General features: G+C 56.1%; 7 protein-coding genes across 18 annotated transcripts; 2 read left to right on the top strand and 5 right to left on the bottom strand.

Annotated features, from left to right (window-relative positions):
• Positions 1–376: 376 nt before the first annotated feature.
• On the bottom strand, positions 377–10,918 carry GNA11 (G protein subunit alpha 11). Its single transcript, XM_030966652.1, has 7 exons — positions 10,728–10,918; positions 6,649–6,833; positions 5,457–5,611; positions 4,674–4,802; positions 3,378–3,507; positions 2,479–2,632; positions 377–649 (listed from the first exon to the last, which is right to left on the bottom strand). The coding sequence occupies exons 1-7, from the start codon at positions 10,861–10,863 to the stop codon at positions 459–461; spliced, it is 1,080 nt and encodes a 359-aa protein (XP_030822512.1). The 5' UTR covers positions 10,864–10,918; the 3' UTR covers positions 377–458.
• An 8,191-nt stretch (positions 10,919–19,109) lies between these two features.
• On the top strand, positions 19,110–26,875 carry TLE5 (TLE family member 5, transcriptional modulator). 2 transcript variants are annotated; one of them, XM_030966663.1, is made up of 7 exons: positions 19,110–19,244; positions 19,551–19,648; positions 21,055–21,118; positions 23,219–23,263; positions 24,497–24,559; positions 26,041–26,115; positions 26,632–26,875. In XM_030966663.1, the coding sequence occupies exons 1-7, from the start codon at positions 19,218–19,220 to the stop codon at positions 26,848–26,850; spliced, it is 591 nt and encodes a 196-aa protein (XP_030822523.1). In that variant the 5' UTR covers positions 19,110–19,217; the 3' UTR covers positions 26,851–26,875. The 2 variants fall into 2 exon arrangements, with proteins under 2 accessions (XP_030822523.1, XP_030822521.1); XM_030966661.1 differs by having other exon boundaries at positions 26,629–26,875.
• A 7,212-nt stretch (positions 26,876–34,087) lies between these two features.
• Positions 34,088–48,594, top strand: LOC115914242 (transducin-like enhancer protein 2). Of its 3 annotated transcripts, XM_030966660.1 has the most exons (20): positions 34,088–34,202; positions 34,287–34,372; positions 34,940–35,003; positions 36,062–36,106; positions 37,761–37,823; positions 38,042–38,116; positions 38,800–38,983; positions 40,993–41,009; positions 41,917–42,009; positions 42,283–42,327; positions 43,393–43,524; positions 44,493–44,634; positions 45,219–45,361; positions 45,688–45,764; positions 46,505–46,754; positions 46,954–47,201; positions 47,433–47,580; positions 47,665–47,815; positions 47,930–48,006; positions 48,089–48,594. In XM_030966660.1, the coding sequence occupies exons 1-20, from the start codon at positions 34,179–34,181 to the stop codon at positions 48,194–48,196; spliced, it is 2,172 nt and encodes a 723-aa protein (XP_030822520.1). In that variant the 5' UTR covers positions 34,088–34,178; the 3' UTR covers positions 48,197–48,594. The 3 variants fall into 3 exon arrangements, 2 of the variants coding, with proteins under 2 accessions (XP_030822520.1, XP_030822519.1); XR_004061419.1 differs by having other exon boundaries at positions 34,173–34,372; positions 47,437–47,580; XM_030966659.1 differs by having other exon boundaries at positions 34,173–34,372.
• A 647-nt stretch (positions 48,595–49,241) lies between these two features.
• On the bottom strand, positions 49,242–62,221 carry LOC115914299 (transducin-like enhancer protein 1). 4 transcript variants are annotated; one of them, XM_030966751.1, is made up of 21 exons: positions 62,118–62,221; positions 61,693–61,813; positions 61,064–61,212; positions 60,255–60,318; positions 59,645–59,689; positions 55,448–55,510; positions 55,257–55,331; positions 54,590–54,785; positions 54,025–54,047; positions 53,768–53,872; positions 53,595–53,639; positions 53,165–53,320; positions 52,594–52,720; positions 52,332–52,510; positions 52,182–52,258; positions 51,415–51,664; positions 50,967–51,214; positions 50,588–50,735; positions 50,353–50,503; positions 49,974–50,050; positions 49,242–49,807 (listed from the first exon to the last, which is right to left on the bottom strand). In XM_030966751.1, exons 2-21 carry the CDS (start codon positions 61,714–61,716, stop codon positions 49,700–49,702), a joined length of 2,310 nt encoding a protein of 769 aa, XP_030822611.1. In that variant the 5' UTR covers positions 61,717–61,813; positions 62,118–62,221; the 3' UTR covers positions 49,242–49,699. The 4 variants fall into 4 exon arrangements, with proteins under 4 accessions (XP_030822611.1, XP_030822612.1, XP_030822613.1 ...); XM_030966752.1 differs by having other exon boundaries at positions 52,332–52,507; XM_030966753.1 differs by having other exon boundaries at positions 55,290–55,331.
• Positions 62,222–68,780: 6,559 nt separating this feature from the next.
• On the bottom strand, positions 68,781–74,438 carry PLPP2 (phospholipid phosphatase 2). 2 transcript variants are annotated; one of them, XM_030966613.1, is made up of 6 exons: positions 74,297–74,438; positions 72,438–72,589; positions 71,462–71,739; positions 70,746–70,803; positions 70,464–70,640; positions 68,781–69,785 (listed from the first exon to the last, which is right to left on the bottom strand). In XM_030966613.1, exons 1-6 carry the CDS (start codon positions 74,346–74,348, stop codon positions 69,648–69,650), a joined length of 855 nt encoding a protein of 284 aa, XP_030822473.1. In that variant the 5' UTR covers positions 74,349–74,438; the 3' UTR covers positions 68,781–69,647. The 2 variants fall into 2 exon arrangements, with proteins under 2 accessions (XP_030822473.1, XP_030822474.1); XM_030966614.1 differs by having other exon boundaries at positions 74,301–74,432.
• A 2,052-nt stretch (positions 74,439–76,490) lies between these two features.
• MIER2 (MIER family member 2) lies at positions 76,491–92,462 on the bottom strand. 5 transcript variants are annotated; one of them, XM_030966563.1, is made up of 13 exons: positions 92,425–92,442; positions 88,436–88,523; positions 87,556–87,704; positions 86,606–86,726; positions 85,836–85,959; positions 85,082–85,191; positions 84,395–84,464; positions 83,454–83,620; positions 82,498–82,579; positions 82,290–82,384; positions 81,275–81,507; positions 80,253–80,389; positions 76,491–79,662 (listed from the first exon to the last, which is right to left on the bottom strand). In XM_030966563.1, exons 4-13 carry the CDS (start codon positions 86,720–86,722, stop codon positions 79,187–79,189), a joined length of 1,611 nt encoding a protein of 536 aa, XP_030822423.1. In that variant the 5' UTR covers positions 86,723–86,726; positions 87,556–87,704; positions 88,436–88,523; positions 92,425–92,442; the 3' UTR covers positions 76,491–79,186. The 5 variants fall into 5 exon arrangements, with proteins under 5 accessions (XP_030822423.1, XP_030822419.1, XP_030822420.1 ...); XM_030966559.1 differs by having other exon boundaries at positions 76,492–79,662; positions 86,606–86,731; positions 92,425–92,462; XM_030966560.1 differs by having other exon boundaries at positions 76,492–79,662; positions 83,454–83,605; positions 86,606–86,731; positions 92,425–92,462.
• Positions 92,463–112,274: 19,812 nt separating this feature from the next.
• C2CD4C (C2 calcium dependent domain containing 4C) lies at positions 112,275–113,810 on the bottom strand. Its single transcript, XM_030966569.1, has one exon. The coding sequence runs from the start codon at positions 113,808–113,810 to the stop codon at positions 112,554–112,556; it is 1,257 nt and encodes a 418-aa protein (XP_030822429.1). The 3' UTR covers positions 112,275–112,553.
• Positions 113,811–115,805: the final 1,995 nt, after the last annotated feature.

The raw sequence follows: 115,805 nt of genomic DNA, 5'->3' as shown, positions 1-115,805 counted from the left end.
TAGCATTCTGCACTCCCACAGTCCAGTGAATTCACAATCTCAGCTGGAAAGTGTTGGGGATTTTTGTTTTTCTCTACATATACCATGGGAATGAAAGGGGGAAAAAATTAAAAAAAAAAGTGGCTTAGCAACAAAGGAAAGATCAAGATGAGGCTGCCTTAGCTGCTTGGCAAAAATTAAGAAGTAAGCAAGGTGCTGAAGAAATGAGGCATATCCCCGTTAACTGTGACATAAAAGCAATTTGTTAAAAATATGAAATCAACTACTCTGTGGACAGAGACATGAGACTCCAGGATAACACCGAGCACTTGCCACTCCACAGATCAGACAATTTGCAATCATTACATCATCAAAAATTAAAACTTTTTTTTTTTAATCCTGTCATATTTAAAATTTCTTTTTTTTTTTTTTTTCTTTTCTTCATAAAGAAGCCTCTCAAGGGGCAAGAGCAGAGCAGGTCAAACCAGGTTGTACTCCTTCAGGTTGAGCTGTAGGATGGTGTCCTTGACAGCTGCAAAGACGAAACGGATGTTTTCTGTGTCTGTGGCACATGTGAAATGGGAATAGATGATTTTATCACTGTCGGGATTTAAATCCACAAACATCTTGAGGATGAACTCACGGGCTGCCTGTGCATCCCTCTGTGGGCCTGCAGCAAACAGAGACACCAGTGAATGGTTTCACTCCCCCACATCCAGCAGCACTTTTTTCCTATGGTCACACAGCTTTAAAGATGAAATTAAGATTATTTATGGGATCAAAGCTCCAGGAGATGAAGTGTCTTATGCTTTTCTGGGCATTTGCAGTTTTGATGGGTCAGTTCAGACCCTGCTTTGGAATTCAGTCCCAGGGTGAGAGCATCCACTGGGAAACAGTGGCAGATGCTGGACAGACACCCCTAAATGCTGTCCCATGGAAATGGAGTGTACACTTCTTCCTAATATACATTTCTTCCTAATATACAGTGAAACCAGTGAATGGTTTCACTCCCATGCATCCCCCAGATCCAGCAGCACTTTTTTCCTATGGTTACACAGCTTTAAAAAAGAAATTAAGATTATTTATGTGATCAAAGCTCCAAGAAATGAAGTGCCTTATGGTTTTCAGGTATTTAACCAAATCCCTGGGCATTTGCAGTTTTGATGGGTCAGTTCAGACCCCATTTGGAATTCAGACCCAGGGTGGGAGCATCCACTGGGAAACAGTGGCAGATGCTGGACAGACACCCCTGAATGCTCTCCCCATGGAAATGGGGTGTACATTTCTTCCTAATGTACAGGTGGATCTCACAGGCTGAAAGACACAAGAGTCAATTTTGGGAGCAAGGGTTATTGTCAGTCAAAAGTACAGTCAGTCTGATCCAGCTGATCACCTCACAGGCGCTAAAAATGGGAATTTTGGCCAGTTTTTAATTCACATTGCTGACAGGTCCCCAGAAAATAGTCACCTACTGCAATTTCTTTCACAGGACTGCTGTTGTTGCATGGCAAATACCATCTCTTGAGAGGAAATCTGATGGGCAACCTCCCACTCACAGGCCATGCTGCATCCTTGAAGGAGCTGCTTGCAGGGAAAAATGGAAGTACAGGACACCCCTGGATGCTGGGATCTGTCTCCAGCTGTTAAAGCTCCATTTGAAGTTTGGAACCCAACAAACTCCATTCCCTGTTGGGGAAGCAGCTCTTCAGCCACTCCCAGCCTGCTGGAAAAACTTGAGCTCCAAGCAGGAACTCCAGATGTGGGAGGACACACCAAGAGCAATTCCACTGCTCCTCTAAAAGATGAAAGCTGTTTGCAAGATGGTAATTCTTCCTTTACCTCATATTTTTTAAGCAAATAATTACAGAATTAATACATGAGAGCACGGCAAGAAGAGTATTGCCTGATTTATCCTCCACCATTTAGATTTTATTTTCAGCCCTGTACAGATGTGTAACCAGCCAGCTTTAAATGCACTCAACTGAAGAGCCTGAAATAATATTTTGGCTAAGGAGTTTTGTTTCAGATGGGAAATTCTCTGTTTCACATAGATATTATTTCCCCACAACAGCAAATGGCATGCTAATAAGAATTTCAAGCTGCAGGAAGATTTTTTTTTTAGCACCATCATTTAAACAACTTGGGTATTTGACCAGTTGGTTTCTCAAAACAAAGACTGAAGTCACCTCTTGACTAGAGGGTTAAAAGGCCCAGAAAACCAGTAAATTGCCATGAAATTGGTTATATGTACAAGTTAATTGTGCATATTGGAGGGGGTAATTCTTCATTTAGGAGAGGCTCATTATTTGATCATCCTATCAGATTCCACTTGTCTATGCATTATTAAGATATTTTTGTGATGTTTTCTTATTGCTGTAGGCATTTTTTCTCCAATTAATGCTTTTTCCCCTTCTAGATCTGAGTGTTCTTTAAAAAACAACTAAATTTTAACCAAATCACCTCCACCCCACCAAGTGTTCCCTCTTAAAATCCACTCACCATCAAACTCTGGGAAATAGTCAACAAGGTGGGAATACAGGATCTTGTCTTCCAACAAATCTTTCTTGTTGAGAAAGAGGATAACAGAAGAGTTTTGGAACCAGGGATAAGTGATAATGGTTCGAAAGAGAGCTTTACTCTCTTCCATCCGGTTCTGAAAGCAGAAAAACAAAGCCCTGTTTTCACAGAGGAGCACTAAAATCCCTTTCTGCTGCCTGCACATGCACTCAGATCTGTAGGAATTCAGCATCTCAAACATTATACACAAAATACTTTGGCCCCAGGTAGATTCTGGTTCAAGCTGGATCAGTAAATGGAAAAGAAATGCAAAATCTGAGGGACTCAAGGTTCATTTATTTGCCAAGCTTTTCACATCAAAAGACTTAAAAGTCATTTTATGCTTTAACAGTCATTTGAGAGAACTGTCCAATGGTACTTTGTGAGCATATTTTGTCTACTAGAAAAAGAGCAACTATTTTTATCTAATAGCATGTTTTTGATCTATTAGCAAGTGCTAAAATCCAGATTTGCACCTTCAAAGAGTGCAGTCACCACCTCACAAGACAGCAAAGCCTGAAGAAACTCAGTGAGGAGGGGAAGGGGTGATTTGGGAGCACAGTGCATGGCACAAGGGACTCTGCAACTGCAGATAATTTCATTTTTCACTTGAGAAGTCCAGATGATTTGAATGCCCTCTGCCTTTTCCATCCTCAGGGACATCATGACCCGTGGAGGCTCATGTTCCTTTTGCAACAAGAACTGAAGGCCAAAACCAATAAGAGCAGCTAATCCAACTTGGCACCAAGCACCTGGGTACCAGCCTTCAAGGAAATACAAAGACATTCCTCCCTCTTTCCCTTTCTTCCTCCCTCCTGCAGAGTTCCCACTCTTTGGCTCACCTCATTATCAGATTCCACCAGAACTTGGTCATATTCACTAAGTGCTACTAAAAACATGATGGAAGTCACATTTTCAAAGCAATGGATCCACTTCCTTCGTTCTGATCTCTGACCTCCAACATCCACCATTCTAAGGAAGAGAAGTAAATAAGAATATCACAGAGGCAGCTGCAGTTCTCTGAATGCAAAGGACCAGCAAACAATGAGAATTAATTTGGGTCTTTATCATTCCAGTTAACCTGGCACAGGGATGTGACAGCATCTGCCTGTTAAAAAACCATCAAATTTACAAAATATGGTCCAGAAATACAGCAAACTGAAAGAATGGCCACAGGTGAGTGATGCCAAATTCACCCTTAACCATTTTTGTTGCATTCTGCTCTGGTTTGCTCAGCAGCAGCCCTGAGTCTGAAAAGACAAGTCCTTCAAAACTGTGCTCTGTCACATGAGCAAACTATTTTTATTTTTAATTAAAGCACCTGCTTGCCTCAAAGCTTCTCCCCCACCTAAATCTTTCTTTAGTTGTTACACTTTTATTGGAATGTGCTGTTTAACTGTCAAGCACTTCAGCCTCTCAATTTCAAGTCCCACCTGTACAGTACACTAAAGTTATTCTGGCACTCACCTGAAGTGCCACACGTGGTTCACCTTTGAGAAAATCCTACACCTCCTCCCAGGGTTTTTTTTTGCTGTTTTTCTGCTCAGCAAAACAGAACTGGGAGAGGAGTTTAAACGGTTTAAAAGAGGGGATGCAGGTTCCTTTATTCCTCTCTGGCAATGCCACAGCGTGATGGGGAAGGGCAGAGAGCAGCCAGAGAGAAACACAGGAATATTGCTGGGTTCAGCCTGGTCATGCCAGGCTCAGTTTCTGGTTTAAGCTTGCAAAGACCGTCTGTTGCTGCTGCAGCAAGTTTTGGTGCCACTCTGAGAGCACAAGGTGGGCACAGAAAACCAGCTCCCAAGGCAGGTGCTGTGTACAAAGAAGAATTTCTGCACAGTGTCAGCCTTTGGTGGCTTCAGCTCTCAACACATCCCTCAGCTGCCTCACAAATCACAATTTCAGCAGTGCAATCCTTCCCAGGAAGGACACCAAGATGGTTCCCTGGGTTTTGAAGTGTCATTGATTCAAAAGCAGGTTGAAGTTTTGAATTTTCTGAGAGCCTAAACATCAGAGCAGCACCCATCACACATCCACTGAAACCATGTGGACACAGTGAAGCAAGCCCCAACTTATCCTTCCTGAAACCATCTCCCTGCTGGCCCAGCTGAGCTGTAACATGAAGACACCTCCAGTACCTGAAGATAATATTCTCTAGGTCAAAGGGGTACTCTATGATCCCGGTTGTAGGGACTCTAACCCGTAGCACATCTTGCTGAGTTGGTAGATATCCTGGGGTAGCAATACGATCCACATCGCTGAGATAGCTGCAAGCAGGACAGTGGAAAAAAAAATAACAAAGGAAAAAGGAAAAAACTACCTTAGGTTGCAGTACATAAAGATACAGATGTACAAAGTGCTACATGAAGTCTTTCTGTAGAGTAATGAGAAAGGCAGAAGTTGTCTGAATGATTTTAAGTATGGTGTGGAAACTAACTAGAAAATATTTTTGGGGAACAGTAATTCACCAGCCAGATACACTAAAAACAACTTTATCCACTCTGTATAGGAGTGGGGAAGACAATCTTTACTACAGAGGAAGTTCAGCACAGCAGATGCTTTATGTTTCAAGTCTCATCTGAGCTTTTCTACTTATAAATGTAGAAACATCCTCTGTACAATGCCAAACTTAATGGATTTGTAATTAATAAAATCTGAGTTACATATGGCAAACTTGATGAGAGGGAGCAGCACTCCTGCTGCCCAAGAGCCAGGATCAATACAGATGGAATAATGTGGAGATTCTGGGCTCAGGTACATCCTGAAGCAGATGTATGAACACCCTTACACCCACCAGACTCTCAGGAAAAGCAGCAAACGATAAGGAAACAAACTCTGGACTTTAATAAATAAAATGTGGACAGGTATAATTTGTTAGAGCATCACTCCCACCACAAGCATGCCAGTGATTGTATACTTACTATTTAGCTGAGTCAGAAAGTTGATATTCTCTTCTCCTGTCATAACACTCTTGTATTCCAGGGTCATTCCACAATGTTTTAATTGCACTTACATATGGCTGCTCAAATGTCATGACCTTTTCTACATCCACTTCTCTGATCAGCACTGCATTGGCCTGGAGATTGAAAAGAAGAAGAAAAGAGAGAAAAAGTTAAAAAAAAAAAAAAACCAAAACTGGGGGGTATAAAAACAGCCACCCTACAAAGGAAGGACTACAGTAACTACCACAGCCTGTGGTGTCTGTGAGGTGATTATCCACACCTAGGGGCTTTTGCCAATGCCCCCAGCAAATAAAAACCAAAATGAAGTTCTGCACAAGTTATAGCAAGCAAAAGCTGGCAGATTTTATTTAGCAGAACCCCTCCACCATGCCTCACATAAAGCACAGGGAAAGCCTTCTCACACTCTGCCTATTCTCACCACAGACAGGAAAGGGGCACCATCTAATCCCTACAAACAATTATTCAAAATCAGCTCCAAGACACTGTGTGATAGGTCAGATAAAACACAACTTCAAAACATTAAGGATATTAAGGATTAAAAAAAGCAAAATATGCTAAAAAAAATCTATTTTCCTGGCATGCCCTCACTCTCACTGTCCTCCCCCTCAAAAAGATAAAATAATTTAGATCAGATCTGTCTAAAATTAATTCCTGGTCCCAAAATCAGTATGTTTCTGTGGTTGAGACCAAAATTCTTCAAGAAAGGTTTGTAGCCTTGGTCAGTAGCTATCAGAAAAACAGAAGCATTGCAGAAACAGGGGTAACTACCAGCACAGGTCTGTGTCTTTTGGGTCCAGCATATATTTTGCCAGCTTCAAGTTCCAATAAGAACAGCAACACATGCAAAGAAAATTCCAACACATTTAATAACTCTGAATCCTTAAAAGGAGTAAAAATAACACACATCCTATCCCTTAATACCCCAATCCCTTGTTCCCACCACTCACTAGGCACATCATGCACCAACCATGCAAAGTTCTTCTGTCCCTTAACAGAACCAAGCAAAAGGAGTTGGCTATCAAGAAAATATCATAAAAAGTTTATAGAAAAGAGTTCAGGGAGGTTGAGGCTGCAATGCAGAAAGACACAAAGAAATAAGAACTCAAAATCCTCACTGACTAAAGATTTGTCCAAAAACTGACAAACTTACCTTGTTCTGTTCATATTTGTACAGAATCTTCAGGGTTTCCATGGCTCTTATCATAGACTGCATGGCAGTGAAGATGTTTTGGTACACCAGCTTGGTGAAGCCTTTTTTGTCCTCTTCAGAGTAGCCTGAGCCATGAATTATACGCATTTGCTTAATGAACGTGCTTTTCCCACTCTCCCCAGTGCCTACAGGATGCAAAAAAGTGAATTAGGAGCCACCAGCAGCAAAATCCACGAGAGATGAAAGCTCCTATCACTACACCCAAGCATACACCACTCCCAACCTTCTTTTTGTCACTTCCCAGACTGGTAAAAAGGCAGCCTGGAAGGAAGACACCCTGTCCTTTCCAGCAGCCTTCAAAAGTAGCTCTGGTACTTATTCCAAATCTCACGTTACAGCCACTCCCACACGTCCTGCGTCAAGAGGCCCTTGCCCGTCACACCTGACCTATTCCCAGATACTCCAGCAAGATGCTACAACAGCCAGGAAGGGCCTGGACACACTCTCAAGGCAGAAAAGTGCTACAGACCCAGCAGTGAATGGCCAGGAGAAGCCCAGCAAAGAGCAAATTTTGTTTTGTTCTAATTTGGCACAAAACCTTCTTTGCTTTATACGCGGCAAGGGAAGAAGCAAACACAACAGGAAAAAAATAAATCAACTCTAAAAGAGAACAGAGCTCAGGGAACTCTATCTGCCATGAACAAGTCGGGCAGCACATGTGCCTTGTATCCCAAATTTTTGCTCCCTGTGGCAGGATTGCTGCGATCCTGCTCTGGATGGGAGAGAGTTAAAAATGGCGTCTGGCAGGGAGAGCAGAGTAGGCCACTGCTCCAGCTGTCGGTGCCGTGCCTGGGTCCCCACGGGCTGCAGCCTGCTCTGCAAGGCCACTGCTTCCTTCTCTTCCTTCTTTTTCAGGTTTTACTGCCGGGCTGGGAACAGATGGGAGGGCAGGACACGGCGCAGGGCAGCGCTTCCTGCACCGTCGCTCGGGCAGGTCCTTTCCACTCCTACATTTATGGCCCCACACAGGAGTGTCACTCAGCATGTGAAGGCCACCAGATGATACCAAAGGACAGTGGGAACTTTCTAACAGGGTGAGCAGGAGAGAAAAACGCCATCAGATGGCATCCAGGCAGTTAGAGAGAATTGCTAAATTCACAATTCAACTGGGACGTCCCCGGTGCCATCGCCCCGTGCACAGGGTCCTTGTGGAGGGAACACCCAGGCCAGATGTCACTCGGGATCAGCTCAACTCCACATTTCAGCAGCCTAAACGGACACCACTATGTTTCTGTGGACTGCTTTTGATCAATCTTCTAAAATTTGCTATCATTATGCAGGATATTGATAAAAACCCCACACCACTCTAACACAGCGGCCCAGCTCACCTGGCTACAGAGACCAAAAACTCAAAAAGTCAAAATATATCATGTCAGTGATACAAATCCTTTTGACCTAGAGTTAAAATGCTGGCAGAGCCCTGGATCTCCCCACAGGCACCACCAGATCCTCCTCACACCAGGGGAGAGATGGATTCAGACAGGATCTCATTCATCCCAATACACAATTAATACTCCCATGTAGATACTCAATTACTCGCTTTATCTTGGTAGGTTAAAAGGCAAACAAATAAAAATGCTCAGATAAAAAGCAACAAGCACCTAACTAGCAGAATGTTTGAAATGAACAGCAAGAACGACAGAAATCACTTCAGCACAGCCAGAAATTAACATTGTAGACACTATCAATACGCAGCAAACTATCTCCATCTTGAATACAAAGGTGCACCCTAAGTGGGGGAAAAACTGGAAACTGAGATCTTTTGTGGTTTCTGTCAGTGTGGTGAGAAATACTTCCTTGTCTTTTACCACAGTGACCAAAACTGAGAGGGAAAAAAAAAAAGGTGGTGCTTCAAAGCATTTCAACAATGAAAATATGAAAGAAACCTCAATACCAGACCTTTGCTTGCCTCAGGACTTAAGAGTTTGAACACAGATTCTTCCTGTCACTCCATCACTGCCCTTTTTTGGTTTGGGGGTTGGTTTTGCTTAGTGGTGGGTTTTTTGTTTGGTTTTGGGTTTTTTTAAAGCTGCCTTTTGCTTTCCCTGAGGCACAGCACTACACCAGCAGGTTACAAGCTCTGGTGGGCAAGATCTACAACTCTCAGGGCACAAAGTCCTTTTTTAATATGACAGGAGATAATCTGAATTCACCACTTCTTCTGCCAACATGTGAAAGCAGCAGAGTTTACAGTAACTTCCTCATGATCCCCCAGTAAATACATTGCTCAGTCAACAGCATCCCATGCTTAATCACAAATAATTTTTGTACAAAATATCCTCCCCACCCAGTAAAAAGACAAATTACTACTTTGTACCAGATGGCAACGTCCAACACCTTGAATTTCTTATTAACAGGTTCATCATTGATCAGCACTTTTATTCTTCACCTTAATTTTCTGTTTTAGGCTTCAACAAAGTAACTGTCACCAGATGTAGCGACAAGAAAAACATAACAGCTTCTACAAGGTGGAAACTCCCTCCACACACTCAAAATCTTGGAGATTTTGGGAAAGCCCTCTCACTAAGCCAATCTTTAATACTTGTGAATATAAGAACTGCATAGAACAGGAGCAACACCGAAGAAATCCCTGCAAGAAGGGAGAAAGAACACAGCTTACCTGTGCCAGCTGAAGGTGGGCAATGTGCTGTGACCAGTGAAAAGCATCCTGCAAACACTGCCTACACCTAGAAATGTTGCTTATCCATTAATAACCACCTTCCATATGTTTTTTTTTTAATCTGATGCTGAATCTGTATCTTTTAGAAAAGCACAAAGGATTCTTGAGCAATTTGAATTCTTTCTAAAGTGAAATATTTAGATCCAGTGGGATCTTCTTAACCCAGATCCATCCTATAGCGACAACCTATTTTGACACAGCTGCTTCTGTGGGACTGCTTTTAGGGAAGCATGAGAGTGAGGGACAAGAAGCCTTACAGAAAACTGCCACAGCATCTCCAAAGAGCAGAAATGTGAAGCCTTCAATTTTACCTTTCACACAAAGAATAGCAATACATTAATTGTGAAGGGTTCGGGGTGAAAAGGAAAGCCCTGGGGTTTATTTGACATTTATCACCAGGCACCAATGTTGGTATTGGAGCCCTCCAAGGGGCTGGGCACACACACTTCTGCAAAGTGGATTTTTTTTCACAAGGGTCAGCCTCCTTCTTCATCTGGACCTTAATGGCTTGTCAACAGATCCATCAGATCTGCTTCAGATTTCATCTCAAGATAATACAGTATTCATGACACAAAGCAGGATATATCTGACACACAAGCAATGCTAAATCACGGCACGCACGAAAACTGAAACTTCAGTTCAAATTTTGGGGGCTACCTAGGCACGAACATCAAACACACTGCTGCAGGAGGAGGCACATGCCTGCAACTCAGTTTGCAGCTGATTACCCATCCCTGGAAACTCATCTGAACACGGCACAGATGAAACTCCTGTTTCCACCCTCAGACCTAGATTCTCACGGCTGCACAGGTGATCTGCACCTCTGAACAGCACGGGCATCTCCCCATTGTGCATTCCCACTAACAGGGGAATGTCTGTCCCCTCCAGAACCTCCACACCGCCCTGCCCAGCCCTTGCCCCAGGGGAAACTCTGCCTTTAGGAGCTGCAGGCCCGTTTTTCCACACATCCTGAAAAGCACCAACTCCACCAGCAGATTCCCAGCGCACTGCTGAGAATCCTCTCCCCGAGACAAATTCGCGCGTGCCCGCCCTCAGCACCAGGAATTCCAGCCGCTTAGTTCCTGCTCGTGTCAAAACCCATTTTGACAGCGAACGCATCACAAAATCAAACAAAGGGCAGCCAATGAGGCGGCCGCCCCGCACGGCTCGGGAGCGGCCCCGAGCGCCGGGCTGAGGCGGGGATGGCTCCCGCCGCTTCCCCGCCACACCCGCTCCCCGCCCGGCCCGGCCACCCGGACCTGCCGAGCCCCGGGCCGAGCCCCGCGGCAGCCGCTGAGGCGGGACCGGCGCCGCGCTCCGGACTCGCTCCCTCACTCACCCAGCAGCAGCAGCTTCAGCTCGCGGCGAGCGTCGCGCTTGTCCCTCCGCAGCTGCTTCTCGATCTCGGCGTTGATGCGCTTCGACTCCTTCACCTCGTCGCTCAGGCAACAGGCCATCATGGACTCCAGAGTCATGGTCGCGCCGCGGCCGGGACGCCCCCGCCCACCCCCCCACCCCCCCGGCACCGACCACCGTTCTCCGCACGGCCGGCAGCGCCCGGCCCGGCCCGGTCCCGCGTCCCGCGCCCCCTTCCCTCCCCACCCTCCCGCCCTGCGCGGCGCCGGCCCGGCCCGGCCTCGCCCCGGCCCCGAGTGCTGCGGCCGGGCCCAGCGCCAGCGCCGCCGCCGCCGCCCCCGCGCCGCTCTCGCCCGGCTGCGCCGCCGCTCCCTCCGCACGGCTCCGCCGAGACACCGACGAGCCGGCGCAACCCAACCCGCTGCCGCCGAAAACAAGCGCTGACTGACAGCGGCCGGGGCCAATGGGAGAGCGCGGCGCTCAGCGGGGCGGGCCCGGACGGGCGGGACGCGGCGCCACGGCCAATGGGAGCGCAGGGTTTGGTTGGCCGGTCGCGGGGGGCGCACGGACGCGCGTTCCTGGAGCGGGGCGGGGCCGCCGGGCATTGTGGGAAGGTGGCGGACCGGGCTGCCATGGCGGGGCGGGCCGGGATGGGAGCGGAGCCTCCCGTGACCGGGCGCGGCCGGGCCCAGCGCGGAGCCGCCGCCTTCCTCGCCCGCTACGGGCCCGCGGTTGGGCCACGCCGGGCGGGTGGGGCCTTGGCGGCCGCTGGGATGGCGGCACAGGGCGGGCCCGGCACCGCTCGGAGCCGCCAGCGGTGCCCGGAGCGGGCCGGGCCCGAGCTGTGAGGGACGGGCGCGGCTCAGCCCGCAGACCCCGCCAGCCCAGCCCTCGAGGCCGTGCAGGGAGAGGCTGAGGCCTCACGGGCCGGCCCTGCGCTCCAGGCTCCGGCAGAGCCGCACCGAGCCGGCCCGCCCGAGCTCTCGGTGCCCCCTCCCGAGCTCTGCAGCTCTCCACACAGCGTCTCAGGGCTGCCTTCATCACAGGTTTCCTCATTGCTTCCTACCAGGTGCCTGTTGACCTGTAGCAGCTCCTCCAGCCAGCAGCCTGATGCATCCCCTAATCCACAGCCTTGTGTTGGTTCTTGTGCTGCCAGGGCAGCCTCACCTGTCAGAGCATCCCCTGTGCGACCCAGCCCCAAACACAGCAGCCTCGCCTGTCAGAGCATCCCCTGTGCCCTCTGGGACGCTGCCCCAAACAGAGCAGCTGCCACCTGGACTCTCCACACACACACACACACTCCCCCCTCTTGCATACCTTTTACCCTGAGGTTTATATCTAAACAGTCTTTTTGAAGGTCCAGAAAAGCACCACAGAGCTGTTCCATACCTGCCTTCTTGTTACCAGCCTGGCTCATGCAGTGGGTTTGCCAGTCCTTACCTCTTGGCAGTTTGGCTGAGACAGAAACACAAGATACTCACAAACAGCAGGTTCTCTTTTCCACTTAAATTCTCCCTTATATCTGTGCTATTCCTGTGAGTTACTTGCCTCAGTTAAAATAAGTTTCTAACTTTTTTTTTTCATAGTTTTGCCTTTAACAGCATCAATACTGACCTCCCTTTGTTCCATTCTAATATTTCCCTCCCAGGGAACAGCCAGGAGAACTGTTCCTCCCTCATCACACACCTCTGGCAAAGGCCTCATGCTCATTTTGCTTTGGCAGCTGGAAATGATTCAGTCAGAAGCACTCAGCACACCCAGGATCCAAGCCACAGTGGCTGCTCCCTGTGACCTGCTGCCCTTTGGAACTCCTGGACAGTCCTAAAGGAGACTGAGAGTGACACAGGTGACACTCTGGGGTTGCTAAAGAGCCCCAAGGTGGGATTGCTGAGCTGCTCTGTGTGTTGGAAGTTTGTTTTGGTTGCCTTCTCTTAGGCAGGATGAAAATCTAAAGGCCAGCAGATCCTGAGGAAATTTCCACAGTTTGCCAAAAGAAAAGGAGAAATAAAATTTGCATCCAGCCTCTGGAGCACTTGCTTGGCTCCTGCTGATGGGAGGTTTGGGCCCACAGATGTTGAGTTTTGACAAGTCCTGATCAAAGTGTTGATTTAAAAATGACAGAACTGCCAGTCTGCAAGCAACAACAGCCCATCCACTCCCTCCCTTTCTGCCCTAATGGAAAAGTTTTGGTGCTCAGAGGGTTCCCAGGAGATTTGAGATTTCCCTCAGCTCTGTCACCAGCGTGCTGTGCAATTCCCTGGGCTCCATGTCCCTGTTCCTGCAGAAAGCTGATCCTGAACGTGCCAGGCCACTTCCAGAGCAGCTGTTCCCATGGCCCACATTTACAGCAGTTATTGCTGAGCCCAGAGATCCCCCCTATTTGTTTACAGAGATGAATATCCCGTGGAGATGCAGGCACATCCCAGTCCCATCCCTTTTCTCCATTCTGGCCCCATTTCTTAGCTCTTTGTGGGTTCCAGAGGGGAGCAGGCATTGCCAGCAGGTCAGGGAGGAGATCCTGCCATACAATGGCAATGGTGAACTTCCAGAGCAGCTGTGGAAGCAACTTCAGGCCACTTCCAGAGCAGCTGTGGCCATGGCCCACATTTACAGCAGTTAATGCTGAGCCCAGAGATCCCCCCCATTTGTTTACAGAGAGGAATATCCTGTGGAGATGGGATCCCAAGGCCATGGAGGTGCAGACACATCCCAGTCCCATCCCTCTTCTCCATTCTGGCCCCATTTCTTACCTGTTTTTGAGTTGGCGTTGCCAGCAGGTCAGGGAGGTGACCCTGCCATACAATGGCAATGTCCCCATGCCAGGTGATAATTGGTATAAACTCCATGATTCACAGGGGGCTGATCAATAATAATCCTTATTAAAAAACCCATTGTTCTTTTAGAGACAGTTATGATACAGGTGCACTTGATTGCTCCTTTAATTAAAACGTCATCACCATTAGTTAATTAGGAAACCACCCTTTGGTAAACAAATCTCCATAACCCATTCCACGTGTTCACGATACCAGGTACAACAAGATAAGAATTGTTTCTCTTTTTTTTCCCTCTGATCTTCTCACAGACTTTCCCAAAATAATACCTGGGAAATTTATCTGTTTCTCTCTCTGGCCAAAGAACTGCTGCCACACTGCTCAGCCTGGAGAAGACCAAGAGAGGTTTTTACCAATTTTACCAATACCCATAAATATCTGAAGGGAACTGCCAGGGGATGGAGCAGTTTCTGCTCAGCAATAGGACAATGAGCAGAAGCTGATGCACAGAAAGTTCCACCTTGAACATGAGGAAGAACTTTCCTGTGCTGCTGACACAGCACAGGTTGCCCAGAGTGCTTGCAGAGCCTCCTTCTCCTGTGATATTCAAAGCAGGAATGTGTCTGGGCTGATGGGGACCAGGGACCCAGCTGCAGAGCACGTGTCAAATGTTTCATCCTCCCCCAAAATTAATTTTACAAGTTCTTCAATTGCCTGTCACAGGAAGATGCCACGAGATTGGAGTTCTCTGAAGAGAGGAGGAAAGGCACTGAGATCAAACAACACTGACAAATGCAGCCCGTGACAGCAATTGCTGCATTAGTTTTTTTAAACCTTATGTTTCACATCTGGTTTGTCATGGTGTTGTAGGTGGGCTCAGTGCACAGTAAACTAGGATAACAAACCTACATTTTCTGTGATCCTTTCATCCCCTACCATCCCAAAACACATCATTTAATTGCACTCAACCTGCACACAGATTTCATAAATAAAGGAATGATGAATTAGCATAGGTGCTGCAGCATTCACACAAGTTACTAAGACACAATCTCCTTGTGCAATCAATCCAGCCTCATGCTTCAGTGTTTGTCATAAATTGAGGTCAGGAAGAAATGTTCTCCCTACCTGGAGGAGTGCACAGAACAGAAGGACTCTTAAGGGTGTAGCAATCTGTCTTCTCTGTGCAAATCTCAGAAAATGCTGCAAATCTGCATTTGGTGCAGCTCTAGTGCAGTAGGTGAACACTGATCCTGCACAGGGGCAGGAGGAAAGCCCGGCTGATCCTTTTGACCCTAAAATTGGTATCTGGCTCCTCCCTTCGTCCAGCCAGGGAGGCAGAGGAGGGAGGGGAGAGCCATGAGCTGGCCGTGCCCACAGCACAGCTGGACCTGCTCAGGAAGCTGCTCCTGTGCCCATTCCAGCCCTGGGGTCACTCCCTTCAGGCTCAGTTTGGGTTTCACATCCAGAGGGATTCACATGGCTGCTTCTGCAAACTGGGAAGCTTCTCATGACCAAAGGGTCAGTGGATTCCCCTGCACCTCCTGACTGTCTCACAGCTCCAAATTTGCTGCTTATCTCCCACCAAATGCCTCAGGGACACCACCCAGGGAGCAAGCAGGTTCAGGCATCCTTGCCATGTGCTTCCTAATCACGGCTCAGCTGCAAAATCCCTTTCCTGCTTCCTGCAAGGAGTGTGAACTGTTCCTTGCACTTTGGCTGGTAAAAAGGATGATAATTACCCCTAATCAGTCTGCAGCAAAAACACAGGCCACAGCAGAAGGGAGGGGTGGGGGGCAGCCACCATGAGGAATGGAGCCCAATTATTCCAAGTCACTGATAAAACGGGATCAAAGAGGGTAGGAATGTTTTACCAGCTGTAAAAAGCCTGCCTGGACCAAGGCTGCTCTTGGAGAAATGCCCCTTCTGCCTACAGGCCATTCCTGGCTGGGACCTTATGCACATCCAGGGACAATTTCTCATTTTTCTTCTTGGTGTAGGCGAGGAATTTGGGCTGCTGTTCATTTCTGCCTCTCAGAGCAAGCAGCAAGACAGTTTCAGCAGGAAATGAGCATGGAACTGTGGGCATACAGAGCAGAACAAATGCCCTGCCTGCTGCCCATGTGGGCACTGAGACTCTGCTGTGTGCCATCAGGGGCACCTGGGTGTGCCAGGGGATGCAGCAGCTGGGGCTGGGTGGTGATGGGGACAAGGGACAGCGCTGCTGGTGGCATTTGTGCCCTGGCAGTGCCATGTCTGTGCCTCTTCTGGCTCCCTGGGACCCCACTGCTCATTCCAGCATTTTTTTCTGCAGCAGGGAGACCTGCACAGCTCCTAACAGCAGCAGGAGGGTTGGGAAGTGGTGAGGGAGAGAAGGAAAACAGCCCCTTCTGTGAAAGAGGGACTTGAGAGGCAGGTTGTGTGTAAATCACTGCCAGGCCTGCCCAGCCCTTGCCTGGTGTCTGGTTGATTGTGTTATGCTATCTAGAGAAAGTTTAATATCAAAAGCCAATAATCCCTGTGATAGGAGGGATGATAAGGGACAGTCTGGCCTGGATGTGGCAAAGGGCCAAGGTCCAGTGCCCCACCTCTCCTACCAGTCCTGGTCAGCCCATCCCAGGTGGCACAGACCTGGCAGGACTGGGCAAAACAAAAAAATTCAAGAATCAGCCCTGCTGCTGGCAAAGAGGGGCTGGGGGGACAGGAAGGGGACAACTTTGTGAGCCCCAGCAGTGTGGCATGGGCTGGCTGTGGCTAATAACCTACAAAATGCCAGCACTGGCCCTTATAAAATGCCTCACCGATGTCTGAAGTGGGGGATTGCAGCCCAGGGAGGGATTGGAGGTTTATTGACAGGTGGGGTATCCAGGGCAGCTGAAGTTTAATGAGTTTGGAGGGTCTCAGCCCTGTTTCTGCTGGAAGGAGGGCACAGCATTCAAAGCAAAGTGAGAAGCAAAGGAGTTGCTGGCTGAGCCACCCCACAGCCAGTGGGGTCCTGTGTGTGGTCAGCTTGAGGTGATGGCCCTCAACAGACACCCTGAGGATGTGGTGAAAGGGAAAAAACCTTCCTTGCCTCAGTGCCTGAATTGCTGCTGTGCCTTTTTTATTTCTTCCTCTTTAATTCCAGGTAAAAGAGAGTATTTTCAGGGTAAAAGCAGGATCTCAGAGCCTACATTTTCATAATAATGACAGCATGGCTTTCACCTTGTGTCCAGAGCTTCAGAGCAGAAAATGTCTGTACAACCTCTCTCCTTGAACCAGTGCTGGAGTGGGATATAATATCTGAATAATTTACAAAGGCTCTTCATTACACAGATTTATTTTTGGCAGCTTTGTTAGACTGCTCCTTTTAGGAAGTAATAGGAAGTTTCTCTGGTTTCATTAGGACATCCCTGTATGAATTGTTCCAGTGGGGCCAGGGACTGGGACAGCTTCTTGCTCCATTAGAAATGCAAACTGTTCCTGCCCTTTCTGTCCCCTGTGGCTTTCTGGAAACTCACCTGCGTGCCCTGGTTGTAGCAAGAGTCCAGTTTGTCTTCATTCCTGGCCAAGATATTGAAAGAGTGAGGGGTTTCCCCACATTGCCTTCAAACAGCTTTGCAGCAGACAAATGTCGGTTCACTTGGAGAGCTCCTGCACAGAACTCCCTTTCCTGTGCTGGAAAAACCTTCATTTCTCAAGCCAGGTCTGAGGTGGGCTGTGGGAACCCCCCACTGCTCACCAGGCTGTGTTTGGGGCCACCTCGTCTGTGCCCAGACCATATCCAGCCCCTGACTCAGCCTGGGCCAGGCTAAAATCCCCTCTTCTTCACATGCAGGTGCATTGCCCAGCTGGAAACAAGCCCATTAAAAACTCATTTACCAGGCACAAGCGAGTTTGTGTTCCCCTGGATTGAGATTTGCCAAGATTATACCATAAATTAGAGTGTTTCCTGGAAGAATGTAAGGAGAGAGGAGGGGAAAAAAAAAAAGAGATAAAATGGAACATTTTGTAGCCAACAGCAATGCCAATAAAGGAGCATTTCATTTCCCACTTGGAAGGGAGTGACTGCAAGCTGTTGCAAGGGTAGGGCAGGGTGCCTGTGCTGCTCCAGGACCAGGGGAAGGGGACAACAGGGACCTGGTCTGGCTGCATGCACACCCTGCCTATAAACTGCATTTCTCTGCCCTTGAGCAGAGCCTAAGCTGGGGTGACTCAGTTTCTCTCCATGTAAAAAGGGGGACCAGGATGCCAACCCCACTGGGGGAAGACTGTCTGCCCTGTTTTCCAACCCTTATTCTGCAGGGACACAAAGCCTGCCTGCACTATTAATAATCCTTGGCATGAAGCTGTCACAGTTTCCACTAATATGGAGATGTTGAAGTGAAAAAGCTACTGCACAATATGCAGGAGGTGTCACAATAACTCAGCTGCTATATTGTTCTTTTTAAAAATAAATACCACAACAGGCCAGCCCACATTGCTGGAGTCATGACGTGTAGGATTTTATTTTTAATCAGAAAATGTACTGATTTTTAAAGATAGACATGGAACAACATCCAAAATTTATGAAAGCTCCCTGTGTGCTCATACGTACCAACCGTGCTCCTGCCCGAATGGCTTCCAAGGACCTGATCCTGCCCCAGCACGGGCACATTTGTGTGTGTGGCTTTGCAAGAGGCCCCATGGCAACAAAATCCTTCCAGAAATAAAGTCTGTGGCTTAATTCCCCACCCCACTGCTCTCTGGGGGGATGATATCGATCCCATAGGACACGAACTGCACGGTCTCCTCCTCAGGCAGCAGGTTTAGGACCAAAGTTTGCATCCAGAGCAGAATATCGCACTGTTTGGAGAGCAGAGGTTTCTCTGGGGGCCACTTGTAGGTGAATTTTTCCTTTGCCTTCCCTCACGCTCCGCCAAGGGCAACGCTGAAATAAAGCAAAACGAAACTCTGGGTGTAAAAAATGCCTGTTCTGCTTGGGGAAGGGCAAGAAAATGAGCTGGGAAGGGCGAGGAGCCTCAGTGCCCGGCAAGGGCCGGTCCGGGACTCCGGACCCGCCTCAGGCCAGGCAGACACTGGGCTCGGAGGGGCTCGGGCAGGGACACCGGAGGAGCCGGGGGCTTGAGCAGGGACACCCGGCGGGCCGGGGGCTCGGAGGGGCCGGGGGCTCGGCCAGGGACACCTGAGGGCTGGAGGCTCGGAGGGGCCGGGGGCTCGGGCAGGGACACCGAGCGGGCCGCGCACCGGAGGCTGAGGAGAGCCAAGCCCGGCGGGGCAAGGCCCGTGCCGACCGCGGGGCCGCACCCCCCGAGCCCCGCCGCACGGAGGGCCCGGAGCGGGCCAGGGAGCGCAGCCCGGAGCGGGGCACGGGACACAGCGCGGGGCCCGGCCCGGTGCCCTCGGCCGGCGGCGCCGCTTGGCGGGGGCGGGGACCGGCGGGGGCGGGCGCGGCCGTGGGCCCGCCCGGGCCGGGGAGGCGGTGGCGGCGGCAGGTGGTGCCGAGCAGCCGCAGGACGGAGCCGGAGCCGCAGCCGCCATTAGACAATAGGCGCCGGCGGCGGGAGCGGCGCGGGGCGAGCGGCGCGGCCGGGGCGGGGCGGCCGCGGGGCCGGGGCGGCCGGACCCGGCGCGGACAAAGGCGGCAGCGGCGGCGCGGGGGAGCCGCGGCGGGGGCGGCAGGCGGCACTGGGCCGCTCCGTGAGGGGACCGAGCCGCAACCTGACATGATGTTTCCACAAAGCCGGCACTCGGTACGGCGCGGCCCGGGGCCGGAGCGGCCGCGGGGCGGGGCCGCGCGCCGGCGGGGCCGCGGGGGCTGCCCGGGGGCTGCCCGGCCTCCCTCGGCCCCGCGGGCTCCGGGGATCGAGCGCCTCCCGCCGCCGGTGCCGAGGGGCGGCGGCAGGCGGGGAAGGGGCCCCACGGGTGACCTTGGGCGCGTCCCGGGCACGGGCGCTGCCCCCCGGCGGGGGCTTGGCCCCCGGGGTGGCGAGAGCGGGGCGGGCTCGGGGCCCGGCGGCCGCCGGCTCCGGCCCCAGCGCTGTCTCCTGTTGTTCAAGGGCTCCTCTCACCTGCCTCAGCAGCTGAAGTTCACGACCTCCGACTCGTGCGACCGCATCAAGGACGAGTTCCAGCTGCTGCAGGCCCAGTACCACAGGTACGTGCTGCCCACGGGGCCGTCCCGGTGCACGGGAATCGCTCCGGTTCTTCCGCTCGTTGCTTCGCTCCGGGGACCGGGTGAGAATTTGGGGAAGGGGACGCGGTGGCGTAGCTTGGGACAGCTTTGGCGTTGGTGGTGTCCACATGGGAGCCCGGCGAGGAGAACGCCCATTCCCTTCCCTAGCCAAGGTCTTTCCTCCAAGTGCTGCTCAGCCAGGACTGCACAGACACTTGCCAGGCCTCCTGCCTCTTGCTGGGAGTTTTCCTCAGTTTTTCTCTCTGGCTGCCATTCCTGGACTTCAAATGCTGCAGGGAGCACTTAAATCCAAAAGCATCTACTTTTTGTGAATGTGTGTGGAGATGGTGTTGCTGACCCAAAAGCTGGCTTGAGACAATCTGTTGCTTTGCCTGTGTGTGTCTGACATAAACGTGAAGCTCTTTGGTTTAAATTGTCTGGGTGATGCCCTCTGCCACAGCCTGGCACTGATTTTGGTGTGTGCATTGGTGCCATGTGGCTGCAATGTCCCCCAGCCCGGGCTCTGCCTGCGAGTTTGTGGTGGTGTCATTTTGGCAGGAGCAGGCAGAACAACTGCTGGGAAGTGGCCATTTCCTGGTGTCTCCGTGCCTTGGCAGTGCCAGCAGGGGAGAAGGGGCTCCTGCTGAAAGGGAAGCTTTCCCCCCATGCCGCTCCACCCCCTTGGACTTAATCTGCTCAAGAAGGAGCAGGTTTTGTGTAGGTGAAGCTGTTTCTTGTTTGAAACATAAAACCACGGCACATGCCGGCTGCAGTTGCTCGGCTGGTGAGTTGGAGTCTCATAAAACACTAGGAGCAGCGGCACTTTCTCTGAAGGGTGTGAAGAATCTAGGAGAGAGGAAAAAATCCTTGCTTCTGGAGGGATGTGCTGCACTTGGGCCTTCCCCCCCCCGCCCCCATCCATCCAGAAGTGGGTCTGGATTTGGTTTTGATGTTGTATTGGAACATCTCTTGAGTGCTGCAGACAGGTTCTGTGCCAGAATCTGTCCCCAGCTGCCAGCGATCTGTTGAGGAAAGGCAAACCCCTCCCTGGGCAGCCAACTCTGCTTCTCCCCAGCATTCTGCTTCCTGTGGAATGGATTTGCCTGGAGGGAGGTCAGTGCTCTGCTGGTGGATAGCCTTGTGTTCTTTTCCTGAATGTGTGCTGGGGAGGGCTCCAGCTGAGAAAGTGGGAGCAGGCTCTGTGTGGTCACCACCGTGCCAGCACAGCCTGTCTGGGCTCTGCTCTGGCCGCCCCTTGAAATCCAGATAATGATGTCCAAGAATCCAGCCTGGCCGGGATGAGGCCATGCAGGAAGCAGCTGCTCTGTGGAGATCAACTCTCTCACCTCCTGTTTGTGGTTTTTTCTTACTGTTTTCTGGCTTTTCAGCTTGAAGTTGGAATGTGACAAACTAGCCAGCGAGAAATCGGAGATGCAGCGTCACTACGTCATGGTAAGGAGCAGCCCAGAGCAGAGTGTGTGGGTGGCAACACCAGCAGGTGCCTGTGCCTGGGCTCTGCCAGAGCTCCAGGGCTCTCAGCAGGGCTGGAATTGGCTCTTTTCTGAAAACGGGGCTGTTTTGTGTTGGCTGCATGCAGGGGGTTGTTGAAATGCACGGTGGGAGTGAGGTTTTTTTTGATGGAGAAAACGGGGATTGCTTGATGGGTGCTTGGCCCAAAGGAAGTGACAGCTCTTACACACCTGAGGAGGTGATGCAAGGTGCTGGCGTGCAGGTGTTTGGGGACTCTGGGAAGGTCATGGCCAGTGAGAGACAAAGCCAGTCTCTCTGGGAAGGTCATGGCCAGTGCAGGTGTTTGGGGACTCTGGGAAGGTCATGGCCAGTGAGAGACAAATCAGTGCTCTGGGAAGTTATGAAACTGGTAAACCCCACAAGCCAGGTGTGAGTTAAAAGCAGAAATCAGCTTCTGTGCCCTGTGCACCTTGTGGTGACCCCACACCCTTGCTGAGCTGTGGTGCTGAGTGCTGGCACGTGTGTCCCAGGCATGAGGAATGGTGCCGTGTGTGGGCAGCAGGCTTGGCTGTGGCTTTCCAAGCAAACAGCCACGTTCTGGTGAGCAGGGTGAGGGTTTGCTTGCCAGGTAATGCCTCTGGAGCCCTTGAAGCACAGCCAGGCAGGGCTGTGGTCTCTTCCTTTCCTATCATGGAGTTAATGGGAGGCTGCAATACTGTCCATGAAGATGGGCTGGCTCCTGCTTGCCAGCTGCTGCACCTTCCCTGGAAAGAAGAGATAAGATGTAGAAATTAATAGAGCAGCTCTTCAGAACAGAGTTAAGACTTAAAAAATCAGAAGTAAACAGCTAGCTGGCCCCTTCACTGCTGTTGTGGCCAGACTCTGAGGCTGTGGGGGAGCAAGGTGTGCTTGGGGCTGGGGACAAGGAGAAGAGGTCACAGCTTTCCTGGTGTGTTCATGGGGAAGCCTGCCCCGTTCTCACTGGTAAACAATTGCTTCCTGTGCAGTCTGCACGGAAACCCTCATCTCCAGCAGTGGCCAAGATACTTTTTTTTTTATTTTTTTTTTCCCTTAATGCTGGCAGTCACCAGAATTGATTCAGGTTGCTGTCAGCAGCAGAGGGAAGGGCTGCTGCTCGTGGTGCAGTGCTGGAGGCTCTGCAGGCACAGCAGCTCCTGCCTCGCTGCCGCCGCTCCCCAGCACGGGGAGGGCTCCTGCGAATGTGCAAAGCTGCTACAGCTGCTCTGATTTTTTTGAATAAGTCACAATTGGCAGCTTGGGGGACGGGCTCCTGCTTCCTGCTCGGTCTTCAGAATGCAAAGAAGCCTCGAGAGCCCGCAGCAGGCTGAGATCATCCTGATACCGAGCCGGGCTTCATCGCCTTGTGGCGCCCGTACCAGGGTGCCAGTGATCTTCAGCTAAATGAGCACAGATGTGGATTGTTCTTTTCCCTTTGGAAGAATCAGGATTGCTGCCTGTAGGAGGAGGTTTCTAAATTCTCAAAACATCAGCTTTATAACAGCTTCTTCCAGGGTCAGGAATTAGCTGCTTGTGCCAATAGATTGTCTGTAGCTGCCTGTTGCTGCTGTGCAGGGGTTTTCTGGGTGGATTGTTTTTGTGTGTGGAGGGGGGAGGTTTCCACAAAGCTCCTTCCTAAACAGCTGGAGCTGTGTGCAGCTGGATGTGTTACTTGCTAGATGAAGTCCAGTTGTGATCTCTCCCATTTGCTGCTGAAGGAGTCATGTGGGCTTTAGGATCCTGGCCAGGCAGAGCTCACAGAGCCAGGCTGTGCTTAGGGAAGTCTGGAGCCCTGAGCCTTTTTCCAGGTTTGACACAGCATCACTCACTCTCACCTCGGTGCAGACTGTGGAAAAGTGTCTGTGAGAGGAGTCCTGTGGGACAAAACTGCAGTCTGGAGCAGGGTGGGCAGGGAGCACCTGGAGGGGTCTCTGTGTTTGCCTCCTGCTGCCTTTGTTTCCTGGGGCTTGCCTCTGCTCTTCTTTGTAGAAAACCCTGCCAGGGATTCAGTGGTGGTTCCCAGCACTTAAAATTTGTTTTGTTCTCTTCTCTCCTGCTCTGCAGTACTATGAGATGTCCTACGGGCTGAACATTGAAATGCACAAACAGGTAGGGGGAAAAGCATCTCCAAGGGCTGCAATTCCTGGGGAAGGTGGGCTGTCTGCTCTGAGCTTCCCTCTGTCACTTCAGTTGCCTTTCAGGAGCTAGAAATGCCATCAGCCTTTAAAATGTCAGAGCTGCCTTTGAAATGCAGGGCCCCCCACATCTCAGGATCACAGTGGGCTCCCATCCTGGACTCTGGGCACCCTGTGGTTCTCCCCAGGGCCTGAACAGGTATTTGAGCACCAGGAAGGGTCTGGAGCTGCAGCTTGGAGACTCTGTGGCAGCCTGGATAAGTTTGCTCATTACCCTCAGTGGTGGTTAAGTTGTTAATTATCCCCAGTGGCTAATTACCTGTGGTGTTAACAACATGAACCTCTTCTGAGCCTGTCTCTATCTGGCTTCAGCTCCAGTCACAAAGTCCTGGCTCAGTTTAAGCCTCTTAGCACTGTTCTGTTCCTCACAAAGGCACTTGGTGCTTCTGATCCCATTGCCCTCGTTGCTAAGCCCATGAGACTGGCTTCCCTGGGAAAACCTGGATCTTGTCAAAGAATCTGAGCCACAAATCCTCACTGCTGTCCCACAAACATCTCCCAGCCTGATCTGCTTCCCTGTGCTGCTCTTGGGGTCCCCTCAGCTGGTTTTGGTGTGTACCTGTAGCCTTTGGCTCTGTGTTTTCAGTCCTTTAGAAAGTGATTTGCAGAGGACTGGAAGCTTCACTATTTAGAGAAAAAGCATTTAACACCCCAGAAGGTGCCAGTGCTGCTGTGAGGGTCGTGAGGAGGCTGCCCAGCCCCTCTGGTCTCCCCCAGTAGCCCCAGTCCAGCAGCACAATTGGGGAGGGGGAGCCTGAGAGGGCTGAACAGCCATGAATGTGTCTGTCTGTCTGTCCACATGGCAGGTGTAATTCAGCACATCCCCACCTGGCTGTGCAGGAACTCTGCTCTCTGGTTGTTCCCAATTTATTAAATAAATGTTGGGGACCTGGAGAGGAAGAGGAATAATGAAACTTTGCAGTCAGCAGCATCCCTTCATTTAACCATGCAGGGAGGAGCCTCGGGGGAACAAGGGGATCCCCATGGCACCAGGATGCTGCCAGGAGGGTGGGTTTTGTCACAGCCCTTTAGGGACTCAGGCCTGCCCAGGAGGAGGAGGAAGAGGAGGGAAGGTGGGGCAGCTGATGCTGTGCCTGCTCAGTCCTGATCTCCCCGACTTTTCCTCTCTATTTCTCCCACCTTTTAGGCTGAAATTGTCAAGAGGCTAAATGGGATTTGTGCACAGGTTCTGCCCTACCTTTCACAAGAGGTGAGTCCCCCAGCTTGGGGTGTGTGTTGGCATGGAGGCTGCTGTCCCTCTGCAGTGTCACAGCCCTGCAGCACAGGCAGCTGCCCACCCCTGGGCTGGCAAACCCTTCCTTGCTCTCAGCCCAGCCCTTCAGGGCACTGTTGGCTCCTGGAGCACTGTGTGGTGGGTAATGTGCTCTGTTGGTGCACCCTAAAACTTCTGTCTTGCTCTATTTATATTCTAAAGTTCTATTTATATTCTAGAGTTTTATATTCTAAAACTCTGAACTCTGCTTTCTGCCCTGTGATATTACACACTTCTAATCAAACCACACACCCATAATCCCAGTGTTGTCAATCAATTTTGGAGGGTTTCTCCACAGCCTCAGGTCAAATGCAGTGGGGTCAGAGTCTGTCAGCACAGAAAGTGTAAAATTCTCAGTATCCAGAACTCCAGTATCCTTCCATCTCTTTTGTGGCAGCTGGGACAAAGCTGCTCCTGCTCTCTCCTGAGCCCTCAGCCACATCAGCAGTGGCAGCTTTGGGTGGTAACTGGGGGAGAAGGACACTTAAAAAAATACCTCCATATGGAGGATACCTCCTCTCATCCTCTTTGAGATCTGGTTCCTCTGCCTCATTAATTAATGCAGCTGATGGGCTCCTCCCACTCCCCTGAGAAATTAATTGGGGAAGGGGGTGCTTGGGACTCGCTGTCTGAGGCGAGGGGAGGATTAAGCACTTCTAGAGCTGTATTTTCTGTCTCCCCATGGAGGCTGAGCCCTGAGCAGCTCTCCTGGCCCTTTGGGGGTTGGAGGTTTCTTGCCTGGGCTTGGGGCACAGGTTCTGTTTTTCCCACCCACCTGTTCTTAGGACAGACAAAGTCTCTTGCTGATCAGATCAGGGCTGCCTAATAACTAAGCCCCAGCTAAATCTTTTGCATCTTAATGCAATCCTTAACCCTGTCCTGCTGCCAAAATGAAAAGAAAAATCCCCTTGCTGAAGTGCAGTGCACAGTCCTGGTGTTTCAGAGACCTCATACTCTGCAAGGAGCAAATACAGTTTTCCTTTATTTTTTTTTTTAAGTATAATCCTCCATTTTTTCTGCCTGTGTTTGGGACACCCAGCTGCTTCTGAAGTTGGTGTGTCCCAAGGAGCTTCCCAAGAGCTTCTGATTTTTAGGGCTTTTGTTTGTTAGAGGGTCTGTGTAGGTGAAGGGCGGCAGGATGAGACACTGCCCACCTTGGAGCCTTCTGGCCAAGGATCTCTGGGTGTGTGGAGAGCAGGACAAGGGTGGGGATAAGAGGGGACCTGTTTGACCCTGTGATGAGGAAGAGGATGAGACAAAGTTGTTTCCTTCCCTGCTCCTTGCTGCCCTGGGCCTGGGTGGGAGCCTTGTCTGGGTCTGTGCAGGTGTAACCAGCCTGACTGTGTGGACTGGGTCCCTGTTCTGCTTCCCTGTGACACTCCAAGTGACCCCAAATCCCTCTGTTTTCTCCTTGCCAGCATCAGCAGCAAGTCTTGGGAGCCATTGAACGAGCTAAGCAGGTCACGGCGCCAGAACTGAACTCCATCATCCGTGTACTCGTGATGTTTGGGTTGGGCTGGGCTGGGAGGGAATCCCGACCTCTGGGATGTGGATTCTTGATCTGGGGACATCAGGGGACTCTGCTCTGGTCCTGAGGCTGCAAGGCTGGGCTGGCACAGGGCTGGTGGCACCCAGGCTTGCTGTGGTGTCTGCAGGGATCCCTGCTCTGCCCCAGCAGAGGAGCTTTGGTTTTGAGCAGGAACCAGAGCAGGCACTCACCATGAAAACACCATCTGCTCTTGGTCAGAGCTGTGAGTGAGGGCTTTATCTGCAGCCTTGGGACATGCCAGAGCCTGAGGCCAGATGTCCTGTGGGGTAGGGGCTGTGTGTCCTGCTGGGGACACAATGTTGGTCTTCCCTTGAGGTTGTCACAGCAGCAAGACTTGAGAACCTCAGGGATGGGTGGGAAAAGAGCTTCAAGCTTGTTTTAACCTCACTCCGGCCAAGTGCACTCAGAATGACAATGCCCCCGTTGTGTCTGTGTGTCTGTCCATCGTTCCCTACAGCAGCAGCTTCAAGCTCACCAGCTGTCCCAGCTCCAAGCCCTCGCTCTGCCCCTGACCCCGCTCCCCGTGGGGCTCCAGCCTCCCTCTCTCCCCGCTGTCAGCGCCGGCACTGGGCTCCTGTCGCTGTCAGCCCTGGGCTCTCAGGCTCACCTCTCCAAGGAGGACAAGAACGGCCACGATGGGGATGCCCACCAAGATGATGACGGCGAGAAATCGGATTAGAGCGACCGTGGGGCCGGGGGAAGGGGCTGGGCTGGGGAGGGAGGGAGGAGGGAGGGAGGGAGGGGGCGGGTTAGTGCAAAATGCAGTATCTCTCTCGAATTGCTGTGCAGCAGGGCCCTGGTGACCCGTGCTGGGTGGCAGCTTGCCAAGGCCTGTCCCCAAGGGCGGGTGGCAGGGCCTGGGGGTGTCCCCAGCGCCATCCCCAGCTGCTGCACAGCGATGCAAGCGCCATAGCATTACCCGTGTGGCCAGTCGTGCTGTCCCTGTGCCCAGCCTGCCTTCCCTGTCCCTCCTCCCCCTCACAGAGCAGACTCTGCCTGCTCTGGGGCCACTTGGCCCCCTGGCTTCCCAGCTCCTCGGTGCCATGTGGCCCCATCCCTCCACCTGCTGCTCCCCCCCTCGGTATTTAAAGATTGCCCCTTGATCCTAACGGTTCTGCACAACTCCCTGCTAGGATCCCTGGCCCAGAACAATCTCCTCCCTCCTTCCCCCAGGTGCTCTTGGTCTCGTGTCCCCCACGCCCCTCCTGCACTAATACCAGGCCTAATAACAGCCTTGCTGTTCTGCATGTACCTGTTCTCAACCAGCTCTGGCTGCCAGGGGCTTCACCCTGGGCTGGAGGGGGGTCCAGGTGGGCTGGGCAGAGGGGCCAGGCAGACCAAGAGCCTTCCCCAGCCTCCCCCTCCCTGTGCCCCTGCCCTGTGTAGAGGATACAGCAGCTTTCTCTGTTCTTATCTCCGTGCGCTAGCGTGTCTTCTTAAAAAACAAAAATGGTAAAAAAAAAAATAATAAATAATAATCTGGTGTTTGTATATAGTTCTTTAGAAAGATCTTGTTTTGCTTTTTGTGTTTAATCACTTGACCTATAATAAGAGGAACTGAAAATGCTGTATCAAGGACGTACAAGCTGTGCCTTTCAAATAAAGAAATAAGAAGGTTGGTTAAAACCGTGACTTGCTGCTGCTTTCTTGTTGCCTTTGGGATGACTTTAAAATACTTCCCTGTGCCTCCTGTCCCTTCAGAATCAGCTGGGAGAACTGAGTTTTCCTGGTGTGAGAAGTGTCTGGAGGTGCAGCTCTCCTTCCTTCAGGTGCTAGCAAATCCCAGATTATTCTTTTCCTGTTGGATGTGCTGCTCTCCCTCCCTGGAGGTTTCTTTGGGAGCAGGGTTAACATTCACACCTCTGCCTCTGGCTTCTCTTGTAGGGGCTGATGGAACGGGGCAGTCCCTGTGGCTGGTTAAAACCATGACTGTGACTTGCTGCTGCTTTCTTGTTGCTTTTGGGATGACTTTAAAATACTTCCCTGTGCCTCCTGTCCCTTCAGAATCAGCAGGGGAGAAGTGAGTTTTCCTGGTGTGAGAAGTGTCTGGAGGTGCAGGTCTCTTTCCTTCAGGTGCTAGCAAATCCCAGATTATTCCTTCCCCGTTGGATGTGCTGCTCTCCCTCCCTGGAGGTTTCTCAGAGCCAGGACGAGCAGGGTTAGCATTCACAACTCTGCCTTCTAGGGGCTGGTGGGATGGGGCTGTGGCCTTTGTGGCTCTGGGACACCCCTGCAGAGGTGAGGGCTGTGCCACAGCTGCGATCTGCTGGAACCAGGGCCAGGAGGATGCTCAGGCAAAGCCAGAACAAACGAGCTCAAGGTGCAAAGTGGTGGGTTGTGAAAAGGGAGCGAGGATTCTCCAGAAGAAAAGCAAGGAGCAAAGTGCCCCCGAGGTCTATCAGCTCTGTGCTGCTTTGGTAACACATGTGGAGGTCCCTGGGGCTGCCACAGGTCTGCTCTGCGTGTGCATAATTCATTTTTCCTCTGGGCACAGAGGATAAGCTTCTTCTGTGGCTCTCAGGCCCCTCTGGAAAATCCGGCCCGCGGTGCCCTGGGGCTGAGATTGCTGTAATGGAATTGGCTGTCGATAATTAGAGCTGTCCTCTGGCTTCAGAGCCTGCTCCACCCTGATAACATCTTCCCCTCTGCTATCTCTTAGGCCAGTTGGAGTGGGAAAATTTCCTTCCTCTGGGGAGGAATCCGTGCTGGGGGAGTCCTGGTGCTCCCAGCACCGAGGCGTGCAGGGGCTGGTGGGTTACAGAGCCTGTGGGCAGCACCAGGGCTTGGCAGTGCTGCTGTTCCCTGCTTGCTCAGCCCCATGTGGGCTGGGCACAGCTGGGGCAGGGTGCCCAGAGCAGGAGCCAGGATCTGTGCAGGAGCATGGCTGTGGTGGTGGCCACTGAGTTTTAGCTGGTGGCTCAGGCTCTGCAGGGGGGTCTCTGCCCTGTCCCCTCCCAAACTGAGCACCTGCTGCTCCCTGGGGCAGAGCTGGAGTGCAGAACCCATGGGGAGAGCACAGGGGGCTGCCCTGAGCCCAGTGCCAGGGCGGCTGCAGCAAGAGCAGACCTGTCCAATCCCTGGCACTGCCTGGGTGCTCCCGTTCTGAAGCTTCTGGAACTCTGCCCATCCCACCCCACGGTCCTGCAGCTGCTCTGGGGTCTCTGCTGACACCCAGCAGTGTTGGAAATAGATCTGTGGGAAATGTGTAAAACTTACAGAAATCAAAAAACAGAAAGCCAAAAAAAAAGCTTATAGTGTATTGTAATTAGGAAATAGCTTCTGATTGTGATTGTGTGAATTGTAACACCTGTATTGTCTCAACCTTCAAATGAGACTGAAAATGAAATAAAATTAAAGTTTTTAAAGCATCTTTCAGTTACCCCATCTGAGTCAGAAAAGAACATAGCCCAGGGAGCTTCCCCAGGGCTTCCACCTCCTCCTCACTGGCTCAGACTCAGCCCAGGGTGAGGGGATACTCCACTCCTGCTGGATATGCAAGGAAGGAGGATTTAGGAGAAGTTATCCTCTCTTCTTGATGAACTGAGAATTGATTATCTGAACAGTAGCGATGGACTGAGAGTTGGTTATCTGAGGGGTGGTAACTGAATTGACAATCCAAGGTTTTGTCTTACTGTGATGTATTAGAAATTTCGTGGGGGGGAGGAGGGAGGAATGTTTTTAGAAGGTTTTAATTCTGAGTTCTGTGTGTGTTTCTTTTTACATAGAGGTGTTACTTAATAATTTTTTTATTATATATTATATTAAAAGAAAATTATATACTAAAACTATACTAAAGAATAGAAGAAAAGATTTCATTAGAAGACTTAAAAAGAAGAGAAAATAATGATAATAAAATCTTGTCACTGCTCACAGCCTCGACACAGGTGGCTGTCATTGGTCATCAAGTACAAACAATTTCACAGGTAAACAATTCTCTAAATCACATTCCAAAGCAGCAAAACGTGGAGAAGCTGAAGCTTCCCAGCTTCTCAAGAGAAAAGATCCTAATGAAAGGATTTTTCAGAAAATATGTCTGTGACATCCTCCCTTCCACCTGCCTGGCACTGGAGGCTCAAACCCAGCCTCCTTCCTCCATGCAGGGAGCAGCTGGGAATTTTTCACTGGATTTCACCTCTTTGGGTCCTTCCTGCAGGACAGAACCCCCAGTGGGAGGTTCTGGCACTTCCCCCTGTGGCTGCCACACTCCTCATTTTCAGCTCTGCCTGAAACAATGGCAAGGGAATGCTGGAGGAGCAGGGCTCCCTTCCCAGCTCCTGGTAATGCAGGAATGCCGAGCTCTTCCTGGCTGCAGCAGCAGCAGCAGCAGATAAAAGCTAAAGGAGGCATCAATAATTAAAAACCACTCAGAGCTGGTAAGTGCAAACAGGAGCCAGCACAGGGATCGAAGGCAGAGAGCAGAGCTGGGCTGCTCTGAGGGCTCCCACTGCTCCTCTGCAGCCCCTGGAACCAGGGACACCTGCAGGGGACACTTGGAGGAGACACCTGTCCCCAAGGGCTCAGGGACATGTGGCTTTGGAGAGCGGACACTGAGGGTTTGGGGATGAGGAGCTGCAGTTTGGTCCTGGAACTGGAGCTCAGGGACCTGGGGAATATTAATTTCCAGCACAGCTTTGGCTTGGATCTCACTGGTTTGCTGCCAGAGCCTTTCCTCAGTTCCCCTTCCCATCTCACGCTCATTCCAGGACTGACTCCAGCCAGGATGAGGTCCCTGCCTGTGCCAGCTGCCCTGGGAGATTCACATTGGCTGAGGGTGCCAGGAACCACTCTCTGCTGAGTTCATTCAAGTAGGCAAGCTGAAAATGGGATGGTTTGGTGAGCCACAGCCACCCTTGGTGTCTCTGCAGAACGAGGTGGGCACAGCTGCCCTGTGCCAGGCTGGCATTCAGGGAAGAGCTGCAAGACAAAATCCCTGGGGAAATTCCAGCAGCAGCAACCTCTCCTGCTGGGATCCAGTCTCAGACGGAGCTCCTGGCTGTCCCTGCGTTGGTTTGATTTCTCTGCTGCTGTTCAGAGCATTTCCCTCTTGATCCCAGCATGGATTTCAAACGCTTTCATCCCTTGGGGCTCTTCCAGGCTCTGCCACCACCAGGCACGAGCTGTGGCTGAGCATCCTGCAGAGGTGACAGCCAGCTCTGGGCTGTGGCCACTGCCCAGCACGGTCCCTGTGAAAAATGTGCATTTTATGACTGGCTTTTCGCAAATATTAAAATTAATATTACATGTGTTGTGTTAGAAAGTGATGCTGTATTAAGTTCTCTTAAGTAGTGTGGTCAAAATGTAGTTTTGGGTTATAAAAAATGTTAAAATAGAAACGATGCTTTGTAGGATACTTTTTTTAAAGAAAGGACAAGCACTGAGATGGCAGCCACAGGACACCTGAATCTTTCAGAGAAAGAGAATTTATTGCTCCATTATCAGGAGAAATGAACTTCTTCCCACATCGAAGGTGCTGTTGGGATTCAGAGGAAGAAGCTGACAATGACCAGACAGAATCCTGTGTTTGAATGGAATTGATGCATCATGTATGAGGTGTATGAATATGCAACAGGTTCTTGTTTTTAAGGGTTAATCCTCTGTTAACTGTGTCCTTTTTCGGGCTCGTGCCGCTCAGAAAAAGGTACCCGGACTGTCCATAACTCTTTGTTTGTATTGTCTCATATTGTCCTAATTCAAATCGTCCAAGTTATTATTACTCTAATTATATTACTATTTTTATAACCATTTTATTACTATGAAACTTTTAAAATTTTAAAAACAACTGATTGGCGTTTTTCACAGCCCCCACGCCTGGGACAGCAGCAGGACCATCTCCTCTTGCTGCTGGGCATGCCAAGGGTTAAGTGCCGCTGTTTTCTCCCATCCAAACACAAATTAATCTCTGGGTTACAGGCTGTGCTGCTCCAGGGCTCATGTCAATCACTGCTGGAGGCTGATCAAGACACGTGTGACACCCGTCACTCCACCAGGTTTACCTGTGTCACTCTCCTGAGGCAGGAGCACAGAGATTGCCCAAGGAAAACTGGCGATTTTCAGAAAGGAGTTTTGAAAAATGCTGCAAAACATCTCCCTCCAGTCTATCCTTCCCCTTGAAACACGATCTGAAATGTTTCCAGCCTTTGAAAATACACTTTAAAAAAAAAAACCCTCAACTCTCCCAATAAGGCAACAGAGAGAAGGGGGGGGGACGGAACCTTCAAAACTTTACATTTGGATTAAAATATGCAGATATATGATGTAAACACAGAAAACATCTACGTGACCGAATAGAAGGGAGAGTTTTGGAGGGTTTGAAGCTGGTGTCCATCTCTGAGTCAGTGGATCAGTGAACACCTGTGGCCAGGGAAAGGTAAAGGGGAAACTGCTGGGGCTGGGCTGGTGGATGGATAGATGGACGGACGGACGGACGGACGGACGGATGGATGGATGGATGGATGGACGGACGGGCGGATGCCATGGGGGCAAAAAGAAGGAGAGCCTCCAGTGCCCAGCACCTTGTCCCTGCCAGCATGCAGCACGTAAATAACACAATGAATAAAATATCAGGATGAAATGTGAGGCATTAAATATTTAACCTCGCGCCTGCCTGCGCAGCGCCCAGGTACAGCTGGGTCCTGCAATATTTAAAGGTTGCTCCTCACTCGCTTTTACCGACCCCGACCGCGGTCACTTCACGGCAGCCGCGGCTGGCGGGGTCTCAGGGGACCGGGAAGGGGCTCTCGGTGGGTTCCCCGGGCGGAGCAGCCCTGCGGAGCCCGAGCCCGGCGGCTCCGTGTCCGCCCGGCCCGCCCGCCTCAGCCGCCGCCTCAGCCGCCCCACGTTACTTTGAGTGGCAGCTGGCGGCAGCCGCAAGGCCTCGTGGGCCGCGCAGTCCGCCTACCCGTGCTGCCCGCGGCGGGAGTCCCGCCTGCTGGCGGCGCTGGGCCGAGCCCCGCGGTAGAGCCGGTCTGGGCCTCTCCCCGGGCCCGCGGCGGCGGCAGGGACCGCACGGACCGGCCCGGGGCGCCGCCGCCGTGAGGGCGTAGCCAAGGGCTGACTACAACTCCCAGCGTGCCCCGCGGCGCCTCCTCGGGGGGCTCCGGCCGCCTGCTCACTTCTCATTGGTGGATCCTCTTTCTTGCGTCACGAGCCCATGTGGGAACCGCGGAGGGCGATTGGCTGGCTCTCCTGCAGCGGCAGCCAATGGCTGGTGCGAGCGCCGCCGCTGCGGGCTGCGGGGCCGGTTAAGGTGGAGCGGGCTGCGGGGACGGGATGGGGCAGTCCCGCCGTACCCGCCCCTCCCGGTGGGGCTGCCCCGGGCATACTGAGGGCGGGTCCCCAGGGACCCGGGCCCCACTGTGTACGGGAGTTCGCTGCCCTGGGGTCCCCGGCCCGGCGGGCACTGTCCGGCTGTACTCGTTTGTGATGTCCGACCCCGGGCGCTGCCCTGCCGCTGGCCGGTGCCGCCTCCTCCCGCAGCGTCGGGGGCGGTGGCAGCGCCCGGCATCACTCCCCGGAGACCGGGCTGCCTCGGGGACGGGGGAAGCTCCGCACCGCGCTGGGGGACACGAGCGTGGCGTGTCCGGGAGAAGCGCCCGGTGAGCCCCGGGCCGGGGTGGCCGTGCGGGCAAGCGGCTCCGTTCGGGACAGCAGCAGCGACTCCAGGGCCGGTGCCTTCCCCGAGCTCCCCTCGATCTCCGGTACCGCCGCGTTCGCTCGGCGCCTCAGCGGGCGCGGAAGCTCCGGTGTCCCGAGCCCCGCGGGACCGCGCCTCCTTAAGTGGGCGCGGGGCGCGCGGGGCCGAGCGGCCGCCCCCCCGCCCCCGCCGCACCGGGGCCGCCTCAGCCCCGCCCCGGCCCCGGGAACGAGACCCCGGGAGCGCCGCCCGAGCCGCTCGGGCAGACCCCGGCTCCCCGCCGAGCCCCGGCACCCCCGGGCCCCGGGGGAGGAGCGGGCAGCAGCGCCCCGGGAGCGGCGGGGCCGCGCCGCGAGCCCTCAGGGGCGCTCAGGATGTTCCCTCAGGGACGGCACCCGGTAAGCGCCGCGGGGGCGGCGGGGCCGGGCCGGGCCGCGGGGCCGAGCCGCAGCCTCCACAGCCGGGCTGTCTCTCCGCCGCAGCCCGGGCAGCCCTTCAAGTTCTCGGTGCTGGAAATCTGCGAGCGAATCAAGGAGGAGTTTCAGTTCCTGCAGGCGCAGTACCACAGGTGGGACCGGGGCCGGGCTGGGCTGAGTGCCGTGGGGTAACGGGGGAAGGAGGAGGTGGAGCGCTCCTTCAGGAGCACAGTCTGGTCTCTAAGGAGGGAGTGAAGCCATCAGAGCTGGCCAGGAACAGCTTTGGGGCCAGAGCTGCTGCTCTGCTGGTGGGACCCAACCTTGAGTCCTGGGAGGATCAGATTTAGGAGCAGGCTCTGGAGGGGTGGATGGTGATGACAGAGCCCTCGTCCGTGCAGAAGGAGCCTGGGGAAAGAGGAAGAGGAGGGAGGTTTGGGCTGGGGGACAGCGTGAAAGCAACAACTGGGGAGCCAGGTCTTGAGCGGGGGTCCCAAGGGGAGGATCAGCCGAATTTCCTCTGGCTGAGCTGGGTGTAGGGGCAGGGAGGGCACAGAGCTCTGGGTGGGTGCTACAGGTGTGTGACAGCCCTGCAGGTGCCCCAGGGTGTGTGTGTGACAGCCCTGCAGCCCCAGGAGCACACAGGAGATGTGCTGAGCTTGCCCCAGGGACGGGGCAGGAGCTGCAGGTCCGTGAATGAAAGCCCTGGCTCCCCTTTGCAGCCTGAAGCTGGAGTGTGAGAAGCTGGTGAGCGAGAAGACAGAGATGCAGAGACATTATGTCATGGTGAGCTGTCCCCCTGCTCCTCCTGAAGGGCTGTCCCCCCTGGGCTGCTGCCCTCACACACATCTGGCTGCTGGGGCTCCTCTCAGCCCTGCCCAGTGCTCACCTTGGGGCTGGGGACATGTGAGGGAGGAAGGAGTTAATCACCATTTCTAGCAACGCTGGCTCTTGGTGCTCAGTGCTGCTTGAGCCCGGGAATCCTGCCATAGGTTTTGTCTCTCTTTTTTTTTTAACCTTTTTCTATCTGGCCTTGTAAGAGAGCCCCCAGCTCCTCCCTCTCTCTCTCTCCCGAGGGGTGGATATTTAAGAACTGATGCTCCAAGGCTGGTGGTTTGGGTGGAAGGGGAAGGAGCAGGGCAGGAGCCCTCCACAGGTGCCAATGAAGGGTTAACTGGCCCCAGGACAGACTGTCCATCACTCAGAGCCTGCCAGGAGCTGCTGGGAGGAAGAGGATGGGGGGACAGCAGAGCAGTTCCTTCTCCTTCATCACCTGACCTTATGGGCCCCTCTGGGAAAAGGGGGAATCCAAGTGACACCATCCAAGAGGCAAAAAGACGTGAATTTGGGCAAAGCCCATCCCGGGGGTGAACACAGCCCAGCCTGTGAGGCTGGGTGTTGATATTGCAGGGCATGTTCCTCTCACCCGTCAGCTGGGATCCCTCCCCACATCCTGGAGGCTCACAGGGATTTCCAGAAGTGCTTTCCTGCCTTTGGAACAGGCTTTGCTGGTGGAAAGCAGGAAAGCTCTGGAGCCCTTTTCTGCCCAGGTGTGGGGGATTGGGGTCAGAGTCAGTGGTGGCTGCTGAGGGTGAAACCTGGAGCAGGTTCCAAGAGCCAGGACAGGATCTGGGGGGGGGGGGCAGCAGGACTGGCTTCCCCTGGCTTAAACAAATTGCAGGTGCAAACAGCTGTGCCTGCTCCCTGCCTTGTCCCAGGCTCCTGGCACAGTGTCCCAGCCATTCCTCGTGGGCTGCAGCCAGCCAAACCCCAGGCTGGTCCTGGCCAGCTGCTCTGGACAGCTCCTAACCAGGCTGTGCTGTGCTTTTTGCTTCTCCTCTCAGTACTACGAGATGTCCTACGGCCTGAACATTGAAATGCACAAGCAGGTAAGTGCAGGGGGGCTGGGACAGCAGCAGGGGAGGGTGGGGAAGAGGCTGAGGTTGGAGACTTCGTTGGAAAATGATCTCCCTTGAGCCCTGTAGCTCTAATGGCTCTAAGTGACACAGGGACTGGCTTGCAGAGGGATGCAGCCGTTGTCAGGATGTGTTATTGAGTTCCCCATCCCAAAGAGAAGCACTCAGAGCCCTGCTGTGAGCCCTGGTGCCTCCCTGCAGTGCTTCCCTGGGGCCCCACTTGAAGGAGGGACTGGAGGAAACAGCAGGAGCTATAGCCCAGAGGCAAATGGATTGTCTTTCTTCTCTTTTTTTTTTTTTCTTAATCCCCTTTTCCTTTCCCAAAGCCAGAGGAGTGTTTTCACCCTTCCCTGGTTCCCCTTTTGTTCCAGCCTTAATTTGCTTTCCCTCTTCAGATTTATCAATCTAGTCATCATGGGCTCTCTGCCAGGGAAATTAGTTTGGACCAATGCCTGACAAAGTGGCAAGTCAACTGCCATATCCCTCCAGCTGGCTCAGCCCCTCCGAGTTTGCTCCTTTTGTTAGCAGGGAGCCTGATGGGGACCACATTCCTGCCACCCTTACACACCCCAAAATCCAGTGGGAATTGGGAGCCGGGGGTGGCCCAAGCCAGGTGGGGTTGGGGACTCTGCCCACGAGGTGGTGGCCAAGGGGTGAGGAGTGGGAGCCTGGGCAGGAGGGGTCTCAGTGGCTGGGAGAGCAGCTGGGAGCTGCAGGTGAGCACGGGGTGCTGCTGGCTGCGGGGCACGGCAGGGAAATGTTCCCTTTGTTCTCCCTTGGCTCCCAGCCCGCTTTGACCTCTGCAGCACCGGCGGGGATTGTCAGAAACCTGAGCTGATAAAACCCTTCAGAGCAGCCAGCCCCGGGCTGGATTTACAGCAGGGGGGTGGGCAATTTTCCCCAGGAAATGTGGGGTTTTCTCTTGGAGAGGCTGGGCTGGAAGTCGCAGCCTCTTTCCTCGGAAGTACTGCTTGCCCTGCTGTGGGTTTGTCTGCAACCACAGAGCCTGTCCTCAGAGGATGCACCGGGTTTTCTGCATTCCCCCGTGGGCAGGGGCAGCTCTGGGGGTGCTTTGTGCCTCTGAAGGAGCAGGGGGAGCTGTCCCAGGCCTTGATGGGGCTGGGAGTGGAGTCCCTGCTCTGGGTCAGGGCAGGTACAACCAGCAGAGCCTTGAGGGATTTGCTGGTGCCATTCCAACAGGGCTGACTCTGTGCAGTTCTGCATCCTGCTTGCTCTGCCTGGCTTTGAGCTGGATGCTTGGGAAGGGAAGGCACAGAGAGGGCTCACTGCCAGCGCCTGTGGCTCGGCTCCCCTCTGTCCCTGCCCGCAAAGCCAGGATGGGTTTGGGCTGAGCAGAGCCAGCTGGGCTGCAAGGACTGACAGCTTGGAGCTTGCCTTGGCCTGGGGCCACGCAGGGATTGAGGCGTGGGGTCCCTCCCCTGTGCCTGGCAGCCCTGGGCAGAGCCCTCCCCTGGCAGCAGCTCGGGAAATCCCAGCAGGGATGCAGAGGCAGCAGAGAATTTCCGTGGGTGGGGAGAGTTTCACTCCTCTGCAGAGTGGGGGACAGGATGGGGCTCAGAGCCCTCCATCCGCGGTAATACCTGCTGATTCCTGCTTCCTCCTTCAGGCAGAGATTGTCAAGAGGCTGAGTGCCATTTGTGCCCAGATTATTCCCTTTCTGGCACAGGAGGTAAGGAGGAGGCAGGGGGTCAGATTGCTCTGGCTTCTTGGGAAGGGACAAATCAAAGTCCAGCCTGTGAACCACAGGAGGTTTTGGGGAAGAAAACGTCATGCCTGGGCTGGAGGGGAGGGAGAAGGGGCTGTGCAGGGAAGGGTGGGGCAATGTGGAGCCAAATGCTCCCTCGGGGCAGGAGCAGGGTGTGAGCACCCCGTGCTTTTCCTCCCCAGCACCAGCAGCAGGTCCTGCAGGCAGTGGAACGGGCCAAGCAGGTGACGATGGGTGAGCTCAACAGCATCGTCGGGGTGAGTTGCACTGCCTGGATGGGGGCAAAGACTCTTCCCTGCCTGGGGGTTTGGGACCTGCAGTGATGGGGGAAATTTTTACTATTTTGACACACCCATTTTCTTACTATTTTGACATAGCCATTTTTTACTATTTAAGGGTTTTTACCAGTTTGATACACCCATTTTTTACTATTTAAGGGGTTTACTCTTTTATGTACCCATTTTTTACTATTTAAGGGTTTTTACTCTTTTATGTACCCATTTTTTACTATTTAAGGGTTTTTACTAATTTGACACACCCATTTTTTACTATTTTAAGCGTTTTTACTATTTTAATACACTCATTGTGGTGAAGGGATTTGCCACAGTGTCCTGAAGGTGTTGGGTGCCCTGTGGGACAGCCATGGCCTGGGGTCGTGTCTGCAGGGAGGGACTCAAGGGTTTAAGAGGCAGTGGAGGAAAACAAAGTCCAGAGGGAGAATAAAAGAGGCTGTGCCGAGCCTGCTGAACCCAGACAGCCCCAGGGGAAGGGGCAGGGGTGTGACCCAGCCTGTGCAGCCCCCAGAGCTCTGCTGCCCCCTCCCCATCCCTTTCTCATCCCATGAGCTCAGCATCGCAGCCCGCGGGGAGGGCAGGGGAAGGGAGGGCCGGGCCATGGCTGCCTCCTCCACATCCAGGACCATTTGCTCTTTCTCTTTCAGCAGCAGCAGCTTCAGCAGCTCTCCCAGCACGCATCCCCCCTCCCGCTGGCACCCCACCCCTCCAGCACGCAGCCCCCCAGCCTGAGCGGGGCCAGCTCGGGGCTCCTGGCCCTCTCCGGGGCACTGATGGCTCAGGTTCAGCTGGCCAAGGAGCACAGAGTGGCCCAGGATGGGGAGAACAGAGGTAAGGGGAAGAAGCACGGCGGGGTTAACCCTTGAAAGGCTGGGATGCTGTGCAGGGATGCTGCTCTGCTTCTTTGCTGAGGTTCCTGGCTGGTGCATCCCCGGGGATGGCGAATTCATGGAATGGAATGCCTGCAGCCTCAGGAGGCTGGCTGTGTTTGCGACTGCTCTGCAGTGATGCTGTGTGTGCAGCCCTGGCCCTGGGCAAGTGTTTGTGCGCGCACACGGCTCTCCGTGCTCCCCTGGGTGTTTCCAGTGCATGAGGCAACTGGGAGATCCCCACCACAAAAAAATCCTCTCTTTTTACACCAAGATCTGATACTTAAAGATGAGACTTTTAAGAAGAATACTGTTACAAGCCCCTGGTAGAAACTGTGACAGCCACAAGCCTGGGGCAAGGAATTCAGGAAGCAGAGCCTCACTGGGTGTGTTGTGCCGTGTAAATGACACTAATTCCTAGTCCAGATGGGCGCCTCCTCCTGTCAGGATCAGCGAGTGCCTTCCAAACATCATCAATATTTAATCATCATTAAATCAGTGCTCTGAATGCTGCTGGCAGGCCTGGGCCAAATGAGTAACTGTGCCCAGCTCTGCTCGTGGCCTGTTGCACAAAGGAGGAGCTGCTCTGAGCTCAAGTCACCTTTTCAGAGTGCAGGCATGGAGTGGTTGTGCTGAGAGGAGGCTGGGACAAGGAGGGAGGCTCTGTGGGCTAGGAACAGGCAGCCAGATTTAGCAGGAGTGATGTTTCCCTGCACACTCCCCTGGGGAAGGTGCTGACTGAAATGCACTTGGGTCAGGACCCAAGAGCAGCAGCAAAGCCAGGCACTGGGTGGGGTTTGCTGCAGGTTCTCATGGTCTGGCTTGGCCTGCAGGATTTCAAGGTGGTGAAAAGAGCAGCAGGAAGCTGTCGGTGGCAGCTCTGCCCCCCCTGCACACAGCTGTCTGCAGCTCAAATCCTGCCCGTGTTTCTTTAAGGATGGCTTCCACAAAGGAGGAAAACAAAGTCCAGAGAGAGAGAGAATAAAAGCAGGCTGTGCTGTGCTGAGCCTGCTTAACCCTCAGAGCCCAGGCAGCCAGAACTTCTCTCAGCCTGGGTGTCTGGCTCTGGTGAGGGCCATTCCTTATTAAAAAAAAAAAAAAAAAAAAAAAAAAAAAAGTTGAAATGCTCCATCTGTCTGGGGTTAATCCTCAGTGCTCTGCCATGGTTAGCCAGAGCTGGTGTGAGTCAAGCTGAGCCAGGGGTGCACAGGGCTGATGGCAGGCATCTGGTCCCACTCCAGACCACGGCCTTGGAGCAGTGCCTACAGGAATCCCTCAGCTTCCCATCCCTGCCTGCCTCTTGTTGCCAGCAGGGACCTGGACTTGTTCTCTCTAAATGCTGGTGGATCTTTAGGAGCAAAAATCAGCCAGGGAAGGTTGCTGAAGGCCAGCCCACATCCCTGTGCTTGGATTTGCAGTAAATGTGTTCCCTGTGCTTGGATTTGCAGTAAATGCCTGGCACTCCTTCCCTGGGCTCAGGGAAGTGGACCTGCTTTGCTGTGCATGTCCAAAAAGCCTCAGAGAGTTTCCAAGCAGGGCTTTTAGGCATGGCTTCCTAAGGAAATGGGATGGGTGTGATTCAGGGGATCTCAGCTGGCCAGCTCTCCCCTCCTGGGGCCTTTGGATTTGTTTTCATGTCTAGGGAAGGGATTTCAGAGCTGGGATAAGCTCTTGGAAGGAGATTGGGTGGGTAGAGATTCCCCTGTTTCCCTGAGGAGCACCAAAGTGCTGACCTCCCTTTAGATAGCACAAAATCCACACTTCAGGTGGGCAAAGTGGGAAATCAGGTGTGATTTTTTTTGTTTGTTTGTTTTCTAAACCTGTGTCCTGCTGCTTCCTGGTTTGCCCTGCTGTGCCCCTCCTTCCTGCCTGGGTATGAGGGGCACAGGCTTGGCATTAACAACCTTCCCTGTCCTCCCCTCTGCTCTGCCATGGACCTGGGATGTTCTCCCTGCTGCTGCCTGCGTCCAGAGCTCACCCCAAGCAGGGTAAGTTGTGAGCTCAGCTGGCCCTGATGGCATCTCCAGTGTGCTCCAAGCTGGCCACTGGCTCCTGGGAGGGATGGGGCTGCTGGGCGAGCTTTGCTGGCCTGGGTGGGCTGTGTTTGCATCAGGGTTTTGTAACTGAAGCTTCTGGGCCACCTCAATTCAGTCTTTGCTGATGCAAGGAGCTAAAGATCAAGGGCTGCTCCCAAAATAACCAGCTCTGTCCTTTTCAAGGAGTTTCCAGTTTAGAAATCGTTCTGAGCAGGTCTCAGAGCTCTCAGCCCCTCTGCAGTCCTTGGCTGCCCCCTCCCTTTTAGGCTCCCCCCAATGCCAGAGCTGTGACTCCCTTCCCAAGCTCTACAGTAGCCCTGCAGAATCCAGGGTCCAGGCAGGGGAAGGAAGGGTTAATGATCTCTGTTGGGGAATTGCAGGCATTGATCTGTAGGAGAGGAGGAAGGAGAGGAGGTGTCTGTGATGCCATCACTGCCCAGGCACCCAGGAGCAGTCAGCTGCAGGGAACCCTGCCATGGGGCATCTCTGTCACCTTCTGGCTGCATTGTCACCAGTGTGGGGATGCCAGGGCACGTGTGACACCCCTGCAGCTGCCAGCAGCACCTGGGGGAGGGCTCTTCTTTCTGCTCAGCCCCACTCTGCTTCCAAAACCTCGTGGCAGGGTTGAGTTGAAGCAAACACAGCTCCAGTGGGGATTTTGTGCTCCACCCTGGCTCGTTGTCTCTGCAGGGCTGTATCTCCCTTGCTTGGCTCAGGGTTTTGGAGTCCTTCCCAGCATACAGGGAGATGCTTTGGCACGATGAAGTGGTCATGGAGCAGGGCCTGGCCCCACTGAGAGCTGAGGGGTGGCTGCCTGCCCTGCCAGTGGCTCTCACACCTTCCTCTCCCTCTGCCTCAGAGCGTTTCTTCTTCCCCCGCCGAGAGCATGCCGGATGAGGAGCGCACGGGGCTGAAGAGGAAGAGGGAGGAAAAGGAGCTGCCTGGGCATTCTGTGAGTGCCCCAGGGGCTGGGGCTGGGCAGCCCTGTGCCCACCCTGCTGCCCAGGGCTGCTGTGCTGGGAGCAAGAACAAAGCAAATGAGGAGCCCCAGGGAGGCCCCTCAGCCCGAGGCTGGGTCACTGCCAGCAGGACGTGGCTGGTGTTGGTCCAGGGAGGGATGTCCAGGAGAAAATGGGTCACTCTGGGGTCCTGGGGCAGAACACAGAGCCTGCTCCAGCATCTCCCTGTCCTGACTGAGCCCTTCTGGGTTTCTCCCTCCTCACAGGACAGCGATGGGGACAAGAGTGACTACAACCTGGTGGTGGATGAGGTAAGCCCCTGGAGCCTGGCAAGGCATCCTGCTCCAGCTGCAGTGGTTGGGTTTAGGACTCTGGTTCCCCAGCTTTGGGGTTCTTTAGGCTGCAGCTCGTTGCTGCTGGGCAGCAGTGGCCAGCCAGGACATGTGCCAGCCCTGCTCCAGTGCGTTGTGCCAGCCAAGACTGATTCCACTCCCACTGCTCTGGGAAGGCTGTGCCAGCCAGGGCTCAGCTTTGCCAGCCACAGGCTTGGCTCTGCTTCACAATCCCCTTTCAGGCCCTCTGCTGCAGCATCCCATATGGGGAGGCTGATAAGCTGGGATGAGAGCTCCATGGAGCTGGGCTTGCTGCTGGCAGCTCCTGTGGGTGGAGGTGGCAGGAGCCTCATGGCACACCCTGGCCCTGCCAGCCCCAGGCCTGGAGCCCCTTCCTGCCCTGTCTGGCCCTGGAGCAGCCTCAACTTTAACTCACCTCACTGAATTCCAGTCTTCTGCAAAGGAGCTGCCACATGCTTCTGGTAGAGCCTTTCCTGACTGAGGCACACCTGGCAGAACTTGATCCCAGCCACCACTGTTCTTGGTAGAGATGTTTTTGGGGGATGTGCTTATTCCCTTCTTAGAAGACAGAGGGGAAAGAAAGATATGAGGTCTTTTTGTGCCACTTCCTAAGAAAATATAAGCCCTGAAAGGAAGATCAGGAGGAATTTCTGCAGCAAATGAGGCTTATGAAAGCTGCTCATTGTGCTGATAAAAAGTCACAGACCTGGTTGAATGGGAGTGCAAGAGCTGAGGGGTGGCCTTGCCTCTGAAATGGCAGCCCTGTCTCAGCTCCTCGTGTGTGCTGATTCCCATCCCTCCTTGTGAAGGCATCCCTGGCCACCAGTGTCCTCTGAACCTGCTGTCACCTCTCATTTTATCCAAAGAGAAAAACCGAGGCTGTTTCTGATCCAGGGAAGCAGAACGCGCACGGATGCTCCTCATTCAGACCGAGGGCACTGGTGGGCTGGTGGTGGCTCCCCAGGGACCCTGCCCTCCTACTCAGAGGGGTTCCTGCTTCCCACAGCGCTGTTCTCTCCCCAGGACCCGCCCTCGGAGCCCGGCAGCCCCGGCCGCCCGCCCAGCCTCCCGTCCCGCCGGGAGCTGCCCGGGAGCCCCGCGTCCGTCGGCTCCAGCGGGAGCACCGCGCCCGGCCAGCCCCGGGAGCAGAGCCCGGTGAGGAGCCCCGGGGCTGGGGGTGGGCTGTGGGGCCAGCAGCGTGGCCGGGGATTTCTCTCTCTGGCCAGTCTGAAATGCCATATACAGCCGGACAGGAATGCCAGGGGTTTTGCCCATTGGGGACAGATCCGTGCCCTCGGGGCAGGGTGAGTGCTGCTGGGCAGAGCACAGCTCTGCTGTGTTCTCCACCCGCCTGCCTGCAGGATTCCCCAGAGCTGCTCACAGCAATTGATTTTTCTTTTTTTTTTTTTTTTTGCTGCTTCTGTGTGCTTTTTTTTTTTCTTCTTCCTTGCCAAGCACCAGTCCAGCACTCAGATTGAAACATCAGCATGTGGGAAGGGGGAGGGATGTTTCTGCCACTCCTTGGCCTCCCAGCCACCGCAGGGACCAAGTGATATGTCCCCCCATCTGGGGTCAGGAGCCAGCTGGGGGCTGTGGGCAGCAGCAAGCAGCAGCTCCCCAGCACAATCGGATTAGAGCAGACAAAGCGCCCTGAGCAATCTGCCAGCACAGCACGTAGCTTTTCTCTGTTATTAATTTTTTTTTTTCCTCCTTTGCTGGTGTCGACAAAATCCCCAGACAGAAAAAAAAAAAAAGCAGAAGAAATAGGAGAGGCAGAGGAAAAAAACCAAGGAATGAAATAACTGTGGGGATTGGAGAGGCTGATTCATGCCAGGTTGGGGATGGGGGTGTCCCCTCCATGCAGGAGGAGTTTTGCTTGAGGGAGCAGCAGATGGGTCCAGTGCAGGGTTGGGGCAGTTTGGGGTGACCCAAAGCTTGCATGGGGCATTTGCAGCTGTGGGGACAGAGGGGACATGCAAGGGGAAGAGGAGAAGAGAGGGGACCTGGATGGCAGGTCCTTGTGCAGCTCCATCCAGGAGCTCCTTCCACCCTGCAAGGTGGAGGCTGCTGGCCCAGGCTCTGCTCCCACAGCTGAAGCTGCTCTTCTTCCCTCTACTGCACAGACCCACTCAGTGGCCAGCGCTGCCACCTCCAAGCCCTCCTCTTCCTCACCACCCCGTGACTCCCTCACGCCTGGCCCCGGACCCAGCTCGGCCATCGCGCTCCGGCCACCCCCGGCCAAGGCACCCAGCACCGACAGCATCAGTGAGTGACAGGGACAGCATGGGGGGTCAGTGAGTGTCCATGGGGGTCAGTGAGTGTCCAGGGGTGTCACTGAGTGTCCAGGACAACATGGAGGGTGTCAGTGTGTCCAGGGGTGTCACTGAGTGTCAGGGACAGCACGGGGGGTGTCACTGTCCAGGACAGCATGGGGGAGAGTGGTCAGTGAGTGTCCAGGGGTGACACTGAGTGTCCAGGACAGCACAGGGCCTGCTCTGCTCTGCTCTGGTGGGATGGGATGGAGGGATTCAGGACCCTGTCTGCCACCAGCAGAGCTGGCAGGGCCATTGTGCTCCACAAGATCAGAGCTATGAACCATGGCCAAGAGGACCCCCTCTGCCATTGCCGCACACCTGCTGGGCTCAGAGCTGCCAAGGATGGTGGTTGGGGTAGAGCAGGGGTTTTATCTCTTTTTCTCTGTTGAATTGTCATTTTGGTGGGGCTGCACGAAGCTGGGTGCTTTAGGGCTTGGCTGTGGGGGTTAGAGGGGGTGGCTGTGCAGTCACCAGGTGTCCCCCCCTCTCCCCCGGGTGACGCCAGGGCCAAGCCACGGCTCTCTCCTCGTGCAGCTCTCCGCAGCCCCCTGAGCTCCTCCAGCCCCTTCACGTCCTGCCTGGCCATGGTGCCCCACGCCACCCCCAGCCTCTGCATGGGCATCCACCTGTCAGTGCCCCAGGCCAGCAGCACGCTGCTCCACGGCCGCTCACCCGTGGTGAGTCACTGAGGGAGGGAGGCTGGGTGTGCTGGCTCTGCTGCCTGTCCCCTGGGCACCATCTGGGGCTTCAGCTGGGCTTGCAGCCATAGGAAGGGCTCCCTTGCGCAGGTGGTGGGGCTGGTGGAATCTTCAGAGAAGCCTCTGCTGGTTCCACTGGTGTTTGTGGGAACCCATTTTGGCTTTTGTCACTGCATGGGAGGACACAGTGAGCAGGGAGCTTGCATAGAGCCAGGCTGGGCTGGTCCCAGGGTGTGCAGGGAAAGGCCAGAGCGCAGTTTTGGTGTCCTCTGCTCTGCTCCTCATGTGCCCTTTGCTTTGTGCAGGTGGCCTTTGAGTCTCACCCTCACCTGAGGGCCTCCACCCTCTCCTCTTCACTCCCCACCGTCCCTGGAGGGAAACCGTAAGTGGCTGCAGGGAGGGTGGGGACAAGGGGCTGAGGTGGGTGCTGGCAGCGTCTCCTTCCCAAGGACTCACCCAGGGCAGGGCTGGGCTGAGGGGGAGCTGCTCTCCAATCCTGAGTCCAGAGATGCCATTTCATTCCTGGCAGCTGGAGCTGGGTAATTAAACCTCTCATTAGCCAGGGCATAATGAGCACCTTCCACCTTTTGGCTTGGGCACCTTCCACCTTGGCCTGAGCGTGGCTAACAGAGATCACCTCCTGCCCTCGGGCATCACACAGGGGTTGTTCAGGCTTCTCCTCTGCTCCCTTCCAGTGCCTTCTCCTTCCATGACCTCTGACTCAAAACCAGGCTGGATGGGGGCTATGCTGGAGGACGGGATGTGGTGGCTTCTGGGGGGGAATTTGGGCTCTGTGCACAAGCTGCAGGCAGCAGGGAGCACAGCCTGGGGGAAAGCTGGGCTGTGGGTGTTGTGTGCCCAGCTGGCATCGCTGGGTGTGTTCTGTTCATGGCTCTGACTCCAGACTGTGCTGCCTGTGTTGAACCTGTGTGGCACCAGCCCCTGTCCATGCAGGATCCTGCTTTGCTCCCTTCCACTACCTTCTCCTTCCATGTCCTGACTCCAAACCATACTGCCTGTTGGTGCCACGTGCCCCATGGTGGTGCCGGTTGGACCCATGTGGCAGCAGCCCTTGCCCACGCAGGATCCTGCTCTGTTTCTCAGTGCTCTGCTCCCTTGCAGTGCCTACTCGTTCCACGTCAGTGCAGACGGGCAGATGCAGCCGGTGCCTTTCCCCCCCGACGCCCTGCTGGGCTCCGGCATCCCCCGGCACGCGCGGCAGCTGCACACCCTGAGCCACGGCGAGGTGGTCTGTGCTGTCACCATCAGCAACTCCACCAGACACGTCTACACCGGGGGCAAGGGCTGCGTCAAGGTCTGGGACGTGGGGCAGCCGGGCACCAAGACGGCTGTGGCTCAGCTGGACTGCCTGGTGAGGATGAGGAGGAGGAGGAGGAGGAGCAGAAAAGCCTTTGGCTGGGGCTGGCAAGGGGAATGTGGCCCTGCTGCAGTGGAGGGGACAGAGGGGCCTTTCCCAGCTGCAGTGGGAGAAGGAGAAGTGTCTCCTGCAAGGCCCTGTGTGCTCACCATGTCCTCCTTGCCTTGCCCTGCTGCCTGTCACCCCCGTTCAGAACCGTGACAACTACATCCGCTCCTGCAAGCTGCTCCCCGACGGCCGCAGCCTGATCGTGGGGGGGGAGGCCAGCACCCTGTCCATCTGGGACCTGGCAGCCCCCACGCCCCGCATCAAGGCTGAGCTCACCTCCTCTGCCCCCGCCTGCTACGCCCTGGCCATCAGCCCTGACGCCAAAGTCTGCTTCTCCTGCTGCAGCGACGGCAACATCGTGGTGTGGGACCTGCAGAACCAGACCCTGGTCAGGTGAGTTTGGGGCAGGGGCTGCAGGGCAGGACTGCTGGGGACTCCTCGGGCCAGGCACCCCTCAGTCCCTGCAGCATGTCCCTGCCTGCCCCTGTGTGTAACCCTGGCCATGGGACAGTGCCTGTCCTTGCACTCCTCACTGCTGGCTGCTGCCCTGCCCACGCTCCATGCTGCAGGTGCTGCCTGCCCTGCCAGCTGTGCCCTCTCCCTCTCCATCCCCCTGTTTCCCAGGCAGTTTCAAGGCCACACGGATGGTGCCAGCTGCATTGACATCTCTAACTATGGCACCAGGCTGTGGACAGGGGGGCTGGACAACACCGTGCGCTGCTGGGACCTGCGGGAGGGCCGGCAGCTGCAGCAGCACGACTTCAGCTCCCAGGTAGGGCTGGAGCCCTCTGGCAGCACCCTGGGGCCAGCTGGCACCTGCTGCTGGGCCACCGTGTGAGCCTGTGTGTCCCCTCAGATCTTCTCCCTGGGCTACTGCCCCATGGGAGAGTGGCTGGCCGTGGGCATGGAGAGCAGCAACGTGGAGATCCTGCACGTCACCAAACCCGACAAGTACCAGCTGCACCTCCACGAGAGCTGTGTCCTCTCTCTCAAATTCGCCTCCTGTGGTAGGCAAGGGCCCTTTGTTCTGCCTGGGCTGTGGATAGCGTCAGATTTATCCCTGTGGTTTATCCCCTGAATGGTGTCCCAGCTGCTGACACCCACTTTGTCTCCTGTCCCAGGGAAGTGGTTTGTGAGCACGGGGAAGGACAACCTGCTCAATGCCTGGAGGGCACCCTATGGAGCCAGCATCTTCCAGGTGGGCTGAGGAATCTGTGCAGGGTGATTGTGGTGGCTCCAGGTACCAGCCCTGCTCTCACCTCCTGCCCTCTCACTCACAGTCTAAGGAGTCCTCGTCAGTCCTGAGCTGTGACATCTCTGTCAATGACAAGTTCATCGTTACGGGCTCTGGTGACAAGAAGGCCACTGTGTATGAGGTGGTTTACTGACTCCTGTCACCATCAGGAATGAGGACACACCTTGCCCAAAGCCACCATGGCTCACAGAGGCCTCCAGTGCTGGACCTGCCCTCCTGCAACTCTCTCTCCTCTTCCACTGCTTTCTACACCAAACCCAGGCTCCAGCCCCATCCTCCTGCCCTGGTTCCTGCAGGAGGTGAGGGCTGGGTGTAGCCTGGCATCCCCTGAGCCTGGACAAGGGCCGGGCTGGACATCCTGGGTTCTGTCTGTCCTTCAGGCTGGCTGCACAGGGAGCTGGACAAAGCCTGAGAGCGTGTGTCTCCTGAATTACTGCTACTGACTTAACAGCACCCATTTTCTGCTGCAGAAACAGCTGTAAATTATCAGTAAAGAAATGTATTTATGTTTTCAATCCCTTACTAATAAAAATGAACAAAAGAAGGGCTGGGTCGGTTCTGAGCAGGGACCTTGCCAGCCAGTGCTGCCAGCTGTGCCAAGGGCTGGGCTCTGAAGGGTGTCCTGGGGGGCTGCTTTTGGCCAGCAGCACAGGGGAGGATGCTCCCAGCGTGGCCTGCCACGGCAGCCCCAGCTCCAGCAGCGCTCTGTGGTGCCTGTGGTGAGCTGTGGCTGGGGGCAGGAGCCCAGAGCAGCTGCCCCACCGCAGCCCTTGGCAGCCCCGGGCTCCTGGGAGCAGCCCTGCTTGCCCACGGCAGTGCTGGCAGGCAGCCAGACCGATAAGGCAGGCGCTGAGTGCTCACGTCTCATTTCCTTCACAAACCACTTCCTCCAGGGCTGGCCTCTCCTCTCCCCCGCACCCACAGAGCCCGAGGCTGCTCCACTGGGGCATGGCAGAGCCAGCACCACGCTGTGCCCACGCTGCTGCTCTTGCTCCCCAGCAGGGCCAGCGATGGGCTCTGCCCACTGAGGAGCCCCCTGGGACCCTCCTCAGCACAGGAAAGGAGCAGCAAGTTGTGACCAAAAGGGACAAGGTTCCTGCTGTGGTGTCACCCCTTCCCACCTGGGTCCATCCCACCCCCACAGAGCATCGAGGGTACTGCCCAGGACAAGGCACAGCTGCCTTTTTTTTGGTTTGTTTTTATTATTAAATACACCCTGGGAGGCACAGAGGGAAGTGAGGCCAGAGCCCATCCACCCTGGCAGACCCAGAGCCTTAAACAAATAAAAACCCCACAACAAAAAGTTAAAAAACAAAAATTAAAAAAAGCACCCAAACAAAACCCCTAACAATGCCAGACCTCCCCCCCCATCTCCAACTCCCACAGTCTAGATTTAGAAAAAAACCCACAAAGAACAAAACAAGGAGAAAGTCCCCAGGAAATCCACCCCGAGCAGCAGCCTGCACCATGCCTGGCCATGGTCCCAGGGCCACCTCCACCCCTCTCCTCTCTCCTCCAGCTGGGATGCCTCAGCCACTGGCTGCACGTTCTTTGGGAAGTCAGCAGCAGGGCAGGTAGAGTCCACCTGTCCATCCCCGTGGACAGCTGCCTGTCCTGCAGTTGGCACCTCTGGGGCTCAGTAAATGATCTCATAAACTGTGGCTTTCTTGTCCCCTGAGCCCGTCACGATGAACTGGTCGTCTGTGGAGATGTCACAGCTGAGGACTGAGGAGGTTTCCTTGGACTGCAGAGAACAGGGGGAAAGCACAAACAGCAGCCTCAGAGCAAGGTCCCAATCCTCCCTTCCTTGGGGAGGCTGCAGGGGTGAATTTATGGGGCTGGCACATAATTAGAGCTGGGTTGTGCTGGGCAGCACCTGACAGCCTCAGCCCAGGAACCCCAGCCCTCACCTGGAAGATGCTGGCTCCGTAGGGCGTCCTCCAGGCGTTGAGCAGGTTGTCCTTCCCCGTGCTCACAAACCACTTCCCTGTGCGGGGACAAAACAGCCTCATGTCACCTCACCAGAGCCAGCAGCAGATCCTGCCCAGGCTGTGAAACACACAGAGAGAGGCAGCCAAGGGAGCACAGAGAGGAGTTTGGCTCCGGCAGCCAGCACTGCTCCAAGAGGGATGGATGGACACCCCTTCTCTGACCATCACCACCAGGACAGGGCTGGCTACCAGAACAAATGCTTGCCCCCAGTGCAACGAGCCCTGTGACACACAGACAGAAGTAGGGGTGGCATCCATGAGGCTGCAGAGCAAGGGGGACCAGGAGAGGTTTGCCTACCACAGGAGGCGAATTTGAGAGAGAGGACACAGCTCTCGTTGAGGTGCAGCTGGTACTTGTCGGGTTTGGTGACGTGCAGGATCTCCACGTTGCTGCTCTCCATGCCCACGGCCAGCCACTCTCCCATGGGGCAGTAGCCCAGGGAGAAGATCTGAGGGGACACACAGGCTCACACGGTGGCCCAGCAGCAGGTGCCAGCTGGCCCCAGGGTGCTGCCAGAGGGCTCCAGCCCTACCTGGGAGCTGAAGTCGTGCTGCTGCAGCTGCCGGCCCTCCCGCAGGTCCCAGCAGCGCACGGTGTTGTCCAGCCCCCCTGTCCACAGCTTGGTGCCATCGTTGGAGATGTCAATGCAGCTGGCACCATCTGTGTGGCCTTGAAACTGCCTGGGAAAGAGGGGGATGGAGAGGGAGAGGGCACAGCTGGCAGGGCAGGCAGCACCTGCAGCATGGAGCGTGGGCAGGGCAGCAGCCAGCAGTGAGGAGTGCAAGGACAGGCACTGCCCCATGGCCAGGGTTACACACAGGGGCAGGCAGGGACATGCTGCAGGGACTGAGGGGTGCCTGGCCCGAGGAGTCCCCAGCAGTCCTGCCCTGCAGCCCCTGCCCCAAACTCACCTGACCAGGGTCTGGTTCTGCAGGTCCCACACCACGATGTTGCCGTCGCTGCAGCAGGAGAAGCAGACTTTGGCGTCAGGGCTGATGGCCAGGGCGTAGCAGGCGGGGGCAGAGGAGGTGAGCTCAGCCTTGATGCGGGGCGTGGGGGCTGCCAGGTCCCAGATGGACAGGGTGCTGGCCTCCCCCCCCACGATCAGGCTGCGGCCGTCGGGGAGCAGCTTGCAGGAGCGGATGTAGTTGTCACGGTTCTGAACGGGGGTGACAGGCAGCAGGGCAAGGCAAGGAGGACATGGTGAGCACACAGGGCCTTGCAGGAGACACTTCTCCTTCTCCCACTGCAGCTGGGAAAGGCCCCTCTGTCCCCTCCACTGCAGCAGGGCCACATTCCCCTTGCCAGCCCCAGCCCAAAGGCTTTTCTGCTCCTCCTCCTCCTCCTCCTCATCCTCACCAGGCAGTCCAGCTGAGCCACGGCCGTCTTGGTGCCCGGCTGCCCCACGTCCCAGACCTTGACGCAGCCCTTGCCCCCGGTGTAGACGTGTCTGGTGGAGTTGCTGATGGTGACAGCACAGACCACCTCGCCGTGGCTCAGGGTGTGCAGCTGCCGCGCGTGCCGGGGGATGCCGGAGCCCAGCAGGGCGTCGGGGGGGAAAGGCACCGGCTGCATCTGCCCGTCTGCACTGACGTGGAACGAGTAGGCACTGCAAGGGAGCAGAGCACTGAGAAACAGAGCAGGATCCTGCGTGGGCAGGTGCCACACAGGTCCAACACAGGCAGCATGGTCTGGAGTCAGAGGGCATGGAAGGAGAAGGCACTGGAAGGGAGGAGAGCAGTGAGAAGCAGAGAAATGAGAAGCAGAGCAGAATCCTGCATGAGCAGGTGCCATGTCATTCTAACAGAGGCAGCACAGTTTGGAGGCAGAAGACATGGTAGGAGAAGGTACTGGAAGGGAGCAGAGCACTAAGAAGCAGAGCAGGATCCTGCCTGGGCAAGGGCTGGTGCCACACAGGTCCAACACAGGCAGCACAGTCTGGAGTCAGAGCCATGAACAGAACACACCCAGTGATGCCAGTTGGGCACACAACAACCACAGCCCAGCTTTTCCCCAGGCTGTGCTCCCTGCTGCCCTCAGCTTGTCCACAGAGCCCAAATTCCCCCCCAGAAGCCACCACATCCCCTCCTCCCCCAGCACAGCCCCCCCAGCCCAGCCCCACTTACGGCTTGCCCGAGCTCCCCACTTGCATGCCGGCCACCAGCCCTGGGACGCGCATGTGGGGGTGCGGGTCGTAGCCCACCTGCAGGGGACAGTGGGGTGAGGCTGGATCACACTCTGTGACCCCACAGCCCCACGGGGACGGGGTCACTCACCAGGGGCGAGCGCCCGTAGCCCCCGGCGGCCGCAGCCCCGTTGAGCTGCGGGGACATGAGGTGCAGGCTGGCGTAGGCGCCGCTCCCGGCCACGTCCCCGTTGACAGCAGGGTGGGCCAAGCCAAAGGCGGCTGAGTAGGGGCTCTGCACTCCCAGAGGATTCCTCAAGCCCAGGGCTGCTGGGGGAGAGGCAGAGTGAAGGGATGGGGCCCAGCAGACAGAGCTTGGAGACCCACCCGGGCCCCAGCGGGGCCAAGCTCACCCAGAGGGTCCACGGGGACCTTGGCAGCGGTGGGGCGAAACTGCTGGGCACTGCTGGAGCCTGGCAGGGTGTCACCCTGGGAGGTGGGCGTGCTGGACTTCAGGCTGGGTGTTCCTGCCTTCTCCACCTGCCAGGAACAGAATGGGGAGGTGGCAACTGCATCACACCCCTGCCAGGGGGTCCCTGTTGGCTCACCCTCATTGACAGCCCAGCCCAGCCAGTGCTGAAGGGTCTGTGGGACCTCTCTGCCCCTCCAGCACTTTCCCCATGGGTTTGGAGGTGAGGGGACCCATGGGTTTGGAGGCAGGAGGACCCATGGGTTTGGAGGCAGGAGGACCCATGGGTTTGGAGGTGAGGGGACCCATGGGTTTGGAGGTGAGGGGACCCATGGGTTTGGAGGCAGGGGGACCCATGGGTTTGGAGGTGAGGGGACCCATGGGTTTGGAGGCAGGGGGACCCATGGGTTTGGAGGCAGGGGGACCCATGGGTTTGGAGGCAGGGGGACCCATGGCCACTCTGTGAGCTGAGCCCAGCAAGGCCACAAGCACAGCCCCAGGTGAGTCACACGTACCGTGGGTGCATCCTTGCTCCGAGATGGGGACGTGCTGCTGGAGGAGGCCATGGAGGTCGGGCTGAGGGGCACGGCCTCCTTCCTGCCCAGCGGGACCTTCTCCACCCCGTTCTCCCGGGACGAGTAGGAGTGGACGCTGTGCGGGGAAGAGGGGTCCTGGGGAGGGAGGGAAATCAGCAGGGAGCAGAGCAGGCTGGAGGGCAGGGATGTCCCAGGTTATGGGGAGCTGGTGGTTCAAGCAAGGGTCAGGCTGCCAGCCTGGATCCTGGGGCTCACAGCTGCCACTGGCATCTCCCTGTGATGCCCACCTCTGCCTGAAGCAGCCTGTTAGTCCTACCCTCGGGTATGGACAGCATAAACTGACCCCACAGCCCTCCCAGTGCCCCAGAACACTGACCCCAGACCCTTCCCAGTGTCCCAGCACACTGACCTCATCCACCACCAAGTTGTCCTCACTTTTGTCTGCATCGCTGCCCTGAAACGCAGAGCACGGTTGGAGCCAGAGGGGCTGCAGCCACCCTCACTCCTGCCTGCCAGGCAGCTCCATTCCTCACCCCACAGGGGAGGATGGGGTCACCCCAAGCCCCCCAGCCCTGGGCTCACATAGTCTGTAACAAATTCCTTCTCCTCCACCTTCCTCTTCTTGCTGCTGCTCAGGTACTCGGCGATGGCTCGTGCGCGCTCCCCGTTGGACAGCGCCAGGGAGCTCTGGGTGAGGGACAGTGCCAGTGGCTGGGGGGGCTCTGCCCAGCTCCTGGCAGGGCTGCCTCCAGGAGCATGGAGTGCCCCAGCCCAGCCCTGTGTCCTGAGCACAGCCAGTGCCACCACAGAATGGTGCAAGAGAAGAGAAAGGCACTTACAGGGCCGGGGTCTCGGTCTGTCGCTGTGGCAACGCAGAGGAGCAGCAGGAGGAGGAGGGAAAGTGGAACACAGTGTCACCACCAGGAGTCCCCCAGGAATGCCACCCACTTCACCCATGGCTGCTGGGGCGTTCACAGCAGGGCCAGACCAGCACGACAGCAGCAGTGTGGTCCTAGAGCCTTCCTCACCAGCCCACCTCACCCCCCTCCCACGAGGGTGCTGTCACTGGAGGACGTTCCCACCCAAACCCCCTGCAGCTGCAAGCCCCCTGCCCCTCCAGCCCAGCTGGCAGCCCTGAGGCGTGGCCAGGTACCCCCAGCCCAGGGAAGTGCCCAGGTGAGAAGGGCACAGGGAGCAGAGGGAGCCCCAAGCCAGCACCATCAGTTCCCAGGTTCACTCAGATCCCCTCAGCCACCCCAAGCTCTGCCTCCCTGCCATGGTATCCATGTCCTCAGTGACCACACCAGGTGCCAATATTCAAATCTCAGCATTACATGGTTTGACCACCAAACTCCCAAAAAAACCTCACTTCCTTTTCAAGCCACAACACTCCCCCACACTCACCCCTGGGCTCCGTGTCATGGACTCCTCTGTCATCCTTGGCAAGGAGCTGGGCCTGGGCCCCCAGTGCCCCCGAGAGTGCCAGCAGCCCCGAGGCACTGCTGATGCCAGCCAGGCCAGCGGGCTGCATTCCAGAGGGGTGGGGGGTCAGCGGGATGGGGGGAGCGTGGTGGGAGAGGTGCTGGGTCTGCAGCTGGTGCTGGAGAGGAGAGGGGAGGGCAGAGTCAAAGGGCTGTGCCAGCACAGCTGCTGGGCAAGGGAGGGGCAGGAGGCAGCCCTGGGACAGTCAGCAATGGGGTGTGGGTATGGGGGAGCAGGGCATGCACCCAGGGTGTCCCCAGGAATGTCCTGGGGGCCACCCCATCCCTCCCACCCTGGGCTGGATGTGGGACCTGCTGCAGTCTTGAGGGAATAATTGAGTGGGGATGGTGGTGCCCCTCTCCACCCAGGGTGTCAGGACACAGTGACACACACCAGCCACCACCCCAAACTGCATCTCCTGCACCCCGAGTGCTGCTGGCAGCCCCAAACCAGCCTGGTTTGCCTCTCTCCTCCCCTCCATTCAGCTGCACCAGGGGCAGGAGAGGGGCTCAGGCCAGGGATGGCAGGAGCCTGGGAGGTGCCAGCATGCCAGGGTGGCCCTGCAGAGGCGGGCAGAGGGTTCACGTACCCCGATGGCCGCGTTCAGGTCGGTCATAGTCACCTGCTTCGCTCGCTCCACAGCCTGGACCACCTGCTGCTGGTGCTGTGGGGACAAACACAGGGGCTGGGGCAGCCTGGGGCAGCCTGGGGCAGCCTGGTTCCTTCCCCTGGGCCCCACAGGAGCTCTGCACACCTGGCTGGGCCCGAGGGCTCACCCACCTCCTGAGACAGGAACGGGATGAGCTGGGCGCAGATCACGTTGAGCCGCTTGGCGATCTCCGTCTGCCAGGGGAGGAGAGAGACACAGAGCCCATCAGGGCCACCCTGAGGGACCCCAATGCTGCCAGCAGAGCCCCCTCACCATGGGGGTGAGGGCAATCTCAGGGTGCTGACACCCAGCACAGGGGCTGCTCAGCAGAAACACCCTGGGGTGACAATTCCTGTTCAGAACATCACCTCCTTCAAACCCAGCGCACTCCATCCCCACCCTGAGAGCCTTGGGATGGCTTCCAGCTCCTCCCTGGCAGGGACATGAAACCCCCCAGGCCTATGGCACAGAGGCCAGTGCTGAGCAAGCCTCCAGCCCAGCAGCCCCTGCAGGGTCCCCCTGCCCTCCTGTGGCACCACACCCGCCCCTGGCCGCCCTCCCAGCCCGGAGGAAGCCCTGGAGAGGTGCTCCCCTTCCAGCTGCTGTTTTTCTGCAGCACTCGAGTGCCGCCGGCAATCAAGAGCGCAGAGGGTGGGGAGGGAGAGCAGCGTCGTGCTGTGCAGTGCCACGTTCATGTGGCACCCCCTGCCAGCTTCCAGAGCCCCATGGCACCCCCTGCCAGCTTCTGGGGCCCTATGGCATCCCCCTGCCAGCTTCTGGGGCCCTATGGCACCCCCTGCCAGCTTCTGGGGCCCCATGTTCCTATGGCACCCCCTGCCAGCGGGGGCCCTGAGGCCCCTCCCTGCCAGGACCTTGGGCACATCTCCCACACCTGCCAGGGACAGAACTGAGCCCTGGATTTCCCTCCCAGGACCTTGGGCACATCTCCCACACCCCAGGGACAGAACTGACCCCTGCCAGGACCTTGGGCACACCTCAGGGACAGAACTGACCCTGGATGTCTGCCAGGACCTTGGGCACACCTCAGTGACAGAACTGAGCCCTGGATGTCTCTGCCAGGACCTTGGGCACACCTCCCATGCCCAGGTGAGTGCCAGGGCGAGGGGGCACGGCTGGGGTGGGCACACAGAGCCAGGGACTCTCCCTGCTGCCCTCCAGAGCAGCTGCTCTGCTCCTGCCAGCCCCAAAGCACAGAAACAAATCTGGCACCTGCCCTCACTTCCCCTTCTGAGGAGGGGAGGAAAAAAAAAGAGAAAGAAAAGAAAGGAAGAGGAGGAGGAGGAGGGGGGAGAGCGAGGAGATTTGGCAGCCGGCAGTTCTGGGAAGGATTTAGCTGTCTCCCGGGGCCGGCAGTGATGGATTCTCTTCCCTAATGCACTGATGGGCAGCAGCTCCTTGGGGAGAGCTGCCTCCAATTCACTCGCACTCGTTAATGTGCAATTTACTGGCACTTTAACGCTCTCAGCATGAAAAACGATCGCGCTGTTTGCAGCCCCCCCCCAGCCACCAGCACCGGCGTCGCCTCCCCTCCGGCTCTCGGTGAGCGAGTCCAAGGCCAGGCAGATTCGGGGAGGTGCTTTTATAGAAAGCTACAGGCCCCTTTCCACGCCAAAAAACAAAGCAACAATAAAAAAAAAATAATAAATTAACGCCTCCTGCTCGTTCTTGTTTTGATCCTCTCCTGCCAAGGCTGGGGCTGCCTGCAGAGCTGCAGCAGCACAGGCAGCCCCCAGCCCCATTTCCCCTAAAGCAAACCCCAAACCTTGGCCCTTGATGAGCATCTGGGGACACGGGACAGCAGGGACAGAGGCATGGCACAGCCAGCCCCATTTTCCCCCAAAAAACCCAGAGAAAACCCCAAACCTTGGCCCTTGGTGAGCATCTGGGGACGCAGGGGACAGCAAGGACAGAGGCACAGCACAGCCAGACCCCAGCCCCATTTCTCCTGAAACAAACCCAGAGAAAACTCCACACCTCAGCCCCATTTTGCCCCAAAAACACCCAGAGAAAACTCCACACCTCAGCCCTATTTTGCCCCAAAGAAACCCAGAGCAAAACCCCAAACCTCAGCCCCGTTTCCCAATGGGGTGTCAGCCCCATTTTCCCCCAAAAAGAACTAGAGAAAACCCCACACTTGGCCCTTGGTGATGAGCACCTGGGGACACAGGGCACAGCAAGGACAGAGGTACAGCACAGCATGGCCTCAGCTTCATTTCCCCCCAAAAAAATCCAGAGAAAACCCCAAACCTTGGCCCTTGGTGATGAGCACATGGGGACAGGGAACACAGCAAGGACAGAGGTACAGCACAGCCAGCCCCCAGCCCCATTTCCCCCCAGAAAAACCCAGAGCCAAACCCCACACCTCAGCCCCATTTTCCAATGGGGTCTCAGACCAATTTTCCCCAAAAAAACCCTAGAGAAAACCCCAAACCTTGGCCCTTGGTGATGAGTACATGGGGACAGAGGGCACAGCAAGGACAGAGGTACAGCACAGCCAGACCCCAGCCCCATTTCCCCCCAAAGAAACCCAGAGAAACCCCCACACCTGGCCCTTGGTGATGAGCACCTGGGGACACAGGGCACAGCAAGGACAGAGGCACTGCACAGCCAGACCCCAGCCCCATTTCCCCCCAAATAAACCCAGAGAAAACTCCACACCTGGCCCTTGGTGATGAGCACCGGGTTCATGGGGCACAGCAGGGACAGAGGCACAGCACAGCCCATGGCCATGGGGGCTCTGGGGCAGCCAGCAGCGCTCAGGACCCGCCCGTGCCCGTGAGCAGGGCAGGATTTGGGGCAAGGGGAGGAGGCACAGAGCCGATCCCCCCCAGGACAGCGCCGAGCCGGTTCCCGTTGTGTTCCCACACAATGGCCGCTGGCTGTCAGAGCACACTCAGGGCCCTTGTTAAAAGTGCCGACAGCTCCCTGGCCAGCGGCCAGCGGCACCTGGGGCTGGCAGAAAACACAGCCTGAGAGGGCTGCGAGGGAACAGCAGCCAGAGGAGAGCAGCTCGCAGCTCTGCAGGGCCGGGCAGACCCTGGGCACGCTGCCCCAAGCCCCAAAGAGCTCCTGTCCATCCTGGTGGGGAGGATGGAAGCACCACAGAGCCAGCACAGGGATGAGAGGAGGGGGCAGAACCCAGACACCCCTCTGATCCTCCAGAGGAGACCAAGGGCTGAAGGGTCTCAGAGACAGGAATGACCCCAGAACTGTCCTAGGGACAGAATCAACCCCAGAACTGTCCCAGAGACAGAAATGACCCCAGAACTGCCCCAGGGACAGAACTGACCCCAGAACTATCCTAGGGACAGAAATGACCCCAGAACTGTCCCAGAGATCCCCAGAACTGTCCCAGGGACAGAACTGACCCCAGAACTGCCGCAGAGACAGAACTGACCCCAGAACTGCCCTCACAAGGGCAGCATCAGCAGCGATGCCAGGGCAAGGAGGGCACCCCAGAGGGGCAGAACACCCTCCCAGCGGGCACAGAGCTGGCAGGAGCGGCTGCCATCCCGCCCTGGCACGGGGACAGGGCCAGCACTGCCCTCCCGTGCAACAGTTGGCGTCGGCGGGCGCGGGGCGGGCAGGAAGGCGGCGGCGCCTCCTCGCCAGGCTCCTCCGCAGCCTCTTTAAAAATAGATGAGGAGAAACCTTCTGTCTCAGAGCAGCTGGTGTGACCCGGAGCTCGGCTCAGGGGAGGAAGGGAAGGGAGGGAGGGGAAGCAGCGAGGGAGGATGCGCAGCGCTGAGCCCCCGGAGAGCACCCACCCCACAAAACAAACCCTCCTTTCTCTCCAGAATGCTCCTCAGCCCTGCCCCACTTGTAAAGGTGTGGCTCCAGAGCCCCTCAGCCTGCTGTGACCCTGCAGCCCACCCTGCCCCGAGGAATAAACCAATCTCCTTCACAACACTCACAACCGGTGTGAGCGGCCGTGCAAGCACAAATCCTCCCCCACCCCTCCCTGCCTGACACAACAACAGCACCACAGCCCAGGCAGGGCACCCCGAACCCAAAACCAGGGCACAGACCTCTGTGGGCACCTAAGGAGGCACCACAGCCCAGGCAGGGCACCCTGAACCCAAAACCAGGGCACAGACCTCTGTGGGCACCTAAGGAGGCAGCCAAGGCCGCGGCACAGAGCAACACAAAGCACAGGGCAGAGGACACATCCCCCACAAACACTGAGCTTCCTGGGCTGCAGCAGGGAGCAGCTTCCCATGCTGTCTGTGAAGAGCCCAGGTGGCAAAATGGGGCCAGGGAGTTGGGACCAAGGAGGTGGAGAGAGCTCCAAAGCCAGCCAGGCTCACCTGTTTGTGCATCTCAATGTTCAGGCCATAGGACATCTCGTAGTACTGTGAGGGAGAGAAATCAGCATCAGCTCAGCTCTGGAGACCAGGGCAGCTCCCAGGCAGAAAATCCTCTGTGGTGCTGGCACAGCAGCTCAGCCTGGCCACCAACAGCCGTGGTGTGGCCAGGCCATGGGGACAGCGGGGTCCCCAGCTCCTCTCCAAGGAGCAGAGGTGGCTCTGGCAGAGCAGAGGTGGCTCTGGCACAGCAGAGGGGTCTGTGGCACAGCAGAGGGGTCTGTGGCATGGCAGAGGTGGCTCTGGCACAGCAGAGGTGGCTCTGGCACACGGCTGTACCCACAGGATGGACACAGCCCTCCCAGGAGTCCTCCAGGAATGGGGACAACCCACCCAGGAGCAGGTTTGCCACCACAAGCTGAGGCAGAACGTCCTGCTCCAACATCATGGATCTTTTTTGGGGAAAACCAGACAGGAACAGCCAGAAAACCAGATCTCAGGGCCTGGCCACAGAACCCAAAAGCAGAGGGAAGGAGAAGCATCCCTGCATGTCCTTTGATGGTTCAGAGGAGATCCCACACCACCCTTCTCCTTTCAGGTGGAGCTCACTAACCATGACATAATGACGCTGGATTTCTGTTTTTTCTGTTGCCAGCTTTTCACATTCTAACTTCAAGCTGTGAAAATAAAGAGGAGAGAGAAGGAGAAGGAGCAAACTCCCCCCCTTGGTGCTCCCAAGTGAGAGGATGGACAGAGCAGGAGCCCTCCCAGTGCACCACAGGCTTCAGCCTCCTCTCAGCCCCAATCCCATGTCCCAGCACAAGCCCAGAAAAACACCTGAAAGAGGGCAGGAAGGGGCTGATGAAGAGGAGGTGGACACCAAAGGGATCTGGGCATCAGGGAGCAATTTGCACGGACTCTTCACCCCCTCCCCAGCATCTGCTTCCCAAATGGAGTGAGCTGCAAAAGTTCAGCTGCATTTCCAACCTGCACAGTGTGGGGAAGGGGAGGTGATGCTGGGCAGCCTCAGAGACTCCAGGGGCTCCAGGGGAATGGGGGTGAGGCTGATCCTCAGGGCAGCCTCAGGGATCAGAGGGACCCCAGGGGAGGTGATGCTGGGCAGTAGGGTCGAGGACCCAGGGTGGGGCTGGGCAGTCTCAGGGATCAGAGGGACTCCAGGTCCCAGTGATGGCTCTGGCTGCTGGAAGCCAGCACCTCCTCCTGGAGCTTTTGGCAGGCAAAGGTTGATTTTCCCCCCTCTCAATTCAAGCTATCAAGGTGATGCTTGGCACAGCCATCCTCTGGAGGGACCAGTCCCACCAGCCACACTGGGCAGTGCTGCCCAGTGCCAGGAGGAGCCTGTTGCTGGCCAGCACCACTGAAGTGCCCAGCTCACACAGGTGAGCTCTGGCAGCTTCTCACCTGTGGTATTGGTTCTGCAGGAACTGGAATTCCTCCTTGATGCGATCCAAGGTCTCTGGGTAAGTCAGCTTGAGGGACTGGGGGGTGCTGGGGATGGCACTGGCAGCAACAGCAGCTCCTGAGGCAGCAGAGGGTGCCTGGAGATGGGCCTAGGCAGAGATGGCATCTCCAGGGTCACCTCCTGCTGCTGCCCAGCAAGGCTGGCACATCCCCCGGGCATCCCTGCACCCCAGGGCACATCTGGGAGGGCAGCACATGCAGGAGGGTGCACAAGGAGTTACTGGAGAGGAAACTGCTCCCAACCAGGCACCAAGGGCCTCGTCAGCATTGGTGTGACCACGGAGCCAGAAGGGATGAACGGGCACGGGTGGCACTGGGCATGGCACAGACCTGGTGGCCACCACACACTGAGCTCCGTGCCTGCCCGTCCCCGTCCCACCATCCATCACAGCCCGGTGAATCCCGCTCCGGGCACCCCACAAAGCCCAGACCCGCTTGGGGTAGAGCCCCAGCATCGCTCCGAGCATCACCCGCGGTACCGGCACTCGGCTGTGGGTCAGCACCGAGCACCACCGGGCTCGGGGGGCGCAGGGCCGGGCTGGCCCCGCTGCGAGGGGACGGGGGCTCACCGGGGGCCTGTTCTGCGGGAACATCCTCGGCACCGGACAGGCCCGGCACCCTCCGGCCGCGCGGGCCCCGCCGCAGGCGCGGGACAGGCCCGGGACACCGCTCCCAGCTCCGGATCAGGCCCTGGAGAAGAACCGGGGGTCACCGCCCGGCGCTGCCCGGGAGCCCCGCCCGCAGCCCCCCCCCCGTTCCCGCGGGCACCGAGGGCCCCGGGGCTCCCCCGGCTCGGCGGAGCCGCCCAGCCCCGGCCCCCCCGCGCCGCGCAGACAATGGCCCCGCGCCGCCCGCCGCAGGTACGGCCGCGGGGCGGCACCGGCCTGGCCGCACACCCAGCCCCGAGCGCGGCCGGACCGCGGCCGGCGGACAGCGAGCCGAACCGAGCCGAGCCGAACCGGGACAGGACGGGACGGGACAGGACGGGACTCACCGCGCTGCGGGTCCCAGACCCGGCCCCGGCCGCAGGCGCGCGCGCCCTGCGGCGGGGCGGGCCGGGCCGGGCCGAGTCCAGCCGAGCAGAGCCGAACCGAGCCGAGCCGGGCCGGGCCGAGCCGAGTCCCGCCGAGCGCAGCCGAGCCGGGCCGAGCCCCCGCCCCCGCCCCCGCCCCGCCCCGCCCCGCCCCGCCCCGCCCCGCCCCGCCCGCGCGGCCGCCGCTCTGCGGAGCGCGATCAATGAACGGGCGCGAGCGCCAGCTCCACGTGGGGCCTGGCCCGTGCGGGCAGGCGCCCCCGCCGCCAGCCAATGGAAACGCGCCCAGCGCGGCCGCCCCCACGTGGGGCTCGCCGGGCTGCCTCTCCATTGGTCAGCCCAAACCCGGCCGGCGCGCGGGTGTCAATCAAGGGAGGCCGAGCGGCGAACGAGGGGGCGGAGCCGCGGTTTAACCCTTGCGGGACCGGAGGGTACCGGGGTCGGGCCGCTGCCGCCGCCCCACGCGGGATCCCCGGCACTGCACGGACCCACGAACCCGCACTCCGGCACCGCGGCTTTACCCGCAAAACGGAACCGGGACTTTGCACCGGAGCCGCCGTCCCGGGCAGCTTTTTGGTGGTAAACACAAGAAGTCGTCGTGTCTCGCTCCGTGTCCGTCCCCCTCTCCCCTTTGTTTTTTTTTTTAATTAAGAAAATAAACGAACCCGACACCACCCACGCATCCCTCCCCGGGCCGCAGGTCCCGCCTCACCGAGAATTCCCTGCCCCGTGTGATGGCGGGAGCGGCAGCGCCCCTGTGCCAGACAGAGCTCTGGGAAAGGCTCCCGGGCCAGGGCTGTTTCTGGGCTCTGACAGCGCCCAGCTCCCCGCCATCACACCACATCCCTTGGGAATTGGGAAAGGGACACTCGTGTCCCCATCGCAGCAGCCCCACAACAGCGCTGTCGCCTCCTCCCAGAGCTCCCCGTGGTGCACGCAGCCCACTCGGGGTTTCCTCGTGGATTTTCTGCTGCTTTGACTCCGTTCGGGGAGATCGCTGCTTGCTCGGGACATTTTCTGCTGCTGCTGCTGCTGCGGGTCAATCCAGGCTTACAGTGAGCAGGAAATAAAACATTCGAGGAGCAGCAGCTGTGAGGAGCCTCTCCCCCTGTTTAACCTTAATCCAGGAGCAGGCGAGCAGCGCTTTCCTGCTCCCCACAGCTCCGTCCCCGCCGTGCTGCTGGCGGTGCCTCGGCTCACAGCACCGGCAGGGCACGGGCTGGGAGAAGCTGAGCCCCTCCTCAGCCACAGGAACGACAGGAACTTGCCTCCAGCCCCTGGAAGAGAAGAACAATAACAATCACAACCTCGGCAAACCCTCTGAGATAGAGCAGGACCGTGCAAGGGCCGCCCTGAGCCTGCCCCAAGCACTCCTGGGGGTGATGGGCTGTGCTGGCCCCTCGGGCTGGAGCGGGATTTTCCAGCTTCCAGCCAGGTCCTGCTGCCTGTACTGAATCAGGGTCCATCCTCAAGGAAGCCCAGCTCGTTTAGCCCCGTTTTGCCCATTCTGTTCCCCGGCAGCCCCGGGATTCTGCTGAGGGCAGGCAGGGAGAGATTCCCCCACTCTGGATCTGATGATGCCCCTGTTCTCACTGCTCCACACCTGCAGCCAGTGGGGTTTGTGCTCTGGAGCTGCTGGGGAGAGCAGCAGCAGGAGAGCAGTCTCCCAAGCCTTATTATATTTTAAAATGTAATAACAGCACCGTGTCTATTTTCGTAGACAGAACAGATCATTTCTGGAAGAGGCCCATAAATCTCAAACGGAGGGGAAATAATTTGGCCAAGGTCACGTTAAGGCAAAATATTAAAATAGAAAAATAATTAAAAAAAAGCAGTTTAAAGCTGGACTGAGGCACCATCTCTGTTCTAAACCTCTCTCCAAGCCTGGGAATCCTGTCCCCCCTGCCCTTCTGCTTCCCAGCATTACAGCATGGGGCTGAGGGGGCCAAGACACCCGTGAGGGCCTGGCTGAGTGGCGAGACCAAGGCAGAAGAAGAGAGCAGGGACCTGCCCCAGGTTCAGCCCCTCGCTGTGCAGCGCTGGGGAGGCCTCAGGCACTCAGGATATGGGATTAGGGACAAGCTGGGCTCTCCCGATGTTGGCAGGGGTGGGGACACACCATTCCAGCACTGATGAGGAAAATCCTGTCACTGCCGCCTCTGCTGTCCTCACCAGCAGCTCCTCCATCCCATTGCATCCATCAGCAGGGCTGTGCATCGCAGCACGGGCACAGGGACAGGGCGAGGCTCAGCTTTGCCAGGACCTGGCTCCCAGCACGGTGTGTGCCCAGCTTTGGCACCACTTGGCACGGTGTGTGCCCAGCTTTGGCACGATCTGGTTCACAGCACGGTGTGTGCCCAGCAGGCAGCACTCCCGGTAGCACCGGGGCGATCCCCGCCGTCACCGGAGCCACCGGCAGAAACGCCATGGCAAGAGCGTGGCAGGAAAGGACCCAGAGCATTCCCCTCACCCCTCAGAGCTGCCCCAGGGCCCGTGGGACGAGCCAGGACCCCGCAGGGCCCGGGGCTCGGCAGCCAAGCGAGGCGTCCCTGGCAGCTCCGCGCCGCCCCTGGCAAAGGGAACCAAACAAAACTGCTGCTCGTAGCCTCTGGCTGCTTCCCCGGGCTCGCCTGCCAGCTCCCCGCATGCCAGCGCGGCGGGGACAGCGCCAGCGGTGCCAACCCAACCCCTGCCCTGCCCAGGGGCATCCCCAGAGCCCAGCGCAGGTGACCCGGGACAGGCACGGGCCAAGACAGGTTCTTTCTTGCTCTGGTGAGAAAGAGGCGACATTTAACAGCCTCCCCCGAGAGTGCTTCCCTCTCCCCTTTCCTCCTCCCGCGCAGATTTAATTTCTTCTATGGCTCCCTCCTTCCCTCAGCGAGATCAAAGGAATCCGTGGAACCGGCGCATTTCGGCGGAAACGTCGATTAAAGGGAGAGGGGGAGGCAGCGCTGGGGGGATCACAGGAGGAGGAGGAGTAGAAGGAGAGGAAGAGAGGCTGGAGGAGCATCTGGCTCCACGCAGTGTCCCGGCAGGACGGGCCGGGCTGGGCAGCGCGGGCGGCACCGGAGCTGGGGCGGCGGCGCTGCCGGGACCGGGGGCTCCTCTGGCACCGGGGGCACCGGGGGATTCTTCTGCCGGGGCACCGGGGGCTCCTCCGCCCGGGGCACCGGGGCTCCGCTCGGCGGCTCCGCCGGGCTCCTGCTGCCCCCTGCCGCCCCGGCGGGACGGGACAGTGCCCGTTCCCAGCCGGTGCCCCCGGGGCTGCTCGGAGACCCCAGCCCGGGTTCCATCCCTGGTGTCCCCACCGCGCTGGGTTCCCAAACCCCCCCGGGCCAGCGCCGCCACCTCCGCGCGTCCCGGTCCGGCCCGGAGGGGAAAAGCCCACTCGGTGTGGGCAGGGGCTGCCAGATCCCACCCGAGGCTGCGATGGTATCGGTGTCCCCCGGCACATCCCCGAGCCGGGGCCACCTCAGGCGCATCTGGCCGCAGCATCTCCCGTGGCTGCCGGCCAGGGAAGGGGATGTTTAGGGGATGTTTGGGGGATGAGTAACATCCTTCCTGGCAGCGCCGCTGCCCGCTCCTGGAAGCTGCAGCAGGCACAGAGGAGCTCAGCCCCTTCGCCCGCCTCTCTTGCCCCGCTCAGCCGCGGAAAGAAGCCAAAAAAAGCGAGGAGGAACTCGGGGATGGGGCCCGGGGCAATCCAAGCCCGGGGAGTCCCGGGTGCCAGGGAGAAGGGAGGGAGGGAGGGAGGGAGGGAAGGAGGGAGCGAGGATGCTGCGTGGCACGGTGGGAAGCAGCCAGGAGGCACAGGCTGGGGGAGGCAGCTCCAGGCCCCCTCTAGAGCAGGGCCTGCCAGCCAGATCCCGGCTGTGTGCTGCCAGAAGCAGCTTATTTTGGAAGGGAGGCGCGTTGGCAGAGCGCTGGGTGCGTGGAGCTGCTGACGCTGCCGGGGAACAGGATGGCTCTCGTCGGGTCCCTGCCGTGCCTCGCAGGAAAACGCTGCAAAATCTGCCCCAGCACAAGCAGGGATTCCTTCCCAGCTGCATCCCCAGCTCCTGAGTCACCCCCCGAGCAGGGTGGACGCTCCAGTCACGAGTCAGCACATTGCCCAGGGCTCACCCTGAACACCAGAGGGGCTTCCTGGGACTCGCCAAACAGGATGGACAGAGCTCCCAACAGCTCTGACCCATCCGGCGAGGTACAAACTGGAGCCTTGAACCAAGAAAGAGGCACACAGGCCTTATCCCTCCCCTACACCCTGCTTCCCTTCCCCTCAGCTCCTCAGGAGCCCAACCCAGCCTCTCCAGGAGCTCAGACCCTCCAGACAGCAGGGTCCAGCTGGAAGTGCAGCAGCACTGACCAGGCCTAGGATGGATCCCAAACTTCACAAGGGACCTGCTCTGCCTTCCCCAGGAGCTCTGGGGCTGAGGAGCCAGCACAGGCTCCTTGCCAGCACCCCTGTCCCTGCAGAGATGGGCCAGGGAGCACACCTGGAGCAGACATCTTTTATGGAAAATCCTTTCCTTAGGATTTTTCCTCCTGAGAAGCTGAGAAGCCTCAGGAACAGAATGGAAACATTGATTATCTGCTGCTGTGGAATGCAACAGGTGGATCTGTGATTGGCCCATGTTGGTTGTTTGTAATTAATGGCCAATCACAGTCAGCTGGCTTGAACAGAGAGCCCAAGACACAAACCCTTGTTATCATTCCTTCTTTTTCTATTCCTTGCTACCCTTCTGATGAAATCCTTTCTTCTATTCTTTTAGTATAGTTTTAATGTAATATATATAATAAAATAATAAATCAAGCCTTCTGAAACATGGAGTCAACATTCTCATCTCTTCCCTCATCCTGGGACCCCTGTGAACACGCTCACACACACCTGGAGCCGGCTGCTGTGCCTGGACAGGGTTTGGAAGCTCCTGCAGCTCTTACATGTGGCTTGGCATGCCACAAGCTTGGTCAGGTCTCAGCCCATCCCTCAGCAGGGCACAGCTGTGAGCTGGGGATGCAGCAGCCAAGCAGAGCCAGCCCTGCCCTTGGGAGCCACCACACACTGCAGCATTGTGGCCTGGCTGGTTTTTCCAGAGCTGCATCCAAGGGGCGCAATCAGATCTCCAGGGAAGGGAGCAGGCACGTTCCTGGCTGGGCAGAGGAGCTGTCGAGGCAGTGCCAGGAGCTGGGGCAGTTGCTGGGCACCGCAGCAAACCAAAGGAAAAATCAAGCAGGCAGCTCCCAAACCTGGGCTGTGCCTCACCGCCCGGCTCCAGGAGCTGCTGAGCCTCCGCAGGGCTTTGTTTGCAAACCCTGCCCTGGCACTTCCTGCAGCTTTGTTTTACACCAACAGACATTAAAGAACCAGCCTGGAGGGCTGGGGTGGGGGAAGGACCCTGCTGGGGGCGCGGGGAAGTGGTGGTGGGAAGAAAGCTCTGGAGGAAAACAGAAAAGCAGCGTCAGGGAAAGGGAGTTCCCTCCACACAGGGAGGTTGTTTTTGATCAGGGCTTGTCTAGACTGGAGTCACCCACACTGCACAAGCACATCAACAGCACGCAGCCAGCCCGGGGCTCCCTGCTGCTGCCAGCAGGACGCAGGAGCCGCACTCAGCGTGGGCCAGAGCCGACCCTGGCACTGCCCATCCCACCCCCAAAGGGACTGGGGGCACCCCAAGGCTTCCTCACACTGTCCCTCATTCCTTCCCTGTGCCCCCAGACCCCCCAGCCTGGCACTGTCACCTGTCCCCAGCTCCTGGGCAGCAGAGGGACACAGGGCAGCTGCTCCCAGCTCCCTCCCTGCCTTCCCCCAGCCAAGGAGCTGCAGGCACACAGCGTCACTTTTTCCAAGAGCCTCTCCCTGCTTTCCCTTCCCTCCTCCCTCGCAGAGCCTCGGTGCTGGGGAGTGCAGGAAGCTCCTGGATCAGGGCAGGGCCAGGATGGAGCTGGCTGGGATGGCTCTTGGAGCCCCACGATGGTCACAGCTCTTCTCCAGCTCCAGCACAACCCCTGTGAATGGTGAATGTGGCACCTCACAGGCAAGGAGCACACCTGGCTCAAGGTCCAGCCCAACTGGGAGAGTGGCTTAGCAGCCCTGACAGCTCCCACCTGTCACAGACATCTTTTATGAAAAATCCTTTCCTTAAGATTTTTCCTCCTGAGAAAGCTGAGAGGCCTCAGGAACAAAATGTAAACAATGGTTATCTGCTGCTGTGGAATGCAACAGGTGGATCTGTGATTGGTCTCATGTGGTTGTTTCTAATTAATGGCCAATCATACTGAGCTGGCTCGGACAGAGAGCCGAGCCACAAACCTTTGTTATCATTCTTTGCTATTCTATTCCTAGCCAGCCTTCTGATGAAACCTTTTCCTCTATTCTTTTAGTATAGTTTTAATGTAATATATATCATAATAAACCAAGCCTTCTGAAACATGGAGTCACATCCTCATCTCTTCCCTCATCCAAGAACCCCTGTGAACACGGTCACACCCACCTACAGCTGAGGGGCTTCAGACACCTTTCTCTAGGAAAAAACAAAACCAAACACTTCAGCCCATCCACTCCAAGGCCAGGAGCATCCATGGAAAAAATAAAGAGAACAGGCCTGACACAGACATTCTTTAAGGATGATCTAATTTAAAAACAACATCATAATGAAAATGCATGTATTTTAAAAAGAGACCCACAGCACTCCAGTGCTGGAGGCAGCCACGTGTCAGTGATGGGACTGCTCTGTACCCATTGCCCCCACTTTCCCAGGACATTTGGACAGCTCCACATCCCCATTTATTTTCCTTTACCACAGAAAATGTCTCCCCTAGCCCCGCCACACACCCTAAAGCATCAGCTGAAGCTGCAGGAGGGACAAAGGCTGGAGCAGCAGCTCCTTGCCCGAGCCAGGCATGAAGCAGGCAGGGGGCAACCAGCTCTGGCTCCCAGCACTGCAGAATTGGGCACAGCCAGAGAAAAGCCTGCCCAGGCACCCTCTGCTCACAGCAGCTGCTGGCGGGCAGGGCTGCTCTTAAAGGTAATCAATGGAGCAGAGAAGAGCTCTGGATTGCTTTAATCCTTTCCAAAACACTATAGCTAGCCCAGCAGCCGTCCTGCTCCCTGTGTGCCTGTGAGGATTTGTACTTGGATGGCTGGATCATTTGACAGGGACAGCACACACTCGGCCCAGGCAGGCTCAGCCTTCCCACCCAAGGAGTTTGCTCTTCGCTCAGTGTGCTCTGCCAGCCCAATAAACACACCCCCACGTGCCACCCTCCCCTCCCTCCCCACGGAGGGCTGGGACAGCAGCCTTGGGGTGTGATTCAGGTGCACGGGGGGGGAGGACATCCCCTCCCCGTGGGCAGGGTGCTGGCAGCACCATGGCAGTGGGAGCAGGCAGGGCTGTCCCACTCGTGTCAGCCAGAGGCACCAGAGCCGTGGAGGCAATGGTTAAGGCAGAGCCAGCTGTCCCCAGAGCCAGGAGCACGGCGAGGGGCAGGGCTGGCTCACGGGGCACCCCTGTAGCTGTAGTGATTGTGCTCGGGGTCAGTCAGGGTCAGGGGCAGGCTGGGCTTGCGCTCCGGGTCCTTCTCCTCGCACTGCCGGGGCGGACGCTGCTTGAAGAAGTCAGAGACGTAGTGAACCTAAAAAAAGAGGGTTTGGGGACACTTGGTCAGGCCAGGCAGGAGCTTGTTGTAGTTTTTATATTTAGTAATAGTTTTGGTTTTGTATCCCTGTATTTTCCCCAAATGGTTTGTCCCAGATTGTACCCCCTCCCTCTACCTGTGTGATCCCTTTTCCTTGGATGAGATCATCCCCAAATCCCCACCCTGGCTCTCTGTCAATCATTCAGCATCCCATCCCCTCCATCTAGAACTTTCGGTCCAGGACATCGAGTGATCAGCCAGGGGTCAACCCCCCAAGTGTTTCTCCATAGGCTGTCCTAAATGTCCATTCCCCAGTATCCATACCCTTATTTTTCTTACTGGTTAGTAAAATGTTATCTACTTTAGGTTTCCACTTGATCTACTTTAGGTTTCCCTTTAAATGTAACCCTGGCACCTCTCCCTGGGCTCTCAGCAGGAGCCCCCTGAGGTGTGGGAACTCCAAATAAAACCTTGGATTAACCCCTGCTAGGAGTTGGCCCTTTTACCCTCTACTGATGTCTCTGGCATCTCTTCTGCTGCAAAGGTCACCAGCCTGGCTGCCTTCAGCACCCTTAGGGCACAAGAGAGTGTCCCCTGCTGTCTGCCAAATTCAGGGGTTCCTGAGGGGCTCCCAGAGAGACAGGAGGGACAGGAGGCTGCAGAGGGGACACTCACAATGAGGACGGCAATGAGAGCCCCCTGCAGCAGCCCCACCAGCACATCACTCCAGTGGTGTTTGTAGTCGGACACCCGGGTGTAGCCCACGTAGATGGCGAAGGCGATGAGGAAGAACTGGATGGTGGGACGAAGCAGCCGGGCCCATTTCCCCACCAGGCGGGCCTGCACGTAGAGCTGGGGGGGAAAACAAGGCAGGAATCAGCCAGGGCAGGGTCAGCAGCCCCCCAGGGATGGGGGGTTTGGGTGTGGGAGCTGTGGCAGCTCGGGCACGGCACTCACCGCCAGGAACATCATGCAGTACATCCCAAAGGAGGAGTGTCCTGAGTAGAAGGACAGTCTGTGGGGTAAAAAAGGATGGGTCAGGCCATGAGCGAGTGTAGCCATGGTATTTTCTAAAAAAATCCTTTCTTTAGGATTTTTCCTCCTGAGAAGCTGAGAGGCCTCAGGAACAAAATGTAATCAATAATTATCTGCTGCTGTGGAATGCAACAGGTGGATCTGTGATTGTGGTTGTTTCTAATTAATGGCCAATCACAGTCCAGCTGTCCAGACTGTCTCAATCAGTCACAAGCCTTTGTTATTCATTCCTTTTCTATTCTCAGCTAGCTTTCTGATGAAATCCTTTCTTCTATTATTTTAGTATAGTTTTAATATAATATAGTGTATATTATATAGTATATATTATATTATATATAATATAGTTTTAGTATAGTTTTAATATTATATAATAAAATAATAAATAAAAATCAAAATAATCAATTAAATAAAATAAATAAAATAAAAATCAAGCCTTCTGAAACATGGAGTCAACATTCTCGTCTCTTCCCTCATCCTAAGACCCCTGTGAACACCACCACAAGCGAGCCCCCAGAAGACCCCTACCCATCCCATCCCCAGGCTCTGCCATGCTACAGGAGAAACTCAATATTCAGCTGGGGCTGCCACTGCAAGCCCAGCACTGCTGGGCAGGTGGAAGAGACACATCCATGGCTCACCTGGACTCGGTGACATTCCTGCTCTCTCCCTGGCAGACGTTCTCCAGCTGCACATAGATGGAGCAGTTCACCTTGGACCAGTCAGGGTTGCACACAGCCAGGAAGTTTGGCCTCAGACGGCCGATCATGTACTTGGCCAGGTCAGTCAGGGACTGGCTGATGGCCCCCCCGAAGAGAAAGGTGCCAACCACCTTGTAGAGGGCAGCCAGGTAATTGTTGTATTCTGATTTGGAGTAGAGACGTTCAGTGTAGACCAGGTACGCCTCCCCTGATGAGATCTGCAGGGAGCAGGGGGGAGAGATGAGGGCTGGGGGCTATGAGCTGTCACAGATATCTATCTTTTTATGAACAATCCTTTCCTTAGGATTTTTCCTCCTGAGAAAGCTGAGAGGCCTCAGGAACAAAATGTAAACAATGGTTATCTGCTGCTGTGGAATGCAAGAGGTGCATCTTTGATTAGCCCATGTTAGTTGTTTCTAATTAATGGCCAATCACAGTCAGCTGGCTCAGACTCTGTCCGAGCACAAGCCTTTGTTATCATTCCTTCTTTTTCTATTCTTAGCCAGCCTTCAGATGAAATCCTTTCTTCTATTCTTTTAGTATAGTTTTAATGTAATATATATCATAAAATAACAAATCAAACCTTCTAAAACAAAGTCAGATCCTCATCTCTTCCCTCACCCCAAGACCCCTGTGAACACGGTGACAATGAGCAGCTCCCCAGGGGTGCAGGATGCTCTGGCTCTGTGGCAGAGCATCCACCTGCACAGGAGCCCACAGAGCCTCTCCCCATCCCTGCAAAGAACCAGTCCCATGGGATGTGGCTCTCCCCACTCCAGCACGAGTTCCTGCCCCCAAGCAGAGCAGGGCTCAAGCTGAGGGTGTTGTTGCCCTTCCAGGGCTCTGGAGGTGGCTGTGCTGAGCTTCCAGATACAACACGACCCTGTCCTGGAGGGAAGGGGTGGCAGCTCCTTACAATGATGACAGTGCAGCTGATGGTGACGCCGGCCATGAGGCCGTGGGTGATGGTGTCTGCCTTGTAGGGGTAGCGGATGGAGTCATCGTTGCAGTAGAAGCCTCGCTTGTAGGGGGAGTTCACCAGAGTCAGGATGACGAAAGGCAGAGACGCTGCAAGGCACAGAGAGGTGAGGACTGGGGACAGCAGCCAGCACACATCTCTCACCCCCAAGTCTCTGCTCCTCGATGCCAGGGAGGGATTCCTCCCCAAGGATGAAGTCCTGAGCCACCTGTACCCAGGGCAGCAGGACCTGAACCCACCAGTGCACTGCCCTGAGAGCGATAGGGCCCTATCAGAGCTCACAGATGCCTGCAGCACCCAGATACCACAGGAGACAGCCACAAACGGGCACCCACAGAGCCCCCAGGGCTGCCCCGCTCCTCCCCAGGCACAGCAGGGGCAAGGCCTGATCCTGTGCCCTCTCCTCACACTGCCCAGCCTAGGAAGGCAGAGCTGATAAAATCAATGAGCACAGGCGGCTTGTAAACGTGTTTATGGCAGGGAAGGGCCCCCAGATGGTCCCAGCAGAGCCCTCACAGCAGCTCCAGGAGAGTCAGGGCTGGGAGATGCTGAACATGACCCAGTCCAGGCACAGTGCGCTTGGTTTGCTCCCCTCATCCTCCTGTCAGCCTCTCCTCTCCCCCAGCTCCTGGGGGCTCTGCAGAGAGGCTGCACTGCCCGGTCAGCCTGGACGAGGAGGATTTTCCACCCAGCACACTGGGGCAGCTGCGAGCTCACCCAGGACAGGAGCACCCCCACATCCAGAGGGGTTTTGGGGTCCCTGTGCCGCACATCAGCCGTGCCCCATCCCTGCTCAGGGACAGCCAAGGACGAGCTCCAGGACGCTCCCCAGGGAAGCGGCCCCCCCCTCCCCGGAGGCCACCTTAGGCCGGGCTCCTCTCCCAGTTCCGCCTTTCCCGGTGGTTTCCGCCTCTCCTTGTTCCTCCGTCTCCCGGGATCCCGCACCTTTGTCCCCGCCCGTCCCCGCCCCGGGGGTCCCGCGCTCACCGAGCGAACGGGAGCGAGCGCGGGGATGAAGCACCGGGGGCTGTCCCGCCACCCCCGCCGGGGGCAGGGAACCGGCCCCAGTCCCTCCTCCCTCCCCGCACACCTCAGACGTCCATTTTCAGCTCAAAATTAGACACCAATTTTCTTTCTGGATAATTTCATCCTCCAAAAAAAGCTCCCCTAAAAATATAAAGCACCGACCGGCCCACGGGAGGGGAAACCGGGACCCGGCCCCTGCCCCCGCCCCGCAGCCGGGGAAGCTCCAGCCGCGATCCCGAGTCGGGCCTTTATTTTCAGTCCGTCTTAATTCGTTACTTCCTTGCGGCAGTTTTAGAAACATTTACCCGCACTGGGGGGAGCGGAGGGGGTCCTGGAAGGGGCGCTCCGAACCGCCCGGCTCCGCTCCGTCCCGCGGAGCGCCGGGCTCGGCGGCGGGCAGGCGGCCAGGGCGGCGGCGGAGCCGTCCCGGTGCCGCCCGAGCCGAGGGACCCTCCCGCAGCGTCCCGGACAGGGACAAACCGGGCTCCCACCCCTCCGTGGGACCGTTCCCGGAAAAGGGAACGGCCCCGAGAACCGGGACCCCCAAGGGAGCCCGGTAGGGCTGGGGCGGGAGGCGCCCGCGCCGCCGGTGGCTCCCAGTGGAGGCCCTGAGCACCGGACACCGGCCGGGCAGGTGCCGGACACCGGGCAGAGCGCGGCGGGATCGCGGAGCCCCGGTACGTCCCGCGGAGCCGGCCCCAGCCCAGCCCAGCCCCACCGGAGCCGCTCCGGAGCCGCCCGCGGCGGGAGCGCCGGCACGGAGCCCTCACCGACCGCCAGGCACAGCACGTCGAGCGCCACGAAGACCTTCCTGCGCTCCATCCCGCAGCCGCTGCGGCCCCGCGGCCCGGCCCCGCGGCTCACATGGCCCGGAACGGCGCGGGCCCGGCCGGGAGGTAAAGTCCGGGCGGGGCGGGGCGGGAGCGGGGCCCGGTGCCCCCGCCCAGGGCCGGGGCGGGGCGGGAGCGGTGGGCCCGGGGCAGGTGTGGGGCTCGGCGGGGCAGGGACCCCTCTGGAGCCAAACCCCACTCGGTCCCCGCCGCTTCCTCCGGCCCTCCCGAGCCCCCCGGTGCCCGCCCCGCCTGGCCGGGCTCCCCGCCGTGGCTGCGCCGAGGGGAAGGGGGAGAAGAAAGCGAGCGAGACCACTCTGGGAGCCGCCTGAGTCCCACCCGCCTCGGGCTTATGTCCCGAGGAGAAAAAAAGGGGCAAAAAGGAAAATTCCTCCTCTGCAATGTGCTGGCTGCGCTGGCGGGGGTTTGTGCAGACGGGACAAACCGTCTTGGACAAACCGGCTTGGCTCGGCGGCGAGATGGGTTCTTGAGGTGAAGCAGGGACGTCCAGGAGCCTGTGGATGGAGTAGACACCGGGATGAGCACATAGGGTGAGCTGATTTAGCCACTGAGATATTTGGCTGTATTTCCTGAGCCTCCGACGTCCTGGGGGCTCTCGGTGCTTCCCGTTGTGTTTGGGGACATGCTGAAACCCAGAATGGGGACAGGAGCAAAGGCTGGAGCGCAGCAATTCCCCGGTGGGAGCAGGGACAGTCGCATCCCGGCTGTTTGCTCCAGGCCGGATGTCGGGAAGGAAACAAATAACCCAGAAACCACCCATGGCTGATAACTGCGGGTGATTGAAGCGCAGCTGAGCGGCCTGTGCAGAATGTCAAGGCTGTTTGTGGGAAGCCGAGAGCTGGAAATACTCTCGAGCTCCAGGAGAGGGGACAGAACCACGGGGCAGCTTTCCCCTGCCCTGATGTGCCCCGGTGCAGTTTCCTCCGGTGCCACGGGGTTCCTGGCACACCGCTGGGGCAGGATTTGCCCCACACACGCTGCCTGCAGACCCCGAGCAAACAACTGAGAGCCCCGAGGAAGGAGAGCTGGGGGATGCCCAGGCTGTGTCGAGGAGCAGATGTGAAGATTAACACGCTCCGGGCCGGGTCACCGTGGGGACACAGATGTGACAGCGCGGGGATCGGAGGATACGGCACGGAGCAGGGGAAGCTCCGCACGGCCCCACACGATTTTACCCCACGGGGGCCCGGGGCTGAGGGACCGGGCCGGTCCCGGGGGTGTCGCGGGCGGAGCGGGGCCCGGGAGGCTCCGGGCGGATCCCGGGGGGCGCGGGCGGGCCCGGGCGCGGCGCGGTGTCGCCCTCTGCCGTCCGAGCGCCGCCGCTGCAGCCGGGGCCGGGGGGCGGCGGAACCGGCCCGGATCTGCCCCGGAGCCTGGGGGGCGGTGGAGTCCAGCCCGGACCCTGCCCCAGAGCTGCGGAATCCAGCCCGGACCCTGCCCCAGAGCACGGCCCAGACCCTTTCCTCGGAGCACGGGGGGCGGCGGAGCCCGGCCCGGACCCTGCCCCGCATCCCGGGAGCTTCGGAATTCGGCCCGGACCCTGCCCCGGCGCACGGGGAGCGGGGAATCCAGCCCAGACCCTACCCGGGAGCCCGGGGGTCGGTGGAATCCAGCCTGGAGCCTGCCCCGGTGGTTTTTAGAGCCCGGCGGCTCCAGTCCTGCTGCTCTCACCGCCTCGGGTCACACAGGGCCAAAACCAGCGTTTGCTGTCAAAGTATGCCACGGAGGGACCGCGGTCCAGCCGAAGGCTCCAAGCACACCCGCGCTTCCCGCTGCTCGTCGGGCCTTAAAGAAGGGGGAACCTGCTCCTGTTCCTCCTGCCCTGGGTTGTGCCCACCCTCGTAGCCACCTCGGCAGACCACAGCTGGAGCCCTCAGGGCAGCCCCGGGACAGGCAGAGCCAGGCACAAGCAGAAGAGAATTTAAGGAGTTTGTGATGGAACAGAGGAACTGTGGTGGGGAAACACAACACAGCTGCAGCAGGAACACTCCACTTGCCTCCAGGAGCTTTTTCTGGCTGAAGTTTGGAGGCACCCCTGCCTCTCAACGTCCCAGACCTGGCACAGGCTGCCAGGGTTTTAGAGGATTTGGGGCACCTGTGAGAGGAACAAACAGCTCCCTCCAGCTGCAGCACGGGAAGGGAAAATCTCTGTGCCTCCTCCTAGGCTGGGATGGCATCCCTGGCACAGGGAATCCTGCCCTGCCTGGAGGAGAGCACTTGTGGATGGCAGGAGAGGATCAGACAGCAGAGGCAGGGACCTCTATTCTTGTTTTGCCATCATTATACACTGGACTGTTGCATCTTGGCCTCTAAAAAGAAGACAGACTTCTAGCTCACTTTCAAATTAGGTTTTTAATTAAATAAATAACGGCGAGGGGTCTTCAAGGCAGTGTCACTTCACAGTGTAGGGCTGGGGGGCAAGGGAAAAAAGAGTCCAGCATTGGGAGCGGCTCAAAGTGAATGTGCTTTGTAAGAAGGAAAAAAGAAAACCCCAACCAAAAAAAAAACCAAACGGAACCAAACCCCCTCCCTGTCCCAGCCTTTCTCACCCCTCTCCCTCAAAGTTATGTGGAAAAAGCGCTGCACTCATGTTGAAAGACCCCATGCAAATCTGTAAACAACACTGAAGGACATCAAGAGATTTCTGCCTCAGCCAGCTCCCCTCTCCTTTCACTAGGGCTTGAAATAAACCAAAAGAAAAAATGGTTTCAGGAAAAGTAAGAATGGTCTCAGCCTATGGAGGAGATGCCAAGGCCTGGCCCTCCCTGGGAGGGCTGCCTGTGCTCTCACCCTGCCTCCTCTTCTCCCTTCAGCCAAGGAGCTTCCTCTCACCCCCAGAAAAGGGGAATCACAGCCTGGGCAGTTCCACTATGGAGCAGGCACTCGTGTTTGCTCTCTGTCCCCAGGAGCAGCTGGAGGGGAGGCCTCTGCTCAGCACCTCTGGCTGACAAAGCCAGGCCTGGGGCTCAGCACCTCCCAGCACAGAGCTGGGCACCAAAGCAAACCCCTGCCAAAGCACACAAACCAGATCTGGGGCTCAGGAGGTGAGACAAGGTCTAATCCTGACATCCATGGGGCTGTTTGATGCTGTCTCCCTGCTCCTGCTGCAGGGCTGGGCACACCTTCCCAGAGCCAGGTCAGAGGAGGATGCAGGCTCCTGGGTTTAGGTACCTGCCAAAGGCACCAGCAGCAGAGCCAAGTGCGCAATCACAGCCCCAAATCCTCCACCAAAACCCTCAACCCAAGCCCCTTCCCAGCTGCAGAGCACAGCTGGAGGAAACACAGCTCTGTCTGCACCAGAGCCTTGCCCAGCAGGTGAGTGGAGAGAATTCCCTGCATGGGAAAAGGGGAATGGGAACACACTGAGCCAGTGGCCAACCCCACACCTGCAACACACCTGGGAACTGAAGCAGCTTTGGACTCCAGCACAGCCAAGGACAGGCTCCTGTGGCTCTGCACAGCACCTGGAACCTTCCATGGCAGAAAAGACACATCTTCCTCTCAGCAGAGCCTCTTTTGTGACACAGGGATGCTGTGGGACTCCCCTGCCTGGGACTGTGCTAGCACCCACATCCCAGACATGCTGGGAGCTGAGCAACCCCCTCCCTCTGCTGACAAACTGTTGGAACAAACTGGGAAGTTACAGATGTTTTCACCTGCCAGCAGCAGCACCACAGCTCTTGGCCAGCATCACTCTGAGTCCAGAACTTCCTGTTCCTCCCCACAGAAATTCTCCCTGGCCCAGCACTGCACAGGGAGGTGAGAAGGACTCAAGTGCACACGATGCTGCTGCACACACAGCAACCCCTTCCAAACCCTGACATTTCTGCCCAAGGGCTGGGCCAGGCCACGTCCTACCAGGTGGAGAGTCAGGACACGTGGCTGCTGCCATCTCCTTCCAAACCCTGACATTTCTGCCCAAGGGCTGGGCCAGGCCATGTCCCACCTGCAGCTGGTGGAGAGTCAGGACACGTGGCTGCTGCCAGAGCTCCTGGCATGAGAGCCCAGCTGCTGTCATGGTCCTTAAGGGCCAGCTTGTCCCATTCCTCTCTAAAGCCCGGGCTAGTGTCCCAGGCAGGACTCAAGGTGACACTGCCAGCCAGGACACCCCTTCCTCGAGCCTGCTGTGGTCCCAGGGGCTGTGCACAGTTGATAGCAGATGTCCTAGATTACTTTCCCCCCCTCCAGCATATCCAAAGCACTTGTCAGCAGCATGACCTCCTTACTCACTGCTCACAGCAGTGTTTCCATCCCACGAGCAGCTGTGTGTCTGTCCTGTCCATGGCTGCTGGGAGGAGGACAGGGTGAGTGGCTCCTACTGCAGCACGCTGCCCATGGAGGAAGGATCAGCCTCCCTTGGCATCACCGTGCCCATCTCTGCAGGAAAGTGCCCTGCAGCCCTCCCAGGCTCTCAGACCCCCAGCCTGCACCCTCACCACGATGGTGACACATCCCTCTTCTCAAAGCACCTCAGACTGTCCCGCTGGGGCCAAGGGACACGTCCCCATCCCGAGGCAGGGACTGTCTGAGCAGACTGGCATCACCCAGGGTGACACATGGTCAGCACGGGAGGGGGGTGAGGGACCTCCCCACTCAGGAAAGCCAGCCACCACTTTGCACAACTGTGTCAGGATACACTGGAGCAGAAAGGTGTTTGGTTTCACTGTAGCCTTGGATCAAGGAGGATGGAAAGACGGATTCCGACCGACAGCTCCAAACTGTCCCTACAGGACAGTGGAAGTTCCAGAATTTCACTCAGTCAGGTCAAAGTCCTTGCTGGGTCTGTGACAAATTTGTGACTGGAGACTTTCACTGCGACAGAGGCTCTGAGTGAGCCACAGGTGCTGGGCAAGCCTGATGAGCAGTCAGGAAAGTATTTACATCTCCGATGCCGATGAGACCGAAATCTGTGACCGATAAGGACACTTGAGCAGGGGCCACCACTGCCTCAGGGTCTCTGTCCAAATCCACAGCGCCAGCAATTAAAGGCAACCCCTCATTAATGTCTGCAGGGAGAGTGAAGTCCATGGTTATTGTCTCACCAGAGTTCTGCAACGTTTCCTGCTTCTCTGCCAGTCCTGGTGCCGCGGGTGGCAAAGCGAAGAGCTCGGGCTCAGAGGGGGTGACAGAGTGACGTGGGCAGGGCACAGGGACAGCCCCCGAGGGCGTCTCCTCCGAGGGGTCAAAGGAGCAGTTTGTCTCCGAGGGGGTGCTGCATTCATAGCCCTGCCCTGACTCACTGATGCTGCCCAGGCTGCAGGCTGTGCTCTCCACGCTCAGGGGCTCTGCTCAGGTGGGGAGAGAGAGAAAGTCACAGTGAGTCCACAATGCCCAAACAACCAAGAGTATTTGTTAGATAGCACAAGTGTTTCTTTGTTACAGAAACCATGATTCCCCCATCAGCCCCTACCGAAGGAAGGCAAGATGCCCACAGCAGATGGGAGGCCATCAGTGTTTCTATGGAAATTAAAGGAAACCTCACAGACACACTGCAAAATAAGCCAAACCCTAAATCCTATCCCCTCGTGCCAACAACCCCTGGGAGCTGCCCACACAAAGCTTTCATCTGCAGGAGGACAGTGAGGGAATGAACTCGTGTGGGGCTCCCTGGAGATCTTCTCACAGCCAGCTCTGTGTGAAAGCAGCTTGCACCTGACTTCTGGGGCCTTAATCCAGCCTCTGGAGGAGCTGCCTGTGTCAGTGCTCTAGAAGCAGCTCACCCAGGTGCCCAGTGCACGATCCTTTTGTTTTGGGAATGACCTAGGCCACCCCTCCAAGCCCACAACTGTTTTACAGTCACCCCTGGTCAATGCAGAGACAGACAAGACTCCTGCTGACACCAAAACCCCATGGCAGACAGACAAAAAGGAATTACCTGTGCTCTCAATTGCTATCTGATCCTGCCCAAAGTGAGCATCCAGGCAGCCAGCTGCAGAGGGAATTGGTGGGGAGCTCCGAGAACGACTCGTGTTTTCCACTTCAACCCCATCCAGGTCATTGTCAGTGAAATCCCTGAGAGGAAACAGAGAGAGCCTTGCCACCAGCTGCTGAGCAGAGAGATGCAGGCAGGAGAAAGGGTGACTGGGATTAAAACCCATCAACAAATAAAGCAATGGTACTGTAGAGACAACACTAGAATGAATGTCCATCCCTCCCTGCTCTCAGAGCCCTGAGGAGGTGATCTCAGGTAACAGTGTGGCCAAGATCAGCCCAGGATAAACCAAAATGGGCTCTCCAGCTTCCTAAAGAGCACTGCCCCCAGTTCTGTGAGCCTCAGCCTGTTCCAAAGGGAAATAAATCCATGAACAAACACCCAGGAACACCCAGTTTTATGGAATGACTGCGGTGGGTCCTCAGTGTGCCAGCAAAGAGCAAGTGATGAGAAATATATTTTCCCACCCTGGGAAGATTTAAGATTTCAGATATTTTCCTGTCTTGCATTAGAATTAAAAAAAAAAAAAATCTAAGCCTTCATCTGATGGTTTTAATTGATTCAGCTTCAATATTTCATTTTGACCTATTAAGAGATTTCCGTTTCAACCTTTTTGAAAAGGTGTATTTTGAAAAGTACTTTCTGTAATTAGCATACATTTCAAAGGGAAGAATTTGCCTCAAAGGGGAATTAATTCAGGTTCCAAACCACCAGAAATAAGAGCATTTTTGAATTTAAAAAGCTCCCTTCCCAAAACCTCATCAAACTGAGTTCTTTCACCAAGTCAGCTCTGAATCCCTGTCCCCAGCCTTCTGTGGATGCGTTTGTCTGAAACAAAAACTACTTTTGACACACAGAAAAGGACAACAAAGTCCACAGCTCTTTTATCTTCCCTCCCCACACCAAGTGAGTGTTTGTGCTCTGGGAACACCCCGTGCATCCCTCCATCCTCCCACCCCAGAAACCTTCTGGAGAAGAAAGCGCAGTCTGTTAAGCGGAGGTGCTTTGCAGCAGGAATCTTCACTGGGAGGTTAATATTACTAATTTTAGTGTGAGAATATTCCACGCACGTGGCTCCAGGGTGGAGGACGTACTTCTTCCTTCCTAGACGAGTCTGCTGAGTGAAGTAGTCATAACGTTCTGATTTTTTCCACATGTAATAATACTCCACGCACTCGCCCACCGACCGCGTGCGGACCTGAGGAGAAACACCCCAGTCAGGACAGCCACCCCCATCCCTTGCATCTCCTGGAGCAAGGAGCTATTTTCCCATTTAACCAGCACAGAAAATTAGAAGTGCATTACAGTGATTTACATTGCTATGGACACATTGCTGCAGAACAGAAGCACGTACTGAGGTTTCCGAGGTGGCCAGAGAAAGAACTCCCCACAGCACACAGCTGCTGGCACAGACCCCTGTGGGCCACACACACTCGTGCAGGACTTTCCTGTGCTTCCAGCAGCAGCACACTTAGCAGAGAGAGCAAACCTGCATCCATTGTCACTGGCCAGCGTCAACATGCCTACAATTAACCAGTGGTAGAACTGGACTCTCTGGTTCTGCCAACTCCCAGCACAGCAGCATGTCCCGGGGCCCAGCTCTCCCTACAACAGCATCTGCCATTCTAGAGGACCCCAGGGGACTTTACGAAACATCCACATGCTCAACTCACTCATTCACAGAAGTACTGCAAGGGCTGAGAGTTTGGAAAGAACTTTTGAGACTCCAGAAAGGGCTAATCAGTAATTAACTGACATCACTCATGCAGGTCAGTGGTGTTTGTGACTTCTCCCACCTGGAAAATAAGGCAGAGCAGGGCAGTGAACAGCCCATCACCTGCTGGCATGAGTCAACACAAAGCCTGGGATTGGAACTCGGCCATCCTGAACTCCCTGTGTCAGCCCAGGCCCAAAACACACCTGTGGTGCCCAAGCACCTTCCTCCTTCCCCTGCTCCTCACCTGGGGGGAGCAGACTTACCTTGTTGGCTTGGATAAGGTGAAAGTTTTTCCCATGGACCCTAAAGCCATGTTCAAAATTTCTACATTCTTCCTCGCTCCAGGCACAAAGCTCATCTGTAGAAGAAAGAAAGAGTTGGGGGAGATGGAAAGAAAGAGTTGGGGGAGATGGAAAGAATCTAGAAAGAGTTTCATGTGCCATAATGAACCCAAAAAAGGGGGGTCCTCACCTCTGATAACCTTCACGTTGAACCGTAACCTCCTCAGTGCCTCTTCTGCATTGAAGTTGCATTTCACCAGCTCATACAAAGCCTGGGGAACAGGAGGAAATCACTCACAGCACCTACCTGAGCAACACACCACAAACCAGCCTGCTCATGACTCACATTTATCTCATAAAATTTCCATTTCCCAGCAGCCACCTTGCTGCTAACCCCAGTTTGACCACCAGCAGAGATTACCCCACTTTTTAATGCATTGGATTACAAATCCTGGCACTCAACAGATGCAATCCCTCCAGAATCTAACCTGGCTAGCTTGAAGTAAACACAGCTGCTCTGAAATGGTTGATCTGCTGACTTTCCCAGTCTTCCCAATGGGAGAGTAACCAACCACTCCAGAGCACAGCTGGGCACACAGCCTTACAGGAATGTGCCCCTTGTTGATGGAGTGACAAAACTATCCTTTGTCCCCTTAAAAAGGAAATAAGCTCAGAAGTTTCTCTCTTCAATTAGGTGAAAAGATATCTCATAGGACTTGGGGGACTTCAACTAGACAGAAGCCAAAAAGTTCCTCCTAAGCAACTTATTAGAAAAAGAAGAGATCAAAGAAACTAATGGCTTTTGTGAGGATTTTTACCAGGAGCAAGAACCTCTTGCCCTGGCTTGGTTTTTCTCTGTAAAGAGTTTTGTTATTTTGCCTTTTATTAAAACCTTTTTGTTTCCAACACCACCACAGAACCCATCCTGTTGATTTTATGCCTTCTAAAGTAGCTGAACTATCTTGGGTGTGAAATAAATCTCAAAAAGGTTATTGAGACCTGGCTGGAGGAGACCCATATTTCACACCCTCGCTTATCCATCAGGATTGCTGCAGTTTGACCTCATTCTGCCCTCTGTAGGGAATGTGGCACTGTTGGGCCAGCACCAGCTGGGTCTGTGGGGGCTGCAGGAAGCCCTGAGCTCACCTGCTCGTTGTCTTTGACCACCTCTCCCTCTGGCAGGCTGCTGCCAGCCAGCTCGTCCCACTGCCGCTTCACAGCTCGGTACAGGAACTCTTCCACCTCCCTCTCAGGGAGGATGTTTGGGTCCCAAAGCAGCTGATCTTCATTCTCATAGGCTAACAGAAAAAGCACTGAAATAAGATAATCAAACAGAGAATTCTGCTGCTTTTTGAGAAGTGGTCTGCATGGACATGCATGGGGGAGACAGAGGAGGGAGGAAATCTTTGCTTGGTGCTCCAATTTGGCACCAGAGATGACAAACATCTCTCAAGGCACTGCATGTTCCCTCCCGATTTTGGAGGCAGATAAGCTCTTTATATCTCTTTTAGGGCCTTTGGCACGGGCTCAGCTTGCTTCCATTGTTTCAGAAAGGTTGGCTGACAAAAGTTTTTGTTATCATATTCTCAAAGATTGCTGTTTTGATTAATTAATCCTGGCAAATAAAGACTGTTTTAGCTTTCTTGTCCAGAAGCTCAACAAGCTGGCACTCATACTGCACTCATTATGGGACACAATCTGCAAATCAAGGCACCTCCGTCTACTCTGCAGACATCCCAAAATCAGAAACAGATCACCTCCAGGGAGCACTGGAGGTGCTCACTACTTAAGGAAGATGTCAGAATAAATCAGAGCACCCCCAGATGGGTGCTCCTTCTCTTTGGCTACAGCTGAGACCCCCTCCTGCAAACCTGTCACACCAACCCAGTTCTCAGCGAGCTTCACCAATTCTGTCCCTGTGCTCCCATCTCTATTAACTCAGGCTTGTTTCAGGCACTAAATCTGAATGTCAGCACTGAAAGTTGCCAAACCTGGAGATCCAGAGCAGGACTGGAGATCCAGAGCCCATCAGAACCCCCTGCCAGCAGCCCTACCCCAGCCCAGGCACAAAGAAGAGGCTGCCTTACCTTTTTGCCTGTGCCTGTTTAAACGGAGGATGGGAACAGTGGCCTGGTACTGAGGTCCAACCATGATCTCCTGAAATCCCACAAGAGAGAGGTGAGAAAACTGAAATGGGAAAGGCTCCACACAGGCTGCACTTCATGATTTAGGGACTACACCACTATAAGGCTGATTTATTTACTGGTAGCCCCCTCTGTCACTGCTGTTTCTGGTGAAGCCTGACTATTTTATAGGGTCACTAAGAAGATTTATTACCAACCAGATGATTCTGTGGGGACCTTCAGCATTTACATAGTTTTAATGTAAAGGATCCATGACAAGCAGCTAAGGGTGGAAATAAAGCAATGCAGAGGTTCTCCTGCAACCTTCACAGCCAGGATGAATTTGGAAGCCCGCTCCTCTCTTTAGAAAGATGGTTCCCCCTCAGTAAATCCTGCTGGGAATACTGCACAGCATTTCACCTTTATAGGGCTACAGGCTGCAGATTTAATTTACCAAGGCACAGCAGACTTCCCTTATCAGAAGATAATTTCAAGATTGTATAAAAAACCCCTCTTGTAACCCACATCTGCCACTGCCACCTACAAAATGCAAGGCATCAAGAAGCCAATTGGGGAAATAACACAGTGCTTTGGTGTCATGAATTTTTCAAATTCAGGAGTCCCCTGTCCCAATGCACTCAGGTCATTTACCTTCTTACACTCATTGGATGGGATGGAATCCACCTCTGAGTCCTCAGCCATGGAGGAAGCACATGGTGATGAACATGGCTCTTTGTCTTCATCAGCAAGGAAGTTGTTCGCTTTGTGGGAAAGGAAAAGATCTGTTGTTAGGAATTTTTTATTCTATTCCTTTACGTTCCCTCTCCTTCCCTTCATTTTCTGTCCTAAAGTCCCTTTCAGCATGGTCTACAGTGACAACTTACCTGTATTTTAATTTTCTCACTTTAAGTAAAAGAATTTGGACACTTGCCACATGGATGGCCAACTTGGGGAAGCTCAGACTCTTTATTATTGCAAGACAGCAGAAGAAATAACATCACTTCATGCAGAGTCCCTGTCACGTGCTCTGGCTTCCCACATATTCCAACATTTAGGAACTGCCACAATACATCACTCCATTACTACTACTGAATTTATTCACTTGTAGAGGTGTCAGATGAGGTACTGATCTTTCAGACTGCAACTACAGCAGGCAGCAAAACAATTCCCACTCTCTCTCTCTCAGTATTTTGAGAAAATTCTCCCCTCATCCCACTGCTCATCAACGCTCTGTCCTGTCCTACCCAAAGCCCGGTAACGCCTCTGCCATGCAGACAGTCCCTAGGAGGAAAAGTGGAAAATCTGATGTCAGGAGACTGACAAAATTAAGAGAAGCATTCTCACCCTCCCCTGCACATCATATGTAAAAGTGAACAGCAGCTACTTAGGAACTAGTGACACATACAGCCAGGCTGGTTTGGGAATAAGTCCGAAGCATCGTGGGATGTGACGGATGGAGTCAGATCATCAGCTGAAGATTGTGTCTCCTCCTCTTCTTCCCCTGAAAGCAAATCCTTCGCTATTTGTTCCTTTTAACAACAACAAGAAAGCGAAAAATATTTTTAAATTTTAAAAAAATATACCATGGGGAGTGAGGCCTAGAGTAAAAGCATTTTTTGGCCAGCAGTGGTCACATCCACAGAGCTCTTCACCCTCCCACAGCTTGTCCAAAGACAGATTCTCTCTCACACTCCCACCACACCCAGACTATTTTCCCTAGAAGCACTTTAACAAGTGTCATGAGTGGCTTCCTATGGAAGCCAGACAGTATGAGCAAGCATCCCCTTCTGTAGAGCTGCACTCACAGCAAATAACTCAAAAATCCTGAAGGAGAAAGAAAGAACAAAAACCCCAACACCCCCCCCCCAAAAAAAAACCACTTTCTACAGACTTGAGCTAGAACAAGGGGAGCCATGGCTTCATACAAACTTTGAAGATGCAAACTTTCCCTGGCTCTTGACACACCCCCATCAATGTACAAATACTTGTACCCAATGCTCCATACAGCTTCTACATTTTGAAACAGATATCCTTTGTCCCTTCTCCTCTCAACACTTCACACTCTTATTTCTGCACCTGATGTACCCCAGAACAAGGCAGGCCCCCTCCAACCCCTCTGAAATGAGGGGAACCTCAACCCCACGTGCAGCCAGGCAGGCAGAGAGCTGCTCTCACCTTATCCAGAGTCATGTCAGGGAGGTTGGGAGTGATGTCATTGCTCTCACTGTCCTGCTCCGAGATGGGATCTGATGCCTCATAGCCATAGAGTGCAAGCAGCTCCTCAAATGGCATTTCACTGCTCTGAGCAAGAGGAGGACAAAGCTGCATCAGGAAGAGAACAACCACAAGAGCACCACACCGGCTGGAACACAGACAGGGCAGCTCAGCTCCTCTGGGGGCTCTGAGCAGCCTCAGACCCACTGTAACCTGTGCCTCTCAAAGGTATGGAAAAGCCAGGAACTTTCACTGTCACAGACATCTTTTTATGAACAATCCTTTCCCAAGGTTTTTTTCCTCCTGAGAAGCTGAGAGGCCTCAGGAACAAAACGTAAACAATGATTGTCTGCTGCTGTGGAATGCAACAGGTGCATCTGTGATTGGCCTCATGGATGTTTGGAATTAATAGCCAATCACAGCCCAGCTGTTTCAGACTCTCTGTCCGAGCCACAAACCTTTGTTATCATTCCTTTCTATTCTTAGTTTAGCTAGCCTTCTGATGAGAACCTTTTCTTCTATTCTTTTAGTACAGTTTTAATGTAATATATATCATAAAATAATAAATCAAGCCTTCTGAAATATGGAGTTAGATCCTCATCTCTTCCCTCAACATAAGACCCCTGTGAACACGGTCACATTTCACCCCAAAGCATTTTAAAAATATCTTTATCTTTTATTCTAGATTTTAAACAGGTGACAGATGCCAGAGAGCACAAGTGTATTTAAGCAGAGGAAGGGGGGAGCAGCAAATCCCTGTACCTGCCTTGTGCCTGGCCTGAAGAGTCACTCCCTGTCACCAAGAACAGTTTGTGTTCCACTGAGACCACCCACAGCTGCAGTCAGGGCTTCACACAGCAAACAACCAAATCCTCCAGGTAATTTCCCTTCCCCTCCCCTGCTGCCTTTACCTGAGAGGCACTGAAACTCTTCTCCAGCTCTTCTAAAGATTTCTGCTTCTCCTGAGTATCATCCTCCTCCCTTTCTTCCCTCACACCATAGTTCTGGGAAAGGATCTCTGCCAGGTTCAGTCGATGATCAGCTGAGCCCATTGACACAACTGCAGGGATCAGAAGGAGTTGGACACTTGGAACACATCTTGAGATGCAACAAGAAAGCCAGGGATGATCCCTTCTTGTGTGTGTGCAGACATGATAAGGCAGAGGAAGAGATTAGGCAGAACAGAGATCACAACTGGCAGCAGTCACTTCATCAGCACAAAGGTTCTGTGCACATTTGAATCCCACAACTGACTGGAAACTGAATCTGAAGTTTTTCTGAGTATTTGTGTCTCATTCCTCACTGGATTCTCACAACATGGGTGCATACACTGTAGCCTTTCCTTCACCTGGGGGCATTTTTAGGGTCATCATCCCCTACTCAAGAATGGCCAAATTTTTATCTCCTACTTTCATGGATTTCCCTCTCTCCCTTCTCCCTCCACACAGCCCCATGAGATGCTTTTCTGGGATTGCTGCCAGTGCCACTGCACCTTGGCCAGGGCCTTACCTGCCATGACCACATTTGAGGATAAATCCTGTGAAATCTGGGAAGGGATCTTGGGATACATCAATAAAAATGAGGAAAAATGGGGGGGAAAAGGGTAATCACCCCTTACTCAAAGTAATCTCCCCTTACTCAAGAAGAATGGCCAAATGGACACCTGTAGGAGCTTTGGGGAACCAACCAACAGGCTGGGGAGATGTTGCAAGGAGCAGGGAAATGATCACAGAAGCTTTGTTTCCTCTGGAAAGCAGAGCAAGAGGCAGAGGGAGGTGAGGCTGGAGGTACCTGCAGTGCTCTGAAGGGAGGGCTCTCCAGGACATAGGCCACGGGCTGGGTATGGAACCACCCTGGGGCTCTGCCGGCCAACAGAGGCCTTCAGGAAAAGAGAGAAACATGGCTGAGACAGCTCTCCTTCAAACACACCACCTTTCCACCCACCTCACCCCACCACCAAATTCAATTTAAGTTCAAAGCAAAAGTTACCCGAAGCCCCAGAGGGCAGTGTTAGGAACTGGGCTGCTCAAAAGAGCTCATCAGGTACTGAACAGTTTTTCCTGGCCTCCTCACCTTCCCTCAGTCCACATATTTCCATTCCATCTGTTTTACCTCCAGCACTCTGTTCACTTCTTATCCCCCCACCAGCTTGAGACCTCAGAGCTTTGTGGTTTACATCTTCACTTAAATGAAGGCCCTGGACCCTCAGCTGTTATTTTAAACACACACACAGTGTCTGAGCACAGCATTTTCAGGGACTGATCCTTCAGGGAGCAGCCAGACACAACACCCTGGCTTCTCCCTGATGCTTCACTGCAGCCAGGAGCAAAGAGACAGCAGAGCAGGCAGAGAAGAAGCCTGGAAGGACCAGGAGCACTCTGCTCACTTCTTATTCCCCCACCAGTTTGAGACCTCAGACCTTTGTGGTTTACATCTTCACTCAAAAGGAGGCTCTAGACCCTCAGCTGTTATTCTAAATACACACACTGTGTCTGACAGCATTTTTAGGGACTGACCCTTCAGACAGCAGCCAGCCACAATACCCTGGCTTCTCCCTGATGCTTCAATGCACCCAGGAGCAAAGAGACAGCAGAGAACGAGCCTGGAAGGACCAGGAGTGGCACAGGTGAGGTGGGAGAGGCTGAGCCCCAGAACAGGCACCTGCAGGGTGGCATTTGGTGCCTGGTCACAAGTTCAGGCAGCAGCAGGGGCTGAGGAAAACAACCCAGACAGAACATCTGCTGTGCCTGGAAATGCTGTTCATCAAGTTCAGCCTAGCAGGGAGCAAACAGGTAAACAACCAGAGCTTTTGGGTGACTGACAGCACCTGAGTGCAGAAGAAAATCCCAGAGTCAGTTCCCCAGTCCCCAGTGACATCTCTGTGGGATACTCAGCCATGCACCACCACTCCTCACTTACTCAGTTGGAGCCAGGACATCTACAGCCTTCCATAGGAGCCTCTCACAATTTAAAAATTAAACTTCACATTAAAATCTATCCTCTAACAACAAAGCAAAATATTCACCACAAAAAGCCAGCACAGACTGTGAGTTCTGAGTTCCTTCAGCTATCAACACACAGACTGGAAATTCCATAATAACCAAGAAGATGCCTCCAGTCCACCATCCCCCAAGACAAACCCCCCAGAGACCACTCTGGCTCCCGACAGAGCCCTGCAACCACGCACACAAAAAGAGAAGGGAGAAGTTATGGGATGATGAAAGGAAAAGGGGACAAGCTCCATTTTGAGGATGGTCATAGCAGGAAATGGCTCTGTAAGTCAGGCAAGTGTCAATGTGCCTTTGTTGGGCTTTGCTGGAACGTGACCAAGCACAAAACTCTCTTGGATAAATCCTTCCAAGCAAACAAACATGGTTTCATGGAAGGGGTGTGGTGTACCCTGACTCCCTCCAGGTCTTGGAGAACCTGCAGAACTCAGATTTGTTCAGGCAATGATCTGGGGATCAATGGCACCTCCTTGCCTGGGGATCAATAAAGCCCCTGAAAACAAAGATTGAAGCTGTTGGCACGGATGGGCTGGCTTGAAAAGGTCTCAAGGATACCTCAGGAACAATGAGATCTCCTGTTAATAACCAGGTGCTGAAAGGAGGTGGATTGGCCACCACAGCAGTGTGGCAATTCCATAAATAATCAAGAGTTTAGTGCTCCAAAGCAGTAACAGAGCACCAGAGCAATGGAATCACCATGGAATAACCAGCACTGCTCTGCTGGGGCTGAGGAAACAAGAAACAAGTGACAGCCAAAGCAAATGGCCCATTCCATGCCCCATCTGAACACACATGGAACAGAACAATCCCTCAGACTACTCAAAAATCCAGAAGAAACAAGAGTCAAAGGAATAGAAGAGAAAGGCTTAAAAATGCAGCTGATAACAGAATATTTTGATTGCCCTGATCACCAATGCCATGGGATGCGGAGTTATTTGGGCTGAAGGTGCAGCCTGACCCTTCAAATCCAAACATCACACAGGAGGCAGAAGTGCAAGAGCCTGGCATGCACCAGAAACACAGAGAACAGTTCTGGGCCAGGGTGTCACTGCTCTTGCTGCTGGTGAGGGATTCCACGAGTTGTTCTCCAGTTATTCTCCCAGTGCACTGTGATCCTGGAAATTGGCTCCTGTGCCAAAGGGGCATTGAATCTTGGGGAGGTAAAAAAGGAGATTAAATTCCTTTAATTTCACTTTCCCATCCCCAGCACTGCTTTCCTCCTGCCAGCTTCTGCTGCTCAGGCATAGGAGTAACTTTCCTCTCAGAAGTTACACTGATGTTGTAACTACTCCCTTTCATGTTTGTATTTCTGGGTGACTCCTGCACTCCCTCCTAAGGTGTGGACTCAAGGTTTTGAGCACATGGAATGAAGCTCAGCCATCATTCAGGACACACAGAGGCAGAGTCTGAGCTTTAGCCCTGACAAAGCTGTTTCCCAGTGTGAGGCCAGATGTGCCTACCCTGAGAAAACCTTCTGCAAAAAAGTGAGGAAAAAACCAAAATCCCCCTTTCCAGTGCCACCCTTCAATAACTAACATAGTTTCTTGAGCCAGTCTAAATCTGAATATTTCAGATTCAGTGAGAAACCTTCCTGCTTTGTGCACACTCCTTGGCCATGGGGCCATTTTCCACAAACCCCAGCTGTAGCCAGAGGGAAGCAACAGGGATGGAAACAGAATAGTCCTGCAAGTTCTGTCTCTGAAAGACCAAAGAATGAACAGATGACACAACACACAAACCACTTTTTGCACTGCCCAGGAAGATCAGGGCCCCACCACACCTGTGCAGAGATACTCCACAGCCAAACCTCACCCAAGAGACAATGACAGCTCCTGGATGTCCCCTGCCAGACGTCTCTGAGCTGTGCAGGGCGCTGAGGCACCGCTCTGACCCAAAAACGTGTCCAAACAACAATTTTGCACAAGTGAATGCAACAAGGTTCCACCAAAGGCCAAAGCATGGTGGGTGGGCAAACAGACCTTCCTCATGTAGAGCACTGAAATAACCTGGAAGAGAAGCCCTGCCCTGAGACAAGATGCTGCCACAGCCAGTGGGGATCTGAGATCCTGCCACAGAGTATCTCAAAAGTCTTCCCCTTGGAAGCCTTGCTCCATGCTGTGGCCACCACGAGGGTCATGCCACAGAAATGAAGTGTGCATGTGTCACAACAACCATCACAACAGGTCAAGGATGTTTGAGGGACGTGGCGAGGCTCGATGGGCATCACCAGCTCAAAGAGCGATGGAGCAATGGCAGAAACATTTCCCGCACATTCCCCACCCTCTGCCATTCCCAGCATCCTGACCTCGCTGCTCAGGCCGCCTCTCACCTCAGAGCCCCCTCCAACAGCTCCACACCCCTGAGCCCGGCTCCAGCCACCCCACACCGCTGCCGGCTCCTGCCGGGCCGCAGCCCCGGAGCTCCCGCTCCGCTCTGCCCCCGGGGCCTTTCCCGCAGCCCCCGGCCCCTCACGCCCCTCTCCGCCGCCCTCAGCCCGCGGGGTCCCCGCGCCGGCGCCGCCCGGTCCCGCCCAGGAGCCCCTTCTCGTCCCGTCCCCGCCCGGCCCCGCCACCCCCGCCCCTCGGCCCGCTGCCGCCCAGGGCCTCGGCGTCCCTCGGCCCGAGGGCCCCCGCCCCGGTGGTCGGCCCATCACCCCGCTGGCTGCCGCAGGACGGCGGCGCCGAGCGGGCGCGGCTCGGCGGTCCCGGTGTTCCCGCCCGGCCGGGAGCGGCCCCGGGCCCGGCGCGACCCCGGCGGCGGCGCCGCGCTCACCTCCGCCATGGCCGAGCGCGAGCGGCAGGGGGCGCGGGCCCCGGATGCGGCGGCGGCCGCTGATTGGCTGCGGCCGCGGGGGGCGGGGCCAGGGCCGGGGCGGTCTGAGGGGCTCCGGTTCGGGGCCCGCAGTCGGGGCTGGGGTGGGTTCGGTGGCGCTTCGGCGTTGGTCTGTGGTCTTGTCTCTCTGTCTGACCCTGCCGAGCGGCACGGAGGAAACGGAGTGGAGGCTGCACGCTGCTGGTGCCCGCAGCAATGCTCCCTGAGTACCGGCCGGGCCGTGTGGTCTCTGCCGGGACCGCCGCTGTGAGGCCCCGAGTCAGGCCGCCGGCCGCGACAGGCGGTGGAAGGGCCCAGGGACACAGCGGGGACCGCACAGGTCAGAGGAAAACCGTGCTCACAACCCCGGCCTGCCTCAGGTATCACGGAGCTTGAACCTCCAGGAAACGCTTTGAGGGATCCTCACTGATCGCTCCTGTGAAAAACGCCAATCACTTGTTTTTAAAATTTTAAAAATTTAATAGTAATAAAATGGTTATAAAAATAGTAATACAGTTAGAGTAATAATAATTTGGACAATTTGAATTAGGACAATATGAGACAATAGAAACAAAGAGTTATGGATGGTCTGGGTACCTTTTTCTGGGCAAAATAAGCCCGAAAAAGGACACAGTTAACAGAGAATTAACCCTTAAAAACAATAACCTGTTGCATATTCATACATCTCATCCATGATGCATAAATTCCATTCAAACACAGGATTCTGTCTGGGCAGGGTCAACTTCTTCCTTTGAATCCTAACAGTGTCTTCAGGGTTGAGCAAGGTGGGAAGAAGTTCATTTCTCCTGATAATGGGGCAATAAATTCTCTTTCTCTGAAAGATTCAGGTGTCCTGTGGCTGCTATCTCGGTGCAAGTCCTTTCTTTAAAAAAAAGTATCCTACATAGCACAGTTTCTATTTTAACATTTTGTTACAACCTAAAACTACATTTAACACGCTACTTAAGAGAATTAATACAGCATCACTTTCTAACACAACACATACAATATTCATTCTAATGTTTGCGAAAAGCCAATCATAAAAATACACATTTTTCACGCAGCACAAGGAAGGAACCCATCTCCAGGAATTTCTGAAGTGAATGGCCCTGCCAAGCTCCCCTCCATCCCCATGGGGACTCCTGGCTGAGCCAGCAAGGCAGCCCTGTGGTGGTGTGTGAGGGTCTCCAGGACGAGGGAAGAGATGAGAATCTTGGCTCCACGTTTCAGAAAAGAAAATTATAGAAAGAAAATTATATACTAAAGAGAGAAAGGAGGAAGGAATGATAAAATTTTGTGACTGAGCAGAGTCCTGACACAGCTGGACCGTGATTCGTCATCAAGTAGAAACAACCACATGAGACCAATCAAAGATTCACCTGTTGCATCCCACAGCAGCAGATATTTATTGTTTTTATTTCGTTTCTGAGGCCTCTCAGCTTCTCAGGAGAAAAAAATCCTGCCAAAAGGATTTTTCATGAAATACATATGTGACACCTTCCCTCGGGGTGCACGGGGACATTTGCCACCTTGTGATGGGTCCTGTGGGGCATCACCCAGCTCCTGCCAATGCCTGTGCCCAGATCTGCCTCTGGCTGTGCCCACAGCAGCCTCAGGCTCTGGGATCAGCCTCTCCAGCCTGGATATTTTTCCTCCACCCTCGCAGCTGGCTCCATGCTGGCTTTTGCTCACGCTTCCTATCTCAGGAAGCAAAGCGTTATCAAGTGCTTCTCAAGTGGTGCTGGCCCTCGAGCTGAGAACCAAAGCACTTCACCAGCCCTTTGTTGCCTTGCTTGGAGCTGTCTGGCTCTTCTCAAAGGACTGACAGTTTGCAAATGCTGTTTGTTCAATAAAAAAAGAGTAACCTCGTCTCCAGCTTCAGAAAAACTGCTGATTTCTCCTTGCTCCCAGCAGTGCATCCAGGTGTTCTGTCACCACAAAAACAGAGAGGTTGGGGGTTTGAATCAAGGCCTGAGATTTGGCTCAGAACCTGGGGTTTTGGGCTAAGATTTGGGGAGATCCCCACTCATTATAACCCTGGAGCAGTGCCCCTGTTAGTTTTTGCTTCTCCATTTAGTGCTTGCACTGGCAGCTCCAAGCTGAGTCCCTTGGAGCAGCTGCAGTTCCCTGAGGGAGCAGTGAAACACCTGGCAGGAGACACCTCCATTGCCCAGGACATTGATTTTTGTCCTCAGAATGACCAGACAACACATCCTGCAGCCCCCCAGGCTCTGAGGCAGCACATCACCCACCCCTGGTGCTGAAGGCATCGTCCTAAATCAGAGATTTTAGTGCCTGACATTTGGTATTCTGAGATTTTAAAAAAGCCTGAAGGGCACTGGAATTCCAGGTGGTTCAGGCTCTGCAGGTGTTTGGGAGTGATTTGTCAGGACATTCTAAAAAACTCAGTGTTTCTGGTGTTTTGAGGCTGCTGACGGACAGAACAGCTCCAAGGCTTCACAAAGCAGCTGTGAATTAAGGCTTTGGTGAAGCATCAGTTCTCACCAATGCTAGATGGAGCTCTGCTACTCCAAACACCACACCCGTGTAGGCTTTCAGATGAGTGTTCACACTTGTGAGCTGGTGTTTCAGGATCCACCGTGCCCAACGCAGCTTCCAGGGATCTTTTCCAGGTTTTCTGAGCCTGGGATGGCTGGGTCAAGGTGAACATCATGGCTATAGAGTTCCCTTCTCATCCTGTTCTCCTCCCTCACTTCCTCCTTCCATTCAAGTCGTCACAACCCACAAATGTAATTTATTTACAATCAAAATACTTATCATATAATCTCTGCAGGGCTCACAAAGATGGGTGTGATATCCACAGGTGTAAATCCAGTGCAGGCTTGGGCTGGCACACTCAGGATGAATCTTGGAGGTCAGATAATGCCCAGGCTGCCACCCCATGTGCTGAAATCCCAGCTGGCACCGCAGGGCACAGCCAGGAAGATGTGTTTTGACAGCAGGCATGCCGAAGCTTTGCAGTTTCACAGCTTTTCTGCTGCCAAATAAACCCCCCCTGGGATGGCAAATCCTTTTCAGGATGTCAACATTCCAAAAAGGCCGGCACAGAGAGGACAGGAATGTCTTATCCCTCCATGCTCTGCTGTGTGGTGACAGCCAGAGGGACACCCAGGGGACAGCAAAGCCACACAAAGCCTCTGCTGCTGAGGGACACAACACAAAGGCTGCTGGCTGGCAGTGTCCCCCTGACCTGCTGCTTCCCCACAGCTCCTTGGCTTCCACGGGGTCAATCCTGCAGTTGGTGAGGCTCCTGTATCTGTCACATATGCTGTGTTTCTGCTGGTGTCAGTAATTAACAGCAGATGAGGGGGAATCATTAATAGCCCTGATGAGGGGTGTGTGGAGGCCAGCCATGCCCAGGTCCCCGTGCCCCTCTGCCAGGGCAGGATCTCCATGTCCCCGTGGCTCAGGGCATCCCATGAACTTCTCATCCACCTGGCTGGGCACCTTAAACCCCTCGAGCCCTTGGCTGGGCACACAGGTGTGTTTGTGTACCTGTGTCCTGCACTCTCACCCCTGCAAACAACCCCCTCCCCATTCCCTCTGTGCTTCCTGGGGGTGAAACCCCGAGGGAGGGAGCTAAATGAAGGAGTGCTGATGAGGAACTCATTAATTCTGGTGCCTGTCAGCCTCACAGGATGATGATAAAATGCTGCATCCTTCTGGAGCAGCGGGAGGTGGCAGCAGGACTGGGAGGGAGCAGCCTGGCCATCCCAAACCCATCCCTGCATCCCTGGGTCTGACATGGAGCTGCATCCAGCCCCCCATCCTGCACCCCTGGAGCTGAATCCAACCCCCCATCCTGCACCCTGTGTCTGACATGGAGCTGAATCCAGCACCCCCAGTCCTGCACCCCTGGCTCCTGACACGGAGCTGTATCCAGCCTCCCTCTTCCCTGGATCACCCCGGAGGGGTGGGAGTGTTGTGGGGTGAATAAAGTTGGGATTGTGCAGGCACCGTGTCCACCACAGCTGTAGCCCTGCGGCAGTAGGGTTTGGAGGGGTGTGTGGGTTTGGATGGCACCTGGAATGGGGATGATGCCCTCCTTTCCAACCCCTGGAACAGGGATGATTCCCTCCTTTCCAACCCCTGGAATGGGGATGATACTTATCTTTCCAGCCCCAGGAACAGGCATGATACCCATCTTTCCAACGCCAGGAACAGGAGTGATGCCCTCCTTTCTAGCCTTGGGAACAGGGATGATGCCCTCATTTCCAGCCCCTGGAATGGGGATGATGCCCTTCTTTGCAGCCCCTGGAACAGGGATGATTCTCTCCTTTCCAGCTCTGGAAAAGGGATGATGCTCTCCTTTCCAACCCCAGGACCAGGGATAATGCCTCTTTCCAGCCTCAGAAACAGGGATGATTCCCTCCTTTCCAGCCTCAGGAACAGGGATAATGCCTTTTTCCAACCCCAGGACCAGGGATAATGCCTTTTTCCAACCCCAGGAACAGGGATGATGCCTTTCTTTCCAGCCTCAGGAACAGGGATGATGCCTTTCTTTCCAGCCCCATGGAACAGGGATGATGCCCTCCTTTCCACCCCCTGCACACCCAGGTGCTTTGGCAGGGCCAGCCCGTGCCTGGATGTGCCACTGCACAGGGTGGCACCTTCAGAGGCCACCAGCCTGCACTGCTCTGACTGCCTGGACTCTGACAGAGGCTCTGCCAGCACTCCTAATGAATTCAGTGCTGCCCTTCACATCAAACAGCCACAGGAGAAGGCATTTCTCGTCCCCATCTTTATTCAATGTGCCAAACACGCCGCTCCTGGGCTTCACACAACATATTGTTCACAGCTGCAGCTTCAAAAGAACCAGGGGAGAATGAGGGGGGAGCTTGTGTGGGAGGCACTGAGCGTGCTGGGGCTGCTTGTGGTCACCAAGTCCCATCAGGGAGGAGCTGAGAGCCCCTGGACACCACTCCAGCCATCCTGCAAGGCCATGGGAGATGCCTCAGACAAGGTTTGGGGTGGTGGAAAAGAGGGGCAGGAGGTGGATGGAGGGTGAGGGGGTTCTCAGAGCTGCCTCTGCCCCCTCCTGCTCCTCCCTGCTCCGCTCTCAGCCCGGCCCCATCCATCTCACAGGGCTGAAACCCAATTAGGGTGCCGGGGAGGGGGTGGCGCAGCGGCACAGATGTCCATTAGCCTCGGGGATGGAGATGGAGCGATAGGAGCTCTAATGGCCTCACCAGGACTCTGATGACAGCCTGGCTGCACTGGGGTGACACCAGAGCGGTTCAGCCCCGATTTGCAGCCCGTGATAAGGATCTCGATGCAGATTTGTGTGCCTCGTGTGTGCTTGCACGGTTTAAAGGCACTCCAACACCCCCAGGAGCTGCCCGAAGCTGCTCCCTCCTCACCCTCACTTGTCCCACTGGAAGAAGGATATTTGGCAGTGGAGCCTGCTGTGCTCTGAAGTTTAATTAACCCCATCTCCCCCCTGAACAGGCTTCCGTTCCTCTGCTCAAATGCCACAAATGATCCTTTGCAGATGCTAATCTGCAGAAGGGGAAAAAAAAAAAGATTCCACATTTAAGATTCCACATTTAATTGCAGAACATAAAGATATTACAGGGTCATTAAAACACCATGAATATGGACATGAAATCCACAGGCATCCATGCAGATAAGGGCAGGGAAAAGGGAGTTGCAGGTGAAGCTGAAAGGTGGAAAGGTGGAAAGGTCAGCTCCATCTGGATGCATCATTAACCCCGCTCCTGGCAATCTCCAGCGGCCGGGGGGTCTCGGGGGTCTGGGCCGTGCTGGCTTCACCCCGCAGCAGGGGGAGGGCGGTGCTGCCCCGGGCAGAGGCCAAGTGCTGAGGGTTAACCCTTGCTCTGGGGGTTTGGGGGATCAGCCTCTGCCTGCAGCTGCAGGAGCCTCCAAAGATGCCTCAAATCCCCGCCAGACCTGGTTTGTGACTCGGACTGTGAGACCCGACAGCCCAGGAGGGGATGCTGAGATGGTTTTGCTCTTCAGGGCCTCCTTCCCAGCCAGGCTCAGCCCCCTGTGTGCCTCATTACTGGGTTAATCCCAAATCCCCATCTCCCCTCCACCCCGGCTCCCTCTCGCTGCCGCCTTGACATTGACGCTGACGTGAGCTGCTAAGTGGAAAAAATTAATGGGGGCCTCGCTAATTGGAGCTGAGACACCAGGAAAGAGAGAGACACAGGCCAGGCTGGCTCTGCCACCCGGCTGCAGGCGGTGATGGTGCTGTGGTGTGGCAGGGGCCACAGCCACCGGGACTTGGGAGCTTTTTGCCATGCCCAGGGTGCTGCTGTACTTCTGTCCTTGCAGCTTTTGCGACGTCCCCAAGGAGCTGCAGCCCCTGGCATTCCTCGGGATGTCCCCAAGGAGCTGCAGCCCCTGGCATTCCTTGGGACGTCCCCAAGGAGCTGCAGCCCCTGGCATTCCTCGGGATGTCCCCAAGGAGCTGCAGCCCCTGGCATTCCTCGGGATGTCCCCAAAGAGCTGCAGCCCCTGGCATTCCTCGGGATGTCCCCAAGGAGCTGCAGCCCCTGGCATTCCTCGGGACGTCCCCAAGGAGCTGCAGCCCCTGGCATTCCTCGGGATGTCCCCAAGGAGCTGCAGCCCCTGGCATTCGTGTCCTGATGGGCGGGCATGGCTGAGGAGGGCGTGGTGCTGCTGGGACACCTCTGGACCCTGGGGACCCTGCAGACCCCCAGCACGGCGCTGTTGTGCCGAGCTGCCAGAGCCCCCCTGCTCTCCCAGCAGCGGCTTTTTGCCTCCGGGGAGAGCGTGAGGAGGAGAAAAGCAGATTAGAGTTATCGCCGCATCTCCTCGCTGAGCTGAGAGCTAAATGTCAGCTCACATCTGACACAGCTCCGAGGGGGAGGGCGAGGAGTCCGGGTGCCCCCCTCATCTCAGGGGGCACCTCTGGGGGCGCGGGCAGTGGGGCTGGCAGAGCAAAGGGGGGGATGGCTGCCCCGGGGTCCCGCTGCCTCTCCTGGCTGGCACAATCCCAACCGCAGCCCCAGAAACTTTCCTCCTCCGGTTCCCATGGAAACCGGGAATTTGCTTCTCCCCAAAGTTGAGCTGCGCGCCGGGGCTCTGTGCCCAAGTGGAGCCCCTTCCTCAGAGCCCCACGGGACGATGGTTTGGGGGGAGCTGCTGGAACCGTGCCTGGGTGGTTGTGGAGCCTGAGCCTGGCTGTGGAACCAGGGCAGCTCAGACACCCTGCCCGGGCTGTTCCGTGCCAGACCGGGATGTCCTGAGAGGGGCAGAGGCACCGAGGAGGAGGAGAATCACCGTCTGCTCAGCACACGGTCGTCTCCACAGCTCAGGCAGAGAAATTGAGCAGCCTGCTGCGAAAACAGCCCGGCAGAGTGACCAGAGAGCCCTCGCCCCATCGTGAGCCCCTGCCCGTGATGGGCACGCAGCAGGAGCCAGCCCTGCTCCGGGCTCCAGCTGGGAAGGACACTCGGGGAGTGATTTGAGACCTTCCCTGGGCAATCACAGGGGGGAAGGACACTCGGGGAGTGATTTGAGACCTTCCCTGGGCAATCACAGGGGGGAAGGACACTCGGGGAGTGATTTGAGACCTTCCCTGGGCAATCACAGGGGGGAAGGACATTTGGGGAGTGATTTGAGACGGTCCCTGGGCAATCAGAGGGGAGAAGGACATTTGGGGAGTGATTTGAGACGGTCCCTGGGCAATCAGAGGGTTTCAGGGCTCTGCTGACCCCCAGCAGGAAGGGGATGGCCTGATGTCTGCTCTGCCGAAAGGAAAAGCTTTCCCCATCCATCACTGCCGTGGGCTGGCAGGAGCTGGCATCGGGCACCAGCCCTGGGGGCTCTGAAACCCTGAGGGCTGAGCTGCAGGAGCTTTTCCGTGGGATAAATGTGGAGGAGTCAGATTTAGACAACAATGACTAAAACTGAGCTTCAGTAAAAATTAACTCCAAAGAGGGGAATGTTCCAGGCGCTGCCATTTGCTGTCGGTAAAAATAAACCTGCAGGTTCAACACAGCCTTTTCCCTCTGGGTGCTCACGTGCCGGATCAGGGGAGCTTCCTCCTGCTGAAATGGTTAAAAAGTATAAAATCACAGAGGATCAGCTTTGCCTTGCCCTGTTGAGCATCATACCCGCGGCTGAGATGGGGTCCCCAAGGCCTCTCAGTACTCAGGCGTGCAGCAGGTGAATTTGTTAGCACAGTTTTTGGGGTGCAGCCAGCACCTGCTCCACATCCCAGAGCTGGAAGGAGCTGGAAACATCAGGTGGTGTTTCAGGCTCACTGGACACCTGGCAGGGCCCATCCCTGCAGCACACAGCCCCCCTGCCAGGGCTGGCTCCTTCCCTCCACCTGCCATCCTCACTGGGGTTTTAATTAGTGCTCCTCTGTATATTCAGCAAGCAGGAGCCCGGAATGGAAATGTACAGGTGTCCCCTTGATCCAGTTTCCATGGTTGCCGCATCGAGGTGGGGGCTACATCCTTTTTTTTTTTTTAATATTTAATAATTTTATTACAGTGGCTTCAATCCACTGGCGAAGAAGGGAAGGGGGGAGAACGTGGGGGAATAAAAAATGCTGGATGAAAAGGGCATGTTCCCGTGGCTGGGCTTATTTGCTGTCATTCTTTTTCTCTTATTAGCAAGCACTGTTTTCCAACATGCTCAGAGTCCAGGAGCTCACTAACGAGATCCCAGCTCTCTCTGCTGTGGGGGAACAGCCCAGGCAGTCACGCTGGAACCACAAAAATATCTGTGGGGCCACCCCAGAGGCCGAGGAGGGCATGGGGAACACCACAGAGCTGTGCTGACATCCTCATCCCCATGTCCCTGTTCCCACCCTGTGGCATTGGCCCTGGCATCCCTCGTTGTAGGAGCAATACTTTTCACTAGTACAATACACAAATCCTACAGCATTTACATACAGCCTATAAGAATCACTACATTACCATACTGTGTTACATTTTAAACCCTAAAAACTCCTCTTTGGGCCCCTTCTGCCAAGCTGTAGGGTCTGCTCTGACCCTTGGGCCTGTCTGCAAGCAGAGGGTGTTGTTCCATCAAAAGGGGATTTTACCTTCAGCCAGCCACACCATTGTTTTCCAGTTGTTCAGTAACTGAGGGATCTCAAAGCTTGCTTTCATTTCAATCTCACTTATAGTTTCTATATTCTCAAAATCTTTTGCCAGGCAATCATATTTATAAGGCTTTCCTGTTTCATCTTTCCCAGCACAGCAGAGCCCACAAAGGGACCTCAACCACTCCTGAGCAGCTCTTGGGGACGCTGGGTTGGTGCCCCTGTGCACAAGGAGAGCCCAGGGAGTGCCAGGCAGAGTCCCCACAGCCCTGCCAGGGAATTGGGCTCGAGATCAGGGACTGCCAGCACCAGGATCTCTGTGCCCTGTGCCATCCTCACCCAGAGTGGTGGCACTCGGGGAGGGTGGTGACGCGTGGGGAGGGTGGTGGCACTTAGAGGGTGGTGGCACTGGGAGGGTGGTGGCATTTGGGGAGGGTGGTGCACTTAGAGGGTGGTGGTACTTGGAGAGTGATGGCATTTGGTGAGGGTGGTGGCACTTGTGAAGGGTGGTGACACTCAGGGAGGGTGGTGGCATTCGGGGAGGGTGGTGACACTTGGAGGGTGGTGGCACTTGGAGGGTGGTGGCTGCTCTGGGTGCCAGCACCAGGATCTCTGTGCCCTGTGCCATCCTCACCCAGAGTGGTGGCACTCGGGGAGGGTGGTGACGCGTGGGGAGGGTGGTGGCACTTGAAGACTGGTGGCACTCGGTGAGGGTGGTGGCACTCAGGGAGGGTGGTGGCATTCGGGGAGGGTGGTGACACTTGGAGGGTGGTGACACTTGGAGGGTGGTGGCTGCTCTGGGTGCCAGCACCAGGAGCTCTCCTCCTTTCCTCTCACCAGATCAGCCTCAATCTCCTCTGCTGTGACCAGTGCAGTGTGTGAACGTCCCCATCTGTCACCACAGGATTATTTATCCCCAACCCTGCCTTGAAAACAGCCAACATCTTCTCTGTTTAGCTCAGGATGTGTTTCAGCTTTTGTGCAACGGGCGTTAAAAATATCACAGAAACGGCATGGGCCCAGAAAAATCCTCTCTCCTCGCACTGCACTGTGCAGCTGGGCTTGCCAAGAAGGAAGAAATCCCCTCTGCTCCTGGCACCGTCCCGCGCTGTGGCAGGCAAACACACACGCCGAGCCGCGGACCTATTAGTCACCAGTAAATGTTCTTTTCCTCTCCCGATTTGTTTCCCTTGAAGCTTGATGTTTACCTCTCCTGCTGCCCGGGCCTCGTTGGGCTGCAATTAAAGCCAGGAATCAAAGCGGCATGGTGCAATTAAAGCTCGGGATGCGGGATGCGGGATGCCCGGGGCTCACACACATCCCGCCTGTCCCGGGGAGCGGTGACAGTGCCAGAGGGCAGGACAGACTCCTCTGTGAGGATCTTCCATCGTTTACAGCGTCATCACCAGCTCTGGCACCTGGAGGATGAGCCGAGATGCGTTCACTCCCCAAAGGAGATGAATTTTCCTGGCTGTGAGAGCCGTAAACACATGGAGCAGCTCACAGCGGGGAAGAGACTCTGCTCGCGGTGCCTCCACACCGAAATTAAATCTCCATCGTGCCAGGGGAGGCTGTGCCCATCCCTGTGCGCTGACTGCTGCTCACTGTGCCCTTCCCCCGTGGTTTTCCTTGGGGACAGCCCTGAGGATGCAGATCCCACACCCAGAACCCAGAACCATCCTGCTGGTTCATGTCCCTGTGCCAGGGGACAGCTCAGGGAGCAGCCAGGCCGTTGGTGTCCTGCTCCTGGCCAGGGAAGAACAAACCATGTGATGTAACATAAACTATTCAGCGCAATACAAAACCTACCCAGTGCAAACCTCCAACCACCCAGCGCAAAACAACAATTAATAAACGATTTAGTGCAGTACAACGCTGCTCCTGGCCAGGATGAGTGGGTTGGATGGAGGCCAGGATGAGGGCTCAGGGCAGTGCCCCAGCAGGAGCATTGTCAGTGCCCAGTGAGCTGTGACAGTGGGCAGCGGGCAGTGCCTGGGCACAGCATGGCATGGCTGCTGTGGGAGGGTCACAGCACCAGTGTGCTGAGCCCAGGGCAGGGCAGGACAGGGCCAGCCAGCTCCAGCAGCACCAAATCCACTGCCAGAGCAGCTGGGGCAGCTCCACCAGCACCAAATCCACTGCCACAACAGGGCAGGACCAGAGCTGGTTCCATCAGCACCAAATCCACTGCCAGAGCAGCTGGGGCAGGACCAAACAGCTCCACCAGCACCAAATCCACTGCCACGGCAGGGCAGGACCAGAGCTGGCTCCACCAGCACCAAATCCACTGCCAGAGCAGCTGGGGCAGGACCAAACAGCTCCACCAGCACCAAATCCACTGCCACAACAGGGCAGGGCCAGTGGGCTCCTCCAGCACCAAATCCACTGCCACAGCTGATTCCACCAGCACCAAATCCACTGCCACGGCAGGGCAGGACCAGAGCTGGCTCCACCAGCACCAAATCCACTGCCAGAGCAGCTGAGGAAGGACCAGGTGGCTCCACCAGCACCAAATCCACTGCCAGAGCAGCTGGGGCAGGACCAAACAGCTCCACCAGCACCAAATCCACTGCCACAACAGGGCAGGGCCAGTGGGCTCCTCCAGCACCAAATCCACTGCCACAGCTGATTCCACCAGCACCAAATCCACTGCCGCAGGAGCTGGGGCAGAGCAGGACCAGAGCTGGCTCCACCAGCACCAAATCCACTGCCACGCAGAGGTGGTGCCCATGTGGGAAGTGCTGGGGAGCAGGAATTGCTCCCAGAGCAGGGCTGAGCCCACCAGAGAGAGACCCCCTGCCCTCCCCTGTGCCAGAAACACCAGCACCCCACGGCAGCTCATCTCCCCACTGCTGGGAGAGCCTCCCCAAGCAGAGGCTGCCCCGGCTTGGAAAAATAGATAGTAACAAGTGAGCGCGGGCAGCAGAAGTGGCAAAGCATATGGTAGGTGTTGGAGTTTATTCCTGTCAGCAGCGACAGACGGCTGGGGGCGGCAAAGAGAGAGGGTTCGGGAGGCGCCCGTGCGACACCACCCCACGGACTCGGCGGCTGCGGCGAGGGTTGGGACCCTGCCACCCCCTGCCACCCCCTCCCGGTGCCACCGGAGCCGCGATGCTCTCCTGGCGCCCGGCAGCGCAGCTCGGGGCTGTCTGAGCCGCCTCCTGCCCCCCGAACCCCCCACAAATCCGTGATGCGTCCAGACAAACCTGGGAGCCCCATCTGAATGCCGCCTGCCTGATGTGGGGTGTGAAAAATGCGTGTTTCTCTGCAAATATTCAAATGGGTATTGTATGTGTTGTGTTAGAAAGCGATGCTGTGTTAATTCTCTTGAGTAGCGTGGTAAATGTAGTTTTGGGTTATACTTTTTTAAAGAAAGCAGCGAGATGGCAGCCACAGGACACCTGAATCTTTCAGAGAAAGAGAATTTATTGCCCCATTATCAGAAGAAATGAACTTCTTCCTGCCTGGCTGAAGATCGAAGGTGCTGTTGGGATTAGAAGGAAGAAGTTGACACTGACCAGACAGAATCCTGTGATTGAATGGAATTTATACATCCTGTATGAGATGTATGAATATGCAACAGGTTATTGTTTTTAAGGGTTAATCCTCTGTTAATGTGTGCCCAGAAGAAGGTACCCGAACATCCGTAACTCTTTGTTCTTATTGTCTCATATTGTCCTAATCCAAATTGTCCAAATTATTATTACTTTAATTGCATTACTATTTTTATAACAATTTCATTACTATTAAACTATTAAAATTTTAAAAACAACTGATTGGCGTTTTTCACATGCATCATGTATAAAGTGTATGAATATGCAACAGGCTATTGTTTTTAAGGGTTAATCCTCCGTTAACTGTGTCCTTTTTCAGCCTTATGCTGCCCAGAAAAAAGTACCTGGGCGTCTGTAACTCTTTGTTTCTATTGTCTCATATTGTCCTAATCCAAATTGTCCAAATTATTATTATATTTATATTACTATTTATAGTAATTATATTACTATTTTTCTAATTTTTCTAATATTTTATCTAATTATATTATTATTTTTCTAACCACATTATTACTACATTTACTAAATATAATTTTAAATATAAAACTTTAAATATAAATTTTTTGTAATTTACTAAATATAAATTTTTAAAATTTTCAAAACAAGTAATTAGCGTTTTTCACCCGGGGGAACACCTGGGGGAACACCTGGGGAATACCTGGAGGAACATCTGGGGAACACCTGGAGGAACATCTGGGGAACACCTGGCTGCTGTCTGCTCCCGGCCTCTTCCCTTTCAGCCCAGCCTGGCCCTGTGGCACTTGGTGGCTTCCATGGAATTGTCCTGGTGGCCAGAGCCGCTCCCGGCTCCCGCCGCCTCTGCCGGGAATGGGGCGGGCAGGGAGCCAGCGGCAGTGGGAGGGAACAGATTGTCCGCAAAAAAAGCGCCTCGGTTCCCAAACGGCTCGGAGCAGGATCTCCCCAGGGTTAGTACCTTGTTTGTCTGAGCCCCCTCAGAGGCTCTGCGGCTGTTTAAGGACTTTGCATGGTGATGTGCGGATTGGAAAGGTGAGGGCACCTTGAAGATCCCATCCTGCCCAGGATGCGCAAGGAACAGCCCTGGCAAGCAGCGCAGGCTGTGTGTGCATCCTCCCCTGGCACAGGTGAGGCAAACCCTCGCCCAGCAGCAGCTCGCCTGCGGCTCCTGCCCCTGCTAATTGCAGCGTTCTCACCTTGATAAGATTAGCAATTAGCAATTACAGAAACCTCCTGCGACAATCGGTCTGGGTCAGGAGCCGTGCGAGGGAAATTGGACGGAAGCGCAAATGGGGATTAATTATAACCTGGCAGTGGACAGCTGGGAGGGTTTGAATCTGTATTTTTATGGATTTCTCAGTGCAACCTCTGGGTGTGAAGGGTGCCAAGGGCTTCACTGCAGCAAAGACGTGCTCACTGCTGTCCAGGCCATCCAGAGCTGGATCAGGGATGTTACAGTTGTTCCAGATTGCAATGCAAGATGTTTTCTGTTACCATCTGTGTGGCAGTTGTCTTTTGTCAAGTGGGCAGTTTGCCTTATCTCTCTCTGAGTGACCACAATCACTCCTCCCTCAGGGGGGGACATCTGCTGATAACAGACTATTGAATGTCACTGCATGGCTGATAAGAACTACAGCATCCCATTGGGAGATGTGAGCCCAGAGGGAGGAGCCAAGCATTCCTGCCTGGATATAATCCAGAGGTTCTGGAACACCAGCACGGCTTCTCCACGGGATTCCCCAGAGGAACAGCAGCTGCCTCTTCTTCCATTGGATCTTCGGAGGAAGAATACATCCTTCTCTACAGGATCCCTGCTCCAGCAGAACCACCCCTGACACTGCAGGAGGGCTGCAGCCACAGTTCCAATGGGACTGCTGCCAACACCCTGACCCACAGGGTGTCAGGTTGGGTTCTGACTCTGTCAGTGTTGTTCTAGTGTACCGCATTGTTTATTTTATCCTTTTTTTCTTTCTTCCCTCTTAAAGAACTGTTATTTCCTGCTCCCATATTTTTTGTCTGAGAGCCCCTTGATTTAAAATTTATAACAATTCAGAGGGGTGGGGAGGGTTCACATTCTCCATTTCAGGGGAGGCTCCTGCCTTCCTTAGCAGACTCCTGGCTTTCCAAACCAAGACACACAGGGCAGGCCTGGGCTGGGATCCCGGTGTGAGGCACGGGTGAGTGTGGCTGTGGCATTGCTGGACATCCCTGCCCTCGCCGCTCCCCGCCTGGCAGCCGCCGTTGTTATCTCATTGCCATGGCAATGCCAGCCCGGCTCCCACGGTGCCTCCGCCAGGCTGGGCTGGAGCCCCCTCCCACCACAGCCCACCCCCAGAATGGCCACAGCGGGGGCAGCAGGGTTAACACACCCCTAAAACACTCTGGGGATGTGCAGATGGACATGTCCCCTCACCCCAGAGGTGAGGTCTGGGTGGGAAGCATAGAGAGGAGATTCTGCACCTGGAGCCTCTCCCAGCCCTGCCCTGCTGTGTCCAGCCAGGTGCCCCCCACCACAGCAGGACCCCTGTGCCCCACAGCCCCCCTGGGCTGGCACCAGCCCCTGGCCCCAAAAGCCACATGGATCAGCACCCGGCTGCACTGATATTGAAGTGTTTGCCAGCAGCTGCTGGCGTTTAACAAATCCTCCTGTCTGATTATTTATGCTGTGTTTTCGCCCTCCCACCTCGGCTTTCTTGGTGATTTGGGAATTTCGCGAACATTTTAAGGGCAGCGTTTCAGAGTCCACCAGGCAGCTAGCGAGGAGCAGGTCACTAGAGAGGGTGAGGAGAGGCAGGGAAGATCCTCCACCCTGCTGCTCTCACCCTCATCTATCCCTGCATGCTCCCTGCGCTCTCTCACTGCAGCTCCCTGTGTTCTGTGCACCCACCCTGCCCCCAGCCCCGAGTCAGGGCTGGATCCAGAGGCTTGAGGGGGAGTCCAAAGTGCCATTTCCCTTCCTCTGGTTGCCTTTTCCTGCCTCTGAAGGCATGATCTGGGCCCAGGTCCCTGTTGGATTGCCAGCCTCAAAGCAGGAGAGCAAAGTGCAGATGGAAAAGCAGAATAGAGGGAGCGTGTGCTGGGGCTGGCAGTGCTGGGCAGCTGCTGCCACCGAGCTGCATTTCAGCACAGTGCCAAGTGCCTCGGGGCTGACAAGGAGCTGGAGGACATCTCTGCTCCCGGTGGGCTCCAGGGACCCCAGCCCGGGGGTTTCCGTGTCCCCTGGAGGAGCAGCACAGACTGCAGGGTGCCGGGGGGAATTCAGACGTGTCGCTCTCCACTGAAGAGACTGCGAGATTCAATTAAGTTCTGTTTTCCTCCCAGTAGCAGTGGGAGTCTCTCCTCTCCCCTTTGAGGCAGACACGCTGCCATGGAAGACAAATGCTCTCAATAAAGCGCTGCAGCCGGGGGAGGCCGATGCTCCCTCCCTGCAGCCGGATCGCGGCCGCCGCTTCCCCGCGCCCTCCCCGCCCGGTCCCGGGTGTCCAGACCCGTGTGGCGGAGTCACCGCGGGTACCGAGCTGGCTCCGGCCGCAGGGCCACCCCCGTCCCCGCCTGGAGCCCCCCCCGCCACCGGCCGAGCGTTGCCAAGCAACGGGAAGATGCTTTTCTGACCGAAACGGGAAATCGGCAGCCGGAGTCGGGGGTTGGGGGAGGGAAAGGGCTGGGCTGGAGCACGCCAGGCTCCCCCGGCCTCAACAGCACCCAAAAAATCCCCAGAGGAGAAGGAGCGGTCGCAGCACTGCTCGGCCAAAAGTGCCAAGGATCCCCGAACACCTCGGCACTGGGAGCCCAGGCTGTCCCCAGCAGGGCCAGGGTGACCCCAGCAGCGCCAGCCCCGCTGATCTCCTCGCTGCAGAGCCCTCCCGGCAGCCTCGGCCCTGCAGAACACCGTGGATGAAACTGAACCCCTCATTTGCCCTCCCCTCCCTCCCTCAGCCATCACGCCATGGCTAAATGAGCTCCAGGCAATTTTCTCAGAAGTTGAGTCCTCAGCGCTGAGGGAACACAGGGCTAAAAATAGCCGTGGCCTATGTGTGCCTCTCACCCAGGTGAGCCTCATTGCCTCTCTCTGGAGATCAGGGCTCCTCCACATCCAGCTGCCTCCCCTGCTCTGCCTCAGTTTCCCGCACAGATTGGGTCACACATTCCTCGGGACCCCTGTGCAGGGGAAATGTCCCAGGGCTCAGACATCACTTGGTGTGCACAGCAAAGGGCAGAGCTGGGATTTTCACCTGGCTGCTCTTCACCTGGGCACCCCCTGACCCCAGGGGCTCTGTTGTGCAGTGGGGATGTGTCACACTCTTCCTCAGAGGATGTCTCATCCTCTTCCTCCCAGCTCTCAGCATGACCAAGCCCTCCCAGGTCCAGTGAGGCAGACACATTTCCTTCCCACGGTGTCTCAATTACAAATTCAGAGTGAAATCTTCCCCCACAAGATGCCCCTCTCCACCCCTCTGGCTGCTTCAAATGTTGGACACTTTCCAGGGATTTTCGTGTGCTCAGGCTGACCCCATCCACTCTGGTTCAGACTAACTTAATCAGCCTCATTTTGTTACTAACTGCTGCAGCTTTGGACCTCTAGAAAAAGCATGACTTAAATTATTAGCACCTACCAAGCTGCTTTCACCAACCCTGTGGGAGCCAGAGGTGAGAGAACAGATCTGTTCCCACCCAGCCTCTATAGCTAGCAAAAATGACAAATTATCAGAATTGTGGAAATTAGAAAAATGGTATTTAGGTAACAGGCAAACACTCCTCTTTTTCTTCAGCAGCATCTGGCTAGGAACAGATTTGGAAGTGGCAGGTGGGGAGAAAAGAAAGCAACCTGAATGCTGTCAGCTGGGCAGGGAGGGTGGCTGGGAGCGGCAAGAACAAAACCATCACTGTTTTCTTCATCACCAGCGCTGAGAAGGGCTGCAGGGGTCAGGAGGAGGAGGAAGGACACGCACAGAGTGTCACAGCCCTGGCTGTGAGCAGGCAATGCCGTGGCTCAGCACAGCCCTGAGTCCCCCCTCAAGCAGGAGCAGCACCCTTCCCCATCTCCCCAGGAGATTCACTCTCACCTCACCCCATGGGGAAGAGATTCAGGAGCACCTTGAGCCCCTGGAAGGCTGCTTGGAAAGGGGAGCACACAGGGAGCCATCAAGAATAATGCCAGGAAATATCTTGGGGAAAGCAGGAGCCAGGGCCACACCTGTGTCTGTTTTAGAAATTACTTTATTGCACTAAAAAGAGGAAATCATCTGTAAACAAACATTCCATTCAGGTATTAATATATTTTTTTTTTCACTCCAAAAAAATACATCATTAAATCCAGCCACAGAAATATCAAAGCAGGAACAATAGAAAATAGCTCCAGCAGCAGAGAGAGACCCATCCAAGCAACAGCCCTGGCTCCCACACCACCAGCCCAGCTCAGAGCAGGGCTCCCAGCAGCTCATCCCTGCATGGTCACACACCCAGCTCCAGCAGGACAGCCCTGGAACAGGCTGGGCTGGGGCAGGATGAGGATCCCCAACCCCCTGGGTCTCCCTTTGGGGTCAGCCTCCACCCAGGCTCCTCCTCTCAGCATCCTCCTGCCCCAAACCCAAAGGCACACGGTCCTTCTGAGGGGATGTCAGCCCTCAAACCTCTCAGAGCACCAAAGCCTTCATCCCAGCTCCCACTCCTCCTCCTCCTGCAGCCTTTCCCCCCCCACCCCAGCAGCTCCCGGGTCCCCCCAGCCCCTCGCAGGTGCAGCACCCCAGGGAGCACAGGGTGAGGCGTGTTGGGGCTGCCCGGCAGCTGCCAGCTGGGCAGGGTCCCCTTCACGCCCCAGACCTCCTCAGGGGCACGATGGTCACCCCAGAGCCCGGGATGTGACCCCTGTCCCTGTCCCACCCTCCCCAGAGCCCTCAGGGTGAGCCAGGGCATTTGGGGGCTGAGGACCATCCCTGGTGCTGGCTCCTGGGGGAGCACGGGGAAGCCTCAAGTGGGAACCTCCCTGTGAAGGATGGACATGTCAGCTCCTTATGTCCTGCACGTTTTCAGCCACAAGCTCAGCAAACAGCCACGATCACCCTGGATCCCCCCCCACCCACCCCCGACATGCAAACACGGCTCTGCCTCTGTACCTGGAACGTATTTACAGACGAAATAAAACGCTGCAAAAAAGATCAGCCTCGGGTATAAATAGTCAACACTGAGATCTGCCATCTGCTACAAAAGGACAAGGAAGGAACACGGGCTGCCAGCACAGAGGTTAGCACAGAGGGGACACGTGTGTGTGTCCACGGGAGCGCTGCAAGCCCTGCTCCCTGCACAGAAACATGCAGAGCCCGACACAAAGGGTGACAACACACCAAACAACGACGCAGAGTGTTTGATCCGCCCGCAGGAATGCCCCGGCTGGGTCCTCCCCGCCCTCATTGTCCCCAGGCACCCAGCGGGGCTGACACGGTGGGATGGGGAGGGTTGGGAGCACCGAGCTCCAAACTGAAAGCCGGGCCAGTCGCTTTGGGATGCCAGATCCCGCTGGGCACAGGAGCGTGGTGGCCCCACAGGACACATCTCTGCTGCCACTTGAAAGATCTTCTCATGGACAAGGGAGGACGGAGAGTGGTGGAGCCTCAGCCTGCCCCCCTGCCCAGCTTCACCTGCACTCAGGTGGGGCTGTTCCTGTCACCTCAGCTTCTGTCAGCAGGCACATCTGCTGGGACACTGCCTGTGCCCGGGGCAAGGGGTGCCAGCCCCCGGCATCTCCCGCTCCTGGGCAGGGGAAAGGCACAGCAACCTCCTGGGTTCTGGGCAAACCAAACCCCTCAAAGCTCCATGAGCAGTTTCCCAGGGGGGTCAGCAGTGGGGGACAGTGCTGGGGTGGGCAGGGAGGGCAGCCCGGGAGGCTGCAGGGGTCAGACCAAGCCAACCTTGCAGCCTCACAGGGCTGGGCCAGGCCCAGGAAAGGCTCAAAAGCCACAAACCTGACTCATCCCCCAGGCTGACTGCCCTTGGCCCACTCTCAGGTCACCTCTGCAGTATTTTCTTTGCAGTTTCCAAGACCAGAAACTTGTCTTTTAAATTAAAGCTGTCACCTGACTACAGGTGCTGGGGCTTTGAGAGGTGGCCCTAAGTGTGCTACAGAGATTCCCCCACCTCCAACCTGCTGGGTGGCAGCTGGAGACCGCAGGCACAGGGAGGGAAGAGTCCAACAGGTGCTTCCATCCTCCCTGGCGGTGGGGAATGGGCTGGAGGCTCCCCACTTTCTGCTGGGCTCCAGGAGATGCAGCCCCGGGGCAGGAGCAGGGAGGGAGCAGGGGCAGAGGCTGTGGCTGCCAGCTGGTGTTGGCAGAGCCCCATTCCTGGGGACCCCCACACTCTGCACCGTTCCTGGGGACCCCCACACTCTGCCACGACCCCGGCCCTCCTCGGGGGGCTCTTCCAAACCCTCCTGCAGCGGGGCTGGGGGACAGAGCCGGCCCCACAGGCGGGAGGGCTCCCTCGGGGCTGGCAGCAGGTACCTACAGGCAGGACAGGAGGGCGGTGAGCGGCAGCTCCTTCTCCCCCAGCAGCGTGTCCCGCTTAAGGCTGCTGCCCTTGTTGACCACCTTGAGCTTCAGGGACATCTTCCTGGCGTGCCCGGGGCCCAGCCCATCGAAGAAGAAGTCCTCGTTGAAGACGGGGTTGCGGCTGTTCTTGACGATGGTGCTGCGCTGCTTCTGCAGCTTGCCGGGGTTGAGGCACAGCGAGACGCAGCAGTTGATGCTGCGCAGGTCGACGAGGGCATCGTAGAGGTCCTCGGCCGAGACGAGGCGCACTCGCAGCCGGGCGTTGGAGGGGTCGTACTCGGCGGCCAGGCGGAGGCTCCCGCCCCGGCTCAGCCGCAGGCTGTGCTCCCGGTCCCGGTCCCGGCCCGCGGGCAGCTCCAGGGGCAGCACGGCGGTCGGAGGCTGCGTGCCGGCCGGGGCGCTCCTGGAGCGGCGCTGGGCGCTGGGGCTGGTGTCGGCAGAGCTGTCGTCGGTGCTCAGCGAGCTGTTGCGGGCCACCGAGTGCTTCAGCTTGATCACCTTGGACTGGCTCTCCTGGCTGAAGAGCTTCAGCAGGGACACGGAGCGGGAGAGCAGCGGGGAGCCGAAGGGTGAGGACTCGGCCGAGGAGCACGTGTCGCTCTCTCCGCCGCTGAAATACCGGCCGGGGTGCATCAGGGCGGCGCCGAGATCCGCCGGTGTCCGGCGGCCGCTGTCGCCGTTGAGCTTGGCTTTGCGCTGGGCGCCGGGCGAGGTGACGGGCGAGGGGCAGAGGCTGCTGTGCTCGCTGTGGAACAGGGACTCTTTGCGCCGGGTGTGCGGGCTCTCCATCAGCGTGGCGAAGCCGTAGGAGGTCTGAGCCTTGGGCACGTAGGGCAGCGACATGGCCGTCTGTGCCTGCGGGTCCACGTTGGTGCCGCCCTCGGTCCAGTCCTCGGCGGTCTCGATCTGGATGATGTGCCGCCCGCTGGTGCGGGACCGGGAGCGGCTGGACGGGCGGGGGCTGCGCGGGGCTTTGCGCTTGGCCAGGTCCTGCTCCGACACGGAGGCGCCCAGAGCGGCCCCTGCGGGCACCTCGGAGCCCTCAGCTTCGGCGGGTGCCGCGCTCAGCTTGGGCGGGATGAAGAAGTCGGGGATCTTGTCGGGGGTGAGGACGTTGCTGTAGCGGGATCCCCGTGAGGACTCGTCTGTCCCCGCGCCCCGGGAGCCGCCGTTCTCCGCCACCCCGCGCAGCCGCTCCAGGAGCCACATGTTGCTGCTGGTGCGGGGCTGGAAGAGACCCGAGGGGCAGCGCTATCACCGGGGGCCGGGCACCGGCGGAGGCAGGACGAAGCCGGAAGCCCCGGGAGCGACCGGCGGCACCGAGAGACCCGGACCTGGCGGGCGGGAGGGACGGGACAAGGACCGGAGGGACCGGCGGACCCGCCAGCCCGGGGAGGAGCGCGAAGGAACCGGCCGCGAGGAGCGGGGATCGGGGACCCGGGGGACGGGGATGCGATGGGACGGGGCAGACGCGACGCGACGCCGGGACCGACGGACGGACCGACCGAGCGGCGCCGCCGCGAGCGGGACGTTGCCGGGAGCCGCCGCACCTGGAGCGGAGCCGCCGCCGCCACCGCAGCCCGGGCGGGGCGGGCGCGGACGCGCTTTTATACGGCGGCGGTGGCGGCGGCGGCTCCGCTCCCCGTCCGCGCCGCCGCCGTAATCCTCCGAGTGCGGCGCCTCCTCATTTCTGCCCGACCAGGGCTGGAACCGGGACCGGGACCGGGATCCCGACCGAGCAGGACCGGGACCCTAACCAGGGCTGGAACCAGGACCGGGACCCCCACCGAGCGGCACCGGGACCGGGACCCGGACCGAGCGGCACCGGGACCCGGACCGTGATGTCCCGGGGTGCTGATGCTCGGGAGGTGCAAGAACCCGACCCCGGGCACCCGGCCGCGTTCCCACGGGAGTGTCGGGTTTGGGATGTGGCCAGGAGTGGGATCGGGAGGGCAGCAACCCCGGTCCGCCCCTCCCGGTGCCCCCAGCCCGCAGCGGGGTCGTTCCCCTCTGGGTGCAGCCTCTCCCCACTCCCAGCTCGTGATCTCAAAGCACTGAATGAAACCAGCAGCGTCTTGAGGCTGAGGAGTTTCCTCATCGGGCGGTTTAATATTCCTCTGGAGGAGCTGGGGCGAGGACAGTGACACATGTCACACTCCCCCGTGTCACACAACCCGGGGATGAGGTGCTGGCTGGGGACACCGGGACAAAACGTCGGGAGGGTTCACGGAGCGTCACAGCAAGCCCCGGTGCTGCGGGGGTCGGGAGAATCAACCGAGCCATCGGGCCCAGCCCCGGTCCCCGGGGATTTACAGCCTTGGGGACAGGGATGCACCGACAGGGACAGTGCCACAAAAGGCTCCAGCGGCTGTTCCCTCCTGGCTGCTGCCCTGGGGGTGCCGTCAGGCTGCCGGGAAGCTCCACCATCCCTCAGCAGCGCAGGGCTGGCGATGACGGCCGGGAGGAACAGCCTGGTGTGGCGAGCGCCTTCCGCGGGGGCTGCTGCGGCCTCGGCTCCCTCCGCATTCGCACTCTGAGCTGGTAAAAAGAGGCGTCCGGCATCCCGGAGGGCTGGGATGTCTCAAGGCCAGCAGTGGGGAGGGGATGGTGATGAGGACATCGCCCCGGGCTCTGCCTGCGGGTTCCGCAGGGAGGAGAGGGCAGATGGAGCCCGGGGGAGGAGGAGGACGAGGCTCACGGAAGGGGAAGCTGGGGAACAAAAGGCCGATGTTTGCTTTTCCTCCGCCCTGCGAAACTGCGGGTAAACAAGGTGCAGAAATGGTTGAGTTCCCCTGAGATAACAAAGAGCGCTGGGGCCGGGCCAGCTCTGCCCGCGGCTCGGGGCCGGTGCCTGCGGGGCACGGAGGGGAGCGGGGCGCTGGGGGAGCTGAGCACCGGCGGGGCTGGGGACAGCGCTGGTGGAGCCAGCAGTGTGCTACCACCTGCTGGAAGCTGGGAAGGAGGGAGAGCTGCCATGGGAAAGGGTTTGTGCCCTAAAAAACCGAACGGGGCGTGTCTGTGGTCTGCACATTTGAGGCAGGTGCAGGGGATGGGTTGGTTAGAGAGATTTCCAAGGCTCTGGGAAAGCAAAGAGGCCACATTCTCCGCAGCTGCTCTTCTTCCCAAAACACCTCAGCCTTCCCATCACAGGGGCTGAAGAAGCAGCAGCCCTTCAACCCAGCTCTGGGTTGAGGCACAGAGCCC

The sequence above is a fragment of the Camarhynchus parvulus genome, chromosome 28, assembly GCF_901933205.1.
Source record: "Camarhynchus parvulus chromosome 28, STF_HiC, whole genome shotgun sequence".
Taxonomy (NCBI): domain Eukaryota; kingdom Metazoa; phylum Chordata; class Aves; order Passeriformes; family Thraupidae; genus Camarhynchus; species Camarhynchus parvulus.
Note: the sequence above shows the minus strand (reverse complement) of the source record. Positions and strands in the feature narration are given on the sequence as shown.

Coding starts and splice junctions, on each gene's coding strand:
- GNA11 (XM_030966652.1), bottom strand. CDS start 10,863: ATGACTCTGGAGTCCATGATGGCCTGTTGCCTGAGCGACGAGGTGAAG. Junction 3,508..4,673: donor CTAGAGAATATTATCTTCAG/GTACTGGAGGTG, acceptor TCTCTTCCTTAG/AATGGTGGATGTTGGAGGTC. Junction 650..2,478: donor CTATTTCCCAGAGTTTGATG/GTGAGTGGATTT, acceptor TGTTTGCTGCAG/GCCCACAGAGGGATGCACAG.
- TLE5 (XM_030966661.1), top strand. CDS start 19,218: ATGATGTTTCCACAAAGCCGGCACTCG. Junction 23,264..24,496: donor ACATTGAAATGCACAAACAG/GTAGGGGGAAAA, acceptor CCCACCTTTTAG/GCTGAAATTGTCAAGAGGCT. Junction 26,116..26,628: donor AACTGAACTCCATCATCCGT/GTACTCGTGATG, acceptor CGTTCCCTACAG/CAGCAGCTTCAAGCTCACCA.
- LOC115914242 (XM_030966659.1), top strand. CDS start 34,179: ATGTTCCCTCAGGGACGGCACCCGGTAAGCGCCGCGGGGGCGGCGGGG. Junction 42,010..42,282: donor AGGAGCTGCCTGGGCATTCT/GTGAGTGCCCCA, acceptor CCCTCCTCACAG/GACAGCGATGGGGACAAGAG. Junction 48,007..48,088: donor ATGGAGCCAGCATCTTCCAG/GTGGGCTGAGGA, acceptor TCTCACTCACAG/TCTAAGGAGTCCTCGTCAGT.
- LOC115914299 (XM_030966751.1), bottom strand. CDS start 61,716: ATGTTCCCGCAGAACAGGCCCCCG. Junction 53,321..53,594: donor ACAACTTGGTGGTGGATGAG/GTCAGTGTGCTG, acceptor CTCCCTCCCCAG/GACCCCTCTTCCCCGCACAG. Junction 52,259..52,331: donor GCTACGGGCGCTCGCCCCTG/GTGAGTGACCCC, acceptor TGTCCCCTGCAG/GTGGGCTACGACCCGCACCC.
- PLPP2 (XM_030966613.1), bottom strand. CDS start 74,348: ATGGAGCGCAGGAAGGTCTTCGTGGCGCTCGACGTGCTGTGCCTGGCG. Junction 72,590..74,296: donor CGTGCTGTGCCTGGCGGTCG/GTGAGGGCTCCG, acceptor TGTGCCTTGCAG/CGTCTCTGCCTTTCGTCATC. Junction 71,740..72,437: donor TCAGCTGCACTGTCATCATT/GTAAGGAGCTGC, acceptor TGCTCCCTGCAG/ATCTCATCAGGGGAGGCGTA.
- MIER2 (XM_030966559.1), bottom strand. Junction 85,960..86,605: donor CTGACATGACTCTGGATAAG/GTGAGAGCAGCT, acceptor TGTTGTTAAAAG/GAACAAATAGCGAAGGATTT. Junction 79,663..80,252: donor GATAGCAATTGAGAGCACAG/GTAATTCCTTTT, acceptor CCACCTGAGCAG/AGCCCCTGAGCGTGGAGAGC.
- C2CD4C (XM_030966569.1), bottom strand. CDS start 113,810: ATGTGGCTCCTGGAGCGGCTGCGCGGGGTGGCGGAGAACGGCGGCTCC.